General features: G+C 43.5%; 4 protein-coding genes, 1 non-coding gene and 1 pseudogene across 6 annotated transcripts; 4 read left to right on the top strand and 2 right to left on the bottom strand.

Moving 5' to 3' along the window:
• Positions 1 to 5,556: 5,556 nt before the first annotated feature.
• LOC120244533 lies at positions 5,557 to 5,959 on the top strand (annotated as a pseudogene).
• A 992-nt stretch (positions 5,960 to 6,951) lies between these two features.
• TAF13 (TATA-box binding protein associated factor 13) lies at positions 6,952 to 26,640 on the bottom strand. The gene is made up of 5 exons (XM_039251097.1): positions 26,377 to 26,640; positions 15,890 to 16,137; positions 14,958 to 15,036; positions 10,108 to 10,205; positions 6,952 to 8,312 (listed from the first exon to the last, which is right to left on the bottom strand). Exons 2-5 carry the CDS (start codon positions 15,914 to 15,916, stop codon positions 8,142 to 8,144), a joined length of 375 nt encoding a protein of 124 aa, XP_039107028.1. The 5' UTR covers positions 15,917 to 16,137; positions 26,377 to 26,640; the 3' UTR covers positions 6,952 to 8,141.
• On the top strand, positions 26,632 to 30,062 carry TMEM167B (transmembrane protein 167B). The gene is made up of 3 exons (XM_039251098.1): positions 26,632 to 26,747; positions 28,854 to 28,985; positions 29,483 to 30,062. Exons 1-3 carry the CDS (start codon positions 26,738 to 26,740, stop codon positions 29,563 to 29,565), a joined length of 225 nt encoding a protein of 74 aa, XP_039107029.1. The 5' UTR covers positions 26,632 to 26,737; the 3' UTR covers positions 29,566 to 30,062.
• Positions 30,063 to 33,142: 3,080 nt separating this feature from the next.
• Positions 33,143 to 33,554, top strand: LOC120244553. The gene has a single exon (XR_005531566.1).
• Positions 33,555 to 35,125: 1,571 nt separating this feature from the next.
• CUNH1orf194 (chromosome unknown C1orf194 homolog) lies at positions 35,126 to 44,620 on the bottom strand. The gene is made up of 5 exons (XM_039251111.1): positions 44,476 to 44,620; positions 36,835 to 36,951; positions 36,196 to 36,311; positions 35,716 to 35,846; positions 35,126 to 35,281 (listed from the first exon to the last, which is right to left on the bottom strand). Exons 1-5 carry the CDS (start codon positions 44,554 to 44,556, stop codon positions 35,211 to 35,213), a joined length of 516 nt encoding a protein of 171 aa, XP_039107042.1. The 5' UTR covers positions 44,557 to 44,620; the 3' UTR covers positions 35,126 to 35,210.
• A 922-nt stretch (positions 44,621 to 45,542) lies between these two features.
• Positions 45,543 to 117,945, top strand: ELAPOR1 (endosome-lysosome associated apoptosis and autophagy regulator 1). 2 transcript variants are annotated; one of them, XM_039251095.1, is made up of 22 exons: positions 45,543 to 45,893; positions 79,586 to 79,706; positions 82,023 to 82,215; positions 87,711 to 87,858; positions 88,562 to 88,642; positions 89,236 to 89,341; positions 89,473 to 89,622; positions 95,915 to 96,003; positions 99,861 to 100,038; positions 100,733 to 100,861; positions 101,239 to 101,329; positions 103,524 to 103,629; positions 103,898 to 104,035; positions 104,566 to 104,829; positions 106,123 to 106,296; positions 110,436 to 110,616; positions 110,905 to 111,001; positions 111,471 to 111,572; positions 112,875 to 113,001; positions 113,079 to 113,257; positions 113,787 to 113,952; positions 115,134 to 117,945. In XM_039251095.1, the coding sequence occupies exons 1-22, from the start codon at positions 45,741 to 45,743 to the stop codon at positions 115,200 to 115,202; spliced, it is 3,042 nt and encodes a 1,013-aa protein (XP_039107026.1). In that variant the 5' UTR covers positions 45,543 to 45,740; the 3' UTR covers positions 115,203 to 117,945. The 2 variants fall into 2 exon arrangements, with proteins under 2 accessions (XP_039107026.1, XP_039107027.1); XM_039251096.1 differs by lacking the exon at positions 115,134 to 117,945 and adding an exon at positions 114,194 to 114,664.
• The last annotated feature ends 593 nt before the right edge of the window (positions 117,946 to 118,538 follow it).

Raw genomic sequence — 118,538 nt, 5'->3', positions numbered from 1 at the left:
CTCTCTCTCTTTTTTTTTTTTTTTAACTTTTTAATATTTATTTATTTTTGAGAGAGAGACAGAGTGTGAGCAGAGGCAGGGCAGAGAGAGAGAAAGACACAGAATCTGAAGCAGGTTGTCAGCACAGTGCCCTGATATAGGGCTTGAACTCACAAACCGTGAGATTATGACCTGAGCCAAAGTCAGATGCTCAATCAACTGAGCCACCCAGGCACCTAAGTGTCTGACTTTTGATTTTGGCCCAGGTCATGATCCCAGGGTCATGAGATTGGGCCCTGAGTCAGGCTCCCCACTGAGCATGAGGCCTACTTAAGATTCTCTCTCTCTTTCTCTCTCTCTCTTTCAGCCCCTTTACCCCTGTCCCTGGCTCATGGTCGCTCTCTCTCAAAAATAAATTAATTAATTAATTAAATTAAATAGCCACACAAAGGCAAATGACAAAATGCTTTATGTTTCAGCAATTGTTCTTCCTATCCTAAAAGAATACATCCAAGTTCAAGACAGTTTACCAGGGTTTCTATGTAAGTGTAATAGAGGGAGTATACGCATAGAAGTCTCGATGCTACAAATTACACGTGAATTGGGATTTTGTACAAGAGTTCAAACTGAAACTCTTACCAATCTACAAGTAACATAAGAAATTTGCTCCTTACTTTATTTGGATAACTTTAGAATTCCACTCATACAGATACCATATAGCAAAATAGTATTTGTACAATGCCTAAAATAAAATATTGGTGCTTAATCAATACTTGCTGAAACATTTATATCAAAATGTTTTCTGTGATCCTATCCCATAATGTTGCAGGATTTTTTACCTCAGTACCTGGGATTTGTTCTCCCCACTTCGAAGAATGAAGAGGTGGACACAAAACAAAATGAGCAGCATGCAAAGTTTTATTAGAGTAGGGGTGCCCGGGTGGCTCAGCTGGTTAAGCGTCAGACTTTGGCTCAAGTCATGATCTCACAGTTCGTGAGTTCGAGCCCTGCATCAGGCTCTGTGCTGGCAGCTCAGAGCCTGGAGCCTGCTTCAGATTCTGTGTCCCCCTCTCTGTCTGCCCCTCCTCCACTTATGTTCTGTCTCTCAAAAATGAATAAATGTTTAAAAAAATTTTTAACATTCATTAAAATTAGAAAAGAAGAATAATATGAAAGCTGTCTTTGCCGAGAAGAGACATTTCAAAAGTGAATTTCTGCAATAATAGGCAAGGGTCTTTGTTTTATAAGCTTCTGGTCTGCCCTCCCTTCCCTTCTCCCTCGTTCCTTCTCTGGTTCTAACCCTTACTGGCTAGATAACTCCAGGTCCTGGGTTGTCTATTCCTGATTGCCTCAACTCCATTGTGTGAGGGGTCAGACTGTGGTCATACTGTCCCTCATATAACATAAGTTTTATGGTTTACTTTTTGTTAGATATTTTGGTAGTCAAATTCCTGAGGGGAACTCGAGAGGGAGTAGGTAGTGTCTGTTATGTTCTTAAGAGGAACCTTAAACCCGGAGGGGTTTGCTCTGGCCAAAAGCTCCCAGCATTGTTCCCAAATATGTGTTTTTTCCCCAACCAGGGACCTCAGGTCCTAACCTTACCCTCTCTGCCTATTTTATCCTAGCATTTCCCCATCATAACATAACAATCTAGCTCATGTAGTCATTTACCAGGATCCAGGAAAAGAAACAACCTGTAACAACACATTTAACACCTTGCTCACTGGTCATCCACCTCAGTATCTGTGCTAAGAAGGTAAACATAGGCGGGCACCTGGGTGGCTCAATCAGTTAAGCATCGACTTTGGCTCAGGTCCTGATCTCTCAGTTTGTGAGTTTGAGCCCCTCGCCAGACTCTGGGCTGACAGCTCAGAGCCTGGAGCCTGCTTTGGATTCTGTGTCTCCCTCTCTCTCTGTCCCTCCCCCTTCTCAAAAATAAATAAACATTAAAAAAAAGAAGAAGGTAAACATAGGGACCTCTGAAAACTCAGGCCTAGAGAATTAGGAATGTTCTGGGATATAGGCAGAGTTCTGAAAAAGTTCTTTATTTTCAGGTACAATACTCAGTGTTGTCAGCTCTTGGGAGGAACTATGAAGCTTCCCTGAAGATCCTGTAAGTAAAATTCCCCTCTTTGAATTACCTCTGAGTTCAACATTTGAATGAATTAGAGTAGAAATACACAAAATCACCCAAAAGCCACAAATAGACAATGCTTAGATGGCTATTGTCGCTGGAAATGAAAACCCAAGCCAAGTGTCCGTGACAAAGGAATCTTAAAGGATGCTCCTCAGGAAACACACCCCAGTGCATTGCTTCGGGCCCTGGGGAGCCATTCTTCCTGTTTCTGTATTAATTTTATCCTCTTACCTTGTGCTTTCATCTAATTCCCCTCATTTCATTCTAATTCACCTTCATATTTATGTTTTGATTTCCCACATTGTCTGCCTGGAGAAGGGAAAAATTTGCTGGTTTCAAACCCATGCAAATTTTATCTACTTCTGTAAATTGGCATCCATGTTCATACGTTGGTTTTACTAGCTTGGTTTCTGTGAATCCACCCTGAGAGATAGATGTGCTTTCCATTTGCTAATAAAATCAGTTTCCAAGCCTGCAGTGAGCAGCAAATCAAATTCTGGACCACATATTCACCCAAGTAATGCAACCTCCAGAAGCCTCTTGGGAAGTGGCCAACAGACTCTCCAGATAACACCTCTCTCCACTGATGTGAAGTCAAGTGAGCTATTACCTCCACTTAAAAATTTCTACACTTTGTATTAATATTACAGCTTTCACTTAAGAAAATCAGTTTATACAGTAAAACCCATTTCAAGTGAACATCAAATAAACATGCTTGTAAAAAAGAAAAGTATAATTTTTTTAAGGAGAGAGGCTCATTTAAATAAAGTATGGGGTGAGGGAAAGAACTATTAGAGATTAACAGAAACATAGACTTTACCCAATGCAGTCAATGGGCAACCAAACGCAATGGGGGACACCTTGTTTAGATTCTATTGCATGGGGTGCCTGGCTGGCTCAGTCATTAGAGCATGCAACTCTTGATCTCAGGGTTGTGAGTTTGAGCCCCACTGCAGATAAATAGTGGGAGGGAAAATAATAGCCCCTCCCAAAGACATCCATATCCTAATCTTCAGAACCTGTGAATATGTTACTTTTCATGGTCAGAGACTTTGCTGGTGTGATTATGTTAAAGATTTTTAAATGGAGAGGTTATTCTGGGTTACAGTCACATGGGTCCTTAGAAACTTAAAACCTTTCCCAGTGGGGGTCAGAGGGAGATAGGACTATGGAAGAAAAGTCAAAAAGATGAAACACTGGTAATTTGGAAGACAGAAGGAGACTAAGAGCCAAAGAATGCAGGCTCTAGATGCTGGAAAAGGCAAGTAAACAGTTTCTCTCCCAGAACATCCTGAAAACAATGTCACACCTTGATTTTAGCCCCAGGGGTGTCCATGCCAGACTTCTGACCTAAAGACCTGGTAAGATATATTAGATAAAGGGCTAGTATCCAACATATATAAGGAACTCATCAAACTCCACACCCGAAAACCAAATAATCCAGTGAAGAAATGGGCAGAAGACATGAACAGACACTTCTCCAAAGAGGACATCCAGATGGCCAACAGACACATGAAACGATGCTCAGCATTCCTCATCATTAGGGAAATACAAATCAAAACCATACTGAGATATCACCTCACGCCGGTCAGAGTGGCTAAAATGAACAAATCAAGAGACTCTAGATGCTGGCAAGGATGTGGAGAAACGGGCACCCTCCTACACTGCTGGTGGGAATGTAAGCTGGTGCGATCCACTGGAAAACAGTATGGAGGTTCCTCCAAAAATTAACAATCGAACTCCCCTATGACCCAGCAATAGGACTGTTAGGAATTTACCCAAGGGATACAGGAGTGCTGATGCATAGGGGCACATGGACCCCAATGTTCATAGCAGCACTCTCAACAATAGCCAAATCATGGAAAGAGCCTAAGTGTCCATCAACTGATGAATGGATCAAGAAGATGTGGTTTATCTATACAATGGAATACTACAAGGCAATGAGAAAGGATGAAATCTGACCATTTGTAGCAACATGGATGGAACTAGAGGGTGTTATGCTGAGCGAAATAAGTCGGGCAGAGAAGGACAAATACCATATGTTTGCACATATAGGTAGATTAGGAGAAACTTAACGGAGGACGTTGGGGGAGGAGAAGGGGAAAAATAGTTGGGGAGAGGGAGGGAGCCAAACCATGAGAGACTCTTGAATGCTGAGAACAAACTGAGGGCAGATGGGGGTGGGTAGGAGGGGAAGGGGAGTGATGGGCATGGAGGAGGGCACTTGTTGGGATAAGCACTGGGTATTATATGGAAACCAACTTGACAATAAACTATAAAAAAAAAAAATGACCTGGTAAGATAATGAATTTATATTGTTTTAAGTCACTAAATTTACAGGAATCTGTTATAGAAACAATAGAAAAGAAATATACAAACTCAAAAAGATATTTTGAGACAAACTAGGAGATTTAAATAGGGATGGGTATTAAATTGAGTATTGAGGAATAAATGTTAACTTTTGTGACAGTACGATAAGAATATCTGAGCTTCCTTTTAAAACTTTTTGCTAGAAATGACATACTGAAATATTTAAAGATGAAATGATACAATGAAAGCTGGCATTTAGTTTAAAATACTGCCCCTTCCCCCCCCTCCCAAAAAAAGGCAGGGGAATAGATAAGACATTAAAATTGGCAAAAGGTCAGTTAATTGTTAAAGATGAGGGCTCATACTATACTATTATTGTGTATACTTAAAATTTTTCATAGTAAGTTTTTTTAAGTGAATTAAGAACGAGCACCTGAACATTACAGATCAACACTGTCTAAAACTATTTTCTGTGATGATGGAAATGTACTGCATCTTCCCTGTTCAGTGCAGTAGCTACTGGCCATGGGACTGATGAGCACTGGAAATGAGGAACTGAAGTTTTAATTGTATTGAATTTGAGGTAATTAAATTTATATAGTCCCATGTGCTAGTAGCTACCATATTACACAGTGCAGCTCTAGATATTAGAAGAGAGCCATGGTGTCTTACTATTAGAATTTAAATACGTAAGCTCATGAATCAAGTCAGCACACATCTGCCAGTTTTGTCTGCCCAGCCTCTCTTTCCCTTTCTTGCTAATAGTATCCAGCTCCTACCTCCCACCCTCACTTCTGTGGATTTTCCCATTGGTAAGTTGAAGTAGCTCCCTCCATCAGCCGTATGAATGGAAACCTTAGAACTTCTATTCTGTTCCCTTCACACACTGAGGTTCCTGAGAGAGTAAAATCAAAATTAGGACAAAGATGGACAGTCTTGATTCTCAAGTTCTTAGACCCAGTCAGCTCTGGGGAGTCAACACCATCCTTACTTTCCCTTGTTTCAGCTGGATAAAACAATAAATTCCTCTTTTGCTTATGCTATTTTTGAGTCAAGTTCTATCACTTGCAACCTACAATACAATGTCCCACAAAAAACTTAACTCTCCGCCACCTTTCCATGCCACCATAATGGTGCACATGAATGTCCTGAGAGATACTCTCAAGAGCGTTAACAATGCTGAAAAGAGAGGCAAACGCCAGGTTCTTATTAGGCCATTCTCCAAAGTCATCGTCCAATTTTTAACTCTGATGATGAAGCATGGTCACATTGATGAATTTGAAATCATCGATGATCACAGAGCTGGGAAAATTGTTGTGAACCTCATGGGCAGTTTAAACCCGTGTGGAGTGCTCAGCCCCAGGTTTGATGTACAACTCAAAGATCTAGAAAAATGGCAGAATAATCTGTTCCCGTCCTGCCAGTCTGGTTTCATTGTACTGATAACTTCAGCTGACATCATGGAGCATGGAAGAAGCAAGATGAAAACATACAGCAGGGAAAATCTTGGGATTTTTTTTTCTAGGGATGTAATACATTCATGCAAATAAAATGCCTCACTGGACTCTAAATAAAACCCCACAACAACAAAAAATACACACAAAAAACTTCTTACAAATGCCAGGGTCACTAGCAAAATAGTAAGATGAATGGCCCCGCTATAGACAGAATTGTAACCCCCTAAAACTCGTTACATTGAAACCCTATCCCCTCCCATCTGACAATGTTGGAGATGGGGCTTTTAAAGAGGTGAAGTTAAGGGGCAGCCAGGTGTTTCAGTCGTCTCTGGTCATGATGTTGTGGTTCCTGACTTTGAGCCCCACATCAGGCCCACTGCTGTCAGCCCATCAGCACAGAGCCCACTTTGGATCCTCTCTGTCTCTCCCCTGCTTGTGCTCTCAAAAATAAGTATTTTAAAAAATAATAAAAATGTGATTAAAGTTAAACGAAGCCATAAGGGTGGAACTCTGAAGTGACAGAACTGGTGCCCTTAAAAAAAGAAACAACACAGCTCTCTCAGACAAGCTGAAGACTCAGCAAGAAAGCAGCTAGATCTGCAACCCAGGAAAAGCCCTCACCAGACCCCAATCATGCTGGCACCCTGATCTTAGACTTCCAACCTCCAGAAATGTGAGAAGGTAAACTTCTGTTGTTTAAGCTGCCCAGTCCATGATATTTTGTTATGGCAGCCTTAGCTCAGACAGGGACCAGCATAGTTCCCCCAGTGCCAGTTACTACCAGTTCTTTCAGGGTGAAGTAGACCCTGATTAGCAAAAATAGTGATATATTGATATTTTATTATTCCATTCCCATTCTTGATTTCACTTTAGACTGGAGTAGCTTTTCAATTAGTTTTTACTTTTTTAAATAACAAAAAGTTCTGCCCAGCTATTCTGAATCTTGTCAAGCCAGAAAAATTCTCCTATCAATATAGAAAAAAAGTTTTTAGTGAGATTAAGCAGCCAGAATTCTATTACTAGTAACGGAGAGGAAGAGCTTTTAAATAGCATAGTCAAATTCACGTATTCATCCTTTTAATTTTTGACTTTATTCCTTGTATCAACAGGTTAAGAAAGTAAAATTCTCTTACATATTAATTTATAGATACTGTTACAAGCAGCACACAGAACACTGTTTCAGAGTAATATTCAGTGATCCCTTTAAATGCAGTTTGAATCTTTATTTTAAACTAAGTACAATAATTTAATACAATAAGCTAAACACACACAAAACTTGTGTATCTTGAACTATAAAAGTGGTTTCCACAACCATACATGGTTTTAGTCAAGTACACATTTCCACAATGAACAAATACTAACAAATATGTTAATAAAACACTATCCCAAATGCTTATCCTTCCATCAGCTTTTTAAGCAATATCATTCCTGCTACTGAAAACATTTATTTTTAGAGGCTTTAATCTAACCTGGGAAAATGAGTCCTCTTAAAACTTGACAACTAGTATATTATGAGCTCAAAAGGTTTTAAATCAAAAAAGCCTTCCAATACAGAAGAATTCACATGAATCTTTTAGTTAAAAAAAATTCTTATTATCTAAAGAAAAGAATATTAAACAACAAATATCTTAAGACAAACACTCTTACAAAAGACTGTTATTTTCTTGTATCTTCTCCCTAAAAAAAGCAAACCAGTTCACAATCCTTTAATAACTGCCTAGACTACTATAGATAAACACTCCTACATAAGACTGTATTTTCTTGTATCTTCTCCCTAAAAAAAAAAGCAAACCAGTTCACTATCTTTTAATAATCTCTTAGACTACTGTAGTCTAAAAACTTTAGAAGACATGAAACACGTCTTAGCTATAATAGTCAAAGGTGCCCTTCAGATTTCATATATTAAACAGCTACAGTATAGCCTATACCTAATGGCACAAATACACCTAATACATAAATACTACTTCATCATTTAGACAGTCAAAAGTCAGAAGGAACTGCATGGTTTTCAAGGTACTTCAACTTACACGTGGTCATTAAAACCCAATAAGCAATTCAAGTATAGTAATATAATGGGAGACAATTCAAGGCTCAAATCTCTCTCTAAAATTAAAGACATAAAAATAAAAACTGAAAACTTTGTGTTCCTCCATCTTTCACCTTCATGGCTAGATACAGGGACCTTAAAGTGGAAAATATACAGTTATTGTATAGGGTTTCCCCGGAAGATAATGAAGCTTCAGAAAGTACAAAAGGTGTCAAGATCCATAGTTTGCCTCATCAAATGCTTTTCTAGCTCGTTTTAATTCTTCATTCATAGTAAGCAAGTCTTTAACTCTAGCAAACTTCCTTGGGTCCTTTCGAATCAAGAAAACGATGTCTTCAACTTGTACCCGACCTTGTCTTCCGATTGACATTGCCTTGTGAGTCTATTACAAAGAAATAAGTTAATTTTTAAAAAACTGATATTTTACTTTTTACTTGCATTTATTTAACACTGGTGAGTTTGAAGATTTTCCCTTCTAATTATAGCTATTCATTTGTGAATCATCTTTCTATTCATGTCCTTTGTCCACTTGCTACTGTGTTATACCAATGCTTCTCTTAATGCTTTATAGACATTTTTTAACACTAATGACATTAAAACTATAAAATTTATTGTTTCTTTTTCTGTTTTTTGATATACATAGTCTTTGTCTTCATTTGTATAAAATAATTCTATAATTTCGTTTTAACTGCACATTTCATTTAAGCTTTCTGTCTAGTAGCCAGAAACAGTGGTGAGTAAAAAAATAAATTAAATTATATAAGTAATAAATAAATAGTGGTGAGTTTTCCCTTTAAGTTCAAATAAATCTCATCTCCTATCATGTATTCATCCTGCACAAAAACAAAGGTTCATCATAATATTATTTCTAAGGACTAAAAATGGGGAAAGTAAGTTTTAGCAAGGCATTAAATAAACAAATTTGGGCACATCTAACCAATTAATATTATGAAGTCACTAAAAATATTTATAGAATATTATGCAATGACATGGAGAAAGTGTTCTACTTATCTAAGTGAAAAAGAAGGCTCTAAGACTAAATATACTATATGACTTCAATTTAATAAAATTTAAAAATGTGTGCAAAAAAACAAAAAATATTCATCAAAATCTTAGCATTAGTTTTCCAGATGGCAAAACTACAGACTTCTATTTTCTCTCCTGTACTTTGCTATAATTCCTAAATTTAACAAATATTACTTTTATAAATGGAAAAAACATTTTTTAAATGCATACTCTCTGATCCAGGAATTTTACTTCTATTATTCTATACTCAGGAAATAATCCATAACACATGGTAAAAATTCACAGGAACACAACCAAACTCAGTATTCCTATTCCTATGAATATGTCCAAGTAGGAGATGGGAGGAAATTTCATGATTATGGTCGTAAATATTTGGTTCAAAATAAATAATCTGTAACTAACTTATGCAAGAGAGAAATGGTTAAATACATTAGAAAATAACTTAAGTGAATTTTACCTAACTACTAAAATACTTGTGAATTTAGAAAATATGTATTATAAAACTCTGAGTAAAAGAAACGTTTACTATGATTACCACTGTTTGTAAGCACTGTATTCATTTTTAAAAAATACTGGAAAGGGAGATCTTACATTAGATGATGGGATTATGGCTAATATTTGTAAATTTTATTCAAGGATCTTATAATTATGTCCTTATAAATAAGATTCAGGAGAGGATAGAATATTGTGTGTACACATATACACATGAATATGTTTATATGTATATATTATATATATATTAAATAGTTTTTTAAGTATTTATTTATTTTGAGAGAGACAGTACTTGAGAGAGCGAGCAGGGGAGAGGCAGAGAGAATGGGAGAGAGAAAATCCCTAGCAGGCTCAGGTGCAAATTCCCAAACCATGAAATCATGACCTGAGCCAAAACCAAGAGTCAGACGCTTAACTGACTGAGCCAGGTCATGGTCTCACTGTCCTGAGACGGAGCCCCATGTCTGGCTCTGAAATCAGGCATGGAGCCTGCTTGAGATGCTCTCTCCCTCTCCCTCTGCCCTTCCCCCACGCATGTGTGCGTGCTCCACTCCCTTTCTCAAAAATAAAAAATAAAATAAATAAAATTAAATAAAATAAAATGAATTTCAAATCTATTACTCAATTAGCTAAGACCAATTACAAAAAAAAAATCTTACCATTTCGGTGATGAACTCTATGACAAGGTCTTCAAGAATATCCACTGACTCAGTATAAGGATTCTGGTCATCCCCAAACCCATACATCATACATCGCACTGCAAAAGAACAATCATTTTTGTTTACTTGAGCAAGTTTGACAATGTTACCAATACCTTTTTCAAATTAGAAATGTACCAAGTAAGAGAAGATACTTGTATAAACATCTATTTACATTATATTTGTTGTCTACAAGTATGGATTTTGGTGTAAAAGATTTTTAACCACAATCTCATAATCAACTGTTCCTCCCTATCCTTCCCTAGTAGGAAATCCTGTTCCCTCCCAGCCACTGAACCCTGATACCAATATTCTTTCCTTAACCTCCATTATCTATTCACCAACAAACGCAGAATACCTTTAAATAGGAAACTCCATGCTGGGGACAGGATGAGTAGCAATGGCTCAGCCCTTACTGGGAGTGTTCTCTGTGTGTATGGAATGGGAGAGGGGAGAGGGGGCGGGGGGAGTAGGCAGTGGGGCATTGGAAAAGAGAAGGCAAAATCCTTTCTGATACTAACACAGGAAAAAGGACATGAGAAAAAGTGCTCTAATTACTTCTTATAGGAAGAACAGGGTAATCAAAAGGAGAAAGCAAGCTATGTAGAATCTTGACATTTCATTCCCTAGATCAATGCACTGCTAATAAAGTCCTTTCAGACTTCAACTGAAAGAACCATAGAAAATGCAAAAGAGAAGAAAGTCTAATACAGAGTAATAAAAATAGGTGCTAAGAGCTAAAACTTACATAGCCCTTACTACATATCAGGGATAGAGTTTTAAGCCTTTCACATAGATAACTTATTTAATCTTCACAACAATTCTTTGAAGTAGATACTATTATTATCCCTATACAACATAGGTGAGAAAATGGAAGCACCAAGCTAAGTGATTTTCCACACAGAGAGTAAGAGATGAAACCTGTTTGAATGCAACTGATCTGGCACCAGAGTCAATATTCCTACCCCAAACAGTATTACACTTCTTGGTAGTTTAAGGCAGATGGGATCCATGTGGATTCTCATCCTATAAACTCTCAGTTAGTCCATGGATAGGCTTTGAGAAAACCTTGAACCCTTCTGAAATTAAATGCAAAAATTTTATACATTATTTGTGTGTGCACATTTTTCTTGAAAGAACAATCCATTCTTAACAGTTCTGAAAAGGGTATATAAATGTTAAAAAAAAAAAAAAAACTGTCATAGGTTGGAAATGTTTTGTATACGGACCTGAGTGGTAGTTATATGTAAATATGTAAAATTCATCAAGCTGTTCATTTAAGATTAATACAATTTATTTTAAGTATAGTAAAGAAAAAAAGGAACTCCTAGGACATTCCTAAAGGAAAAAATGAGGGGCGCCTGGGTGGCTCAGTTGGTTAAGCGGCCGACATCGGCTCAGATCATGATTACAGTTTGTGGGTTCGAACCCAACGGGCTCTGTGCTGACAGCTCACAGCCTGGGAGCCTGCTTCAGATTCTGTATCTCCCTTTCTCTCTGCCCCTCCCCCACTCCTGCTCTGTCTCTTTCTCTCTCAAAATTAAATAAATATTAAAAATTTAAAAAAGAAAAAAAGGAGAAATGAGTGCATTAAGAATAATTCCTATTTAGGAGAAGCAAAAGCTGGTGGAACTGAAAGGAGAATTAAGTAGACCAAGCCTGGAGAAGAAAAGAAAGAGGTGAATCGGAAGTTAGCCTGGGATAGAGGTATCCCTTGAGTTTAAACTGGTTGGTAAGAGCCTTTATGTCCAATTCAGGGGGTAGAAAACAAGTATTTTTTTTCTCTTTTGGATTCTGACAACTTTTTGTCTTTTTTTTTTTTGAGATAATTTCAGACTTATAGAAGAAATATAGTACAGAGTTCCTAAATACCCTACATCCACCTTCCCCTTATGTTTAACATCTTATATAACCAAACACATTTATCAAAACTAAGAAATTAACATTGGTACAAATACAGAACTTACTCAGATTGTATCAGTTTTTCAACTAATAAACCTTTTCCATTTCAAGATCCCACATTATTTATTTGCCATGCCTCTTTACTTTTCACTGATCAGTGACAGTTTCTCAGACTTTTCTAGTCTTTTATCATCTTGACACTGTGAAAGAATATCGGTTAGTTATCTTGTAGAAGGTTCCCGAATTTGGGTTTGTCTGGAGTTCTTTCATGATGAGGTTGTGGGTACCCATTACTAACTAGAAAGGGTACCATAGAGGTAATGTGCTCTCATAACTGACTGAGCCACCCAGGCACCCCTTATGTGCTCTCTTATTGCATCACGTGACGTTAATATATATTACTAGTGTTGCTGACTTTGATCATTTGGCTAGCATTTTAGACATTACTTGTCTTCCAGGATTCTCCATTGTAAGCTTACTATTTTTCCTTAAATATTTTGAGTAAGATATTTTGTCATTAACATTTTGACTGGCATAATTCACCAGTATGTATATAAACTGCATACTCTTAAAGGGTTTGTAAAGACACAAATACCAGTGAATGCTTTGAAACTTTGTGTTACAGTAGCAAAAAAAAAAAAAAATGTTTTTAAAAGAAGATTTAGGAGAACAGATCTTGGCCAGTAAGATACATCTAGATTCAGGTAAGACCAGAAGGCTGTGAAAATTCCAAATTCTTATCATCACAAAAATAAAGTAATTCAAGTAGAACAGAGGTTTCTGCTAACAAGTGACTATACAAACATCACACTGAGAACTCTGGTGTGGGAATCTCCTTCTTATGCTGATATAAGCATATATCTTATGCTGATATAAATCCAGAGATGGATTAAACAGTGGTCAACTTTAAGTGAGAAACTGAGATATGGAGGATTTCAGTCATTAAAAATATCAAGATAAAAAGACATAGTGACTGCAGTTTCAAGAGCATTTGGAAACGACTTAGTCTGACCCACCATAAATAAACCATATATTCATCTGTCAATACTCAGCCATAACTATATGTAAAGGACACAGCATGGAGAGTGCATGCTCAAAGTGCCTTTCACGGGCTGGCTTTGACCATCACTAGACACAGCAGCTCTCCCACTTGCTTGCCAAAAAGAGTCAAACCTGTCTACCAGGGAATACACTAGAGAACCAATACATTATAATCTCTATGTCACTGTAATGTCTTACACTGTTCACCATTTTTCTGTATTTTCCAATGCCTTAGGCCAAAGCCCCAACTTAATTCCTACCCTTAGCATCTGTTCCAGGATCCTTCATAACCTTTGACTTCCTAGTCAAAGGAGTCCCTGCTCCTACTGCTGCAATAGTAAAGGACATAAAAAGTAATGGAGGTATGTTCCTAGGCCCTGAGTTGAAACACTGATCACATTTCCTCATTTTAAAAAAGTTGGTATTAAAAAAAAATACGGGGGCACCTGCTGGGAGCCTCACTGGCCTCGCTGGATGACAGTTACAGCGAGGAAATGGCAGCATTTGCACAGCTCCTGCCATGAGAAACCAAAAACTGAGATCTCCTTCTGCTACCACTGGCTCATGTTGGAAATGAGCCTGCTGGTATTGACCAGGCCTCACAATATTCCAAATCAGACTGATATTCCCCAAACAGATTGCTCATAAGGAAAAGCATATTCCTGCCTCTTCAAATGAGATTTTAGATGAAAGCACTGTGGATGATTGTCAAAAGGCTCTTCCTACGGGCCTTGCAGATTCAAGACTTAGATAATAAAGGGGGTTAACACAAGAGTCACAATTGAGCCTGACCCTGAGACAAAGAGTCTAATTTAAGAGATAAGGGCAGAACTTAAGTTAATACTTACACCTTTTCTAACTGGTGATGTATGGCAGTCCCTTCCCTAAGGCCTACTTTCCGCAAACACCCTCCCTCACATTGGCAGCTGGGATGAGGATAGACTAGAGTGGCTAAAACATAACCCAAAAACAAAGGCCGACACATTTAGGGCCTCCATGGTGTTTACACATTCAGCATCAAGTCAAAAAAGTTTCCACAAACAACTTAGTAACCAGCTCAAAAACATTCGTCCTCTTGTGAGCCAGACAAAATGACTCCTAGCCTATCTATATGCAACTTAACCTACGTCTTAACCCTAGTGTTATTAACTTAGAAGAAATATGTATGTTATCCTGTTTTTCACTAAGAACATCCTGTTATTTCCGTAGTTGTAAGATTTACTCAACCTCACTATGATTGGGGTAATTCTCCAAGAATACTTCTGAAAAACCTGTTCTTGTACACATTTCAAAGCATCTTATCACAAAGAGCTTTCCACTGTAAAAATTCCTTTTTCTGATGTCATGTTATCATTTGACTTTTAAATAAAGACACCAAAACCGACAGGACAGAGATGCCTGCCTGGTGATCAGAAAGAATCTTGGGGTTCTCTCACTCTCTCTCTATACCGTCCATCCTTCAGGGACCCCTGGACCTGCTGGAGCCAGCCTCCAGCAGGCACCTACATAACTCAGTTGGTTGAGTGACTGACTCTTGATTTCAGCTCAGGTTGTGCTCCCAGGGTCATGGGATTGAGCCCCAAGTTGGGCTCCAGCTGAGCATGAAGCATGCTTGAGTTTCTCTGTCTCTAAAATAAAAATTTTTTTTTAAATTGTGTACACACAATACTCACCCACCCACCCACATACAAACATATAAATTGGGGTTAGGAACATTACTATCTATGATTCACAAGTTAAAACAATTTTATAGACAAGTCTGAGAATATCGTCCCTACAGAGAAACACATTCAGAACATTAATCTACTTTGAACAAACATGTCCAAAAGTTATCATATATAATTAAATCATTGTCAAATATTACTTACATTCTTTAGAAAAAAGTCTCTTCCTTTTACCCTGTCCACCTTCTGCACCTCCTCCAATTTCTTCATTTTCTTCCTCAAACTAGAAGTCAAAATGTATATACAGAAATGTCAAGCACTGCAATTGATTTTTAAATAATTAACGTTTTTTCCCACTTTCAACACTGATATCATGCTAGAAAGCCTAAAACAAGCAGCAAAAATTCCTGAAACCTTAGAACTTTTGGAGCCTTAAAGACTGTCCAGTTCAACCTTCCACTCAGTGGAGGAATGACTCTACAGTGTCCCTAACAAATAATCTTATTGCCTCTCCTAGAAGCATTTCAATGACCACACTTTCTTTTTAAACCAACTAGTTAGCCTATTACTACACAGTTTTACTGTTAAGAGTGGTAATGAATCAAAGTAAGTAAAATAATCTTTATTGTTTATTAAGTATTGCTTAATTATACTGTGCTAGGAACTTTCTTCACGTAAGCCTTAACCCCATTTTACGAAGTAAAAACCAAGGCTCAAAGTTAAGTAACTTGCTCATAGATAATAGAGATTTTGAAACCCAAGTACCCTGACTTTCGGTCCATCATTCCCACCACTTAACAGTAAGTATACAGTTTTGTTACTAGTTGAAGTGTTGCTTCATTATTAGAGCTAAAAACATTAGCTTTGTCCTCTGATTATTCTCTAGGCGATTCAAAGAGTATCTGACAAATACCGACCAAAAGCAAAGGGCAAGGGGCCACCTTCCCCTCTTCCTTCACGTCCTGCCCCACATACCAAGACATGAATCGGAAGGGAAAGGCTAGGATAGCATCAAGTCCCCGAACTCTGTCCAGTGAATTCGCTAAGGAAAACTCCAGTGATTCTGAACTCGAGCTCCACTTCTACACCCCAGGGAGTGAAGAAAACAGTAGGTTTTAACAGTGGTGGTCACTCACAGTAGGATCTTCCTCCTCGTCTGCCATGCCACCAGCCAGCTTACACAGCTCCACCACCCAGCAGACAGAACTCCGCCGCCTCGCTCCCAGCGAGTTTTACTATTTCCGCGGCCTCACTTCCGGTGACGCGCAGGGAGGGGCGGGGCGGGGCGGAGCCTAGTCCCGGCCAACCAGCTGGGGTGGAAAATGCGCCGAGACTAAGAGCGGACGGGAACCGGATTTAGGGACCGAGGGCTGAGTTCTAGGCTCTGCGATCAAGATCACAGATTAATTAAACATTTTGCAAAGTAAACCATGGACTGGGGGGGGGGGGGGGAGGGGGAGGGGCGTGTGTCTCCTTGTGGCCCTGAATTTGGTTCTACATATCGAATAACCTCTTCCTGATTTGGGGCTGAGATGTTATGCATCGTTGGGGATTATAGCAGTCCTTCGGGGCTGCCCAAAGAGTGTACTTAAACGATTTTAACAATTTATAGTTACACTATTATTAATTGCCAAGCACTATACCAGTTATTAGGCATGTTTTTCTTAGCTACTAGCTTTTAAGGGAGTGATAACCACTCCTTAGATTGAGGATTAAATATTTGTGCGGAGTTTTTTTATCAGAACAATCATTGGGAAAACCACAGGCCTTAGAAGGCTAAAGCTAGGGATATAAAATGTTCTGCAATGCGAGATATGATGCCACACAAGGAAAAGTGGTTCCACAATATTTCTGAGTGCCCTGCTAAATATTCATGCAAGTGAAAAATCTATAATCATCTGAACCTAGAACCTAACTTTGTTAACCATATAGACACACAGACGTCCTATGCTTTTAACTTACATTTAATTTTCTAGGAATGGAAATGTGAGATAATAGAAAAAATATATATGGGTCTCTGCTGCCAGTTTCTGGCACAGAGCTCCTAAAACCCTTGCAATTTCCTTAGTGTAAGAGCATAGGAGCATCTTTTGTTCTCATGAGGCAGTTTAGGATGGGATCCTAGATGGGGGCTGGTCACCAGAAAGACCAAGCCATGATTAGAAGGTTAGAGTTTACTCCAGACAGGGGAGGGAAGCTGGAAATGTAGTTAATAATTGATCATGCCTACATGAGGCATACAAATCCCAGCAGTAGGGGTTTTGGAGAGCTTCCAGGTTGGGGAACATATCCACCTAGGAAGAGAATGACACACACACCCCCCCCCAACTCCACAAGGACAGAAGCTCTTCACTTAGGACCCTTCCAGACCTCACTCTCATCACATGGCTGTTCATCTAAGTAAATGTTTCCATGAGTTCTGTGAGGTGTTCTAGCAAATCCAAGGGAAGGAAGTCATGGGAACCTCTGATTTGTAGCCAAGTTGGACAGACACGTGGGTACTCGGGGACCTACCACTTGTAATTGGCATCTAAAATGGGAAGCTGTCTTGTGGAACTGAGCCTTTAACCCATGGGATCTAACACTATCTCCAGGTAGATCGTGGCAGAATTGAATTAAATTGTAGGACACCCAGCTGGTGTCACAGAATTGTTTACCATGGGAAAAGAAACCCACATTTAGTGACCAGAAGTGTCAGAAGTGAAGTGTCCTGTGTGAAAGTAAAGAGGAAAGATATACAGGGAGAAATGAACCTGAGTTTTTCCCAAAATAGCAAGTACTATAAAAGTAGAGGGATATTATACTTTGTTTTGTTTGGAACTTACCAAGAGCTGTGAACCATTTCAGGAAATAATGTCACCAAAGGTCACATCACTTGTAATAATTTGGGTAGCCCACACTCACTGGAAATTCTGCATTTGTAGCTCCCACATTCATGGTGATTCTACATATAGGCCCAAGCATCTGAAATCATTATACCCTCTAGTGTAGTCATGCCTGAGCAGCCACTTACGGAAACACATATTATAATTCACTGTATTTTACCTTTATATTACATTAGGGCATTATATATTGTTTTTAAATTATTGGGTAATTAGGTATATTTGTTATTTATTGTGTAACAAATTATCTCCAAACTTAGTGGCTTAAGAAAAACATCTATCACACACACTTTCTGTGGGTCAGGAATCTGGATGCAAGTTAGCTGGGCACAGTTTAGGTGGCTCAAGATCCCTGATATTGCAGTCAGGGTGTTGGCTGGGGCTGCAGTCTCATCTGAAGTATTGATGGAGAAGGATCCACTTCCAAAATCACTCACATGGCTGTCAGCAGGATTCAGTTCCTTTGGGTTGTTAGACTAAGGGCCTAGTTCTTCATTGGCTATTGTCAAAGGCCTCCCTCGATTTCTTGACACATGGTCCTCTCCATACGACAGCTTATAACATGGCAGCTGGCTTCAATTAGCACAGATGGGGGAGAGAACCAGGAACACTCAAGACACAGAAGCCACAGTTGGTTTTTTGTTTGTTTGTTTGTTTGTAACCTAACCTTGGAAGTGACATCCCATCACTTCTGTCCTATTCTGTTTACTAGAAGTCAATAATTGCAGCCCACACACAAGGAGAGGGGATTACACAAGGATGAGAATACTAGGAGGCAGGCATCATTGGTGGCTTTCTGAGACACTGCCCACCACCATAGTAGGTTATATTATCTGTGAATGTCATTGCAGAATAATAAAGAGACATTATAATACTTTTGTTATTTAAGGAAGATTGTTGAATCTGATAGGGTTGAGGACTTCTGTGTTAGGTAGTGATGAAACTCTGGCCTTGTCCAGGGTTCGGGTATAAAACATTTATAGTGTCCATTATCCGGGGGCAGATAGATAAAATGCGCTGGATGCAGACCAAGAGGTACTAAGCAGCAATCAGAAGCAACAGACTAACAACATGGACAGAGCTTAGAAATACAGTGCTTAAAAAAAAAAAAAAAAGAAAAAAAATACAGTGTTAAAAAGAAACATAATGAGATCTATAACAATACCATTTATGTAAATTAAATAGACATACACACAAAAAATAGATATTTTACAGAAACAAATGAAAAAGCATAGATATAAAATACATTGAAATGTTGTGGGGCAATGCACAGATAAACAGCAAGTGAAGGACTTTGGAAGGGCCGATTTCAATACTATGTCATGAACTGGAGACCACAGTAATTCAAACTTCTCCTTCTAAACCTGAGATCCAGAATATATAGGGAAGAAAATTCAGTTATGAGCAGATCAGAAATAAAACACAGCGTGTGAAAAGTCCTTCCATAAGGACTTCCATAAAATATTTTGGGTGGATTACCAGAGCCAAGTTTGTTAGGTGGGGATGCAGGAAATGAGGCTGGAATGAAGCTGGAGTGTGAAAGGCCTGGAATGTTCTCTTCAGAGACTGAACTTCACACTGCAGAGTTCCTAGGAGGTCTTTAAGCAGAAGAAACGTGTGACCCTATTTTTTTAAAAAAAGATCACTTTAGCAAGGAGACCTAGGATGAGAGATGATTAGAACCTGAATTAAAAAGAAGGAACTTTCAAAGGTAGAATTTGCAGAACTTTGTGTCTGAATGAATCTTAGAGCTATGGAGAAGTTTACACTAGATAGATGGAATGTGTTATTTAATATAAGCTGGAAAGTAAAATGGGAAAGCAACTGGGGCTGGGATGGGGAGGAGAAAATGAACTCGGTCTAAGAGTCTCAGATAGAAGCACAGGCCTGGAAATCCACAGAGAAATTAGGACCAAAGAAAATGGTACAGGAGACATCAACACAACGGTGATAATTTAAAGACTGCACAGGAACAAAGGCTGAGAGAGAAGGATGCCAAAGAGCAGATCCTTAGAAATGGTACATCAGGAAATAGAAAGACAGAAGGAATGGCCCAAGAGGTAGCATTGAAATAAATTTCTAGGCTTACAATGGAGCCATTCCTGCCCCTGGTGCCATGTCAGCAAATGGAAATGGAAATGCTCTGTTTGACCAGAAGTGCAGATTCCTCAGCCAATCCCCAAATGCCAAGCCAACTCTGGGCCTTCTTCCTCCAACCAAGGTTGCCTATCAGCCAGCCAATCAGATATTTTAATTTTTCTTTTTCTTGTTGTTCATTCTTTATCATATAAAAAGCATTCTGCCTTCCACCCCATTTTGCAGTTCTTTGAAAGGAGACTATCTGCTTCATTAAGTATTCAAATCCAAGGTCTTTTAGTAAATCTCTTTAATCATTTTTAACAGTAGGAAAAGATAAAAGAAGAAAGATGAAAAGAATATATTTTGAAAGCCAAAAGAAAAAAAATTCAAAAAGACGCAAGTGGTCAGGAGTGTTCTGTGTCACAGAGATTAAGGGTTTAAGAGATTTAAAGCAATGCCTTGGATTTGACAATTAGGAGGTGGTAGAATTATCTGGACAAAATAATTTGAGGGCAATAGTGAAGATGGAAGCCAGATTATAAGTGGTTAAGGAATGAGTGTATAGTTGGACAGTGAAGGGTAGGAAAGCAAGGAGAGGAAAATAGCCTTAGAGGACAGTAGGGTGAAGGAAGGTGGACTTTGAATGAATGATTACCAAATGAGTAAGGCTATGAATTTGTGCTTGACACTTAACTGCTAGGAAAAACCAGGCAAATGGAATGAGCTTCTAAAGAAAAGGTTAATGACAAAAGAGATTTGTTCACAAAAGAATGGAGTCGGTGGAGAGGCAGACAGCAGTAGCTGACAGAAAGAAGCCGTGGAGCTGAGTTGTGGGAGAAAAATTTGGACAGAAAGGCTGCAGGAGGGGCTATCAGAAATGAGGAAAGCAGAGACTGGGTGGTGGGCTTGAAGCATCTATTAGTGACGGGATGGGAGAGGGCAGGCAGGGAGTTCCAGCTAGACCCCAAATCCAGAAGCAGCACAGTCCCACATTCACCTCACTGCCACTCTCACCCCTACACCTCAGGGTACACACCTCTGCTACTCACTGTTTGGGGAGGTAGTGTCATTTTTTTTTAAGTGACTTTTAGAACGTCCACAATAATCTTGTGCAATCTTAACCATATGCTTGTTTACTAAAGAACACCTATACTCCTTGGTTATACTAGCAGGCTCTGGGGGCAGATAAACTGGTTTTAAAATCCTACCTGTATTACTTACCAGCTATGTCACTTTTGAGACAACTTACTTGACCTCTCAATACATCCCTTCCTTATCTGTGAGATGGAGATTTTAACAGTTACTAACCTTATAAGGTTATTATGAGGCTTGGGTGCGTTAACACCTATAAGATGGTTTGGGTTGTACCTGGCGTTTGGTAAACATTCTGTGAGTGTCAGCTGTTTTTGTTCAAGAATCTGCCACTATCAGCAGTTATCTTCTGTTCTCCTTCATGAACTCTACATTCTGGTTCCACAAGACCACATTCAATTATTCATGCAACAAATATTTAGCAAGCACCTGTAAAATGTGCAGTGCTTGTATGGGACTGTGAATAAAATGAAAAAACAATGAAAATGCATAGTCCCAGGCTCATGAATCTTTTTTTTTTTTTAATGTTTTATTTATTTCTGAGAGACAGAGAGAGGCAGCGTGAGCAGGGGAGGGTCAGAGAGAGAGAAGACACAGAATCTGAAGCAGGCTCCAGGCTCTGAGCTGTCAGCACAGAGCCCTACACGGGGCTCAAACCCACGAGCTGTGAGATCATGACCTGAGCCGAAGTCGGACACCCAACCGACTGAGCCACCCAGGTGCCCCTCCAGGCTCATGAATCTTACAGTGTAGCAGCGGGGCATAAACTAAACAGATATTGTATGCTCTGATAGTTTATAATGGGGGGAGGCAGCCCATGAAGATCAGAGATGCCTTCCTTGAGCAAGTGAGGTTTGAGCTGACACCTGACTGAGGGATGGAGTTAGCCAGTGAAGGAGAAAGGGAAGAGTGTGCTGTGCCTCAAACTTGTCCTGTGGGTTCCTATCTCCAGGCCTTTGATCACTGAACACCTTATCCACTAGAATACCTCTCTTTTATTGAAATGCTACATGCCTTCCCAGCCCAACTAAAACGTGCTTCTCCACTAAGCCTTCTCTGGGATCTCCAGCCAAAACCACTTTCTCTTTTACACTCCCACAGCACTTAATTTTCGTTTTCTTCTTTTTTTTTTTTCTGGTTATTTATACACACAACTTATCTTGTCTAGTAAATCTTATTAAAAACGGAGTGTTTCTCATTCATCTTTGAGCTCCCAAAGGCTAGCACATTCCTTAGGCTTAGAAATCCCGGAACAAATATTTGTAGCATAAATTAATGCCTGTTTGACATCCCTTTTCAAATATGTTGTAATTCAAATGAAGCTATTGTGGCAAGCTGTGCCTTTGGGACTGAACTTACTCTTTGGTTAAACCAGAATGCCACAGTCATGGTCCCAATACTGATGAGTGTTCACCACAGTGACCACAACAACCCTAACAAACAGGCCACTGTTCTTGACTGGCAGGTGTTTGGCAACAACGGCCTGTCTCCTCATGGAGGCTGAAACGAACTGAGGAGGGACTGTCTGAACTGAGCCCCTAGTCAGTGGGGCTCTATTTATTCCTTGCAGTTTGGCTGCAAGAGCCAGTGGCCCGGGCTTTGACCTGATGTGAGGCTATGATGTTTTCCCAGTGTGACAGACACACTAATGCTTGGAACAAAACCATCATAGATTAGTATCAGTGGAAAGTATCCTCATTTGAGGCAGTGTGAAAACAAGGGGAAGGGGGCTTTGAAGTCGGACAGACTTGGGTTTGGATCCTAACTGGACGTGGGATGTCACCTGTGTCCCTTGAGTCTCAGATTTCTCATTTTAAAAATATTCTGCAGGAGCTCCCAGGTGGTTCAGTCGTTTGAGTGTCCAACTGTTGATTTCAGTTATGATCCCAGGGTCGTGGGATCAAGCCCCACATAGGGCTCCATGCTGAGTGTGGAGCCTGCTTAAGATTCTGTCTCTCTGCCTCTCTCCCCACCTCACATTCTCTCTCTCTAAACAAACAAACAAAAAATAATAAAAATAACCTGCAGAAGTATGAAGATCAAAGATAATGTCTTTATATACATAATCCCTGTGCTTTATTAAATGTGTTTATTCATCTATTGTCCCCAATACAGAGACTTCTTTTTGCCTCTATTCCTGCAAAACCTAGCAAAGTGTTCAGTAAATAGTAGACACTGGTTAATATTTTTTAAACAAATCAACAACAACAACAACAGTAGTAACTAGCATTTATGGAGCACTTACTTCATGCCAGCTATTATTGTAAATAGTAATTCATTTAAACTTCAACAACCCTAGAAAGGAGCAACCAATACAACCCAATTTTAAAGAGAGAAAACAGAATATAATAGTCTTAAATATAAAATTCTTAAAAAAATTTTTTTTAATGTTTATTTTTGAGAGAGACAGAGCGCAAATGGGGGAGGAGCAGAGAGAGAGGGAGACACAGAAACCGAAACAGGCTCCAGGCTCTGAGCTGTCAGCACAGAGCCCAATGCGGGGCTGGAACTCACGAATTGTGAGATCGTGACCTGAGCCACAGTCAGTCGCCCAACTGACTGAGCCATTCAGGTGCCCCAAATATAAAATTCTCAATATAGCAAGTTTTCAAACAAAGATCTGGTGAGATTAATTTTATTCAATAGAAAAGCTAAAATGCTTTATAAAACCTGGAAAAGAAGAAATGTAGTAGAGAGAGAAGAAAGGTCATAAATGTAAAAAGTGGGAAGAAAGAGTAGGAAGAAGAAGAGAGACACATGGAAAAAGAAGAAACAGAAATGTGTAAGTTCTGAGCAGTGTAAAAAAATAACTACTTAATCAGGGTAAGACATTGTCCTTTGAAATAGTAATTAGCCAACTAAACAATCACTCTTCTCTGCCCTTAACTGTAATTTCTTTGTCCTCAAACTTTATTCCTAAATTCTGAGCGTGATGGGGGAAAAAGATATCTTTCAGAGAATGACAAAAAATTGGGGTGCAATTTATTTTTTATTGACATGCTACATGCCTTTCCAGCCTCTAGTACAAAATAAGGAGATAGACGTATCACCAAAAGAGTAAATGGCCTGAGGGGCATCTGGGTGGCTCAGTTGGCTGAGCGTCCGATTTTGGCTCGGGTCATGATCTCAGGGTTCTTGAGTTCAAGCTCCAAGTCAGGCTCTGTGCTGACAGCTCAGAGCCTGGTGTCAGCTTCAGATTCTATGTCTCCCTCTCTCCCTACCCCCTCCTCCACTGGCACTCTGTCTCTTTCTCTCTCAAAAATAAATAAACATTAAAAAAAATTTTTTTAAAGAGTAAATGGCATCAGCCAAAACTGTGAAAGCAAAGAGTACATCTGAAGAACACAGAAAAGTCTTTTCACAACTGAAGCTGAAAGTCTACACAGCAGAATGGTGGAAAATGCTGCAATAAGGCCATGAATAGCAGGTAAGAAACTCAACAATATTTACCAGGCAGTGGTTCCTGTTACAAGAAATAGCAGTTGTGATTTGGAGCACAATTTTCTAGTCCTTAGTTCAGAAAACCAGAATTACTGTTTGAGCATGATACTGGGTATCTTATGATAAAGCTCACTTTATCTCTAAAATAGGGTAATAAGGCACTTGTGAGGATTAAATAAGATCATATAAAAAGGTGTGTTTGGCTTTTGAAATGTCAAAATGTTATATACTAATGTAAGTTTTCACTACTGGAGGATAAAATTGATGCTTCAAGAAGACTGAAAAGGTAAAACCACTAACATGACGGCTGCAGGATTGAAAAGGGAACAATCTGACATTTTGAAAAAAGTTAGTTAACTCAAAGATAATTTACAAATTTAAACTTTAGTGATTAGGGGGAAAAGAATATTAACACTACAACCTGGGAAATTGGTGAGAAGGAATTGCGTTTGGCTTTAAACATTTCAGATATCAGGAGAATATCTATTAGAAATGTAGGGCTGGAGCTTGGATAGGACATCAATTTGAGAACTCTACAAAGATGAGGTACTGGGTGGCTCAGTTGGTTTAGTGTCCGACTTCAGCTCAGGTCACGATCTCATGGTTTGTGAGTTTGAGCCTGAGTCTCAAAACAAAATATTTAAAAATATATTTCAAAAAAGAAATTTCAAAGAGGTAGCAGTTGAAACCATGAACAGAATAGTTCACCAAGTGAGAGTTAATAATGAGAAAAAGAGGGTGCAGGTTTCCTAGGAACATCTATGTTTAGGTAGAAGAACTTGAATAAAGAGAACAATTAGGTGCAGGTCAGGGAGGCTAGAACAGTTCAACAGGATCCAAAACACAGAATTTTTTTTAGCTGAAGATGAGCTATATGATTAAATCCAAATTGGTGAACATGAATTTATTTAGGACTTGGTTTGGGTTCTATCCAGCCATGGTGCAGGGAGTTAACAGTCAGTTGCTAGTAATATTAGTGCTGATGTTGTTTTAAATAACTATTGATGAAAGGTTCAAAGGCCAAGACAATTAGGGAAAACTCAATTATTTTTGAGTGATCCTAAGCAGTTCATTTGGGCAGGGGGATTTGTGTGTGTATGTACGTGCATTAACATATCTAGCCTTGTCTTAGATTTTGTCCCCTATATCTTTTTTTTTTTCTTTTGCATTGATGCGTATTTTTTGCAAGGAGTTTGTCTTCCATCAGACTTTTTGTGGCTTGCCTCTCTACTCCAGCTCTTAGAAGGAGGCATTTTGGTAGCTTTTTTTCTGTAACCAAGCCGGCTGCAGTCAGCAGATGGCACTGCAGCAAGAGGGGCACAGAGCTCCTTTGGGACCTTGTCAACCGCTATAGACTGGTAACCTTACTTACAATTTCAGCCTGGGAAGACTGAGTCGCACTTTTGCCCTTATTTTAATAAAGCAGGTCGAGCAGTGCACAATTAAAGATTTTGATTTACAGAATGGAACCTACGGCTTTGTCTCTGCCTCTCTTACGTCATCATTAAACTGGTATCTTTCCTCAGCTTGTGAAAGTTTTGTGAGAAGCGCCGTCCAGATATTGCCAAATTCTGGTTAAAGTGGCCAACTTGACCCCAGCATTTAACTAAACGCAGGAGATCATCGAGGCTCTCCTGAAAGTTTAAAGAAATATCCACAGAAACAAACAGGCAATTATCTGAATATTTCCCGACAGAGTGGAGCTTTAAGATCTGAAATATATGTCCTGTTTCCGTTATGTTTCTTACCTCATTCCGAAAGTTCAGGCGGAACCTAATTATTCTGACTTCCATTAGGAGTAAGAAAGAAGTGACTAGGTCACTTATTTCTCAATAAAAATGGGGGGAGGGTAATTCTGTTATATCTGATAGCAAAAAGGAAGGAAGAAAGGAAAGAAAGAAACGAAAGAAAGAAAAGGAAAGGAAAGAAAGGGGCCACAAAGCAAAAGCGGTCCTGGAGTCCGCAGGAGCCGCCTCATGACCCCTGCTGTCAGGGTTCTCTTAACTGGAAGCGCGGGACCGTGACCTCTTCATCACAGGAAGGCTGCTGTTGCGTACACACAAACACACACACCGACACACACACCAGCTGCCACAGCGCAAAATAAAGTGCAAAGCTGCAAGCTTTACCTTTCCAACTACACTGACGCGAAAGGTCAGGTTACACCCCCAGCACCACTGCTGCAAGGACGCGCAGAAGAAAGCTGGTTACCATGGCCACTTAGGAAGCCTCTCGGACGGCGCTCTTCTTAGGCTTGCGACCGCGAGCAAGCGCCACGACCCACACCAGTCCCGTAGCTTGGGAATCAGCTAGCCACTCCTGATTGCGTTCGGCGCTCGCCTCTCTGCCCTTGCGCCTGCGTACTACGCGTCCTACCCGTCGCCGCGGCCCCGATCGGGAAGTGTCAACACCGAGCTGGGTTCCCCAGTCTTCGCCGCTGCCACCCTCAGCTGATCCCGGACCCTCTAGCCAGGCCCGGGCCCAGCCGCCATGACGAACGGTGAGAGCCAATGCCCAGAGTGCAAAATGGGAGTAAAGGACGAGGGGAAACGTGGCGGGCGGGACCCGGACTGACGTGGCCATTCTCCCCGCCCCCTCTCAGCCTAGCCCTGCCTGGCCTCTCGGCGCCCCTAACGCTCGTCCCCCAAGTCTTTCCGCGGGTCCCCCCGTCCTGTGCCCGTATAGAAATGTATATCATTATGTGCCCACGTCCCGGGTCTCTACTCCGTACTTTCTCTTTCTCCTTCCTAGAAGTTCGATTTGGCCCTTGCAAGACTCTTGGGCATGCCAGGCTCGGTTGAACTATTGCTTTAGCACCAGGAAAAAGAGAGGACCCTCCTCCCAGCCCCCTACGTAGGCTTGTCGGGAGGATCAAGAAATCACGGAGAATGTCAAGCCTCACATTTTTTGGAAGGAAATACTACTAAAAAAAAAAAAAAAAGTTCGCCAGAAAGCTATCTTATGTTTGATTCTAAAGTCCTGCCTGGGTGATCCCACCCGGAGACCCTGGCTAGTGTTACAAGGGTTGGATTTAGACAGTGCCTCTTCTAAACGATGTGGCAATTGCAACCCTGTTTATCCGACCTAATTTTCCAGACATCTTCATACACTTTATAGAGATGATTTCCGGAATTTCAGGGACGGGCAGGAAGCAGGGCTTTTATGGTCTTTAGTCAACTTTACAGGAATGAAGAGAAGGCCTCTTGGTATGATATGAAGGGTACAGGAAAGCATCTCTCAAAAGTACATTTTCTGTAAGCCTGGCAGTGGAGACTCAAATTTCACCTCCATGTGAGTTCGGCATTGTCTGCAAGAATTTGTAAAAGAGTAACACATTAAGGTGTCATTCATCATAAGAACTTAGTGTATGTGTTGATTTACTGGACATTTTATCATATGACACCTGGCTGTGAGATAGTTTTACTGGAGAGAGATAGACTGGTCCTGAACTGGCAGATATTGTATAAAATATCCTTTTGGAGCTTCGTGGGTAAGTCATAGGTCTGAGGTTACTAAGCACAGTATCAGAAGTTACATTACCAGAAGGTACATCACCTGGAGGAAGAAGTCATCTGAACCAGGAAATAGCATCTGATGCATAATAATTACTAAGTAATTTTTAGTTACCCTCCCTCCTTTTGTGATCTGATTTTTTTTTAGTTGCCTCATTGTGCTTACATGAACAAGAAATAGCTTATTTTACATATGTAAGAAATAGAACTAATTGTTGAAAGCCTTTTTTTCACAAATGTTCCACTATGTTGAAGCCTCAGATACTTTTTTTTTTTACAAGAATCTTTTGCTATCCTAACAGAAATTTGGTTTGTAAGTAGAATACTATGCATGAGGTGTGATATAAGCATAGGATAATTGTAGTTTTATTTATTTTTTAAAACAATTTTTTAATGTTTATTTTTGAGAGAGAGAGAGGGAGACACAGAATCCAAAGCAGGCTCCAGGCTCTGAGCTTTGAGCACAGAGCCTGATGCAGAGCTTGAATTAACAAACCTTGAGGTCATGACCTGAGCTGAAGTCGGATGCTTAATGGACTGAGCCACCCAGGCACCTCTGTAATTTTATGAATTCTAACTCTTGCTATTTCCATTAAGCTTTACTTTTTGCTTTAATGTATTCATCACCAGCAAATGCAGATTGGAGAGACTTGGGTAAACATCTAGCTCTCCTTTATCACAGGAGTGATTTATCATAAATACTTTACACATAAGAACATGTGTACTTTCCTCAGCTCAGGCTCCAAGGATTCTTACACCTCTCTCAACCTGTTATCACTACTGGCCATTCCTGGGAGGTTGATTCTGCATAAAACTGATACCCTCTTCTCAGGACTTGTAGTTCTTGAAAGAGGAGGAGATGGTGCAGTGAAATCTGTACAGGGCTTGTCTACAAGCAGTTTGAGGAACGATAAAGGAACTTTGTTAGTCCCAGGATTTGGGCTTCCTCTTATCAAGGGTTGGCATTCTCAGTTGTGTTTATTGTCTTGATGTTATATCACACTGTTCTTGAGTTCTGAAGTGAGTTCACCTGTCGCAAGCAAGATTAGCACCAAAGGTTTGGGTGTTTGTTTGTTTTTTTCTTTCTATAACAGTGTACTCGTTGGATGGGATCCTGGTGTTTGGTTTGCTTTTTGTTTGCACCTGTGCTTACTTCAAGAAAGTACCTCGTCTCAAAACCTGGCTGCTATCGGAGAAGAAGGGAGTTTGGGGTGTGTTTTACAAAGGTAAGATTGTAGCTGGATAGTAAGGTGCTACAAAGTAGGGGTGGGGATAGGCTGCATTGTATTTGGTTCCACATTTACGTAATTGTTTATTTTAGCATCAGGTAATTTTAATATTCTCCGTGGAGTAAAAATAGGTAAGTTAAAGAATTTTAGATTGGAGTATTTTCCCCATGAAAAGTTTTTATGAATTTCTGGGAAGAATATATTGGAGTCTCTTATAAGTTTTGATTTCATTAAGTCAGAGGCTTTTTCATTTTTTTATTATAGATAAACCCTACCTATCTAAATCTCTTTTCAAAATAGAGCAAAATATAAACAAACAGTATATTCACCTAGAACCTAGAGCTTAAGGATAGTATTTAAATGCATTCCTGGGTGGGTTCTTGAGAACCCTGATAGGTCTCTTAACTAGAGATTTCAGAGTATCATCTTGAAAGTGAGGACTTACGTGAAGGGCAAGGTGTGATTTCTTTTCTCTTTCTACTTTGGTCTGCCAGCCGCTGTGATCGGAACCAGGCTGCACGCTGCCGTGGCAATCGCCTGTGTTGTAATGGCCTTTTACGTCCTGTTTGTAAAATGAATTCCAAAGCACCCATCTCATCAGCTGCCAACCAAGAGGATGAGGGTGAAGAACCTGTCCGGGGCCTGGGCCCAGCGTAAGAGAGCTCAGCTAAAATCATCAAAGTCCCCAAGATGACACCACAGCATCTGCTCCTGCCATATGTGGGGAAAACTCCTCATGGTTACAAACATTATTTATGCTTCAGGGGACTTGAGGAAGCCAACTTCCTTTGATCTGTGTGTGAATCAGTTCTCAGCAGAGAGCATATAATGTCCAGATAAATTACACCCCACGGTGATAAGATTACATATACCTCCTGCACAAAAACCTGTCACCTATTTTGTTCTTCAGTCCCTCATCAGGAGCTTTTCAAACAGAGACTCATTAGGGAAGGACATAGGCTGTGTTCACACCTCTTGGAAGGAGAGAGAATTTTCAAGACTTGACTTTTCTTTTTCACTGTTTGATTTGCATTTGGCAAATTGTTGGGGACAGGGTGGGTGGGTGGGTGGGAACGAGGAGTTCTACAACGCCAAGAAAATTCTTGGCTTTGGAAATTTATCTTTCAAATACTCCTCTGGGAATATAAGAGAGGCCTAGTCCTCATTGGAAAAAGAGAACAGATGATATAGTTGTGCTAGGTGCTGGCAGCCCAAGAGTTTGCCAAGAAAATCTGGGCCTACGTAAGATTTGAGAATTATCTGTCTGGGATGAGACCAGAAAGCAGTAACTTAGATAGGGAGAAATGTTCTGTTCACCAGTAGCCCCAAAGGAGATTTCACGCCATCAAATGGTATATGGAAACTAAATCTACTGTTGCAATTTTTCTAAAGCCTTTTTATATATTCTAAATTACTGAGTGCTAAGTAGTGTTACTCAGTTTTAAATGCCATCACTAGGGGAAAGAGAAAGTATTGAGGAAACAATTTTTAATATATTTGCAGTTAGGGTAAAAGAAATCTAGTATATAATTCATACACTAGTAAAGTCATCCAGTATAAGGATTTATTGTGATGTTAGTTGGACATTTTGTCATGTTGTCCAAGACACAGCCTTATTCTGTGTTTAAGTCTGGATTATAATGGCAGTTTTTAATTGGTTACTTGTTTTTTCTTGGGCGACTCTTAGTTTTTCTCATCTTGCAGTACTTTTTAGCTTTTCCCTTGGAAATTCTTTGTATTATAAAAACACGATAAATTCAAATGAGAGAAGTTGCTGATATTCATAGGCACATTTGGATAGTTCACAGAATCCATGATTAAAAATGAGGGTGTTTTCTAGAGTAAAGGAAAACCGATGTTTGCAAGGGAGATTGATGGGCTTTTCCATGGAGTATGGTAACTCTTGCGCAAATCATTTTAGATGACTCAACATTTGAAGGGACAACTTCTCTGTTAAAAAAGAAAAGAAAAAGAGTTGGTCTAAAATTACATTACTGTAAAAAGCAGGCATAGACATAGGAACCAACTGAATCGTCCATTACAGTAAAACCTGACTGTGGACACGTTAGCTGTGGTTGACCCCTGTGTGGCAGGAAATTGTCTTTTTGTCTTATCCCCAAAGAAAAGCTGCTAGGAAGTTTAGGTTCCAAAACAGGTAGTTTAGTGCTTTGAGGGTTTCTAGAGGTGTAGCAAGTCACCAAGTAAACACTACACATCTCATCCTCTCAGAGTTGTGCTTTTATCTCTTCGGGAATTGGCCCACAGGGTACATTTCAATGATTAGTATGTTTTCCAGTGTCCCTTCTGAGGATGTTTCACACGAGGGAAAGGAAATCTATTGGAACAGAAAGGAAGAGTTACACCTTGTAGGTGTGAATTTGGCCCTGGTGGCCAGCAGGAATGCCACTCCCTGGAAATACAGGTTCAGCACGTTTTGCACTTGTTATTTTGTAGCTTTAATGACTTGTTTTCCAACGGGGCTAATGTCTCTAAGCTGGGTGAGTAGAGCTGCTTCCACTTTAAACTCCTGTCATTTCACAGCTGTAGTTGTTCAAACCAGTTTTCACAGCCTCCTGGGTAGGTCATCTTGACCTATATTGTTATATTTTGAAGTGTTTTCATACGAGAATGTACCAAAAAGCTCACAGGATGAAGGTAATTTGCAACAAGAAACAAATGCACAGCTTATTTCATTTCTTGCGTTTATGTAAGTGGATAAGCGGAAACCCATTTAATTCATTACTTTGGTTGATAGGTCATATATATTTTGACTGAAAATTATAGGAAGCTGTTCCCCTAAGGAAGTCTTGGGGTAGGTGAATGGGGATAGCAATATTGCCTCAGATTCAAACTGGCATCACCATAAACCCTGAATGCCAGGGTGGAATGAAGTCAGCCTTTTATAGCTGAAATACAATTTTTTATTCACCATTGTCTGCACAAATCCTTGAAAATAAAATTCCTTTCCCTACCATCTTTGTCTATTTTATTTGTCACATGAATTCATTGAATTTTGTTCAATACTCTGCTGGGTTCTGCCTGTAGTATGCTTTTTTAGTTTACATCAGTGAATACCTTCATTCCTGTTACCCTATTGTGATGGTCACCAAATATATGATATAGTTCTGAATTTGAGCACATAATTTTCTCCTTTGGGGGAGCTGATACATGCATCAGCTCATGTATCAGTATGATATATATATGTTTTGAGGAATATTAAATAAGGAAGATAGTGCTCTTCTATACTTTTATCTACCATTGCTGTTAAAATACAGGTATTATTTTCCGTTACCATAAACTCCTTCATTCAGATGAGGCTATCAGGTTAACCAGCGATGCACCTAGGCAATCCTTGAGCCAATGGGATTCTGGCACATAAATGGATACTTTCCCCCTATTTGTTTATAAGTGCACGGTGGGACTGGCACAGTTATAAATTCACAGAATTTTTCTGATTTATCTTACTCTCACACATAAACTTTCTCATTGAAAAAAGAGATGGTAACAGATTAAAATTGTGTTCCCTGATAGGAAAGATGCTAATTCTAATTATGTAATCACTACTTCTTTTTCACTACTCATTCTGGAGTTTGAAAGTTAGACATGCTTTAATAGACATGAAAGTGAAGGTTCAGCAATATGGCTGCCACAGCATCAAGTTTCGGGTAGAAGGAGGGCTCTTGTGAATGAGGACAGGGATATGCCTTCCTACACCCCATCATCCTGACTACCAAGCTTTCGGATTTAAGTAACCTCACCCTTCCCTTTGGTAGAATGATGTTTTCCTTCTCCCTGAGGGGTAGGAAATCCTGGGGAACCTGATACTGGTTAATGACCAGGATTTGCCTTCTCCATGGGAAATTAGCCAGTCACCTATAAATCTGAGACTGAATCATCTTATATCCTTGGGTCGAAGACCAAAAAAACCCTAGAGATATGGATATAAATATGTAGCTGCACCAAGATCAAAAGACAAGCACGATTTAGTATTGCTGGATTTTGTCCAGCCTTTCCCTCCGGCCTGGATTCCCCTCCGAGCCAGGCGAGGGCAGCAGAACGGATGCCGCACGACGCCCCCTGCTCAGTGGTTCCTCCCAGAATCCTCCGAGGCGGGGGAGGGGCAGAGGGCTTTAAAAGAGGATGCGGACTTCCGCTCCTCTTGGAGGGAGAGCGGCCTGGGGCGAGAGTGGTTTCTGTGTTTCCTTGGTGTTGCGTGAAAGGCGCGTGTGGGCCGAGTGTGAGTGGACGCATGACTGTGAATGTGCGCGTGGGGCGTGCAAGGCGAGTGTGTGCGCCCGCCCCTGAGCCCCTCCCCCGCCTACACCTTGATCTTATTTGATCGGGTTGTGACCCTATGCCCCGCGGGGCCGACCTGAAATGAAAAGCTCCCCTCCTGCGAAGCCCCCCTCCTCGGGGGCGCTGTGCAGCGAGGCCCCTTTGGCGGCGGCGACGCCGCGGTCCCGGAGCCGATCTTACCGGGCCCGGCGCTCAGAAGTGATGAATTGATCAGATAGACGAGGCCGGGCTAGTCCCGGGCCACTGATTATCGAGGCGATTCTGATCTGAGCCCGGTCCTGGGGCACGGCCGCCAGTGGCACTGGGGCTAAACGATTACAGTCGGCGGCGGCAGGGGCGCTGACGAGGTTCCGGAAGGTGCAGGTGAAGGAGATGTCGGCCCACCCTTCGGAGCTGGAAGCGCACGAAGCCTTGTTTGCTGCTGCAGTGTTTGTTTTTTAGTCCCCTTCCTTTTTTCTTTGAGGCCCGACTTGTGATGAACCCTTGTATGGTACCAACACTGGTGCCCCCTGGTCTAGAGGCACACTATACAGCGTCTGTCACTAAAGGCTATAGGTGTTATGTGCGTGTGTGTGTGTCCATAAGAAAACTTGGAGACTTATAAACACTCAGATTCCAAGGACCCGCCCCAGATTTACTGAATTAGAATTATTAGGGAGATTTTAAGTCTATATTTTTAAAAAGCTTGAGGTATTGGTCACGGTAATAAATTTTTAAATATTCAGTATCAAATAACCTGCATGAGATGATTATCTGGGGGATCACCCCTCTGCCACTTTCGGCCATTATAAATAATGAGAATTGAAACTTCATATTGCCACTTGGCAGCAGATACTATCTGAATAGGTTGGAGTGTCTCTGTGGAAGAGGGGCTGTGATAGTTTGGTGGAATTTAAGGACCATGTGTACCTGAATAACAGGAAGTTCTTTCATATCTGAATTATTCGATAATGCATATGCTGGGGGCGCCTAGGTGCCTCAGTCGATTAAGTGTCTGACTTCAGCTCAGGCCATGCTCTCATGGTTTGTGGGTTCCAGCCCAGGTTGGACTCTGTGCTGACAGCTGGGAGCCTGGAGCCTGCTACAGATTCTGTGCCTACCTCTCTCTCTGCCCCTCCCCTACTCCTGCTGTGTGTCTCTTAAAAAATAAACATACATTAAAAAATTAAAAAGAAAATAATGCATATGCTGTCCAAACTTAGAAATGGGAATTTACAGTATTCTAAAAGGTCTTCCATTTCTTGCCCAATTTAACAGCAGGTTTCCCCTGAGTGACTTGTAATTTTAGAAACCACATAATGCATCAGTTTTTAGGTCCCCTCAAGCCCAAGCACCAGGTTACTGAACCATGTTTAGAAGAACTGGCTGTATTTCATAGCACAAATGGACAAAGAAAAGGGAATTGGCTCCCAGGCAAGAAGACAGCAGAGTTAGAGAATGAACAATGGCAAGGAGCCATGACCAGAGAGATGGAGTCCTCATGGCAAAGTAGAGGCCAGTAGATGACAAAATCCACTTGGTCTGAAATATGTTGTGTGTGACATCATAACAATTAATGCCACATAGAACTGCCAGAATATGGTGGTATAAGCTCATTAAGAATATACGCTATGTCCATTCCTGTTTCCCCAACACTTAGCTCAGTGCCTGACATATAAAAGTTTGCAAGAAATGATGAATGGATATATCTATGTTTGGAATGACTTCTAAATCCTTATCTTTTCAGCAAGATGACTCCAAATTGCAAATATATCCAGCAGGACTAATTTCTAGAAACTGGGAAACTTCCATATTTTAAGAGTAGACAAGTGTCAACTTTTAGTCCATGGGTAACACACTTCAAGCTTCATCCGGCACAAATCTATTTAATGGAGGTGGGCGACAGGATGTTCCACTATGATTAATTAGTCCAGGGGCCTGTCAACACTAGGTAGAGAAAAAGCCACCATCCTTCTTTCGGGAGTAGCCTCCATTGGTGGCTGCAGTGTGAGGGGACACTGTGGAGAAAAGAGAAGAAGGAGTAGGCTGTGAACTTCAATCTTTTGCCTTTTCTGGGAACCTGTAATCCATACATTTCTGGGTACTGTGGAGAAGGTTATTGTGACAGCTGGGGAAACTGGCACATAGAGAGGACTGATGGGAGACAGCTATCGGTCTTTCACTCCTAGGTTTCTACCATTTGCTAGAATTTTTGTCCCCTAGAGCTAAGACTGAGTTAAAGGCTCTGAAAAGTTGAATTCATTTTCTTGCTTATAGGCAGCATGTCCCCTGGGTTTAGCCTGATATATGCCAACTTAGTCACTGCTATTCCAAGATCCTAAGTTATCCCTGAAGTTCCCTAGTGGCCAATCAACTCAACTCCCTGATTCCTAGGTCCATTTAAAAAAACTCTTGTACCACCCATCTGCCCCCATAGTCTTCTAACCCTTACCTATGGATCCCTGGATGCTGTGGATAGACTCCTTCTTAGGGTTGATCCAGTGTCTGATGTTAGCCTGGGAAGTGATGGAAGGTGGCAGAGGAGGGGGTAAAGGTTCTCCAGGGAATTGGGTCTTGATGATTCTAGAAGATGGTATGGGGAAGAACAGGGGAGAGTGAAATCAATCAGGAGAAAGGTGAGGAGGGGAAGATAGTTGCATGCAGTCTCAGAAATAATGCAGCCAAAGGTCGTTTTTATCTTTTTCAGTTGAATTAACTGAAGCTTTTGTTTGTGTATACAGATAAGCACAATCCTGGAGGATTGCTACTCATTTTAGATCATAAAATATATACAGATGTAAGAAAAATATAGAAATCTGTATACAAATGAGTACCTCTTGGTTATCTTTGTTTTTTCTCACGTTAACACTTTACCATACTTGACTGGATGGCATTGTCCTTAAGATGGAGAGGCTCTACCTCCACCACTTACCCATGGGTATCCTGGGTGGTCTCCTGATGTAAGAGTATCTCATTTTTGTTCTTGAATGTCCCTGTGTGGTGGTTGTACAAGGCTGCTAAGCGGAAGTCCAGGTCATCCTTTGGTATCTACAGAGGAAGTCAACCCCACCCCCACCCCCCCAGGTTAACTTGCCACCTCTACCCAAACTCTAGTCAGGTTCTGCTGGGCTCTACTTTTCTGCAAAAGCAGAGTGAACCCATTTTATGCCTGAGATCCACCAACTCCTTACACACCAAAGACATCTTAACTCTTTCAATATAGAATTGTGTCATGGTTAGGCCTAAGGAAGGGTGAGTTCTTACTAAAGATATGGAAATAATTATACTGTCCTTCAGGTGGGCTTAATGGGCCTTACTTCATTTATGGTTCAATCGGAAGAGAAGTCTGGTGAGAACACAGCTTGCTCCAGATAATCAACTGGAGCAAAACCCAAGCCTTCCACCTTCCCAGAAGCCAGATAAATTGCTATTTGGTTTTGGATTTGGGAGGATCTTGGTTTGGGGACAAAATAAAGATGCTGATGCAGTTAAGGACAGACTAGCTTTCCAGAAATGATAGTCATGAGTCTTAAGCGGATGTAAAGAGAAATAGCATTTCAATATTAGATACCTCAGGATCAAAAAAATAAATATCCCGCCTCGCGGAGGTGATTGTGGGAGTTGAGTTGAGCCGACTCCAGGGTTCCTGTTGCTGAGCAAGGTGAGTTGGGTTCTTATATGGCAGTTTCTGCAAAAGAGAAACCACACACAGGACCTGGTTACAGGAGGCCTTGCTGATGTGATGGCTTCAGTGATATCCATCTCCTTATTCCATCCTATGTTAACTGAACCTCAGAGGGATATCTTCAAAGGGAAGAACAAATATGAGGCAAGATTTGCAGGCTTTGATGCTCCTAAGTTTTCAATCTTACAACTGGCAGAAGTAGGCCAGGAATACAGGGAAAGGGGTGAAGTGGGACAGAGGGTAAAAAGTGCAGAGGAGACAAGATGATGAGCTCAGGTTTAGATGTCCTGAGTTTGAAGAAAAGGCAAGACATCTGAATGCAGTCAACAGGTAGAAAAATGGGAAGTGTGCAAGTCGGAGGAGAGCTCAGAACAAGTCGTAGGGGTCTGGGGGTCATCCACATGAAGTAGTAGCTGAAGCCTGCAAAAGGAGTGTGGCCAAAAGGGCTCATGATTGCACAGTATTATAATGGGGGAGGGGGAGGAAAGAGAGGCAATCGGAGAAAGGAGAATCAGGAGAATGCAGTGACTAAGCAGGAAGAGAAAAATATCAGTAAGCAGGGTAGGGTTATTGTGACTGCAGAAATGTTTAAAAAAAATACACTGGCTAGTCAGTCCTCTAAATACAACCCCATAAGCATGAATGTGAAAAGCACATAACTGATTTCTTCATTACATGTAAAGCTATATTGTATCCCTAGTGTCTAGAACAGCAGCCTAACACATGGCATTCAAAAATGAAATACTGTTTGAATGATGACTGAATTCTACCGAGTACAACTCCAACCTAGTAGAAATCAAATTCAACTTATCCAGTGTTGGAACTCTCCTCCCCTCTATATATGGCAAAGTGTTGTGTGACTCAGGTCAGCTAGACATTAATTGAATAGTATGTACCAGGCAGTGTGCTATCACCAAAAAAGATGACAAATGAAATAAGAAAACTACAAATAAATGATGCAAGCATAGGCAGATTTCCTTCCATTCCTCAAAAGCTACATAAGCCTTTTTATGTCATCATTCAGTAGAAGAATGAGACTGTCTTTCATTGAGAAAGTCAAGACTATCAAGCAGGAATACCATCCTCACATCCAATGTCCTTCCATCTCAAAGGAAGAGATGTTCCTTTTACCCAAGGATAACTCTTATGAATGGAAAAACATATTCCATTCAAATGGAAGGGGGAAAAAGCCAGGTAGCAATACTTATATTAGACAAAATAAACTTTAGGTGTGCAGGATGGTTTAGGTTTAGGGTTGACCTGGCTGTATTTCATGTATGCAAGATGGAAAAAAGACTTCCATGCTGTTCTGCCATTTTGGCTCCTCCCCCAGACAAAATAAACTTTGAAACAAACACCGTATCAAGAGTCAAATAAGGGCATTACATAGCGATAGAAGATCAATCCAACAAGAGGATATAACAATTGCAATTATCTATGTACGAAACACAGGAGCACCTAAACACATAAAGCAAATATTAACAGACATAAGGAAAGAAATTGATAGTAATACAATAATACTAGGGGACTTTACTCCACTTATATCAACAGATAGATTATCCAGAAAGAAAACCAACAAGGAATGATGGCTTTGAATGATACATTAGATCAGATGGACCCAATAGATATATACAGGACATTCCATTCAAAGCACCAGAATTAAAAATTCTTTTCAAGAGCACACAGAGCATTTTCCAAGATGGGTCACATGTTAGGCCACAAAACAAGTCTCAATAAATTTAAGAAGACTGAAATCACAACAAGCAACTTTCCCGACCACAATGGTGTGAAACTAGAAATCAATTAGAAGGAAAAAAAAACCTGAAAGAAACACAAATACCCAGGGGTGCCTGGATGACAATTACTAAGCGTCCGACTTCAGCTCAGGTCATGATCTTATGGCTTGTGAGTTTGTGCCCCACATCAGACTTTGTGCTGACAGCTCAGAGCCTGGAGCCTGATTTGGATTCTGAGTCTCCCTCTCTCTCTGCCCCTCCCCAGCTCATGCTCTCTCTCTGTCTCAAAAATAAATAAACATTAAAAATTTTTTTAAAAATAAAGATTTTAAGAAAATAAAGAAGAGTTAGTGCCCATTCTTCTCAAGATATTCCAAAAACTAGAAGAGGAAGGAAAACTTCCAAATTCATTCTACAAGGCCAGCACGACCCTGATACTAAAATCAGACAAAGACACTACAAATGAAAACAAAACAAAACAAAAACTACAAGCCAATATCCCTGATGAACATAGATGCAAAAATCTTCAACAAAATATTAGCAAACCAAATTCAATAATGCATTTAAAGGATCATTCTCCATGACCAAGTGGGATTTATTCCAGCAATGCAAGGGTGGCTAAGTATTCACAAATCAATCAATATGTTACATCACATTAACAAGAGGAAGGATAAAATCCATATGATTATCTTAATGTAGAAAAATCATTTGACAAAATACAACATCTGTTCATGACCAAAAAAACCTCAACAAAGTAGGTATAGAGGGAATGTGTCTCCACATTATAAAGGTATATATGAAAACCCACAGGTAACATCAATTTCAATGGTGAATAATTGAAAGATTTTCCTCTAAGGTCAGGAACAAAATAAGTATGTCCACGCTCACCACTTTTATTCAACATGTATTAGAAGATTTAGTCACAGCAATCGTATAAGAAAAGGGGATAAAAAGCATCCAAATTGTAAGGAAGAAGTAAAACTCACTATTTGCACATGACATGATACTATGTATAGAAAACCCTGAAGATTCTACCAAAAAACAATTGGAACTAATAAATGAATTCAGTAAAGTTGCAGAACACAAAATTGATATACAAAAATCCATTATTTCTATACACCAATAACAAAGTGGCAGAAAGACAAATTAAGAAAACAATCCCATTTACAACTGCACCAAAAGTAATGAAATATCTAGGAATAAATTTAACCAAGGCAGTGAAAGACCTCTTGTCTGAAAATTATAAGACATTGATGAAAGAAATTGAAAACAACACAAATGGAAAGATATACCATCTTCATGGATTGGAAGACTTAATATTGTTAAAATGTCCATACTACCCAAAGCAATCTAAAGATTCAGTGCAATTCCCATCAAAATACCAATAGCATTTTTCACAAAACTACAACAAATAATTCTAAAATCTTATGGAACCACAAAGACCTCGAATAGCCAAAGCAATTTTGAGAAAGAAGAACAAAGCTGTAGGTACCACAGTCCCAGATTTCAAGACATGCTACAAAACTATAGTGATCAAAACAATACAGTACTTGAGGTGCCTGGCTGGCTTGGTTGGAAGAGCATGAAATTCTTGATTTCAGGGTCATGAGTTCAAGCCCCACACTGGGTGTAGAGATTATTCAAACAAATAAATAAACTTAAAAAAAAAAAAAAACAACCAATGTAGTACTGGCACAAAAACAGACACATAGATCAATGGACTAGGATAGAGAGCCCCAAAATAAACTCATGCTTTTGTGGTCAATTAATCTATGACAAAGGAGGCAAGAATATATAATGGAGAAAAGACAGTTTCTTTGATAAATGGTGATGGGAAAAAAAAACTGGACAGCTACATGTGGAACAAACTGGGCCCCTTATATCATACACAGAAACAAAATGAAAATGGATTAAAGACTTAAATGTGAGACCTGAAACCATAAAGTTCCTAAGAGAAAACATAAGCAATAATCTCTTGGACATTAGCCTTAGCAAAATATTTATATCTCCTCAGGGAAGGGAAACAAAAACAAAAATAAACTATTGGGAGTACACCAAAATAAAAAGCTTTTTCACAAAGAAAAGCCATCAACAAAATGAAAAGACGATTTACTAAATGGAAGGAGATATTTGCAAATAATATATCTGATAATTAATATGCACAATATATGAAGAATTTATACAATTCAACACCAAAAAAAAAGAAACCTGATTAAAAAATGGGCAGAGGACCTGAATGGACATTTTTCTGAAGGGGATATACAGATGGCCAACAGTCATATGTAAAGATGCTCAACATCACTAATCATCAGGAAAATGCAAATGAAAACCACTATGAAGTATCACCTCATGTGAGTCAGAATGGTGAGTATCAAAAAGACCAGAAGAAAAAAAAAAAGACAAGAAATAACAAGTGTCGTCATGGATGTGTAGAAAAGGGAAACCTCGTGCACTACTGACGGGAATGTAAGTTGCTGCAACCACTGAGAAAAACAGGTTCCTGAAAAAATTAAAAATAGAAATACCATTCAACTCCATAATTCCACTACTGAGTACTTACCCAAAGAAAATGAAAACACCAATTCAAAAAGATATAGGGACTATGTTCACTGCAGCATTATTTACAATAGCCAAGATATGGAAGCAATCCAAGTGCCCATCGATAGATGAATGAAGAAAATGTGACATCTATATATCTATGTATCTTTATTCTTTTTTAATGTTTATTTATTTTGAGAGAGAGAGAGTGAAAGAGGAGGGAAAGGCAGAGAGAGAATGCCAAGCAGGCTCCATGCTGTCAGCACAGAGCCCAGCGTGGGACTCAATCCTGCCAACTGCAATATCACGACCTAAGCCAAAATCCAGACTCAGACACCTAACCGACTGAGCCACTCAGGAGCCCCTATATCTTTATTCTTTATCCATTCATCTATCTATCTATCATCTATCTATCTATCTATCTATCTATCTATCTATCTATCCACATGGAGTATTACTCAGTCATCAGAAAGAGAAATCTTGCTATTTTCAACAACATGGATGGAGCCAGGGTATCTGCTAAGTGAAAGAAGTCAAAGAGAGACAAATACCATATTATTTCACTTTCCTGCAGAGCCTGAAAAATAAAACAAAACAAAAGCAGAAACAGCACCATAAATGCAGCGAACAAACTGAAAGTTGCCAAAAGGAAGGTAGGTAGAGAGATGAGTGAAATAAGCGAAGAAATTAAGAGAAACAGGGGCGCCTGAATGGCTCAGTTGTTTAAATGACTCAGTTGTCCGACTTCAGCTCAAGTCATGATCTCGTGGTTCATGGGTTCGAGCCTCGCATTGGGTTCTGTGCAGACAGCTCAGCACCCGGAGACTGTTTCAGATTCTGTGTCTCCCCCTCTCTCTGCCCCTCCCCCGCTCATGCTGTCTCTCTGTCTCAGAAATAAATAAAAACTATTAAAAAATTTTTATAAAAAAAAGAAATTAGGAGATATGAACTTCCAGTTATAAAACAAAAATGTCACAGGCATGAAAAGTACAGTATAGGGAATATAGCCAATAATATTGTAATAATGTTGTACGGTGACAGGTGTTGACCACACTTACTGTGGTGAGCACTGAGTAATGTATAGAATTGTCAAATTGCTATGTTGCACACCTGAAATGAATACAACACTGTATGTCAACTATACTTCAAAAATAATAATAAAAAGGAATAACCTTTTTCCCCCTAAACCTAGCCTTTCCTTGTGCTTCAGACAGACCTGAACCATCCTGGCATCCCCTATACTCACCTTCTCTCTCATTCTATTATCACTATCTCTCTACACTCTATCACCTTCCCTGCAGAACTAGATAGACTTCACGAGTCAACATTTACTATCTCCACTTCCTCCCCATTTCCACCCCCTCTTTAGCCACTGCAGTCTGGCCTCAAGCAAGCACTGAAATTGCTCTTGCTAACGATCTTTAGCTTTAGCTAGGTTAGGTGGATCCTTTCCAGACCTGATCCTACTTAACCGCTGCAGTTTCTGGCACCACGCTTCAGAATCCCTCAAATGTTCTCTCCATGCTCTGTGGGTCCAGCTCCTCCTGGTTTTCCTCTTGCCTTTAGCTATTGCTGCTCAGCTCCCTTGTCAGCACTACTTTCTCTTTCTCTGCCCCTTAGTGCATTCTCCAAGGTTTTCATTTGTGTTTCATATTCTTACATTCACTGGAGGAGCTCATTCCTTCTTGTGGCTTCAACCAACACATGGCTATTCTGACTTCCTGATATACATCTTCAACCTACAACTCTCAACCATGTTGCCTGCTATTCATCCTCACTTAAGAGTCCTACCACAAAAACAACATCTACATAACTGATCTGAACATCTTTTTCCCCAAACCTGCTTCCTCTGGATCCCTCATTCAGTAAATGGTATCAATTAAGTCCTCGGAAACCTAGGAGCTATCCTCGACTTGTCCCTTCTCTTGGGCTCATCCATATCCAGTCACAAAGTCTCATCAGACCTGCCCTTTGCATCTTTTTCACATCCGCACCTCACTGTCATCCCCTGCTTTAGATCCGTTATTCCTCCTGGAGATTGCTGTCTCCCAAGGCTCCTGCTTCCTTGCTGATTCCCCTTGTCCCAACTCCCATTCTACCCAGTCCACTGCCACTGTGCTTTCTAAACACCCATTGATTGTGTCACTCCAGTGCTTAAAATCCTGACATGATGCCCTGGCGCCTCCAGGATGGAATCCTAGCTCACTAGCATGGTGTACACAGCACATCCAGCCCAACAAGGTCACTCCGGCTCCTGCTCTCTCCCCTCCTCCAGCTCACAATGACGCTCCAGCCATTCTGGACTCTGGTCCCAAACAGGCCACTCTTTCTCTCCTTTCCATGTATGGGTACCCGCTGCCTCCTCTGCCTTGAATGCCTGGTTCTTGTTTCCTTCTTCCTAACTCACATTCTACCTCCTCCCTCACCTGGCCCAGCTCACCCGTATTTGGATGTGAAAACTCACCTGCTCTGGGAAGCTTTCCTTTAAGCTCCCAGTTCTGACACACAATGCATAACTCTGTCATAACGCCTATTGTGCAGGCATTCTTGCGGCTGCAGTTGTCAGCTTTCCTACTAGAGTTCCTCTAGAGCAGGAGCTATATGTAATTCATCTATATATCCTCAGTGTTGAGCAGACTGCTGGCATATGGTAAATGATAAATGTTGAATAAACAAAAGGAAGCTCTTTGATCCTGTTATTAAGCCACAATTGCCACTGTATTTCGCACCACTTCAAGCATCCCAAATACCTCTACCAGAAAAAAAAAAAGATCATCTAAATTACCAAATCACTCACACACACACACACACACACACACACACGCACTCCAGCATTAACCAAAAGACAGAGATGGTGCGAAAGCAAGACGTATAAAGCATGACCTGGCCGCTTCCAGGGGACTCTCTCCCATTCCATACCTCACATCTCTTCAAAGAACAGTTTTCCAAACAGGGCAAAGGGTGGTTTGGCGGGACCTGAGCCTGTTTAAGCCACATTACACAGCATTGCTTTGGGCAACGAGAGCCCCTTGTTCCTCTGGGCTACAGCTCTACTTCGCTCTCCTCAAAAGCACCTCTGAAACGTTAGCCAACCTGAATATGGGGCCAAGAAGGCAGGCAGAAAGCAAACTTGTCCGGTACCTGACTCAGTGTCCTCACCAGAGTCCTTTAAGTTACCATCTCTGCCCATTAGGCGAACAGAAAGAAGAGTGCCATCGACCCTGGTGGGAATCTGCGCAAAAAACCACAGTACCTTGGAAGCCCGGGGTTTTCCCAAGTAGGAATCATCGTTATTGAAGGTAGGGTGCTGGAAAGGGTCTCGGGTGAAAGGCATGGTAAAAAGCGCCGGTGTGAGGGGTGGGGGGCCCGCGCAGCCGCACACGACGCACGCGGAGGATCCCGGGTCCCAATTGTTTGGAACGCCCAGTTTCGGTTGCCAGGCAACTACCCCATCGTCTGTGACTGAGGTGAGTTCCCTTCGAGGAGGGCGCCACCTGGCGGTGCAGCGCGGAGGACCCCTTGGGAAGGAGCTCCTGGGAACGCAGAGGGAAAGCGCCACTGAGTGTACCAGGGAGGCCCTGCACTTGCACTCGGGAGGCTTAGTTGAAAAAACGCCGGCCTCCTGGCGTGCAGGACTTCTGCAAAAGACTTCATTTGGGGAAAGAAGTCCTAAAAGATGACCCAGGAATTTCCTTCTACCTCGTTATCTAACAGAAGGAATTTTCAAAGCAATGAGAGAATTGAGGATGTCAAGAGACAGAAGAGCCCAAAGGTCGTGCTTAGAAAATTGCAGGCTAACACAAACACTCCTTGCCTAAACCGGTTTAACTGTGCCAGTCTCAAGGCTTCGCACAGAGCCGGTTGTAAAGGCACGGAAGGATCTGGTGGGACGGAAGTTAAGATCTCCAGAAGAGGCTGTTGCAGCAACACCTACCGGGGCCACGCTTCCAAGCTGTAACTTCTGGAGGTAAGATGGCGTCTCAATCTGCCTTCTATCGTTCCACACAGGAGGTGCTAAATAAGTATTTGTCGAACGCCATGTCTGCAAAATTAGAGATGCTCATAAAAGGCCTATGACCCAACAGGGCAGTGGAAAAGGTGAGTTTGGTGGCAGTGGCTTAGAGGATGTTTCTACTGCGTTCTTTACACGCCCCCTGTGCCCGCCTGTTGGGCCGGTTGCAGTCCCCGGGCGCGCGCACTCCCACGCGGCGCGCGCCAGCGGCGGCGGCTGCCATGGCGACCGGCAGGTGAGCGGCAGAGGAGCTCGTGGTCCCTGACCCACTCGCGCGGAGGGAACGAGGAGGCGGTTGCCAAGGCGACGTGGGTAGGAGGAGAAGAGGAAGGAGGCAGGAGGAAGGATGGGCGGCCTTGGCGTAGCCGCAGGGAGGTGACTGAAGCCAGCCCAGCCCCTTGCATCCTCCCCCTGTGAACCTCCCTCCCCTTTTTTTCCGCCTTCTGCCAGCAGCAGCAGCAGCCGCAGCACCTGAGCCGCTGCTGCCGCTAGCTCAGGACAACGCTATGGCTGAGCCTGGGCGCAGCCTCCATCCCTCCGCCGGACGCAGGGGAAGAACTGAGCGGCGCACACTCCGGCTTCTGCGGCTGCTGCTCTGGGCTGGGACCGCCTTACAGGTGACCCAGGCAGCGGGACCGGAGCTTCACGCCTGCAAAGAGGTACTGTCTTCCCCGATCCGACCCCACTTTGGTCAGGAACATTTTGGATTCTGGCGGAGACCTTGAGGAGACCCAGGCACAGACAGTTTCAGAGGCCACGGAGTTCAGGCTTCTTTGGGGATGAGACGTGGGGCGGAGAGGGGGGGCGAGGGAAGAGGAGCCGACTGGCGTCATGGAGAGCCCAGCCTACTTGGAGGACTTAGGAAATAGACCATCCTCACAGCTTGGGCTTATGAGCTCAGGGGGGAAGGTCCCAGCTCCAAGGAGCCCAGGAGAGACCTTGGTCCCTCGGCTCGGGAATGAGGGAAGAAGAAGATGTGGGTTGTTTTCCAGCTGCAATGAAATTACCTTAAAAGTAGTTGAAAACAAAAGATTAGTACAGAGGGGCAAATTAGAAAGTGAGAGGGAAGAAGCGGGGTAAGAGAGGAGTTAGGAAGGCCAGGGGAAAGTAGGGGAGCAAAGTAGGAATCCTTGTGGTTTTATCGTGGCTTCAAAAAAGGAGAGTGAACCTCGGAGATGTGTGAGGGGGGCTGAAGGAATACATTGCCTCTCTCGCCCCTCCGTGTTAAACCTCCAGTTACCTCGCAGGTTGCTAAATGCTTTGCCTCCCCCAGTGAGCCTTATTTAGTGTACCTGACAGCACAAGACCCACCTCTGACCAGACTTTGAGTCCGGTAATATTTCTCTTTCCACTAATCTCTAACTTTCCTTCTCTGGACTTCTGCTGACGTGTGTCATAAGTTTTTTTTCAAGGTGTTCCTCAAATGTTGCCAACACAATTCAGACCATAAGTAGTGAATGTCTTCCAATCAAAAGTGTCTTTGAGCATTCTTTTTGGAGGGATACACAAAGGTATTAAGGAGTAACAAAATTCACTAGTTTCTGTAGTGTTGAAATAACAGTATTTGGTTGTTCTCCGAGTAACCCTTTTTAACCATATGGCAGAGACAACAGCAAAATACAAGAACTGCATTGGGGAAGGCAAAATAAAAGTTGTTCTGTTATTTCTGTGAAATGTGAAAGAATCATAATGTACCAATAGTCTAGCCCTGTAAAAGGAATCTCCAGTGTCATGCCTGGCTAGAGTTTTGAGAAGTTGAAATACTTTTTGTAAGTTGTCAGTGTTGATTGATTAGTAACAACAACCCCCTCCCCCCATATAGGCATATATTATCTTGAAGGTGTTCTATCCATTAGACTGTCTACAACATAACAGATCATGAGGAAGTGAGGGGGGGAAGAGAGAGAATTTCTTACTTCATTCACAAACATAATACAAGTTACTCCAGTTAATGGCAGTTCTGGTACTTTTGTCAGTCCCAGTGATGACCTGCCCTGGGCCATCTGCATTGCCACTCAGCCACTTCATGACATATTTCATTTTATTATTTTTTGTAATGTTTTGTTTATTTTTGAGAGAGAGAGACAGCATGAGCAGGGGAGGATCAGAGAGAGAGGGAGACACAGAATCCAAAGCAAGCTCCAGGCTCTGAGTTAGCTGTCAGCACAGAGCCTGACGTGGGGCTTGAACCCACCAACCATGAGATCATGACCTGAGCCGAAGTCGGTTGCTTGCCTGACTGAGCCACTCAGGCGCCCCCCATGACCTATTTTAAAGATGGTTGGGAACAGGATGATTTTGTCAGTGACTATGGCTTACTGGCCTTGGTGGCCTGTGGTCTAACCAACTGAGATAACTAGTTCAAGCAAGCCCACTTGCCTAAGAATCCAACATGGGAGCCTTCTGAGTGGAAGGTAAGAGTGTCACAGTACCAACTACTACTTCATGGTGAGATCTTGTCAACTCTGGAAAATGTGAGACATTTGAGATATTAAACATGCTGTATCATCTTGGTTTGGAGGGAGGGAAGAATATTGACACTTGAGAACTGTAGCTTGGGTACAAATTTTGCCTTCAGTCCTTTTTAAGTGGCTGACATTTGCCTCAGCAAAAGGTCTTGCCACAGCACGTGAGCTTAGGGGAGTGGAAGGCTGTGCAACTCAGTGATATCAAAGTCCCAGTCCCTGCCTGTCACTTTGCCACATAGTTTTTGGATTTTAGAATGGATGTTTCCATACCAACTGTCTGAAAAAGGATTGCTTTTGAGTATTGAAAGAGAAAGTACAAATAAAAACATAAATCATGTTACCTAACCCTGTTTCCTGTTCAGCTTCTTTACCATTAGATCCACAGCCTGTGCCAGAGTGAAAGTGGCTTAGGAGTCATGCTTTTTGGCCACAGGCATCAGCAATTCCTGTTTAGACTCTCCTTGAGCAAACAGTGCCTGCTGGACACTCGTGACTCCAAAATAATAAGGAAGAGAATGAACCCATTGTTATAATGTTCTTCATTTGGCAGTAGGAACTGACTCAACAAGTTTAGGGGCTTCCAACCCTAAATGGTGAAAAATCAACTCAGGGTAGACTAAACCCTTCTCTATTATTAACCTTCATATGAATTTCTTGTGAGTCCATGTTGGGCATTACTGGCAGGGACTCTTAGCAGCCCAGGGCCAACTCTAATGACAGCAATGCTGTTCCAGCCTTGTTTCTGAAATCTGAGGTATCCCTCTGGATCTAATCAGGAAACAGAGAGGTTTAGCATGAGGCCTAGACTGAGGTGGCAGAGAACAGGGAGTTCTAGATTGCTAAACCTGGGCCAGGGCGTGGCATGTGTTTCCTTTCACAATTTTATAATAATCAGGGTCACCAGCATGGAACTAAGCATCCTGTATGGTATTTGTTTTCATGAATCATTTCTTTAGCCTGGGCCAAGTGCTAGCCTGGGCCAAGTGCTGACTGAGAGCCAAAGGAGCGTTTCCTATAGCACAATGAGTCTAAATCTAATGATAGAGGAGAGAAAACCTTTACCAGATCTAGATCTTCCTTGTCCTGAGGCTGCAGTGCTAACTGCCCCCAAAAGGACTTCCCAGTCTATACTGAAAAGCCCAGAGGGCTTAGGAATCTGGCATACCTGGACTGTAACAAAATTCACTGAGTGAGTGAGCGAGGACTCTGCCACTTAGTAAGGATGCTACTCTGAACAAGTTAATTAACTTCTTGCAACCGCAGGTTCCCAATCTGTAAAGTGGGGATGATAATACTCTTTATTATTCTTACTCTCACAAGGCTGTTCTGAGGATTAAGTGAGATCTCACATGCAAAACATCTAGTGCGCACTGTTGACATGTCATAGGTGCTTAAGAAATATTGGTAGGCAGGGGCGCCTGGGTGGCTCAGTTGAGCATCTGACTCTTGATTTAAGCTCAGGTCATGATCTCATAGTTCCTGAGTTTGAGCCCGGCACTGGGCTCTGTGCTCACAGTGTAGAGCCTGTTTGGGATTCTCTCTCTCCCTCTCTCTCTGCCCCTCCCCTGCTCTTTCTCTCTCTCTATCACTCTCTCTCTCAAAGCTAATCAATAAACAAACAAACAAAAAAAAGAGACAGAGAGAAATATTGGTAGGCAGAAAAGATAAGTACACAAATAATGATATATAAATGATAATGTAAGGGTAACATGTGGTGAACAATGCAAGAGTGGCAATATAGATGTGCCTCAGAAAAGAAGAAAACATTTGGACAATTAGCACTTGACTTACTTCTGGAATAATCAGGACTGCAGTGGGCAGAGATAGATTAGATAGAGGGAGGGGCCTGTGGAAAGGTACACCAGGAAAGTGCAAAGGATCCTGGGAATAGCAAATAGACCAGGCGGCTGAAATGTGAAGTAGGTGTGAGTACAATGGGAGATAAGGTTGGCATGTGGAGTTGGTGTGGGGTACAATAGAAATCAAGGTTGGAAAGTTAGAAATTCGAAGCGGGGGATCCCTGAAGGATTTCTGGTGGAGGTAGTGGCCTGCTCAGAGCAGATTAGCATGAATGAAAAGTAAACATGGTTGGGGTGCCTGGGTGGCTCAGTCAGTTCGAGAGTCCTGTTTTGGCTCAGGTCATGATCGCACGGTTCGTGGGTTTGAGCCTCGCATCGAGCTCTGTGCTGACAGCTCAGAGTTTGGAACCTGCTTTGGATTCTGTGTCTCCCTCTCTCTCTGCCCCTCCCTCCCTCACGCTCTGTCTCTGTCTCTCTCTCAAAAATAAATAAACATTAAAAAAAAAAGAAAAGTAAACACGGTTGAGGTAGGCCAAAAGGTGAGAGAGGAGATGGGTCAGGGAGGGGGTGAACAGAGGGATTGTGCTGGCTGGTGGTAATGGGACACATAGAGAGGCATAGGTATGAAAAATACACTGAAGGTTAGAGGGTTTGACTTTAAGTGCAAGGTGAAGGAAAGGGGCAAGCTGAGGGTTTTGGTCAGGGTTTTAGAGTGGGCGTGGGAGATGCAGAGAGAACAGCTCTCAGAGCAGAGTGATGGCCTTTCATAGTTCTGGCTTCCCCGGAGTCAGCCCCTGTACCAGAAGGGAAGACAGCCTGAGACCCCAGCACCACACTTTACTGTCTGACCGTAGCTTCCGGGCTTCTATATTTCCCCCTGTACTTGCTTCTAACTCATTATTCAATGTCTGAACTCCACAGGGGACCAAGTCGATCTAGAAAACATTGAGAACCTCTGAGCTTTCAGGAAATATGTCACTGAACGCATAAGATTTAAAGTGACTCCTTTTACCAGGCAACATAAAAAAAATTTTTTTAATAAAAAAATTTTAAAATTTTAAAAAATAAAATAAAAATTAAAAAATTAAAAAAATAAAGTGACTTCTTTGGGATTCATCAAGGTTGGATGTTTGAAATATCCTGCCATATTTGGTGGAAAGGGGAAATTGAAAGTCTCCATTTATCACGAAGAATTTAGAGGGTTGCAAGAGATACTGGTTTTTTGTTTTGTTTTTTTTATATATCAGAGGGGACTAAAGAGTAATACATTCTTGAGATCTGAAGACATTTAAGAAGTCATTTTATCTATTCTCCTGTCTCAAGGTAGGAGTATACTAAAACTGAACCAGACTGATCATTATCTGCCTTACTTTAAAAGGTTTTTTTTTTTTTAATGTTTATTTTATTGAGAAAGAGACGGAGACAGAGTACAAGCAGGGGAGGGGCAGAGAGAGAGGGAGACACAGAATCTGACTTGAGCTCCAGGCTCTGAGCTGTTGGTCAGCGCAGAGCCTGATGCGGGGCTTGAACACATGGACTGCGAGATCATGAGTTGAGCTGGTCAGATGTTTAACCGACTGAGCCACCCAGGGCCCCAATCTGCCTTACAAGAAAAACTTCAAAAATTGTAAAAGTGACATGTTTCATTTACAGACAACTTGGGGAAAAGAAATAAAAAGAAGACAGTAAAAATCACCTGTACTCCTAGCATTCAAATCATCATTTTTGTGTATTTGTGAGAGAGAGGCATACTAGTGGTACAGAGAGTGGGGTCTGGATATCCTAAGTGGGGTGGATTCAGTTTCCAGCTCCTCCACTCAGTAACTGTGTGACCATGGGTAAGTTATTTAATATCCTCATGTCTCAGGCTCCTCATCATTGTGATGAGAATATTAATAAGGACTTCTTAATTACTATATTATGACAGTTAAGTGAGTTAATACATGTAAAGTGCTTAGAACAATTCCTGGTGCATACTAAGTACTCAATAAACATTAACTGTTACAAATTTTTAGTGGAACTATAATTAACATGGTCTTATAGCAGTAAAAAATAAGAATTTAATGATGGTAAAAGTGTTGGGAAGGAGAAAAGAGTAGATGTGAAAGATATTCTGAGGACAAAGTTGGTAGAATTTGGGCAAGGGAGAGAAGAAAGCATAGCAGTTAAGGGGTCTGGAGTTGTACTATCTAGATACGGCTACCGAGAAATAAAAATGCAGCTAGTGCAGTGAGGAAATGAATTCTTAATTTTATGTGATTTTAATTAAGTTAAAGTTGAAATGCACACTCAATTCAATCATTGAAGAATTATTGGCTGTGTTTGGAACTACTTAATATAGAATTTAATAACCATAAATTCTGTGTAATCTAAACAGAGATCAAGTATTTTGGATGAAGATGTAGCACCTGAGTTGAGTTGTGCCATAAAGTATAAAACACAAACCGGAGTTGGAAAACTAGGTACAAAAAATGAATGCAGAATACCTCAATAATATTGCATGGTGATTGCATGTGAAATGTGTTATTAAAATTAAGTTATTTTTTTAATGGTTATTTAGTTTTGAGAGAGGGAGAGACAGATCACGAGCGGGGGAGGGACAGAGAGAGAGGGAGACACAGAATCTGAAGCAGGCTCCAGGATCCGAGCTGTTAACACAGAGCCCAATGTGGGGCTCGAACCCACGAGCCATAAGATCATGACATGAGCCAAAGTCAGATACCTGACCGACTGAGCCACCCAGGTGCCCCTTATTAAGATTAATTTTACATGTGTCTCTTTACTTTTTCAAATGTATCTGCTGGAAATTTTTGTATCTTGCATGTGGCTCGCATGGTATTTCTTTTTAAAAATTTTTTTTTTTTAATTTATTTTTTGAGAGGTAGAGTGAGACACAGCATGAGCTGGGAGAGTCAGAGACAGAAGGAAACACAGAATCTGAAGCAGGCTCCAGGCTCTGAGCTGTCAGCACAGAGACTGATGCGGGGTTCGAACCCACTCACCATGAGATCATGACCTGAACCGAAGTCGGATGCTTAACCGACCAAACCACTCAGGTGCCCCTCGCATGGTGTTTCTACGGGTCAGTGGTGGCCTGCAGATGATGGCTGTGTGAGTTTGTCACCTGTGGTTGAATCCTAGTTACCGTTTCAACTGCATTGTTTTGGGCAAGATACTCACCTCTCTTTGCCACGATTTTTTCATTTGGAAAATGGGGATAATTTAGTTCTTATCTTTTATGAATTGGTGGGAGGATTAAAGTGCTTTGCGAAATGCATAGTGTATAGTGAGTGCTTAATAAATGTTGTGTTTGTTACTGGTTTATGAAATGGGTTTTTTTTAAATTTAGGTATGGGACTGAACTCCAGATTGCTTTATTCCCTTTTGGCCTATTGAATATATATATATATAATATATTTTTTTTTAAGTTTACTTATTTATTTAAGTAATCTCTACACCCAGTGTGGACCTTGAACTCACAACCCCAAGATCAAGAGTCACATGCTCTTCCAACTGAGCCATTCAGGTGTCCTTTGAATACTATTTTTAAATAGCTTTATTATTTTTGTAACAATGATACATTCTTACTCTAAAATTTCAAGAAATATAGAATGTGAACAAGGACACAAAACTTACCCAAAATTTCATAACCAGCTGAAATCACCATAAACATTTTGTTGCATGTTTCCAGACTTCTCTCTATACTTCTACACTTATATCTATATCTATATAGATATATAGATATATAGACATAAGTATATGATTCTCCAAAAGTGGGATCATATCACACATGCTGTCATAACCTATTTTTTCACGCAATAATTTACAAGCAACATCTCTGTTAATAAATATAGGTCTGGCTTCATCATTTTTAAGGCTGCATAGAGTTCTATAGCATGTATATAATATAAGCCATTTAACCAGTTTAACCAATTCAAATGGCTTCTAATTTCTATTACTGTATACGATACTGAAATTAATGCTTTTGCATATGTATTTGTAAACATTTGCTAAATTGTTATCCTGTTAACTCCTTATCCTAGACATGGAGATTCCTTAATCAAAGAGCACATATTTTTTCATGTTTTTAAAATTTTATGTATTTATTTTGACAGTGAGAGAGAGTAGGGGAGGGAGAGGAAGAAGGAGAGAGAGAGAATCCTAAACAGGCTCTGCACTGTCAGCACAGGTCCTGATGCAGGGCTCAAACTCACGAACCACAAGATCATGACCTGAGCCAAAATCAAGAGACACATTTAACCAACTGAGCCATCCAGGCACCCCAATATTATCCAATTTCTCTTTTGAAGAAATTGCACCAATTTTATTTTCCACTAAACGTCCTCACTTTTTGTCATACCTTTGGCAATACTGTCAGTTATTTCAAACTTGACAAATCAGTGGACAACACACACACATAATACCCTTTGTTTTGCTCGGTCCATAGCAGAAGGATCCCATCTAGAGCTCCCAACTGACCTTAAAGTGTTTCTGGAAGCTATTACTGCAAGTGAGAGACAGAATCTTCCTCATTCTATAAACAAATCCCTATACATCAATCTTGTTCCCAAGAACAAGATTCTCAGCTGCTTCTCCCTCTACCAGCCAGGAGTGAAAACTCTCACATTTCCCCACCTAGATGGTCCTGGGGTAGAACTGGGCTTGGAAGGCAGACTGGATACTCCCAAATAACCAATACAATCGACTTACAAATTTAGGTAAGTGGGAGGAAAGAAAAGCAAAAGCTGTGACAAGGAGACCTAATCTAGATCATAGATCGAGAAGGTTAGAGCTGACCTCTCTCTGAGGAGTGGGTGTAAGCGCCGAGCAGAAGGTTTGGAGAAGTTTGACAGGTGCAGATGAGTGGACAAGTTTGCAGCCAGGAAAGAGTCTGTGCTTAAGGGACAGAGAGAAGGTCAGTGTGGCCTGACAACATAATTTTATACTTGCAAAATGAAAAATGGGTATCTCCATTTTGAAGTTTCAAAATTATTAAAGGAAGACATGAGATCTTAATCAAAAGTTCTTGTTGGCATGAATTTGCTTAAAAATTGTTATTTATTTTTACATTTTAAGGTACTATGTGCTCATAATAATAATAATTCACATTTACTGAGTGCCCTAAGTGATCTACAGGCATTTGGTTCTTATAGGAACACAAAGCAACTCATTTGGTCCTTATAGGAACTCTATGAATACCAGCCTCCATTTGCATGGTTTCCGCTCTTCCTACCTGGTTCACTTTCTTCTAGAACATTCTCTGCCATCTGGCATATATTTTACATATATACATATGTGTGCATATACATCCATATTTTTTTAATTATCCATATCTTCTGACTAGAATGTAAATTTTTGAGGGCCAGTACTCTTTATGTTTTATTCCTTTCTACATTTCCAGTGCCTGCCACAGAGAGATTAACCCGCCAAAGGTTACTTGGCTGGTAAGAGAGCAAGAACTCAGGCAGCTGGGCTGTTAACCACCGTGCTATTTTCTGCATGTCAGTCCCAATTGTGCTGAGGGTATAAGCTGAAAATGAAAAGTTTCCCCTCCTCCCTGCAAATCCCCAAAGGCTAATCTCTGTCAACTCTTGCTTAAATATATTCTTCTTGAAATGTTTTATGCCCATACAAGCACATCCGTCTTTTCTTTTTACTTTCTATGCAAATCAGATCAGAATATTTGTCCTGTTCTGTATTTTACTGTTTTCCTTACTTTAGGTCTATGCCTTTATTTTTAATGACTGAATTGTGATTCATTATAAGCATGTGCCATGATTTATTGAAACAGAAACTTGATGAATAGGTCAATTCCAGTCATTCTTATGGTAACAGTGCTGCAATGAATATCCCCCTATGTGTATTGAGGCATAATTGTTTGCTTGAGTTGTCAGGTGAATTCTTTTTTTTTTTTTTTATGTTTTATTTATTTAGTTTGAGAGAGACAGAGACAGTGTGAGCAGGGGAGGGGTGGAGAGAGAGGGAGAGAGAGAACCCCAAGCAGGCCCCACACTGTCAGCACAAAGCTCAACTTGGGGCTTGAACCCATGAGCCTGTGTGATCATGATCTGAGCTGAAACCGAGAGTCGGAAGCTTAACCGACTTGAGCCACCTAGGTGTCCCTTGTCAGATGAACTCTTTTTTTAAATTTGTTTATTATTATTTATTTTTATTTTTTAACTTACATCCAAGTTAGTTAGCATATAGTGCAATAATGATTTCAGGAGCAGGATCCTGTGATTCATCCCCTACATACAACACCCAGTGCTCATCCCAACAAGTGTCTTCTTTAATGCCTCTTGCCCATTTAGCCCATCCCCCCACCCACAATCCCTCCAGCAACCCTCAGTTTGTTCTCTATATTTTAAGAGTCTCTTATGTTTTGTCCTTCTCCCTGTTTTTATATTAATTTTGCTTCCCTTCTCCTATGTTCATCTGTTTTGTATCTTAAATTCCGTATATGAGTAAAGTCATATATTTGTCTTTCTCTGACTAATTTCACTTAGCTTAATACCCTTTAGTTCCATCCACATTGTGGCAAATGGCAAGATTTCGATCTTTTTGATTGCTGAGTAATACTCTGTTGTATATATATATCACACCTTCTTTATCCATTCATCTGTTGCACGTTTGGGCTCTTTCCAGCTATTGTCGATAGCACTGCTATAAACATTGGGGTGCACGTGTCCCTTCAAAACAGCACTTCCGCATCCTTTGGATAAATACCTAGTAGTGCAACTGCTGGGTTGTAGGGTAGTCCTATTTTTAATTTTTTTGAGGAAACTCCATACCATTTTCCAGAGTGGCTGCACCAGTTTGCATTGCCAGCAGCAGTGCAAAAGGGTTTCCCTTTCTCCACATCATGGGATCAACTCTTAAATGTAGACATAGCGGGTCAAAGAGTCCGAGTGTTTAGTATTTCGATACAATGTGTGTCAGGCTGGGAGCAGGGGTTTTTAAAGCTAGCGTTAGCCTTCTGCACCTGCAGTCGAATGGAGGAAGAGGGAGGCCTTGCCTGAAAGGACGGCTGCCAATTTATTCTCCCCCGGGAATCACTGAGACCCCGAGGGCCCGGCTGGAGGGCCTGGCGGCTTTATCCAGCTGCCAGCTTTTCCGAGTCAGGGCAGATGGGCCTGATGGCTAATTTTGCCAGATTTTCAGAAAATAATTTGGTCCAATTTACAGCTTTTCCTCAGTCTGTATCATTCCTCTAGTAAGTGATAAAAATTGTGCCGTTTGTCACATTTCTTCTTAAGCTCTCCTTCTATGTCATACCAGATAAAGCACAGAACAGATAATTATAGTTAGTGCTTGACAGCTGCCAAAAGAAAATACATTTTTCATACTGCCTAGCTCTCCACTTTTCAAAATCTTTTTAAGTCTGAGAACCCTAATATGAGGTTTTCACCCATTCTTCTCCTTCAATTTGACACGTGCTATTAAAGGCATGTAAAAAAGATCCACAGGACTATATGGGGTGAAAAAATAAATACACTGGCTCTCACAGGCCTAGAATGTGATTTTCTAAATTGGAATTGTACTGATGATACAAAATAAAATGCAAAACTAGTAATAATAGTTGGACTTTAATAAGCCTGTGTGCTAATTGAAGTGTCCTGTCTTTACTGCATGCACAGCAGTCAAGGAGAGCTGTTTTTGAATTAGAAAGGAAACTGAAATTGGCTAGTTTTCTGCTTGAAATGGATTACTTTGCCCTCCCAACCTGAGTGATACGAAAATAAAAGAGTGGCTAGTAATCCACCAACAGAAAAGATAAAGGAAGCGTCAGTTATATCTGTTATATCTGTTAATCTGACTTGGTTCAGATTCTCATAAGGCTGGTGCTGGCTCAGGATAGCACTTCAGAAACGTCAGGCATGCCAAGCCCTGGGCTGAACTAGATGCTCCATAAAGTTTGAGTTAATGGGTCAACTTATTTTCCTTGTAAACATTTGTTTTAATAGATTAGTGCTCGAGCTTCCATTTGCAAATATTAAGCTCTAGGTATAAATCATCTGTAGAAGAAAAGAAGGGATTGTGGGGCGCCTGGGTGGCTCAGTCGGTTAAGCGTCTGACTTCAGCTCAGGTCATGATCTCGCAGTTCATGAGTTCGAGCCCCTGCATTGGGCTCTCTGCTGTCAGCTTGGAGCCTGCTTTGGATCCTCTGTCTCCCTCTGTCTCTGCCACTCCCACCACACGCACTCTCTCAAAAATAAATGAACATTAAACAAAAAAACGTATTAACAGGACACCTGGGTGGCTCAGTTGGTTAAGAGTCTGACTTCGACTCAGGTCATGGTCTTGTGGTTCACGAGTTTGAGTCTGGGCTGACCTCTCGGAGCCTGGAGCCTGCTTCAGATTCTGTGTCTTCCCCTCTCTCTGCTCCTCCCCCGCTCACGCTCTGTCTCTCTAAAAAATAAATAAACATAAAAAATTAAAAAACTAAAGAAAAGAAAAGATGGGGTTGTGACCAAATATAAAGTAAATAACAGGTTAGCAGCAAGTCGTAAGAAAACAAAGAACTAGGGAAGGGGGTCATATTTTTAAAAGATCACATGTGTTTTTAGTCCTAGGTTATCTAAAAGACCACTCCTGAGTTTTATATTCCCCTGCTGGTTTTTCTCAGGTGGGGATAGATTCAAGTAAGGTTTCGGAAGAATGTGTGATTGTGGCCCATGTACTTGGTTGTCTTTAATGTAACCCTCATTTTAGTCAGATGATGAGTGACCAAGGGGAGTGGACATGAATGCGTGTGAGCCAATAAAGGTGATACCACTGGGAATATGCAGCAGATTCTCCGGAGCTCCTCTGAAAGATGAGATATCCTCTTAATTTTTAGGCAACTTAAAAACCTCAGGCCTTGTTTTTGAAGTTATTGATGTCACCCCATTTCCATTAAAATCTTAATTTATACGTGCAGAAACTGAGGACCAAGCAGATCAACAGGTTGGTTCACTCTGGGGAGTGTCATTTAGATATAAAATTGTGACCTCACAAAAAGTGAGCGGATCTCAGTAGCCATCCAGACATAAGGCATCCTGACCAGCTCCCTAAGAGTGCAAAGGGTGCTTATCCTCAGGTGGGTTATATTGCTTAACAATTATAAATGTTTAAAAAATACTTTTTACCCCAGATAATGAGAGGCTCACTATTTCTCACTCTTACCTACTATAGGGGTAAAAAGTATTCTTTTCTAAACTTTGTAATTGTGAAGCAACATAATTGGTCACATGATGTCCCTATTGTTTATGACACTAGTTTCCTTTACCCTAGACCCTTTCTGTTTTTCGCCCCTGTTGGGAATATTGACAGATACTGTCCGTATTGGTACCTCATTCCAGAGAACAGGTATCATCAGGATACTCACAGTTTGAACACATTAATGACAGATTTCCTCTATAGATCATGGGTCGTTGTCAAGTTTTCTCCACCAGATACTTATTTTTTTTCTTATATATCTAGTCCTCTGAAATATTTTAAAATAATTCATATATCAAGTATTTATTGAACATCATGGGCTGAAAGAGACTTGGAAGAATGATAGGACATGAAACTGACACTGATGCCACCTACAGTCTTTCAAGAAAGAAGCAGTTACAAACGGAGATCAGTACATGATAGGATGAGGCCAGATAGGAAGGAGCAGTGGGTAGAGCACTGCCTCTGGGGCCCGGGTTCATTTCCCTGGTGAAGCTTCACTGGCTATCAGACTCAGTTGTCAAAGGAGCTAATCATATGTAATTTGAAGGATTTTTGTGAAATGAGAAATGAGTAATAAGGTATGCACAGTGACGGGTTGTGTTTGCTAGGGCTGCGGTAACAGAGTACCACAAGCTGGATGTCTTAAAACAACAGAAATTTATTTTCCCACAGTTCTGGAGGCAGGGGGTTCAAGTTCAAAGTGTCGCTGTGCCTCTGTGGTGGCTCTAGGGAGGAGTCTTCCCTTCTCTTCCTCACTTCCAGTGGTTGCCAGAAATCCTAGGTTCTCCTTGATTGGTGGCATCACTTCCATCCTGCCTTGTCGTCACATGGCCTTCGCCTGGTGTGTCTCTGTGTCTTCACATGGCCTTCTTATAAGGACATCAGTTATTGAATCGAGGGTCCATCCTACTCCAGTATGACCTCATCTTAAAACTAATTACATCTGCAAACACTCTATTTCCAAATAAGGTTACACCTTCTGAGGCTCTGGGTGGACATGAATTTTAGAGGGACACTATTCAGGCAGTACACCAGCACGTAGTTAAGTACTCAATAAGTCAGAGTGGTTACTGGTTAGCTAGAGCCAAATGCAAATGAACCGAGAAAAGTGATTTCAGTGTAGGCTGGTGTGGTTAAGGAGGGCTTCTCAAAAGATGTGAGAAGGGCAAGCAGCGCTTTGGAGAAGTGATACAATTTAGATAAGAACTGAAGGTGTAGGTATGGGGGGGCAGGGCGGAGAACAGCATATCAATACTTTAACAATAGGACTATTAACCTTGTAAAAATCAGCTATGAATGAGCCAAATCTCCTTTGGTCCAACAGGAATTAAAAACTATAATCTTTTTCTGAATGGATAAGCACATATATTATCTATTGTTATCTATCATCTATTACTTTATAACCAATGACCTTAAAACTTAGTGGCTTAAAAATAACAAACGTTCATGATCTCTGTTTCTATGGGTCACGAACCTAAGAGTGGCTTAGCTGGGTGGTTCTGGCTCAGAGCCTTTCATGAGGTTACAGGCAAGTTGTTGATCGGTGTTGCAGTCCCCAAAAGCTTGTTTGGAACTTGAAGGTCAGCTTCCAAGATGGTTCACTCACATGGCTATTGGCAGGAGCAAGTTCCTCCCACACAGATGTCACTATAGGGCCCTCTGAGTGCCCTTACCACATGGCAGCCAGCTTTCTCCAGAGAAGGTACTCAGAGAGAGAGTGGGAGAGAGCAAAGAAGAAGCCAAGGGCCTTTTTATGACCTAACCTCAAAAATCACACTGCGGCGCCTGGGTGGGCTCCGTCAGTTAAGCAACCGACTTCAGCTCAGGTCATGATCTTGCGGTTCATGAGTTCGAGCCCCACGTCAGGCTCTGTGCTGGCAGCTCAGAGCCTGGAGCCTGCTTCGGAATCTTTCTCTCTCTCTCTCTCAAAAATAAATTAAACATTTTTAAAAACACTATCATTCTTGCCATATTCTTTCTGTTCACTGGAAGCAAGTCGCTGAGTCCAGCCCCAACCCAGGGGGAGGACTTAGCTCTTTCTTCCTTTGGAGGGAGGAATATCCAAGAATATGTGGACATGTTTTAAAACTACCACATCATAGTATTTCATGAAATCATCCATTCTTTAACTGTTGGACTAGTTTCCTAAATTTGATGTTCCTAAATCTCCATGTTATTATTATTACTGGGTATTAATATAATAATCCTTTTGAACTCTCACAGTATGCCAGACACTGTGCTTGTAGCTAGAAATTTGGAATGCATTGCCCAATGCTTGCCTTCAAAGAGTTTATAGTTCAGTGAGAGAGGGAATATGTCATAAATACAATGCTTTTATATAAGAGGCAAAAGTGAATATAAACAAAAGGCTTTGGGTTTGCACTATAAGAGGGAAGCTGCAGAAATCAAAGACGGCTTTTAGGAGTAGGTGAGGGCTTAGGGTAGCATCTCAAGCCTAGCCACTTCCTGGTATAGAGTAGATGCTGGACAGGTCTTTGGGGAGGGACATTCTAGGCCAGGAGACAGGAATGTGCAAGGTTTCTGTGGGAGAATTTCAGGTTGTCCAGGATGGCTTTCATGGAAGGGGAAGGAAAGGGAATGGGAAGGTGGACTGAGGCCAGTCTTGGAGGCCCTTATAGAATAGACAGTATTAGGGAGAGAGATTGAACTTGATTCTGAGTACACTGGAGTTTTTTCAGCAGGGTAGTGAATGGTTAGATAGGTGTTTTGGAGAATAGAAAAAATTAGACCAGAGAAACTGGTATAACTGTATGCATGAACTCATTCATTCACTAATTCATTCATTCATTCAACAAACTTTATCGCAGACCTGCTATGTTGCCATTGCATTGTTTATAGTCTAATGGGTTATATATAGATATAGATATAGATATAGATATCTGAAATCATCACAGAGATAAAATGACAACAGTGACTAGTGCTACAAAGGAAAGGTACATGGTGCAATGAGAGCACATATTAGAGGATCTGACTTAAGCAGGAAGTTCAGGAAACCCTTCTCAGGGCAGTGATAACCCTGCTAGGTCTGAAGGATGTCGAGGAGTAATAAGCCATGAAGGGGTAGGAATCAGCCCATGCAAAGGCCCTGAGGTGAGTACAAAGGACTGAAAGGCCAGTATAGTGTGAGGAGAAGGGAAGGAGAACATGGTGAGAAATAAGAAAGGAAAGGAAGGCAATCAAACCATGAATGGCCTTATTTTAATTAAGTAATTAACAGTGCCTCCACCTATAAGGACTTCAGTTTTCAGGAAATATTCCATCAAAATAGTAAAAGCCAAATATAAAATAAAGATTATGGCAGGAAAAATACAATTTAGATCGACAAGTACAGAAAGAATAACTAAATGAATATATGGACCCTATTCAAGCAAATGCACTGGAAACTTGACCCTGAGCTTCCTGGTGGCCAAGGTAAAAAATGAAAACATTATAGAACATTCTCAGAGCCCATTAAGAAAACACATGAGAAAATTGTGTCTCCCTCTCTCTCTGGCCCTCCCCTGCTCATGCTGTCTCTCTCTCTCTCTCTCTCAAAAATAAATAAAAAACATTAAAAAAAAGAAAACACATGAGAAAATTATTTAGCGGGCAGATGCAACAGAAAGATGTACTGATAGGGAAGCTGTGGCATGAGAATGGAAAAGATTAGGAACATCAGAGGAAGACAGTGCAGAGAGATTCACTGATTAGTTAATATAATTAACGAGACTTTATAGTATCTGGATATTATCTCTCAGTATTTTTGGAGACTGTTATGGTGGTTATTATTTGTCTCGTGTATATATATATACACGAGACAAATAAATATATGATGTAGAAATGGAATATATCTTCTTTTTAAGCCAGGGTAATTTCCTTTGGTCTCCAATTGAAACAGCAGGGGATACGGTGTTTTGATTACTATCTATTAACCATTATAGAAGTTGGTACTGCTTGGAGTGTGAGGAAGACACAAGATGGCTTGTAAACAAGCCTTACATCTTACACATCAGTAAGTGTAAAAATAAAGAAGTAGGGGATTTGTCCTGATTCCTCCTGTGACTGCTAAAAAGCAGGAGGATCATCTGAGGCCTTCCTGAAAATTAGGGAGCACGGTATCCTGCTTTAATTTCTTCCACCAAATTTCACTCTTGGGCCCAGGCCATTTGTGCTTTGGCAAAGCAAGAGGTGCTGAAGTGAACTGCGTTCCCAGTGATGGTGCCCCGGGCTGGCCCCAGGGGACCTCGAGATTGCTGAATGCAGTGGGTGTCAGGTGTCTGGCTGTGCGTGGGGTGGGGGGGGGGGTGCGGGAGGGACTGGAGGAGCTCTGTTACCAATTTTAGTACCACATAGAGAAGCCTTTCATTTTCTACCTCCTAGCAGAAGCCATCCGAAAAAGTGAACTTAGGCAAATGGCTTGAAGTTGAGCATCCTGCTTTGGACCCTGGTCTTTCTTCCAGCCTCTTGCTTTAGCTTCAGGTTTTCAGATTTTCTGCGACAGAGCTTGCAGCCTGCTCCAAGCAGAGGCCAGCGGTGGAACTCTGGTTTGGGCCTCGCATAGGCCTTCTCTTCTCCACCTCTCAGGGCTCTGGGGCCTCTCCCCGGGCTGGCCTCTGGTTGCCATCCTCATCTGCCACCGCGACCCTTCGAAAGAAAAGTGACTTCCTTTGAGAACCAGGTCATTCTTGCAAAGGATTGCTGAGTCCTGGCCCTCTGTCCCAGAAACAGATGGCCTCTATGATGGTCTCCCCAGTTGACTGATAAGAAGCAGATCTGTTCAGTTGGCGGCCGTGTCTCCTGCTCTGGTCTTTTCTTCATGACTGTATAGGTGAAATTTTGTGGAGCTAGTTGGTTCCGTCTGTATCTTTACTTCATGCAACTTTGAAACCCTTATCAGCTTTCAAAGTCTCTTGCCCACCTTATCCTGGAGAGACCCCTCAGCTCTCCTCTCCCGGTGGAAAGTTTCCGTGGTGTTTCATCAGAGCTCTCCCAGGAATGTCTCGTCATTTCCATCAGAGGAAAGAAACGTGAAGAAAGGGTTCAGATTTAAATACTTACCTCATGCCATTTTCTTCCCTCCTTTTAATTAATTAATTAATTAATTAATATATTTATTTTGAGTGGGGGGAAGGGGTAGAGAGAGGGGGTCAGAGGATCCGAAGTGGGCTCCACTCTGATAGCAGAGAGCCCAATGTGGGGCTGGAACACAAGAACCACCATGAGATCGTGACTTGAGCTGAAGTCGGTGCTTGACCCGCTGAGCCACCCAGGCACCTCTCTCCTCCCTCTTTTTTAAAAATACTGGATTAGGGGCACTAGGTGGCTCAGTCAGTTAAGCATCCAACTCTGGATTTTGGCTCAGGTCGTGATCTTATGGTCTGTGGGTTCCAGCCCTGCATGGGGCTCTGGGCTGACAGTGTGGAGCCTGCTTGAGATTCTGTCTCCCCCTCTTTCTCCCCCTCCCCTGCTCACACGTGTGCTCGCTCTCTCTCTGTCTCTCTCTCTCTGAAAATAAATAAACATTAAAAAAATAATAAAATAAAATAAAAACACTGGAACAATGTAATTTTTCAGCATAAAAAACAGTACCAATGGTTGGAATTGGAAGGCGAGGTTTCTGGAAATCCTGTAACTGCATAGATGGCTCAAAAAATAAAATGACAAGCCAATCTCTAAGTCCTCACCCACTCTCTACTTCTCCCAGCCAGCTTGCTGGTTCAGTGCAGGGGCTCCCACAGCAGCTGGTATCAGTGGCACAGGGAGGGCTTGCAATATCCCAGATTGCTGGCCCCACCCTAGAGCTTCTGATTCAGTGAGTCAGTGTAAGGCCTGAGAATTTGCATTTCTCACGTGACCTTATTGAGGCTGGTGGTCTTGGGTCCACATTCTGCAAACCACTGCTTTAAACTTAATGGCAAGGAGGGGTGCTTGGCTCAGGTCATGGTCTTATAGTTTGTGAGATCAAGTCCTGCATTAGGCTCTGCACTAACAACGCAGAGCCTGCTTGGGATTCTCTCCCTCTCTCGCCCTCTCTCTCTCTCTGCCCCTCCCTACCTCTGACTGTGCATGCTCTCTCTCTCAAAATAAATAAATAAACTCTAAAAGAAAATACATTTAATAGAAAGGATAAGAGCTTTGAAGACAGGTGGGTTTGGGCCTGAGTCTCAAACCAGCAGCTTACTCACCAGCCGTGGGACTTCGGGGTGTGTGTCTGAGCAGCTCAGAACTGATTTCTTCATTCTTTTTTTTTTTTTTTAATTTTTTTGTTTAATGTTTTATTTATTTCTGAGAGACAGCATGAGCAGGGGAGGGTCAGAGAGAGAGGGAGACACAGAATCTGAAACCAGCTCCAGGCTCTGAGCTAGCTGTCAGCACAGACCCCGACATGGGGCTCGAACCCATGAACTGTGAGATCATGACCTGGGCCAAAGTCGGATGCTTAACCAACTGAGCCACCCAGGTGCCCCTGATTTCTTCATTCTTAAAATGGGGTGAATAATATCTACCCCACAGTTCATTGATCCAACACATATGTGTCATATGACTATTGCGATACCAGGTTCTAAGCCAGCCGGTGGGGACCCAACAATGGATGAGACCATCTTTGATGTCAAGGGATCTGGGGCAGTTGTAAAGATTAGAAAGATAAAATTTGCCAAGTTTGAGGACCCTGAGAGATGTCTATTAAATATTCATTTCATTTCCCTTATGTGGAAACTAATTTGACAATAAACTATTTGTAAAAAAAAAATATTCATTTCATTTCCCTCCTAGGAGGTACCACGCTGCTGCGTTTACTTTTTTCGGGAGGTGCGTGTTCAAAAGAGTCATCCTCAGTTTTGACAGCATAGGGCCTAGAGCCGTGCTTCTCTCTTTGTCTAGATAGAAAATTCGAGGTATGGGCACTGGTATCGGTTTAATCCTGTCCTCTAAAAATTCGTATGTACCTTAGAGTACCGCCTGTGTCCTTCAGCGCCTCAGACATGACCTTATTTGAAAACTGGGTCTTAGCAGATTGTAGTCAAGTTAAGATGAGGTCATTAGGGTGGGCCCTATTCGGACATCCCTGGTGTCCTTATAAAAAGTGGAAATTTGGACACAGACACACACACACAGGGAAAATGCCATGTGAAGACTGGGGTTACGCTGCCACAAACCAAGGAAACCCTAGGATTGTTGGCCATCACCAGAAGCAAGGAGGGAGGCATGGAACAGATGTTCCCTCCCTTGCCCTGTGAAATGAAAACTGTACTGGTGTCTGTATACGCCGGAACTGTTGTGATCATATTGGTATCTCCTCACCATATCCATAGTAAATGTTTTTAGTGGAATTACTCTGAGGCAAAGCGGGAAACATCTCAAAGTATTACGGTGAAGGCATAGGGTCGGAAGAGAGAGATGGTAGAAATAAGCAGGGGCCAGGGAGTGAAGTGAACCTTGCAGCGACTCCAGTGCTTACTCTGAGGGTAACGGTGGGGCAATGGTACCTTCTGTTTTGTGGCCTAGATGGGTCACTCTGGCTGTTGCCTGGAGAGTGGCTTGGAGGAAAGGAGGAGCAAAGTCTGGGAGACACGTGAAGAGGCTCCTCTAGGCAAGAAGTATTTATGTTTTGACTTAGTTGGTAGCAGTATGGATGGAGAGAGGTGGACTGCTTCAAAAGATGTTGTGGAGGCAGAAGACAGATATGTGTCAGTGATTCCATGCGATCTAAGAGAGGTGTCAAGAACACAGTTGCTGGCTTGAGCAGGTGCTGAATGTAGCAGTTTCAATATCAGAGCAAGAAGACAATGCCAAGACTGGTATTTTAAAATCTTTTAAAGTGTTTGGGAGTGGGGTACCTGGGTGGCTCAGTCGGTTGACCATATGACTTCTGAATTCTGCTCAGGTCACGATCCTCACGGTTTGTGGGATGGAGCCCTGAGTCAGCCTCTGTACTGGCAGTGTCGAGCCTGCTTTGGATTCTCTCTCTGCCCCTCCTACATGGGTACACTTGCTCTCTCTCTCTCTCTCTCGATAAATAAACTTACAAAAAACTACTTTTAAAAAGTATTTGGAATTTATTAAATAGTAAGAAATAAGTAAAACTAAATATTTAAATATTTTTTGAAGTTTTATTTATTTTGAGAGAGAGAGAGGACACACACACATGAGTTGGGGAGGGGCAGAGAGAGAATCCCAAGCAGCTCTGCACTGTCAGCACAGAGCTCAACTCAGGACTTGATCTCCCAAACTGTGAGATCGTGACCCGAGATGAAATCAAGACTCCCCCACTTAACCAGCTGAGCTACCCAGGCACCCACTGAATATTCAAAGATTTCAAGTGCACTTTCTATAACACATTAAGTAAATTACATTTATAAAAATATAACCATTATTGTCATCATCAACCAGAGATGGATGATGGTATCATTCAGTTACTATGGAACACTAAGTGGAGAGAGTAGTTTAAACTATTCATTTAAAAATTTCTTATTTAAAAAATTTTTTTAGATATTTTATTTATTTTTGAGAGAGAGAGATAGAGAGACAGACCATGAATGGGGGAGGGGCAGAGAGAGAGAAGGAGACACAGAATCTGAAAACAGGCTCCAGGCTCTGAGCTGTTAGCACAGAGCCCAATGCAGAGCTTGAACTTGGGAACAACAAGATCATGACCTAGGCTGAAGTCGGACCTTAACCAACTGAGCCACCCAAGTGCGCCTATTATTTTTTTTTAATTTTTTATTTATTTTTGAGAGAGTGTAAGCAGAAGAGGGGTGGAGAGACAGGGGAATAGATGATCTGAAGAGGACTATGTGCTGATAGCAGCAACCCCGGATGGGGCTCAAACTTACAAACCAAACCAGGAGATCATGACCTGAGCCAAAGTCAGACGCTCAACCTATTGAACCACCCAGGTGCCCCAAAAACTATTTTAAATTATCCAACTCTTGATTTTGACTTGAGTCATGGTCTCACCGTTTGTGGGATCAAGCCTGGCCTCAGGCTCTGCACTGACAGCATGGAGCCTATTTGGGATTTTCTCTCTCCCTCTCTCTCTGCCCTTTCCCCACTCATGTGAACTAACTCTCTCTCTCTCTCTCTCTCTCTCTCTCAAAATAAATAAGTAAACTTAAAAAAAAAATAAGGATAAGGATCAGGAGCTCTGTGGTAAGGGCTCAGCTCAAGGTATACACTTGGAATTATCAGTCCATGAAGGCAATCGAAACTTTGGAAATAGCTTTGTGTAAGCGATTTGAACTGAGCTTCAGGAAAGGCCAGGATTTTAATTGAACTAGAAGATGTGTCGGTAGAAGGATGGATTTACAATCTGAGGAAAAGAGGAAAGCAAAGCAAGCTATGGTGTTAAGATTAAGTGGATACTGTTAGCGGTGTGCTGGCCAGTGTTTAACAACTTGCTCTTCAGAGGTGAAGGGAAACCCTGGCTTATCGTGTTTGCTGATTTTCATGGCATAAATGCTTCCATTAGAGTCACTGTCAAGCTATCAGCGTCACTGAGCATGGGGTTGGGAACAGATGAGCACAATCAGGTGTTATACATTCATGTTGTGAACAAGTGAACTTAGCCCACAGCTAGACACAGTCCTGATGGAGAAGGAGGGTCCTGTCTGGGAGTGGTGTTGGATACATTTGAGAGATAAAGTGAACGGCTAGCGGGGCTGTGGAGACAGATAACAGCAAGTGTTGACAAGGATGTGGAGAAATTGAAACCTTCATACATTGCTGCTGGAAATGTAAAATGGTGCAGCCACTGTGTAGGGCAGTTCAGCAGTTCTTCAAGAAGTAAACATAGAGTTACCATATGACCTAGCAATTCTACTCCTAAGTATAATTCCAAGAAAACTGAAAACATGTTCACACAAAAACTTGTCCATGAATGTTCATAGCAGCATTATTCACAATAGTCAAAAAGTGAAAACATCTCAATCTCTCCATTTGGTAATGAAGTAATGATTGGACAAATAAAATGTGGTATATCCATACAATGGAATGTTATTGGGCCATAAAAAGGAATTAAATACTGATACATGCTACCACATGGATGAGTCCTGGAAAAGTCAGATACAAAAGGCTGCCATTGGGGGCATCTGGCTGGCTAAGTTGGTAGAGCATATGACTCTTGATCTCTGGGTCATGAGTTCAAGCCCCATGTTAGGTGTAGAGATTACTAGGATAGGATAGGATAGGATAGGATAGGATAGAATAGAATAGAATAGAATAGAACAGAAGAATAGAATAGAATAGAATAGAATAGAATAGAATAGAATAGAATAGAATAGAATAGAATAGAATAAACAAAGAGCCACCTATTGTATAATGCCATTTATGTGAAATGTCAGTAATAGGTAAATCCATAGACAGAGTAGACATGGTTGCCAGAGGCTGGGGGAGGGGAAGATAGAGAGTGAATGCTGATTAGTAAGATTTTGAGGACTCTTAACCTCCAGTTTGAGAAACAGTATTCTAGGAGATTGTGGTGTGGCAACATTCAGATATGTTTGCTCCATTGGAATTATAGAAGCCCTGACTATTGACCCGGCTCTCCAGGCTGGAAGTCTGTCAGCCAGGTCAAGTTCTCCATCACAAACAGTTAACACATCTGAACACGAAGCTGTCCTTGGAGAGTTTTGCATAGGCCAAGCCTAGTTGGCCTATTTCTTTCATGCATGATTAAGAGCTCAGGTGAAAAAAATTTAATGGAACATTTTGATCTCATTAAAAACCACGAAAAGCACATCGTTGAAATATAATCTCATAAAGTCCTGCCTTGTAGACAGATGTGTGTACCAAATTCTCACCTGTCAGAAAGGGATTGGAATTAATAAAGGGACATTTTGTTTCCTGGTGACAAAGCCATTTCAATCCTAGGGATATTTACAAGTAATACTGAAAAGCTCTCTGCACCTGACAGACTGGCTCTAGGTACCAAGTGTCTAAATGTCAGTGACCAGGCTTCTCTTGGAGAGATTAGCTTTGGAGGAGTTGTTGGGGGAGAAAGCATGGAAAAAGGACAGATGTTATTTCATATGTATGAGCAGACGGATGAGGGTGAATCAAAGCGGGCAGTAAACAGCAAGGGGAACCAAGGAGGTCTAATTGCTGCTGTCATCATTGCTGTTAGGCCACAAATGTCTCCCTCCTCACAGCCCTATTGCCAGAAAGAGGAGTGAAGTGCCTGGGCACTCCCTCCATGAGCTCTCTGCAGGGTCAGCTGGCTTTGTTTTCGTTTTTCTTTTGTTAGCCAATTTATAAAGAGCTGAACATAATCTCCTAATTGTCCTGAGAATTTGATGTTACTCAGTTTGGGTGGGATCCACTCAATCATCTTAGCAGGGTATTGCCATCCCTGTTTCATGGGCACAGGGAGATTTAACAACCGGTCCACGGTTGTGCAATTTGGGGTAGCAGGACAAGATGAGAGTCTGGATCCCTGGGGTCTAATCCAGAGCGCCTTGCACAACTCCGGAACTACTCTAGAGTCTGCCCTTTTCCCACCATTTGGACACTCAACAAATACTGATTGATACCGACTACGTGTCAGGCACTGTTTTGGGCCTTTGGGCTACGTCAGTGAACATGCCTCTTCTTACGTTGTTTCTATCTGATCTGGAGTGAGGACAAGGGCAGAAGTAGATAATAATCACGAGGAAAAGTTAAGTTAGAAAATGTGCTTGAAGGTGGTAAGTGTAAAGAAGAAAGAAGTCACTCAGGATTTGAGAATTGGTAGGGTGGGAGGGGAGGGATTACAATTGTAAATGAGGTCGTAGCAGTAGGAATAATCTCAGGGGCATTGGTGGGAGCTGGAAGGGAGGATGCACGTAAAGTGACCAGCCCAGAGCCTGGTGCAGAGGTGCTCAAACGGGTCACTAATGGTGGCTGTCATTACCACACCAGTTCCATCTCTTGTGCCCAAAGTGGACAGGCAGCTTGAGTTCAGGCAGGTGGGACAGCAGAGTCCTGCCTGGCCTATGGCGCGGTCACACTAACTGCCCCAGCTGGGTGCAAAGAGCCGGTAACCAGCTTTGTGTAATGTGTCCATGGTCGAAGGAGCTGGGGTGACCAAGCACCGTCCCTGCTGCTTTTGATCAAAATGGAAATTGAAAACCCTGAGTAGAATAGAAAATGCTGAAAGAAGGGGCAGCCGGAGGCCAGGGCCCCCCCGTCCTCCTTCAGACTGGGAACCCCAGGGCTCCGGGCACCGTGTTGCTAGGCAACAGCACACAGATTGAGGGCAGCCAGCAGGGGCCAGCCTGCAGGGGTCTGTTTGCTTTGGCTGCTGCTGGGTCTGGTACCTGTTCTGGGGGAGAGGCTGTGTCACTTGGAAGTAAACACCTGACTGCATAGGACGATTAAAGGAAGGCCAAAAAGCCATCCTTGACTCTGAGTCGGCCTCAGGGCCTCCAACTCCACTTTTAGCAATTTGCTCCTCAAGCAAAGTCTGTACTGTCAAACTTTTGGGGGGTTAAAACAAAATCTTAACTGAGAAGAATAAATATGTAAAAGAGATTTTAGGGGGAAAATGTTGCCTTGCTAAAGGGGTGAATCTCCACTCCCCTCTGAAGGGGCTTTCTAAACCCCTAGATTCTGAACCATAATTTGAAAGTCCTTGGCCTGGGGCGCCTGGCTGGCTCAGTTGGTTAAGTGTCCGACTTCGGCTCAGGTCATGATCTCACGGTTCGTGAGTTCAAGCCCCATGTTAGGCGCTGTGCTGACAGCTCAGAGCCTGGAGCCTGTTTCAGATTCTGTGTCTCCCTCTCTCTCTGACTCTCCCCTGCTCATGCTGTCTCTCTCTCTAAGAAATAAGTAAAACACTGAAAATCCTTGAGTTAAAGTATTTCAGCCCCCTGTTAAAAAGTAAACAGCCTTTGTTCACCAAAAGATTAAGCTATTTTATTTTATTTTTAAATGTTTATTTATTGTGTGTGTGAGAGAGAGAGAGACAGAGCATGAGTGGGGAGGGGCAGAGAGAGAGGGAGAAGCAGGATCTGAAGCAGGCTTCAGGCTCCAAGCTGTCAGCACAGAGCCTGACACGGGAAAGGCAAGATCATGACCTGAGTCAAAGTCAGACACTTTATTGACTGAGCCACTCAGACGCCCCAATATTAAGCTATTTTAAACTTACTAATATGTTATGACACATTTTCATGGCTTGCTGCTGGGGTAGGGGTTGTGGTGAACAGACTCCTCTGAGGATCTGATGGTATCTGTACACCCTCTATCCAGGAAAATGCACATACCTGAAATTCTGCATCTGGTTGTATCGGGGAAGTTGTCCATGGGCCGTAGATTAAGGATCTCTCTGTCTTTTGGGACTTTCGTTTATCTGATTTACTTCCAAGTGGGACAATACTTAAGTCTCGAGAAGGGTGAGTTTTGAAGAAGGGAGGGAGGAGGATCAGAATCTTGGGGATGGAGCCTGTATTTTTGACATGATCTCCAAGCAGTTGTGATGGTCAGATAGGGGCATCAGGGATCTGGAGGTGGTATGTCTAGGCCCTAGGGTCCAGGAGACACTGCTATGAATTGGCAGTCCTTATGAGGAGGAGGAGGAGGGAGAGAGAGAGCAAGAACCCTTGCTTTCTCCCCTCTTATCTAGCAGGCTGGGGAACAATAGGAAAGATCCTGTGTTCTCCATCCCACCCTTCGCAATAGGAAACTGAGATCCCTGTGCCCCTGAGCCTCAGCCACACCATCCACCCAAAATTCAAATGAGGGTGCTTCAAAGCAAGGAGAATAAAGACCAAGACTTCAGGACACCATCCAGCTAGGACTGGGCCTAAGAAAGAGTCTCATTTGGGACACTGATATTCAAATTCTGATATTTCCCTGTGGTCTTCCATGTTCTGTCCTAAGGAGAGGCCATTCTTCCCTCCTAGCCGAGGGTTAGCGTCTCCTTGATAGTCAGGGTTGTTTAATGGGATCTGCTCCCATCTGGGTCAGGTGCTTCCCAAGCAAAGAAGGATTTGCCACGGAGTCAACAAATACCTTTTGATCCCACTGCACCAAACTTGGGACGCTTCCCCTGGTCTGCTCCACCCGTATCCTGACCTTCTCTTCAGAGGATCTGGCGTTCAGGGATGGCGAGGGGACAAGGGGATGAACCTACAGTTGGGGAAAGAGCGGGAGGTGGCCTCCTCCAGACCCCAAGGCCTGTAGTCAAAATCCGGGTTTACTTAAGGACCTGTTTCTTGACTCAGGCCCTATCCCAGCCGAGACAAACCCAAGTCATGTTTACCCCCTGCTCCCTTGGGTGGTTGTGACTTCGTGCAGCATGACTTGGGGGTTCTTGGACTGGGAATACAAGACCTCTGCTTGGCTCTGTCTCTCCTGCCTGTGGCGGGGGACGTCTCCCCTTCCCCCCACTGTAGTTGCTGCAGTAATTCTTCCTCCTGTCAGTGTTTTACTCAAGTGGAGTCATTTATCCAAAATGAACAGTTAAGATGTGTGCATTCCAATGTGTATAAATTTTACCTAAAAATAAAAAAACAGCAACAACTTCCAGAAGGGAGGAGTGGGTGGAAGTAAATATGGGGAGTGAGTAGAGGTAGATGAACAAGAATGGCAGAAATGAACTATTGAAGCTGGGGATGGGGGTCATTATAGTCTGCTCCAAAATATATATATATTTGACATTCACCACAATAAAAAGGAAAAAAAAAGTACTTAGAGATGTCTGTTTTCTCTTAGAAATCTCCCTACATGCCCCCTCCCTGATCAAGAATCTTACAGAAACTCATACTCTTTACCCTAGTAATTCTGTTTCTGGGAATGTATCCAAATCAAATAATGAGAGACATACAGAAGGCTTCATAGTAGTGCTATTTAAAATAAGGGAAAATTTGGACAAAAATTCCACGTTCAGGGAATGGCAGTGCAATCATTAAAAACACGGGAAAGTGCTTGTGACCAAACTTGTAAAAAAGAAAAAAAAAAAGTTGGAGTACAAAATTCCACCCTGTATGATCTTCATTTGGTTTTTAGAAATGCATGTGCATGTGTAGAGAAAGAATGTGGAAAGGAATACAATTGTGGGTTTAAAGTAGCGACCTCTGCTTGCTGGACCTGTGGTAGATTTTTATTTTCATTTTAATTCTAGCCTGTATTTTCATCTTTTCTACAATGCACATTGAGTACTTTGACAATTATTTTAAAGACTGAAAAGTGCCATTTTGAAGGAAGCAGGGGGAAAAGGCGGAAGAAAGAACAGATTTCCATGCAAGCCCCGGCCATAAAATATTAAGGTACCAGAACTGGTAGGAATCTTGCAAATGGCCTAAATCCAAACTTCCCCAGTTTACAGATGAGACGACTGAGGCCCAGAAGAGTCGAGTGACCACCCAGCCACTTGTTCTCAGTCTCTCAGACTGCTTGTTTTAGCACGACACCGAGCCCTTACCTCCTTCCCAGAGTATGCCGTGTTAACCCCTGCAGGCCCCATTAGGGGAGCAGCCTTTTGACTTTCCAGGCACTCGGGGCCACCTGTTGCCAGCATCTTTGGCCAGCGGGGCTGGAGAAGTGCCCTGGCATGAAGGTCAGAGGAAGAAGGAGCCTCACTGCCGCCCGATTGATCACTCAGTGCCTCTCCCTCTGACAGTCCCAGCCAGCCATCTGTCTACTCAGTTCTGCTGTCACAGAGGTTACTTCTAAGTAGTGATGCTATTTATGGGGTCTGGCCTTGTTGTGGCTTTCAGACCATCAGGACTTGAAAAAGAAACAGTGCAGGTCAATGGTTAGTGTCAAGTTGGAGTCAAGAGACGTGTTACAGTCTTTGCCAGACTCCTTACACATGGTCTTAGTCCGTTCGGGCCACTATAACAGAATACTACAGACTGGGCAGCTTACAAGGCGAACATTTCTTACTCATGGTTCTGGAGGGTAGGAAGTCAAAGATCAAGGGGTAGGCAAATTCAGCATCTGGTGAGAGCGCTTTGCCTCATTTGCAGATAACCCCCTTCTCACTGTATCCTCACATGGCTCTGTCCCTCTTTTTTTTTTTTTTTAATGTTTATTTTTGAGATAGAAAGTGCCAGTGGGGAAGGGGCAGAAAGAATGGGGAACAGAGGATCAGAGCCCAATAGGGAGCTCGAACCCACAAACATGAGATCATGGCCTGAGCCCAAGTGAGACGCTTAACCAACTGAGCTACCCAGGCGCCCTGACACTGATCTCTTCTTGAAGGCTCTACCCTCATGCCCTAATTATCCCCCAAAGGCCTCACCTCCAAATACTATCATATCAGGGCTTCAACACATGACATAGTTGGGGGTGGGCACAAATGTGCAGTCCGTCACTTTCTCTGGGGGCAAGCAGGGCAAGCGAGAGTATGCAATGCTAACTAACTCTAGAGAATGCTACAAGACCAGAAATAAGCCTACCCATGTATGTGTTTATGGTCTGTCTCTTCCCTGCCCCATCCCTGCCAGCACACTCCCCACCATGCCCACATCTACACCCTGAAGAGCTGTGACCATCTCAGGCACCACTGCCTCACCAGAAACTAGCACATAAGAGACCCCTAGTAACTACTTGTTGAATGTGGCATATGAGCGAACACCATTCTCCTAGAATGTGGAAGACCCGACGTGTTCCAAGCTACCAGGATTCCCGGGCTTTAAACATTTTAGTTCCAAAAGAGCAGAATGTTTGAAAAACAATGATTTTTTAGCACTTAGTATTTATGTGCACAACTGTAACACGATGCTTTCAGACATTTGTCAGCAGCAAACACATAAGTACCAGGGGACCGCCATGGGCATATCTAGTGAGACCGTCATGATGTCCACTCTGTCTGTTGCCTTCCGCTTTTTCCTCCACTCCTCCTTCTTGGTGTCTTTTCAATTTGGCATATATCTATATATATCTCTCTATAGATCTACATATAGATATAGTTTTTAAAAATACATATACTTTATATATATGTGTGTATATATATATACACACTTTTCTTTGGGGGAATATTTCTTAAATGCAGACTACCAGATCATAGGCTTTTGCTCTCTGGGGTACTTAATAGATACATCAGAAGGTGGGCATTTTCCTGTGGCATAATCTTTCCTTTTTTAATTGTGGTAAAATACACAGAGCATAAAATTATCTTGACCATTTAAAAAATTTCTTAATGTTTATTTATTTTAGAGACAGACAGAATGTGAGTGGGGGAGGGGCAGAGAGATTGAGAGAGAAAGAGAGAGAGAGACAGAATCCAAAGCAAGCTCCAGGCTCTGAGCTGTCAGCACAGAGCCCAATGCAAGGCTCAAACCCACAAACTGCAAGATCATGACCTGAGCCAAAGTTAGCCGCTTAACCAACTGAGCCACCCAGACATCTCTATCTTGACCATTTGTAAGTGTACAGGTCAGGCATTAAGCAGCCATCACCACCATCCATTGACAGAACTCTTTTCATCTTGCCAAACGGAAACTCTGTAGTCAGAGGCCCAGTCCCCAGCCACCACTAATTCTACTTTTCCTCTCTGTGCATTTGAGAGGTACTGTGGGTAACTCATATGTATGGAATCATACACTACCTGTCCTTTGGTGACTTGCTCAATACACTTGGCATAATTTTCCTTTACCAACAGATAGCTCAGCATTTGACCGAAGAAGTTCCAACTTTGGGATGTTTTTCTTCTCTCTCACGTTCCCCAGGAATATCACACCTGGCTGAAAGATTTAAGGCAGATTAACTAAGGTGCCCACCCCTCATTTCCAAACCCTGAGGACAGGCAGCAGCCACTGCCTACTGTGCCCCATTTAAAGTTGTGATTTGGGGGGCACCTGGGTGGCTCAGTTGGTTAAGCGTCCGGCTTCGGCTCAGGTCATGATCTCGCGGTTCGTGGGTTCGAACCTCACGTCGGGCTCTGTGCTGACAGCTAGCTCAGAGCCTGGAGCCTGTTTCAGATTCTGTATCTCCTTCTCTCTCTGAACCTCCCCTGCTCACGCTGTCTCTCTCTTCTCTCTTTCTCTCTCTCAGAAATAAATAAAACATTTAAAAAAATTTTTTAAAGTTGTGATTTGGACGTGTGTCATGTCACTGTGCACGGGGGAGTGAGGAATTGTGCACTGGACATACATGCTGCATGTATTTGTGGGTCTCCTTTGTGAGTCTGTATGTTATGCAGACTACATGCTTTCAAAGATCACTGGGTAAGTTGAGGTACTGTTGGGTATTTGATTTATTCACAGAATGCTGAATATAGTCCAGGAGTGCTGCCATTTATATCTCTGCTTTAACGGTCTGTCTAAGATTCTATCTTGAATGGTGAGATCTCAAAGTACAATTTAGATTTGAAACAGCTGTGGTAGACCCAGCCACCTTGGATGGTGGAAATATCCCCAAGTGACATGAAGTAAATTAGCACATATTGAAGGGAGAATTTTCTAAGGCTTGGAATCACCATTTTCCCAGCACGGCCCCCCCCCCCCCCCGCCCCCAAGTAAGACCCAGGGGACACCAATTGAAAGGCGATGAAAAGAAATGGACTTGGCCCACGTGTCTCCAAAATACCAAATGCAGTCAGAGTGAACTGAAATTATCTGCCCGAACACATTAGATATTTTAACACCAATTCTCGGGCCTCAGAAGCAAGCCTGTCTGCTGGCAGACAACCAACACTGTCTTATTTAATTTTTAGATTTGGCTGTTAAATTTGGCCCCGTGTGAGTTTGTGTTTGATTGGATGTACGAGGGTGGTGGGTTTCTGGTGGGAAGGCCTGGGTTCTAGCTCAGTGACTTACTAGCTGTGCGAGCTTAGACAGGCCATTTCAGCCCCATGTGACTGTTTCCCCATCTGTACAGTGAGGGAAACACTCCTGCTCTGCTTGCCTTATGGGGAATTTGAAGATCAAATGAGACAGTGTTTGGGAACGATAAAATCACTATGCAGATGACCAGCATAATCACGCCCACAGGCGGGACATCAAATCCTTTCTGTCTTTCAAATCCTTTCACTCAATTCTGTGTTTAATTTACATGCTGTGGATTTTACCCCTCATCCTTGCAGAAAAATCCTTTGGGGAGCATCATATTTAGGCCTGGAATTGCTATATGTGTGAAGTTGCCGTATTCACCTTAAAGTCGTCTGAGATAAGGAAAAGACTGGAATTGGGGGTGGGGGGAATAGATCCAGAGAGATGGTAGCCCAAAGGCACAAAGAATCCTGATGTTCTTTCATTCCTAGATGACACTGACATCTAAGTCCAAAGCCAAAGGTTCTTATCCAAAGTTTAGGCTCACTGGGGTGCCTGGGTGGCTCAGTAGGTTAAGTATGTGACTCTTGATTTTGGCTCAGGTCATGATCTCACAGTTTGTGGGATTGAACCCTGTGTAGGGAGGGCTGTGCACTAACAGCATGGGACCTGCTTAGGATTCTCTCTCTCCCTCTCTCTCTGCTCCTCCCCTGCTTGCATGCACTTTCTCTCTCTCTTAAAATAAATAAAGAGACATCAAAAAAAATTAGGCTCACAGTTCCCCCAGTTTTCCACTTCTCTGCACCTTCTTCCTTTGGATGAAAGCGCTGAGTTTGTGTGTTGCTATCCTGAGCCATACTGGACACAATACTTAGTAACTCTAATGGCCGGGCGTAGAATGTATATTTGATAAACATTTATAATAGAGGGAAATACACTTATTGTTCTCTTATCATCTTAAGTTTCTGAAGCTACAGCTCGAGAAACATGTTCACTATATTTCCACAAATCTGAGATGCCGTTATTTCTGAACCCACCATTTTTTATATACTGCAAAGAGAGGAAAAGCTTTTATTAGTTAAAATATGACACAGTGCTTCCTTATTGTGTCAATTATAAGCCACTGTGTTTGATTTCACAGATGTTAAATGTGAAAGAAATATGCGTTTGGAATAGAGGAAATGGCAGTGTGTTTATGTCTTCCAAAAGGTAAAGCTTTCAGCTTCTGGTTCTGATGCATTCTTAGATCAGCAAACGTCAAAATGGTCTCCTTTCTAGTCTCAGCTCCTTGCATTTTATGCTTTTATGTGGGTTGAAAGGAGACATTAAATCGATTTTTCTTATGGACACAATAGTACCAAGTACTTCTCTGCACTTGAGTATAGATTTAGGTAAGGGTGGATTATAAAATGCTTGTCAGAGCCAAAATTACAATAGTTTTGTGGTCTGTTGTTTACTATGAGATTTAAAAGAGTGAGAAATGTTTAGGGTATTTGATGCATCTATTGTGGGGTTTTCTATCCTCCCAAGTGGCGCTTTTTATTATTTTTGTTGTTACTGTTGTTCTATTTGATGCTTCATTGGGCTGTTTTGTGGCTGTTATTTAGGTTATTCTTAGTTCAGTAAAGCAACTGAACTGTGAGCGTCCCACTGCACAGAGATATTAGCCATGAATACGTTCAGGTGATGATAGATGCCTGGGTGAAATAGGTGCATAAAGTTTTCATAAAGTGCAAGGTGGGAATTCATAGTCTTTCCAGGCAGAAGGGAGTATGAAGAACAGGAAAATACAGCTTCTGTGACAATCCTTTGCACATTTTTCACGGACCATTCCTTGCTCATAATTTTATGGTTTAGGACAAGAAAACCTGCACCTGCTTCCAGCTGTTTGTTCCGTAGTTTCCTTCTCACATTCCTCTGGTCTGTGGGGTCATTATTTATATACAATAGCAAAGAGAGTCACCACACAGAAAGGATTTCTAAGGACTGGACCGTGGCCGGTAGAGGGGAGCGATCCAAATCATTGCAGCTCCTGTGGGCTTCCTAACAAGCATTGGGGCATCCGGATGCTTGCTCCCTGCGGGGGCCCCAGGCGTGAGTCAGCAGCCGTTGTGCTGGGCGGGAAGTGGGTGGAAAGCTGTTCATGTCTGATCACTGCTAATACACGTTTTGCCCACTGTTGTCTCCCCTGCAGTCTGAGTACCACTACGAGTACACCGCGTGTGACAGCACGGGAGCCAGGTGGAGGGTCGCCGTGCCGCACACCCCGGGCCTGTGCACCAGCCTCCCCGACCCTGTCAAGGGCACTGAGTGCTGTAAGCATTCCTGCCGCTCGCCTCTGGCCTCTGCCCCGAGCCTCCTGCCATCCCAGCCAGACCCTCCCTGACAGCGCAGCTGCCTTAAGGAATCAGATCTCTCCCCGAGTTAGACCCTGGCCCCTTTGAGATTTGGTACAGAAATGCGATTTCATGGATGCAAACTGGGTATCTAAATTTGCCTTTCTTTTCTTTCTTTCTCTCTTTTTTTTTTTTTTTTTAATTTAAGCCCCATCAGGGAATAAAGTATGAGCAATTCCAGCTGTGTGCCAGTCAGCGTTTTTTTTCTGTTTGCATACATTTTCTTTTGTGCCTGTGTGTCTCTCTCCAATCTACACTCATCAGCCACAGTCAGTCATTAGGAAAAGACTGTGATGCGTTTTTGTTCTTGAAAAGGAAGCCAAAGAAGATGAATTTCTGCACAGACAGACCATTAAAATGCACTGGGCATCACTTCGAGGAATAAGGACCTTGCCCAGCCGTGGAGCTGACTGTGTGATGAGAATAGCCGTGACTTGTCTGCAGCCTGTCCCCACCTTTGCGACTCTATAGTCAGAACTTTTCTACAATTGGCAGCTATTTCCCCTCCCCTGTTCTTTCTAGAGGTGTAAAGGGATAACAACAGGGACTAGAATCAAGGAATACTCGGAGATTTGGAAAGGAGATTGAGGGCATTTTAATCTTTTTTTTTTTTAATGTTTATTTTTGAGAGACAGAGCGTGAGCAGGGGAGGGGCAGAGAGAGAGAGGGAGACACAGAATCTGAAACAGGCTCCAGGCTACGAGCTGTCAGCACGGAGCGTGACGTGAGGCTTGAACTCACTGACCATGAGATCATGACCTGAGCCGAAGTCGGACGCTCAACAGACTGAGCCACCCAGGCACCCCGAGGCATTTAAATTCTTAAAAAAAAAAAAAAGGTTACATACTGCCTGGTTCAGTTGGTGAGCAAATAAATGTTTGTTAAACTAATGAATGGATATTACTAAGATCCAAGCAGGACTGAGGTGTGACTATGGGAAATAAGCGAGCCATCTTCAGGTAACTCGCCAGCTTAATTGAGCTCCTCTATGTGCATGCACTATGAGCTGCAGAGATATATAAGGCACAGTCTCTGCCTTCAGAAGCTTAAAGCCTGGTGGAAGAAGCAGACGTTCGTTCCTCCATTCATTTTTTCAACAAAACTTTGTGGAGCCCCTGCTATGTCTGTGCCAGTCACTGAGCCAATGTTCCTGGAGGAGCTCAGAGCCTAGTGGCAGGCACACGTCAGTACGATGTGTTCATGTGAGATGACAAGGAACAGGAGGTACGGATGCTTGGGGCTCAGGAACAGCTGGGGGAACTACTCGGGCAGAGGTTTGCAGGTGGAAGAACACCGGACACATTCAGGGAAGAACATGTGGTCTGGGGTGGAGGCAGCGCAAGGAAGGTGACGGCATCAGATGGGGCTGCAGTGGAGAAAAGCCTGCAACAAGAGATTAAGCTGGAAAGTTAGGCTGAGGGAAAATCACGGAAGACTTTGAATGCCTGGCTGAGAGCTTAGATTCTACAACCCAAGGGCAGTGCCTGATGATCTTTTAAATAAAAGGAATGATAAGACATATCCGTGTTTTTGAGAGATACCTCTGGCCACAGAATGAGCAAAAGCAAGAAACAGGGAACTGGTTAGGAGGACACTGTAATCGTTGAGCTAACAGCCACAAGAATCCCAACCAGTATGGTGGCAGCGGCACCAGAAAGGAGACAGAAACAGAGACCCGGGGAAATTCATGGCTGAAAGGGCTGGGCACCATTCAGAGAACCGTGGTATCCTCTGCTGGAGAGCTCTCAGAATGGCCAAGGCTTTCCCTCAGGAAACAGAACCATCAGGGACAAGTCTTTCACTAAAGCAGAGCTACTGCAGCCCTAAATTTTATTTTTTAAGATAACAGCTTTATTGAAATATAATTTCTATGCCATGAGGGTCACCCCCTGGAAGTGTAAAGTCCAGTTTTTAGAATATTCACAGTTGTACAACCACTATCTAACTTCACAATATTTTCATCACCCCCAAAAGAAGCATCATATCCATGGACAATCTCTACCCACGTCCCCTCCCCCAAGTCGCCGGCACCATAGATCTGCTTTCTATCTCTGTGGATTTTCTTATTTTGGACTTTCCATATAACAGGAATCGTATAAAATGTGCTAAATCAGGGTGGGTCAAACTTCTGGATCTTGATCCTCTGCTCCTCTCTTTAGGGTGCCCACAGGCTGCCTACTCCTTCTGGTGGCAGCGGCCTCACCACCCCACCCTTGTTCTTTCTCTGTGTTCCAGCCTTTTCGTGCAAAGCCGGGGAATTTCTGGACATGAAGGACCAGTCCTGCAAGCCATGCGCTGAGGGCCGCTACTCCCTCGGCACGGGCATCCGGTTTGACGAGTGGGATGAGCTGCCCCACGGCTTTGCCAGCCTCTCAACCAACATGGAGATCGAGGACACCACCACTGAGTCCACGGAGAACTGCACCGCGTGAGTGCCCCCATAGTCCCCTCCCCTGTGCTGGGCCAGAGAGGATGGAAACCGGGGAGCCAAGCCGCCAAGGGGTAGGCTGGAGCGGCGTCCCACCCGACTGTTGGACATGACGCCCACCTCAGCCCTCTCTTACTGTTCCGAGCTGACCAGTGACTGACCGGCCCTGGTGAGAGGTAAAGACCGGGGAAACAGAGAGGGGTGAAGATGGTGGATAAAGGCTAAATGGCCCAGTCCACTTAAAACAAAACCTAACTGGACTTCTGCAATGGGATTTAGGATCAGCAATAAACTTCCTCGACTTGATTGCAACGTGAAGCGCTAGGAGTGTTCCTGGCTTTGGTGCTAACTTCTAAAACTGGTCAGCCCAACCCGAGTTTCTAGGTTTGAGGGGGGACAGCCTAGGGCCAGATCTTTGGTCAGTGGTGGGTGGGATCTTCTGAACTGCTTGAGACCCTGGTGACCAGAAAAAAAAAAAAACCTAGCACAGAAGGAGATCTTTTCAGTACTTGAAAGGCTCGGCCCCCCGTGCTTGAGTAACTGGTAAGTGATCCTTATCAGATCTTTAGATATTTAATTCCAGGGACAGGAATTAAATGATGTGCCTTCTATGTGTCAGGCACTCTTCTGGATGCTTTACATATATTACTTTCTATGATTCTCTCAAAAACCCTCTGAAATTGATATTATTATTTCCTTTACACAAATGAGGAATTGGAGGCTTAGCAAGGTTAAGTGACTTGTAGGCAGAGAAGGACAAATATCATATGTTTGCACGTATAGGAGGATTAGGAGGAACTTGACGGAGGAACAAGGAGGAGAAGAAGGGCGGAAATGGTGGGGGAAAGGGAGAGAGGCAAACCATGAGAGACTCTTGAATGCTGACAAAAACTGAGGACTGATGGATGTGGGGGGGAGGGGGGAGGGGCATAGAGGAGGGCACTTGTGGGGATAAGCACTGGGTGTTATGTGGAAACTAATTTGACAATAAACTATTTGTAAAAAAAAAAAAGTTATTACTAAATAAACATCCCATCTTAAAACCAAAAAAAAAAAAAAAAGAAAAGGTTAAGTGACTTGTCCTTTGTTACTCAGCTTAGAACTGGTGATACTGGAATTCAAACCCAGTCCTAAGTTCTCTACTGCCCCGCGAAGCCACCCTCAAGTAACATTTAGTGTACGCAAGGCGATGTCGGGCCCTGGGGAGGGCCAGTGGAAGGATGGGTAGATACTCTGTGTTAAATATTAACAAGTAAGATGGGAGAAAAGTACATGAAAGTTTCTCTTATAAACCCAAGTAATCAAAAGGATAAAAGGAGTTAATAATTGTTTACACTGGGTTTCTAAACCGGGGACCAATGTCTCCGTTCCTACTCTTAAATAGAAGTACCATTATTGGAGCCAGGCAACAGGCATTTTACAGTCCAATTTTAATGTCACTTTAGGGTTTAATATCATGTGTCAAAATCATTGGCATGACAACATCAGCAGCAGAGATAAAGCCAGAGAGGATTAAAGCTGAAAGGAGACCCATTTGCGTCCTAATAGAGAATGTGATTGACTCCCCCCCACACACCCAACAAGGTGCAGGCCTGACTCACCCAATCGATTGTTACCCGCTTGAAGAAAGGGTTTGTCTCTCTCTGGGGACCTCACCGAGAGTCCAGAAATCATTACCTCTCAGCAAGACAGGATGTCGGCCCGTTAATAACAACTTGTGTTTCCACAGCACACACTGCTTCTGGGCCTGGATCCTAAGGCATCAGAAGACCCTGGGAGGGGAGAGAGAATGTTTCTCCTCTGTAGAAACGGAGAGGAAACGGCCACCTAGAGAGGCTTTGTGGCTTTCTCAGCACCCTCAGAAAGGCAATAATTGAGCTAGTACCGAGATATTCACCCGAACCCACGCCCACTGCCTCCAACCTGAGCAGAGCCAGCCCCCCCCCCCCCCCCCGCCCCGCCCTGGTTCTGCCTCCGGTGCCCCCAGCTAGTCTCGGCCTCTACTCCAGCCTCTGCAGGCCACTGGCCGCCAGCAGCCAGACCGATTTTCTTAAGACACAAGTCCAACCACTGTACTTCCCTGCTCAAAACTCCGGATTCTATGGATTCCCGTTGCTTTTGGAATAAAATCCAATACCTTGCCACAGCCTGCATGGCCTGCGTGGTCTAGCCTTGGCCTTCTGCCCATTTCTCCAGCTTTGCCCAAGTATCTTCCTACTGGGTTACTATGCTCCAGCCACGCTAGCCACCATGCTCCTTCCTTCCTGGGTCATACTCTTCTCCAGCCCTTCTGGCTCACTCCTGATTCACCCTCAGGTCTCTGCCTGAATGTCACTTCCTGGGAGGTGCTGGCTCTGACCCTGTAGATTCCCATCACATACACACTCTTGCACCATCTTGTATTTCTCCTTATGACACTTATCAGATTTATTACTACGTGATTAATTGTGCAGTTAGTTAAGTTTCCTAATCACTTCCATGCCTCGATTTCCTCATCCTAAAAAAAAAAAGCAAAAAAACCATAGTGTTAAAAAATGGTATTCTTCTTATAGGTTATGGTAAGGATTAAATGAGATGGTCCGTATGAAGAATTTGGAGCAATCCCTGGCACTAGAAGTCAATCAACACATGTTGTTATTATTGAATGTGAAATGATCTTCACCAGAGACAACTCTGATAAATCCCAGAATCGTGATGCCCTGTGCAAATGTAGCCCACTTACGGCATCCTTTTAATTATTCATCTCACTTTAGGAGTTATTTATAGAGGATGCCATGGAGTACATCAGCATGAAGCATCTCTTTTCGCAGGAGAAATCAATACCATTAGATTAGCTGGGGTGTCTGGGATGAGCTCAGTTTGGGTATTTTGGATATGCTTGTATTTGAGAATAACACTATTGTTTTTAATGTTTATTTATTTATGTTAGGAGAGAGAGTGAGGGAGGAGCAGAGAGAGAGGGAGAGACAGAATCCCAAGCAGGCTGTCAGGGCAGAGCCCAATGTGGGGCTCGATCTTACAAACCCTGAGATCATAACCTGAGCTGAAATCAAGAGTTGGACGCTTAACCAACTGGGCCATCTAGGCGCCCTGAGAGTAACACTACCTATTAAAGAACTTGAGGGGCGCCTGGGTGGCTCAGTCGGTTGAGCATCTGACTTCGGCTCAGGTCATGATCTTGTGGTTCTTGAGTTTGAGCCCTCCATGGGGCTCTGTGCTGACAGCTCAGAGCCTGGAGACTGCTTTGGATTCTGTGCCTCCCTCTCTCTCTGTCCCTCCCCTGTTTGCTTGTGCGCCCGCACACTCTCTCTCTCTCAAAAATAAATAAACATTTAAAAAAAGAAAGAAAGAACTTGAAATATATGTTATTCTAACAAACACAGGGGAAAAATAGTGGACTACTTTAAGGACCCCTTGATAATAATTAATAATTATTAATAATTATTGTTAATAATTGCCTGGGCTGGTCTCAGGCAAAACAATGAAATAGTGGGATTATCTTTGGTCACCATTTTCTACATTAATCTATATAATCCTGAGTCCCTCCTATGTGCCAGGCATAGGGCTTGGTGCTGAGGCTACATTAGTGAGCAAGACAAGTTTGGTCTCTGCCCTTACAGTGTCTGTAAGCCAGCCAGGAAGATAGACAATTAAAGAATTAGGATATGGTCAGAAGAGGGGACATTTGGGTGACTCAGTTGATTGAGCATCTGATTTTGGCTCAGGTTATGATCCCAGGGACATGGCATGGGATTGAGCCCATGTGTTGGGCTCTGTGCTGAGCGTGGAGCCTGCTTAAGATTCTCTCTCTCTCTCTCTCTCTCTCTCTCTCCCCTTCTCCCTCCCCCTCCCTCTGCTGCTCATGCACTCTCTATCAAAAAAAATATATATATATAATCAGAAGAGGAAGCTGAACTGAAAATAAAGAAAAGATGCTCAACCTCACTAGTAATCAAAGAAATAAGATTTAAAGCCCAAAGAGACACTATCTCCTGCCCTATCACACTGGCAACAACTTTACGAATTTGGGGAGGGTATGGAGCAACAGGAACGCTCTCACATGCTGGTGGGTGCAAGTTGGTAGCAACTACTTTGGAGAACAGTGTGGCAGGAGCTGGGAAAGCTGGAGGTTCATGCGCCCTCTGACCCAGTGGCTGTTCTCCCACCATCTCCCTCAGACATGCGTACAAGGAGCGGAGCAAGAATGTTCCTAACGGAGTGGGTACAATGGCAAAACACTGGAAACAATCTAAAAGTCCATCAATGAGTAACGGGTAAATAACTATGGTAGAACCATGCAAGGCAATGTTAGATACTAGCAGAAACGAAAACAAGAGCTCTATGTGTGAATGGGGATGGGTCCCATAATCATTGTACTGAAACAAACAAAAAAAAGTAAGTTTCAACACACATAAATATGATACCATTTACATGAGGTCTGAAAACATGCAAAAACCATGATCGTAGGGCATATTGTTTAGAAATACATGCATAATTATTAAAGGATAAAGAACCATGTGCGGATGGTAAGCACCATACTCAGGGAAGTTGTTACTTGGCTGAAAGAAGCAGGTGGTAGTCAGGGGTTTGAGATTAGCTGGGTGAACACCCAGGCTCCTGCTCTACTGTATTTCTTAAGCAGGGTGGGGGCTTAAATCTTGCATGTGTGCAAGAGAAGTAGAGGGGAGTTATTAGTGAGAGCTCAGGGCACAAATAGCAGAGGCCAGTAGAGTCAAGGGGGACTTCTTAGATGAAGTGGCATTTATTCTAAGTCACAAGGAGGAATTAAACAGGGGGAGGGAGGAGGTAGTTTGTTCTAAGAAGAGTGAACAGCAGGTGAGAACACCCAGGGGGAGGGAGAGCTTGGCAGAGGGAGTGAAAGAAATGCTGCCGGTCTGGAGTCTAGAAGGTTCTGTGGCCTCCTTCTTCCCAGTTCCCATGCAGCATCGAAAAGTGGGCATTTCCAGAAAAATGGGTGGGATAGATTGCATGGACTCCTGATTTCTGAAGACCAGCAGTGTCTGCTAAATTTCTTTGACAGCTTTGGAATTAGGAAGACCTGGGTTTGAATCTCAGCCCTGCCACTTGCTGGCTCTGTGATATGGGGCAAGGTACTCGCCGAGCCTCAGTTTCACCATCCATTAAATGGTAATGAAAGGAAATCATGAATATAAAACATGTAGTTCAGTACCTGGGACATCGTAAGCAACTGATAAATGTTACCCAGCTCCCCCTCCCAACACCTGCCATCTATCTTCTGGATCATTCTGCATAATGTGGGGGGCACACCTACTTGTCTTCCTCATGTCGGCTCCATCTCCAGTCTCCTTGATCTGGAGGGTTTTCTTCACTGGGGACGTTCGTGTCTAAATTCCTGTTTGTGAATCACAAGTCTGGAATTCCACAGACACCCAGCGGGACACGAGACCTGCAATTCCCACAAAGCATAATGGGCTGTGTGATTGCCAGTGAACTTGGCTCCTGTTCCCTCACAGGTCCAAGTGGGTTCCCCTGGGTGACTACATCTCCTCCAACACGGACGAATGCACAGCCACGCTGATGTATGCTGTCAACCTGAAGCAGTCTGGCTCCGTCAACTTCGAGTACTACTACCCAGACTCCAGCATCATCTTCGAGTTTTTTGTAAGCCCCTGGCCATGGGGGAGCTGGGGGGTGAAGACTCTCCAAGTCTCAGAATCACAAGCATATTTCTGGTTTCGGATTTCCCACAGTTGTCTTCCTTCTGGAGAGAACTGTGGACAAAATGGGCTGAGGCTTCAAGACATGGGGAGAAAGGCAGAAGTTGGGAGGCTCTGCAGGGGCAGAGTAGGGTCCAGGAGACCCTAGGCATTCTGCCTGCTCACACATGAAAACAGCATGTAAAAGCTTCTGACTTATGAGTTATTTTTTCAGTGTTGATGCATTGACTTAAAAATTTTTTTTAATGTTTATTTATTTTTGAGAGAGAAAGACAGAGTATGAGCAGGGGAGGGGCAGAGAGAAAGGGAGACACAGAATGTGAAGCAGGCTCCAGGCTCTGAGCTGTCAGCACAGTGCCTGATGTGGGGCTTGTACTCACAAACCATGAGACGCATGATCTGAGCCAAAGTCAGATGCTTAACCAGCTGAGCCACCCAGGAGCCCCTGCATTGACATTTTGTGTGTATTACTAGCTCTCGCCCTGCTTCAGGACTCATGTGTTCTGAGCTCAGCCCCCAAAGGAAGCTGGGTACCCTTCTCCCATAAGAAGGGCCCTCTGGAAGGCTGTTGCAGCACGGAAGAGTGGGGGGTGAAAAACTCACTTTCTTGGAAAGCTTTGACTGTTCCCAAACTCTTGTGGGCTCAGGTTCAGAATGACCAATGCCAGCCCAATGTGGATGACTCCAGGTGGATGAAAACCACAGAGAAAGGATGGGAATTCCACAGTGTGAGTATCACACCAGCCTTCCTGGAGCCTTTCCTGGGGATACCAGAAAAGGGGGCAAGGGCTTTTCCTCCAAGGACAGTTTCCTCCCAGTCTGGGCTTCCAACCATCAGTCCCTAGAGAGCAGGGGTCTGACAAGATGAGGATGCCATCGTTTCTGTCGTCTTGAGTTGACAGAATGTGGGTGTGGGCTGACTTATTCTCATGGCTCTACCTCCAAGGACCAGCAACTTTGCAGGGTTAAGGGCCAGGTCTTCTGGGGTTGGGACATGGATACACAGAACCAGAGAAGAGTGAGGGACTTCATTCACCCTCCTGTCAGCACCTTCAGGCCCCTCCATGGGTCTTACTTGGAGATACTCGTAGTATATGTGGGTGAAGGAGAGGCCATGAAGGTTGTAAGAGGAGCCTTCAAAGCAGAGAGGAGCTAAGTTGAACTGGGAGGAAGGGCAGAGCTGAGGAAGTCAATGGAGGGGATCAGAAGAGGTGCCTCCACGCAGACGGTAAGGGGAAGATTCTCCAGAAGAGGCGAATCTGATGGATTAGGGATATCTGTCTCTGCAGCTGAACGAATTCTTTTTGTTTACGGTTTCTAGGTCGAGCTAAACCGAGGCAATAATGTCCTCTATTGGAGAACCACAGCCTTCTCGGTGTGGTCCAAAGTTTCCAAGCCCGTGCTGGTGAGAAACATCGCCATAACAGGTACCAAGGAGGATTTGGGTCTGGGGTCTGCTGCTGATTTCCTAACTCTGTGGGGGGCCGGTGGGGACCAGTCCCCGGGGCTCAGTCTCTAGGCTCAACGGTTGCTTTTCTTTGTTGTTCGTCCTCCCTAGGGGTGGCCTACACTTCAGAATGCTTCCCCTGCAAACCTGGCACATACGCAGACAAGCAGGGCTCTTCTTTCTGCGAACTTTGCCCAGCCAACTCTTACTCAAATAAGGGAGAGACTTCCTGCCACCAGTGTGACCCTGACAGATACTCAGGTGATGTTTCTGAGGGTGGGTAGAGTTTGGGGGCGGGGGGAGTAACCAACAAACGTGGGGAGAAAACAGGAAGGAGAGCCATCCCTCTGGCCATGCTGGAGACGATGCTTCTTAAACCCTCGCTTCTGGACACTGGAAGAGCCTTGTGGATCCACACTCCACTGATCACTCTGGAAACAAGAGTAAAATCATCCAACAAGTAATTACTGAGCCCCTACTATGTGCCAGGTCCTATTCTAGGTGCTTGGGATATACCGGCGAGCAAAATCGACAAAGCTCCCTGTCTTCATGGAATTTACATTCTGATGGGGGGGGGGGGCGCAGAGGGAGGCAGGCAATAAACAGTAATGCTAATAAATATATAATAAATTATAGTATGTTAAGACAGTAAAATGTACAGGGTGCTGTGGCAAAAAGAAAAAGCAACTCAGGACTACAGGAATTGGGAAAGCTGGAGAAAGGGGCTGCAGTCTTTCTATATTTTTCCTAAGCAGTGAAATTTGTAGAAACGAAACCTTATATAAGATTATAGTTGGGGCTCCTGGGTGGCTGAGTCAGTTGAGCATCCAACTCTTGATTTCGGCTCAAGTCACGATCCCATGGTTTATGGGTCCGAACCCGACGTCCCACTCTGTTCTGACTGTGGAGCCTGCTTGGGATTTCCTCTCTCTCTTTCTCTCTCTCTCTTCCTCTCTCTGCCTTCACCCCCCGCACTCATGCTGTCTCTCTCAAAATAAATAAACATTAAAAAAAGATTATAGTTATACATAATAGATACAGTAACTAAAAGGTATATGTTTGTATATTTTAATTCATAACAATTATTATCAAAGTTAATTTAGAAGAGCCGTGAGGCTGTATTAATGAGCAAAACATTTTGATAGCAAGGGCTAAAGATGGAAGTTTTTATCAGCCTGACCATCCACTGAATTCAAAGGAGGCCTTTTCAGGAAATCCAGGATTCCTTGGAACATAGTTTAAAAGCCAGCGTTCTGAGGGAAAATAAGGGGACAGGCGTAGCAGCCTGTTGCTAGTCTCTGAGTAGCTTCCTAAAACATCGCAACTTGAGAAACAGAACCTGGTCATTTGAGGGAGTCCCAGGGCAGCAGGGCTGTGGTGTAAGGGGGCAGTCCCCCCAGAGGACCCTCTGCTGAGGCAGCCCAGGCATTGGCATAGGGGCCAATCTCTACGGTTCTAAACAACTCGGGAGGGAGAAAGAGTCCCTTCACTCTCCCTACAAACACATAATTATTCCATTTTCCCTTTCTCACCCGGATTCACACACCCGGCTCAAGTCTCTCTCTCAAGCAAACAACTCAAACCCATCCACAGACACACCCATCAGCAGGTGTTACACTTGTGTTTGCTCGGCCAAGACGAGCCACTGACCATGTGAACAGCTTATTTTTACACTATTCCTAACACAACAGTCTTATTTATCTACACAGATCTTGCCACATGAGTATAGTTTTCAGCAAGAACAGGAATGTTGAGATCTTGAGGGAAGTTTTTAATCCGTCTGTCTAAATTCCTGTTTTTCCACTTGGCGTTTCTCATTCTCCTTCCCTGCTCTATCAATGGCAGCCTTTGTTGGTCGTAGTCTCCAGCTGCCTTTCCAGCCCAGCAGCTGTACAAGGGTTTGAATGGCAAGGTGGCTCTCAAGAAACCGCCTGGGAATGTTCTGATCAACTCTGTATATAAACTGATTGTCATCCAGACAGCAGTTATGAAAGTGTTGGGAGTTCGGTTGGGAGTTTGAGTTTTTGATCCTTTGCCATCAAGTTCTCAATCTATCTCTTTGACTGGAAAGTGAGTTTTTACAATGACTTGAGTTTTCCAGAATACACGGTCAAGGCAAAGAGAGAGTATGTGTGTGTGTGATCATAGCCTTTGATGGACTGTGCATAAAGGGAGTGTCGGAAGACCCTGTGAGCATTTAGTCATCCATTTACAACTAAGTCCTGAGTGCCTGCTAGGTGCCAGGGCTTGCGCTTGGTGCCAGAGTTGGAGCTGGTGCCTACCCTCTACCTTACTTCGGAAAGTGGGAACGTCCGTATACCCATGGTGCAGTAGCTGCTGGGATCGCAGCTCTGAGTGTAGCGCACAGCAGAGGCAAAGAAGAGAAGTAGTCAGTCCTTTCTGCGGTGACAGGAAAGGCTTCAGTGGCTGTGGTCTTGAAAGAGGAGTTGGTGATTTGATGGATGTTCTAGAAGAAGCGTAGCCAAAGCCAGAAGGCTTGGGGATCATGGAGAAACTCAGCATGGCAGGAACTGACTTGGAGAGAACCAGCATCCAGGGCTAAGAGGTGGACAGGCAGCAGGCCATCCACCAGCCCTTCTGTGCCATTGCTAAAGACTTGAGATTTGATCCTAATAGAAGGAGTGGGGGGAGGGGGGAGTGTGTGTGTGCAGGGGGGCCATTGAAGAATTTTAAGCTGGGGAGTGACATGATCCGGCTTGTGATTTTGAAAGACCACTCTAGCTGCCATTTGGAAAATGGATGTGGAATGAATGGAGCAGCTGGAGGCAGAGGCCACAGTCCAGAGATTTTGCAACAGGCATCATTGCTGGTATCCAGGACCTAGACTTGGGTGGAACTAATGGGACTGCACCTGTTAAGGACAAAGGCTCAACTAAAAGCATCTTTCTTATTGATACCTAAGATTCGATCATTAAGATGAATTCCTTTGTGTTACATTTACTATTAGGGATTCATTTCCTAGTAGTACTTGGGGTCTAAGAAAGAGCATGGATTGGGGCGCCTGGGTGGCTTAGTCGGTTAAGCGTCTGACTTCAGCTCAGGTCATGATCTCGCAGTTCGTGGGTTCGAGCCCCACGCCGGGCTCTGTGCTGACTGCCAGTTCAGAGCCTGGAGCCTGTTTCAGTCTGTGACTCCCTCTCTCTCTGACCCTCCCCTGCTCACGCTGTCTCTCTCTCCTTCTCTCCTAGAAATAAATTTAAAAAAAAAAAAACATTAAAAAAAAAAAAAAGAAAGAAAGAGCATGGACTCCAGAACTAAATTACTAAGGTTCAAATCCCTGCTCCACCACCTCTGCCATCTGCGCAAGTCCCTTGTCTCTGCCTCAGTTTCCTCATCTATAAAATGAGAACGGCAATAATCCTATCTACCTCATAGTGTTATTATGTGGATCATTTGATTACTACATATAAAGGATTTAGAACAGTGTCCAGCAGGTAATAAACACGAATTTTATCACAGCTGACCCTTGAACAACATGGGGACAAAGGCTGCCAACCCCCCAAAAAGGAAAAAATCCGCATATAACTTTTGAGTCTCCAGAAACTTAACTACTAATGACTGGAAGCCTTACTGCTAGCAGAAACAATTGATCAACACGTATTTTGTATGTTCTGTGTATTATATACACTATTCTTACAATAAAAAGAAGCTGGAGGAAAAACATTATTAAGAAAACCACAAGGAAATCTACTCCTGAAATCATTGTTGCACCATATGCTAACTAACTTGCATGTAAATTAAAAAATAAATAAACTTTTAATTTAAAAAGAAACAGAAAGCCACAAGGAAGAACAAATATATTTACAGTACTGCACTGTATTTATATATTAAAAAAAAAAAATCCCAGTCCACGTACAAGTGGACCTGCCCGGTTCAAAGCTGTGTAGTTCAAGGGTCAACTGTGTTCATTTCCATTAAGGCTAGTCCTGGCTGTCTTCTCTTAATATGAAAGTACTCTTAGCATAGGTAACAACAATAACACGTCACTTGGATAGTACTTTGCAATTTACTAGACATTTTCTCATGTATTACAGAGGAGTGCAGGACTGATCTCCCTGTTTATAAATGAATAAAGGGCAGCACAGAGAGGTTGAGGGATTTGCCCAGAGTCTGCAGTGGGGTCTGACCTGGGCCAAGCATTCATTAGATGCTTGAACCTTCAGGGGAAATGTTTTCCTGTGATGAAGTGGATCTGGATAAGACGTTGTACTCCTAGATGTGGGGAGAAGGTCCTGGAAGGTGGCAGGAGGCTCAGAGAGAGAAACTGGAGCCCCCATGATAACTTTATCTTCTTACAGTTTTGCCATGAGGCCAATGCTACAGGAATCACTTTTCACTCCCTCACCGACCATCTAGGCAGATCTTTCAAGCTTGACTAGTACTCAGCTTAAACACTCTGATGAATCCTGAGCTAGGGAAGTGAGGCCCGTCGCAGCATTTGGGTTAATCATTTCTTAAAACTACCTTAGCAGTTGTCAGTGTGTAAACAGGTGGACCCTTTTTGCGGAAACCTGGAGCTAGGGTATCAGGTTGAGCAAATATTTGACAAGCAGAGAAAGGTCCTTGTGCAGAATATACTTTCTACCATATAATTTGCAGTTTGCTAGACCAAATATGCAAGGTCCTGGGAATTGGTGTGTTTTCAGCATCTCCCCCCAAATTTCTCCTGGTCCAGTTTGTCAAAAGCAGGAGTCCCTAGATCCCTCTGTGCTGAATGAGGCCTTCTGCTTGTTAGCCAAGCCAATGAGCTGAGAAGACTCCAGCTGTTTCTCAGGCAGTATTTCCCTCTTGCCCAGACTAATAAGACGGGGACAGAAGAGGTGTGGGAATGTGTGGTTGAGGAAGCTTCCAGTGTAGGCCAAGGAGGCTGTAACTAGGAGATTCTCTGGTCTAGGAACTCATTTGGTGCCTTGGAAAGAAGAAAGTATCAGTTGAGAAATAAGCCTTCACTGGGAAAGAGAGAAAGAAACTCTCAATTCTTGTTTAAAATTCCATGACAATTTCAGATAGGAATCATTCACACAAACCCAGGTAATAATAGTTACCAGCATTTAGTGAGTCCCTACTTACGAAGTGCCAGGGATATGCTGGCTCCAGGAAGGTGGATATTTTTATTCCTGCTCTACAGATGAGAGCACTAAGACTCAGAGAGTTTCAGTAACTTGACTGAAGTGACACAGCTGCTAAATGAAGCAGGATCTGGGGCGCCAGGGTGGCTCAGTCGGTTAAGTGTCCAACTTCGACTCAGGTCATGATCTCACAGTTCATGGGTTCCAGCCCCGCACTGAGCACTGTGCTGACAGCTCAGAGCCTGGAGCCTGCTTCGGATGCTGTGTCTCCCTCTCTCAGCCCCTCCCCCACTCACATTCTGTCTCTCCCTCTCTCAAAAATAAACATTAAAAAAATTATTTTTAGTGAATAAATGAAGCAGGAACCAAACCCAGTTCTGTCTAACTTAAAATCTCACTCCACTCTATCACACAGCCTGTCAAGTAACATACAGAGAGAGGAGGGCTCGCTTGTATTAAATGCTTACCTGCAGGTGACAACAGTCACTGTAGAAATGGTGGAGACGGGAATAGTGGTAGTGTTGTACTGGCACTCTATAAAGCTGTGGTTTTTATTGGGGGGTAAGTAAAGTCCCTGGAAAATTTTTAAAAATTATTTGCATAAATTATGTATATTTTTCTGGGTGGAGGAAACAGGTCTTTTTACAAATTTTCAACGTGTTTGTAATTCAGAAAAGGGGAAATTCATTGCTTCAAAGAGGTATACGCTAAACTAGTTCTTGCTATCCAGGTACTCACAAGTTAAAGCAGAACTGACATAGAGTAGAATAAATAAAATGATAGTTAAGACCTTTTTTATTAGGAACAGGTCAAGACTTAGAGATGGCACCAGGATGCTTGGGGGTGGGGAGAGTGGAAGGAGCTCGATGTCTTTTTTTTTAACGTTTATGTATATTTGAGAGTGAGTGAGCGCAAGCAGGGAAGGGGCAGAGAGAGACACACACACAGAATCTGAAGCAGGCTTCAGGTTCTGAGCTGTCAGCACAGACCCAACATGGGGCTCAAACTCACAATCCGTGATAACATCTAAGAGCTCTGTCTTAAGTAGAGTTGGAAGAAATGACCAGCTCATTTGTGTAAGATGGTTGCATAGAAAGGGGGAAACGGGAGGCGGGTTTCAGGAACTTATGTTAGCGGTGGTTAACCTGTAAGATGCTCTTTCCAGCTTCTCGCCCTCCTCACTGGTCCCCTGGCCAGTCCCCTTCCCACTGCCCTTTCCCACAGTGTGGACCCAGTGGCTTCTTATAGCACTAGGGAGAGGTGCAAAGAGGGTATCTGAGCAGGGCTTCAGCGGCCAGAAGTGAAGCAAAGTGAAGAGTGGGTATGCAGGATTTTCTACTCCTCTCAGTACCTGTGTTGTGCTGGACCTCAGGGTCCTGGAGGTCACAGGGTCACGAGCAAGTGGGCAAGAGCTCTGCTTTCTTATAGAACTTCAACTCTTTGTCCTCACTTTTGCAATTTAGAAAAAGGATCCTCCTCCTGCAAAGTACGCCCAGCCTGCACAGACAAAGACTACTTCTACACTCACACAGCCTGTGATGCCAACGGAGAGGTGGGTAGCGTGGTCTTGGAGCCCCTTTGTCCCAGAGAGTTCCGTTGCCAGTTCCTTGGGCTTTACCACATCTGGAGTTCCAGAGGTCAGCAAAGCTGGCAGCAGAGAAAACCCACAGACCTCCACAGTGACCCTGGGGCCGAGGGGGGAGGCCAAACAAGACGGCCTCATTCATTTTCAGGTCAGAGACTCGTTTTTGCCCTATTTGTTCCGCTGCTTATTCACATATGCTCTGTTGCAAAAGAGCCATTTCATTTTCTTTTGCTTGGTTTCTTCCATTTGCTTAGCCCCTCTGGGCAATGACTGCCTGTCTGCGCACACTTATTTCCTCATGGAACTCGTCAGACTCGTCCCTTCGGTGCTGCTTTTGTGGGCCAGCGAAGGGAATGGATTCCTACTTCCTGGCTCGCTGGAGAATGGCCTGACTGTTTGGTCTCTGCTGGTCCCCTCTTTCCCCCAGGCTTTCTGCCTCAGAAAGACTTTCCTTTGTAGTCCACATGACCACTGAGTCAGCATTGATGACCGTGGGTGGTGCTCCAGTGGGGGGTGACAGATGTGCCTGCCCTCAGGGACCTCGCAGTCCTAAGAGAGAGGGTGAGGGAGGAGAGCAGGGCCTGGGCAAAGCAAGAAGAAAGATGTGCAGGGTCCTGGGAGAAACCAGGAGAGGAGTAACCAGGACTGGAGGGTCTGGGAAGGCCTTTCGGAGGTTATGTGTTCATTTCAACAGTCAGTCATGGTGCTAAGTGTGTTAACCAAACGGGGAGAACATCTACTCTCATGGGAACTAATTCTTGCTAGGGAGCAAGTGGAGAGGGAGAGAGACAGACAACAGATAAACAATAAATTAGACTGTATCAGTAAGTGGAGGAAAAAAAAATAAAGGATGAGGAGACAGAGAATGACAGAGGGTGGGGATACTACTATTTTAGAGAGGGCTGGGATGACATTTGAGGAGGTGGTGTTTGAACAGAGACCTGAATGAGATGAGTGGGGGCCCCAGTGCTTTTCAGGCACAGGCACAGCAGGTATGGAGGGGGCAGACTTGTGCCTAGTGAAGTCGAGGAACAGCAGTGAGCGAGCTGAGATGGCTCTGCGGCACAAGTTGAGGGATTTGTCTTAGATTAGACATTCTAGATGAGTTGTCTGCGTCTGTATCCCTAAATCACAGCCTCTCAGGAAGAGAGAAGGAGAAGCTGGGAAATCTGCATTCAGCATTAAGCATGTGCTTGGCTGTTAGGATGCATAAGCGTTTGCTGGCTGGATGGCTGGATAAATTTTCCTTTTGCCAGATAAGCACGGGATAAAGTCTGGTCCTTAGCAGTGGCTGTTTTTCATAATCATCTCCTACTCCCCACCCTCCCCCACCCCTGCCTTCATGTGTAGAGCATCATTCCCTTGCCCAGCAGCCAAGGGAGAATGGCTACACATATCATCAGTTGTACCTCACATTCAGTTCTGCAGTGCCTGGGGTTCTCTGTGACCTTGAAAAACCTATTTTCATTTTATTGGCATCATTTGACTCACTAATTAGATGAGAACACTTAATCCTGCTCCTCTTCTTCCTGGTTGGCACAACATATGGCTGGATGTGGCTCTTTGCTTCCTTCTGCCCCAGGCTCTCCCCTCCCAGGCTCAGGCCAAGGTCCTCTGGATCTGTAGTAAGCTCTGTTGCCTGCCAGCCTGGCTGTCTGCCCTTGCCTTTGGATGCTCAGTAGGGCTCAGTAGTGCTCCGCCTTAGTAGCCCAGCTAAGGCTCAGGAGGGGAGCCCTGAAGCATGAGTGCACACGAACATGGGCTCATCATGAATGCTTTACAGAACTCTTGTGATCTGTGCTTCATGCCCGCACTGGTTCTGCTCAGTCTCATGATTTTACTTTGTCTTCTATAATTTTTTAATGTTTATTCATTTTTGAGAGAGAGAGAAAGGGAGAGCAAACCAGGGAGGGGCAGAGAGGGAGACAGAGAAACAGAAGGAAGCTCCAAGCCATCAGCACAGAGCCCAACGTGGGGCCTGAACTCAGCACACAGCGAGTTCATGACCTGAGCTGAAGTTGGATGCCTAAACAACTAAGGCACTCAGGCGCCCCTTACTGGGTCTTCTAAACTGTAATTTTTAAAACATTTTTTAAAATTTATTTATTTTGAGAAAGGGAAAGAGAGAGCACATGTGGGGGAGGGATAGAGAGAAGGAGAGACAGAATCCCAAGCAGGCTCTGCGCCATCAATGGCAGAGCCCATTGTGGGGCTTGAGCTCACAAACTGTGAGATTATGACCTGAGCTGAGACCAAGAGTCAGACACAAAACCGACTGCCCTGCCCAGGTGCCCCTAAAATGTATTTTTAAATTAAGGGATGTAACTCGAGCCAACTCTCGTGATTGCCCTTGTGGCCTTTGCTGTGCCGCAGTGGCCTTTGCTGTGCTGCAGTGGTTTCTCAGAGACCAGGTTGGCCAATCCACTGGGGCTGCTGCATGTGCTGCTCTAAGGGACCGCCCAAGTCAGTCTTCCTGCTCCCATACCCTTCTCTCCATGAGACTCAAGTGAGAGCGCCCAGGTCAGAGCACAAGCCTAGGGCTCTGGCGGTTGGCTGCGCTTCACAGGGAGGAATCTCTTCACGGCCAAACAGATCAGGGGGAAGAAGAGCCCTAGCACTCACCATCAGTGAAGGCAGCACAGGTTCTTTTTAAGACTTGTCATTTCTTATCCTGAATAAAATGGACAGATGCCTTATTCATCCACCTTTTCACATATATGGTAGTGCTGCACGTCATCACATCAGTATAATCCACAAAAGTACATTTTGTCTCTGCCTCAGCCCAAGGACTACACAGGAGGCTTGGAGCTGCAGGCCATCCCCTCTTCTGTATCGAGGCCTCCATCAGAAGAGTAGGGGTGGCCCTAGTGAATGACAGACACATGCTTCCCTTGCCCACTGATCTGATGGCTGATCATTCCTCCTCCCTCCTCTCACCAACTTTATTGCGATGTAATTGACATATAACATTGTGTAAGCTTAAGGCGTACAGTGTGTCAATTTGATATATTTATATATTGCAAGATGATGACCCACCCTAGCATTAACTAACACCTCCACTATATCACTTAGTTACCCTTTTTATTTTTGCAATGAGAACAATTAAGGTCTACTCTCTTAGCAACTCTCAAGTATATACAGAAATATAGTACTACTAACTGTAACCACCTTGATCTAGATCCCCAGACCTTATTGGTCTTATAACGGCAAGTTTGTACCCTTTGGCCAACACTGTCCCTTCTGCCTTGATGTCCCAGAGAACACAGTAGCCAAGGATTGTTATCATGTGACTGTTGCCTTTGCGACATGGTGAGCTCCTTAAGGGTGGGGGGCCATGTCTCATTCATCTCTGAACCCCAGGTCTGACACACAGATGTATTAGGCTTTCTCTGTATTAGGCTGTCTATTGAGTACATGAAAAAGCAAAGAAAATACTTGGAAGACAAATTGGGACACCCCTTTTTATGTTTTGGGATTTTCATCAGCTACTTTTCCTGTGACCTTAGTCGTGATAAAATTCTACATTGGAATCAGAGCTTTCTCTGGAGACAGCTGGTCCTTCCATGGCCATTCCCTCTGTCACACAAGTCCTCATTACGTATTTCCCCTCTTCACCCAGTCAACATTCAGCAGATATTTATCAGGCACCACCATGTGCCAGGCTCTAGGCTAAGATCACGGGATACACTGGTAACCAAAACAAGTTCCCCACCCTGGTGGGACTTTCATTACAGCCCAGAGTCCCCCCATTCTCCAGGTAAATTCCTAACGATGTGCTGAGTCCCACACAGGCTGAGCCATTCTTTCTTAATCCGCTTCTGCAGACACAGCTCATGTACAAATGGGCCCAGCCAAAAATCTGCAGTGAAGATCTCAAGGGGGCTGTGAAACTGCCCGCTTCTGGCGTGAAGACCCGCTGCCCACCCTGCAACCCAGGCTTTTTCAAAACCAACAACAGCACCTGCGAGCCCTGCCCTTACGGCTCTTACTCCAATGGCTCTGGTAACCTCTTTATCTGCATCCTGCCCATTCCCACGGCACCCACGTGGGTGGTCGGCTGAATGTGCACTGTGTCCTTCCAAGGAGGCAGTAAGGACCGGGCCACTCTGTGGACTAAGTTCAGGAGAAGAGAGGGCAAGGCAGGACCTGTGTGTAGGTCAGAGTCACCCTTGAGAACTGCCTGCCTTCCTCCCTAGTCCAAATGCGAATGTGACTCGGGCTTGAAGTACTCAGTCCTCACTGCAGAGGCTTCCAGCATGCAGCAGGGATGCTAACCAGAAGGTCTGGGGAGCTGAGAGGTCCAGCTCGACATGATCAGAGCCATAAGCCATGCAGCGGAAAGGAGCTGGAAGGATTTGTGTGTATTCGTGTAAATGCGATTACCGAGAATAATGTGACAAATAATATGAACTATATGCATCAGACGAAGAGATATATTTAAGTTTTGAGATGAAGAATTTGGTGGGCAAGTAGCACAGCTGGAGTAAGGGAATTAAGGGTCAGAGTTTACATCTTGAGTTTGTTAAATACATTGTCAGAATGGTTTTGAGTCCACCCGGTATAACCGTGCTGTGGTGCTCAACATTACTCTCCTTTGGCTGCCTGCCCTCGTTGCCACTTAATCTGTGTGACAGCAGCTCCCGTCAGGGTGGCCGTGGCCTCGCCACTGAAGCTGTGGATCTTGTGGCTCCCCCAGATTGCACCCACTGCCCAGCCGGGACTGAGCCTGCCGTGGGATTTGAATACAAATGGTGGAACACGTTGCCCTCGAACATGGAAACCACCGTTCTCAGTGGGATCAACTTTGAGTACAAGGGCATGACCGGTAAGTGCATCCTCACTTACTGTGAGATGTCAGCTCCCTGCTTGCCTCCAGGGGCTCCTCCACTTCTTCATAATAGTGATGGCTACAGCAAAATGAGCTAAGCATGCCGTGCATCCTGTTGAAAGTTCCACTCCTCATGGACATTTATGCTGCCAAAACTTAGTTTTAGAGATAGAGCCAGAACTAGAGACAAGGCGCACACTCCAAAGAGATGCTCTAAGAGTTTCAGAGTCTCTGACTGACCGAAGAAGCAGGATAAATACCATGGTTTGGTCGGGGTAGTGGTTCTGGATGCCTCAAAGGACACTGTTCTCTCAGCGTGTCATCTGGGTGCACATGAAGTCACTAGGCGCTAACTCTCCTCTCTCCTTTTCCAGGCTGGGAGGTGGCTGGTGATCACATTTATACAGCGGTTGGAGCTTCAGACAATGACTTCATGATTCTCACTCTGGTTGTGCCAGGATTCAGGTGAGGAATACAAAGTGCAGGGGAAGCCCACACCACCTGGGCCACAGTCAAGTCCCACATAGCCTGGAATGTTGTAGAGAAGAGGGCTTCTGGCGTGCGGAAGTATGAGTTCAGAATAGAGGAGAGTAATGGCAGTCTGACGAAGTTAACCTGAATGCTAATATGGCTTCTTAGCTGCTGCCCGTGCTGGCGGACATACTGGTGGTGCTCCCTCTCATCTGGCTTCTCTCATCAGCTGGCCACGTGCTAGTCAAATTCTTCCTCCATGGGGCATCTGGATGGCTAAATTGGTTAAGCATCGAACTCTTGGTTTCGGCTCAGATCGTGATATCACAGTTGGTGGGTTCAGGCCCCACGTGAGGCACTGTGCTGTCAGAGCAGAGTCTGGTCGGGATTCTCTCTTCACTCTCTCTGCCCCTCCCCATCTGCACATGTGTGCACACACACACACACTCTCTCAAAATAAATTCATTAATTAACTTAAAAAAAATCATCCTCTTCATGGTATCTAGATAAAATGTTACCAAAAACAAAACAAAACAAAACAAAAAAACCAAAACCTCCCTTTAAAAAAGAGAGCCAGAAATACCTTTGGACAGTTCATCTTTATTTGGGGCAAGAAGACTGAGATGGATTGTTCTTCTTGTCACATTGGTCCCCATATCTCAAGAAGACCTAGGATGTTAAGCAATTTGTTTGCCTCTAAAAAAAATAATGGGGCACCTGGGTGGCTCAGTCAGTTAAGCATCCGACTTTGGCTCAGGTCATGATCTCGCAGTTCGTGGATTCGAGCCCGGCGTCGGGCTCTGTGCTGACAGGTAGCTCAGAGCCTGGAGCCTGCTTCAGATTCTGTCTCCCTCTCTCTGACCCTCCCCCCTGCTCATGCTGCCTCTCTCTCTCTCAGAAATAAATAAAACACTAAAAATTAAAAAAAAAAAAATACTGCAGGCAGTGTAGTACGATGGAAAGAACACGAGACCGAAGACAGGACACTTGAATTTTGCCTCTCACTGGCTTCATGAACTTGGAAAAGTCACCACACTCCCCCTATAGGCTTCAGACTCCTCATGTATAAAGCAAGGGGACAAGGGAGATTGACAGTCTGTGACTTTGGACTAACTCAGGTTGAGATGATTCTTCCAGCCCAGTGGTTAGCATGACTGTATAGACAGGAGCTGGGACTGGTGGTCCTTAAGTACAGGCAAATGGCCAAAGCCAAAAGAAAAGCCATAAATGGATTTCTAAAGCCAAAGTGAATTCTTCTGCCCATATGCACTTTCAGGGTGAGGGGCGACCACTGAAGAGGTTCCCTATTTTACTCTGTCTTCTGCATCACCTCTTCAAGCTCCCTCCTTTCCACCCTCAGCACATAGTGGTTGCTCAAAAGGTATTGATTTCCCTTCTGTTAATTTACACTACTCAGAGATGAGCAGTTATATCACGTTTGCAAGGTGAACAAAAATCTTAGACTTTTTTGGGGGGATAACATTCCCAAAAGTACATATTAGTTTGCAAATCTGATTGCTATAGTAAAGTGTTTCCTCAACTCACCCACTCACCACTAGCCCCTACATGCCCCCTTGGGCATGGATCTCTCTTTCCCAAAAGAAGGACCAGCCTGGAAACTTGGCTGAAGAGATGGCAAATTGAAATATCTGCTCATTCAACCCAGGAAAAGCTCTCACCACCCCAGAGGGTGAGCGACTAAGTGAATGTAGGTAATTTACATCTTATGATGGTGGAGCTTCTCAAACCTTAATTTAATGCTTATGCATCGCCTGGGAATCCTGTTAAGGTGCAGATTCTGATTCAGTGGGTCTGAGGAGAGGCCTGAGGTTCTGTACACCTAATGAGCTCAGGTTAGGGTGATGCTGCTGGTCTGGGGATCCCATTCTGCTAATGAGGTTACATAGCATTTTACAAAGCACTCGTACATCTGGCATGCCTTTGGATCTCACCACAATGATGGAAGGTGAATAAGAAAGATAGTATCACCTTCATTTTACAGATGAGGAAACTACAATTTGGCTAGGATGAGGTCGCATAGCTCGGTGGCAGAATTGGACTTAATCATGCCCTTTCCAACATACTCAGAACTTAATCCTGTCCCCCTGGCAGACCCTTTGCTGCTGTCTGGGCTCTTCAGTAAGCACTACCTGATCTCTGGAATTGACTTTTAATCTCTGCCCCATAGACCGCCACAGTCAGTGATGGCAGACACAGAGAATAAAGAGATGGCCAGGATCACATTTGTCTTTGAGACCATCTGTTCTGTGAACTGTGAGCTCTACTTCATGGTGGTATGTTTCCCTCTCTTTTTCTGCTATGGGGCCTCAGGCAACCATAGGGAAGGTTGGCCCCGCTGCCCCACTGGCACATCAACGTAACTGACACCCTGCTTGTAGTGACTTCACAGAGGAAGGGCCCAGACCATCCATCAGGGACTTCACAGTTTAACATGGGTCTGACCAACTGCGATGGCCCCAGGGATGGCGGCAGTGTGGGAACCTTGCCATCCACCAGCCACCCAGCAATTGTACTGTCTTCACTTGTCTGTCTTGGGTTCAGGGTGTGAATTCTAGGACCAACACTCCCGTGGAGACGTGGAAAGGTTCCAAAGGCAAACAGTCCTACACCTATATCATCGAGGAGAATGCTACCATGAGCTTCACCTGGGCCTTCCAGAGGACTACTTTTCATGAGACCGTAAGCTCCTCCCCTTCTGCAGACCCGTGGCTCTCAGGAGAGGCCTCTGAGTCAGGACGATCCCTGGCATTAGCTTAAGTATGAGTGTGAGGTTCAGAATCCAAGGGTTAGAAGGATCTTAAGGAGTCAAGCAGAGAACTGCCTATTCCGGCCCCTGAGAAGCACCCAGCCTTGTCCAAATGACTTCCAGGGAAGATGACACTCTAAGTACTAATACTTTTTTTCCCCTTTCACAAGGAAAAGACCTACTTTTTTTCATATAACATTATTTATTGCATATTTCCCCCACGGCTCTTAATATTTTTAGTAAACATTTAGAATAGGTTAGTCTTGGTTTGATGTGACACAAATGGACACAAAGAGCTACTGTTTAGTGAGTGAAAAGGAAAAAAAAAAAAAAAAAAAGGATGCTTCCAAGACTTTTCTCAAGTATTATAGGGTAAAGAGGGTTAAGTAGGAATTTGCTATTTCTAGAGAACTCAATGGCTGCTGGTGTCTCAGGCCTCTGCCCTCTTTCGTCTTGTTTCCAGGGCAGGAAGTATACCAATGACGTTGCCAAGATCTACTCCATCAATGTCACGAACGTCATGGATGGAGTGGCCTCCTACTGCCGCCCCTGTGCCCTGGAAGCCTCTGACGTGGGCTCCACCTGCACCGCTTGTCCTGCTGGCCACTACATCGATCGGGATTCAGGAACCTGCCACTCCTGCCCCCCTAACACAATCCTGAAAGCCCACCAGCCTTATGGCGTCCAGGCCTGCACGTCCTGTGGTCCAGGGACCAAGAGCAACAAGGTGCCAGCAATGTGTCATGCATTCTAACCTCGGCCCTCTGGATGGGCCGCCTCAGAGGGTGCCAGGACCTGGGGGGGGGGGGGGGCTCCTGAGGGGCTGATAACCAAGCATTCCCTGTAGCTTACTCCCGGGTTAAATCCTTGAGGACACCCACCCAGGCTGTGACCATGGATGGCAAGTTCTCAGGTGTAGACGTTGGTTTTCAGGGTCTAGGCCTCAGTCAAGGACAAGTCTCATCTTCAGGAGATGGGTTAGAGAGATCTGTGACTGTCTGGTGCAGAGGTTATTTGGCATCTCTGCAGAGACCTCAAGGAAAGGAATAGGAGCTCGGGTTCACATTCAGCCTACTTCAACCCAGACTTGTCATGGGAATTTGCCCCCTGTCCTTTGGGAAGGCAACCCACCTTTGCCAGGAAGGACATGCAGTTAACTGGTGTTGCTCTCTTTTATCCTAGAGATTTTTCTAAAGTAGAAACACAGTGCTATTTCCCCCACGTACTTTCTAAAGCTAAGAAAGCCCCGTGACAGAAAGCTCTTAGGTACTTGTTAATTTATAACAAATATAAATGAATTTGTATTTTATTGATCACAACCACATGAACACACATACTTTATGCAGTCCACAAAAGCTGCTCAGTTTGGCTGTGCAGTAAATGCCACAATTCTGTAGGCCCTGGGTAACCTCTTTTGGGCACCCTAGACTTTGCCACAGACTTCCTCCCCTGGGGCTCCCTCTGCTGCTGTGGGAGGGAATGGCAGTTGCGTAAGGCTGCTGCCGAATGGGGACACTAAAACAGAGCCCCGGAGGGGGTTATGGGAAATAAGTTCCCTTTTGAAGGTCAGTGTCCTGCAGAGAACCTGGGAGAGAGGAGGCAGGGTTCTGTGGGTTTTAAATGGGGAGGGAACAAGGCTTGTATCTTCTCTTCTGCCATCCTGAACACCCTCGGTCCAGTTAGCACTTCATCTTCTGCTTCAAAGCAAGAAGGGCTACCTTGTGTATTGAGAGAGTTCTATATCCAGGCCTAGAGACAAGGCTATAAAAATCTGACTGAATTCTTTACTAGACACCAGTAGATTTGCGTTTGTACATCATATATGTGCTAATAATTGAATTGTGAGAGGCACATGAACCCCCACTAGCCCATTTCCCTTCTTTTAATGTCCACTCGATCTGTACACCCGCTTCTTGCTCCCCTGGGCTGGACCAGGCTGGGGACGACAGCCACCGCTCTCCACCACAGTCTCCTCCAGGCGCTGCCCACGCAGCGGGCCTGACGGACCCTCTCCCCTCAGATCCACTCTCTGTGCTACAATGACTGCACGTTCTCAATCAACACTCCGACCAGGGTTTTGGACTACAACTTCTTGGCTTTGGCAAAAACCATCTCTCTGGCTGGAGGGCCAAGCTTCACTTCCAAAGGGCTGAAATACTTCCATCACTTCACCCTCAGTCTGTGTGGAAACCAGGTAAGGTGTATGAGAGCTGATGGGTGTCATATCGAAAGGGGACACCAATGGGTCAGAGCCAGAGATGACACAGGAGCAAAGCCAAAACCCAGGCAGCAGGTGACTGAGGAAACTGAAAGGTTTCTAAGTGATTATTATTCTCTCTGAAGACCTTTTCCTCTAAAGTTAGATCTTTGGATTATAAACACTTGGGAAAATAAAGGTGTTTGAGATAAGATGTTCATTTACTCCTGCCTGACTTTTATTCTTTCTAAACGAATATGTAAATACAATGCAGGAGGAAGATTTTGTTCCCTTTAAAAAGCAGTCTTCACTAATCATGGAACTTGTTATTTGTTTTCTCCCCCCCCCCCTTTTTGTAAATTTAAATTTTAGTTAACATAGGGTGCGGTGTGGTTTCAGGAGTAGAATTCAGCGATTCATCACTTACTTAACACCCAGTGCTCATCACAACAAGTGCCCTCTTTAGTAGCCATCACCCATCTGGCCCATCCCCCACCCACCTCCGGCTGTCAACCCATAGTTTGTTCTCTCTCATTTAAAGAATCTCTTGTGGTTGGTTTCCCTCTCTTCTCTTCCCTCCCCTTCCCATATGTTCATCTGTTTTGTTTCTTAAATTCCGCGTATGAGTGAAACCATATGGTATTTGTCTTTCTCTGATTGACTTATTTCGCTGAGCATAATACCTTCTAGCTCCATCCACAGTACTCCAAATGGCAGTCTTTTATTCTTTTTGATGGCTAAGTAATATTCCATTGTATATATACCACATCTTCTTTGTTCATTCATCAATCAATGGACATTTGGGCTCTCTCCACAGTTTGGCTATTGTTGATAAGGCAGCTGAATTATCAACAATCTGAATCTGTATTTTTGTATCCCTTGGGTAAATACCTAACAGTGCAATTGCTAGATCATAGGATAGTTGTATTTTTAGTTTCTTGAGGAACCTCCGTACTGTTCTCCAGAGTGGCTGCACCAGTTTGTATTCCCACCAGCACTGCAAGAGGCTTCCCCTGTTATTTGTTTTCCAAAGTCTGGATAAAATAAACTGTTTGTAGTTCATCTCTAAGAACCTTTGCTGACAGGAAGTAATGTGAGGGACACCTGGGTGGCTCAGTCGGTTGAGTGTCCGACTTTGACTCAGGTCATGATCTCACAGTTCGTGGGTTCGAGCCCCATGTTGGGCTCTGTGCTGACAGCTCAGAGTCTGGAGCCTGCTTCAGATTCTGTGTCTCTTTCTCTGCCCCTCCCCTGCTCATGCTCTGTCTCTCAAAAATAAATAAACATTTTTAAAAAAAAGGAAGTAATGTGAAAGGCTTTATAGGATGTTGAAAGAATGTTACCTTCAGCCATTTCATGCTGCTGCAAATATTTTAGATCCAAAATTCACAGGCAGAAATGTAAACAGCAATCACACCACTACTTCACTTAACTACATCACCAACAAGCCAGGATTTGCAGTTGGAGAGTGAGTTTCAAATGTTACAAAATAAAGAGCATCTTGAGTCTTTAGTCTGTGACCTTGTGTGGTGGTGAGGACTTTACACTGTACAGCTTTTATTTCTTTCTATAACATACACAAAACATTGATTTGTGTTTATATAGAGAACATGCCAAGAAATAAACTAATCAATGTTCTATGTCAACTGTGTCTTTAAAAAATAAAAAAGAAAGAAAAGAACTAATCTATGGAAAGTTAGAGATATATATCTCTATCTTGTCTTTCAAAGTCTTTGAAGAAGTTAAAATGAAGCTTCCAAAGTGAGTTAGTGATAACTCAGGAATTGAGACTGATTAAAGCAAGACCCATGTAGCAAAAGTTTCATTCAGTGAGCTGGGAGGGAGATGAAGATGGGGAATTTGGAGAGATTGTCTTTTTTCTTTGCTCCTTTTATCTTTTCAGAAATGCTTACTGTGTACTGTCACACTGCAGACTGGCAGTTCAAAGACAAAATAACTCTTTGTCTTACCATAATGTACAGATTTCTTTCTGTTCTCATGTTCCTTATTTCTTGCACTCTAAAAAATAAACTAAGAATCACCAGATTTGGCAAGTGACAATAGCTTCATTTGTAACAAAATTTAGAATATTGAAAATCCTATATCGTAAATGCCTAATACACTTACATTTTTTAAATTTTTATTTTTATTTATTCATTTTAATTTTTTAATGTTTATTTATTTTGAGAGATAGAGAGACAGAGTGCAAGCTGGGGAGGAGCAGAGAGAGAGGGAGACACAGAATCCAAAGCAGGCTCTAGATTCTCAGCTGTCTGTGCAGAGCCCGACACGGGGCTTGATCTCACAAACCGTGAGATCATGACCTGAGCCAAAGTTGGACACTCAACCAATTGAGCCACCCAGGCATCCCAGAAAAAATTTTATTAAGTTTTAAACTTTAATCCCAGTATAATTAAAATACAGTGTTGCATTAGTTTCAGGTATATAATATAGTGTTTCAACCCTTCCATATATTTCCCTGTGCTCATCATGATAAGTGTGCTCCTAATCCCATCACCTATTTCCCCCATCACCTCCTCCCACCCCCCACGGCCTATGTCCTCTCTGGTAACCACCAGTTTGTTCTCTACAGTTAAGAGTCTGTTTCTTGGTTTGCCTCTCTCTCTCTTTTCCCCCCACTTTGTTCATTTATTTTGTTTCTTAAATTCCACATGAGTGAAATCATGAGTATTCGTCTTTCTCTGACTGACTTATTTCACTTAGCATTGTACTCTCTAGCTCCAACCATGTAATGGCAAAAGGCAAAATTTCATTATTTTTTTATGGCCGAACAATATTCCATTGTGTATGTATACCACATCTCCTTTATCCATCAATATATTGGTGGATACTTGGGCTGCTTCCATAATTTGGCTATTGTAAACAATGCTGCAATAAACTTAGGGGTGCAGGGGCACCTGGGCAGCTCAGTCAGTTGAGCATCCAACTCTTGATTTTGGCTCAGGTCATGATCTCAGTCATGAGATCAAGCCCCACGTTGGGCTCCATGCTGGGCATGGAGCTTGTTTAGGATTCTCTCTCCCTCCCTTCCTCCCCCTGCCCCTCCCCCACTCACACTCTCATTCTCTCTCTCAAAATAAAGAAATATAATTTTTTAAAATATATTGAACAAATGATTTTTTTAATGTTTATTTTTGAGAGAGAGAGACAGAGTGTGAGTGGGGGAGGGGCAGAGAGAGAGAGGGAGACACACAGAATCTGAAACAGCCTTCAGGCTCTGATCTGTCAGCACAGAGTCCAATGCGGGGCTCAAACCCACGAACCAGAGATCATGACCTGAGCTGAAGTCCGACGCCTTATCGACTGAGCCACCCAGGCATGCCCCCACCAAATGATTTTATATTAGCAAACAAGTTATATATTGATACTCCACAAATTTAACATTTTTATAAGAACAATATCTCAATATTTCCTCTATCACAAAATCTCCAGGAGGAAGGAGTCTTATGCCTGCCATCTTCCAGAGTTCTCTACAGTGAGAGTTGTTATGGAATATGTATTTCTTGGCATGTTCTTTATATAAACACAAACTTTCTTCTCTTGATACATTTTAAAAAATGGAATAGGTTCTAATTGCCTCTGAGATGTCCTACCTCAAGGCAGGGAAGGGGTTAGTAACGGGTCTGTTTCAACTGCTGGGCATCTCTGTCTGGAAAGTACTCCCAAGACAAGCACAGTGGAATCACAGCACTAAGGGAGATACAGAGAGGGGAATGTGAACCAGGCCGGATGTCCAAACATTGCAGGGAACCGGTCATATATTTTGGTAGCTATCTAGAAAACTGGCCGGGTAAGGTGGGCCAGTAGATGAAGAGCTCCAGATTGTTTGCCACCTGTCACGACACCACTCATATGAGATTCCCACGTGACTGCATGGAAACAAAAAGGCTTGCGACCCCTGGGCCAGGGTTCCAGAAACTAGGGCACCTAGTCCTTATTTTTAGCTTAAAAAGAAAATCTGTCTTATAATTAGATCTGGGATGAATCATTCCACTGCAACATACCATCAGAAGGCTGAAATTTCAGATGTGAGAATGCTGCGCCCTCCTTCCTTTAGGGAGTTCTGTGACCATTCACTCCTTCCCACTTCTTCCTCCCCATGTCTGCCAACGCAGGGTAAGAAAATGTCCGTTTGTACTGACAATGTCACTGACCTCCGGATTCCTGAGGGTGAGTCAGGTTTCTCCAAATCCATCACCGCCTACATCTGCCAGGCGGTCATCATTCCCCCGGAGGTGACAGGCTACAAGGCTGGAGTGTCCTCACAGCCTGTCAGCCTGGCTGACCGACTTATCGGTGAGTAAACCAGCCGCTGCAGCCTGTGTGGGCTTGTATGTGTGTAGGAGAGAGTGAGGCCACCAGGCTTTCAGCTACAAAGGCCCCAGGTGAGGGACCCAACCTCCTGACCTCTGTTTTCTATTCCACTCCCTGGGGCCTCGGACAAACCTTGGTTCACCCTTTCATGAGCCACTCGGGGATGTGATGAGATGGAGGAAGGTTGGATGTTGACAGGTATTGAAAGACTTGAAGTGGTTGCCAGCTCATGCTACTAGTGACAACTAATTAGGAGCTCTAATTTGGCAGGGGTGACAACAGATATGACTCTGGATGGAATCACCTCCCCAGCTGAACTTTTCCACCCGGAGTCCTTGGGAATACCGGACGTGATCTTCTTTTATAGGTGAAGATGAGAGACCAGGCCGATGCAAGGGAAACCTAGGCCCCTCCACAATTTCTGGTGCATCCCTCTCTCCAGCCACCTACTTACCAAGCCAGAACATATCTGAGGTCTAGCAGCTCCACCCAGCAATGACAGCTCTAGGCTGGGAGTTCACTGATTCCCAGCTTCTGGGGTATTATTGGGGCAGATCTGCCCTGGAGGCAGGGAGAAATAGAGGATTATCAGTGGCTGACTTCCCTTCCGGCCTTAGGGGACTCCGGTGTTAACATATGCTAACCTTTCCTGGACCAGTGCCTTTCCCCTTCACCACATCTCCCTGATCCCCACACTCTCGGTGTATAAACCCAGGCCTAAGCACTCCCAAGTCCTCACTTCCCCAGCAAGGGAACTGTTCCATGTTAACATCAGTGACTCTCCATTGGCACAGGTGAGTGATTCATTCCCCTGCGGGGGTTGGCTTTCTCTGCAGGTCCAATGATGTGACCCAGTCCTGCAGTTCTGGGAGATCAACCACTGTGCGTGTCAGATGCAGTCCACTGAAACCCGCCCCCGGAAGTCTGTCGCTACCTAGGTAAAGGGGTGTAACAAAAGGTCTCCCTTCTTTGGACTCATTTCATCCCAAGAGCCAAAGAGAAGACGGTCTGAGAGCCATGAATGGGCTCTTGGGGATACAGTCAGGGCTCCAAATTCTCAATCTTCAGATGTCAGGAATGGGGCAGAAAGAGGAGTCAAAGCTACTCTCACATTCCCATAGTATTATGGGGACAGCAGCATAGCCAAGTGATTATTTGATTCATCTCCTCCCCTTACTAGCTATGTTATTGTGCATACATTTCTTATCTCCTCTGGGCCTCTTTTTCCTTATCTGTAAAATGAGGATAATAATAAGTTCCCTCAGGGGTGGTTGTGAACTTGTGGACTTCTCTTGGTGTCTGGCGTGTACTTACTATTATTAAGATGAGTAACGTTTAAGGAATCCTAGGAATCTCCCTGCAACTAAAAGACCCAATTCTGAGTTTAATAGCTGAGTACATTAAATCGAGAATTCTGGAACCAATTTGATGGCTGTACCCCTCCCCCACCTCCTTTTTTTCCCCCTGTAACTCCAACTAACATTTTGAGGGGCACTAGTGTCTTTTTTGTGTGTGTATTTTTAAATTTTCTTAATGTTTATTTTTGAGAGAGACAGAGTGCGAGTGGGGGAGGGGTAGAGAGAGAGAAACTGAAGAAGCCTCCAGGCTCTGAGCTAACTGTCAGCACAGAGCCCGACACAGGGCTCAAACCCACGAACTGTGAGATCACGACCTGAATTGAAGTGGGCCGCTTAACTGACTGAGCCCCGCAGGCAGAGGGGCACTAGTGACTTGAGGAAGATGGTTTGGGAAATGTTGCTCCTAAGAGCCGCTCAGAGAGATGGGGAACAAAGCAGGACATTTTGACCCAGCAGTGGTGTCAGAATGTAAGACCGCTGTTCTTGTTGGTATTAACATCACAGTAAAGTACATAACAGATGTCCATGACTTGAAGTCTGTTCCTGAAACCCACGCCCCAGGAAGCTGCATCAAAGAGGCTTTTTGCAAAATGTCACAAGTGCATGGAGAGAACAGGAGCCTCTGAAGGGTTGGTTGGGGCAGCCATGCTAGAGCTAGACACCTGACATTAGCTCTCATAATGTCAGCAAAACAAACGGGCAGAGGGTAGAGAGCCCAGGCAAGGTAGGGAAATCGGAGAGCAAGACCTGTGTTGAGAGTAGGTGGAAGGGTCCTGTGGGGCTCACAGTTTGGCAAGGAGAGAGAGATCAGGCAAGTGATGAGATGACGGGACTCCCACCACCCGGCCAGTGAGCACTCACGTCTCTTTTCTGCTTTGCTAGCACATGCTCCGATGGGACCTGTGACGGCTGTAACTTCCACTTCCTGTGGGAGAGTGTGGCTGCCTGTCCGCTCTGCTCCCCAGCTGACTACCACGCTATCGTCAGCAGCTGCGTGGCTGGCATCCAGGTGGGTTTCTCTCCTTGGGGACATCCCACGAGAGAAGGGAATGCAATCTCTGAGTTCCTCGTTTTTCTCCCCAACAGAAGACTACTTACGTGTGGCGAGAACCAAAGCTATGCGCGGGTGGCATCTCCCTGCCTGAGCAGAGAGTCACCATCTGCAAAACGATCGATTTCTGGCTGAAAGTGGGCATCTCTGCAGGCACCTGTACTGCCATCCTCCTCACCGTCTTGACCTGTTACTTTTGGAAAAAGAATCAAAAGTACATGATGGGGTACTGGAGTTTGGGGATGGACGGGGCTGGATCATTGAAGCGGGAGGAGAACATCCGAGAGTTAAAGTCATGGGGCTGTTCTCTGGAGTTGGCCACAGACCCTGTGACTCTGGCCAGAGACTGGTTGAGCCACTTATCCAACGTAGGCATTGGTTATCCTGACTCCCGAAAAGGGACAGTACCACACGGCAGACTATAAATGGCTGTTAGATGCTCAAAAGCAAAGCAAAAAGTATCCTAAATCGGTTGTTATTTATTAACAATTAAAATAATAACTTTATGACTCCAATATTTCTATTAAGCTTTGGGAACATAGAAACAGTCAGCCTTAAGGAAAAAGATCACTGAACTGGAAATCAAGGAAATCAAGATTCCTTTGCTTTAGGCCCAGCCCTCACACCATTTTGCTGTGCTTCCATTTCCTTATCGATGGTTGCCTGTTTATAGCAACCTCTCTCTCCTCCCTCCCTTAGTCCACATTTTGTTGTCTTATGTTTCCCATCCCCCTGTCTCCTAGACTGGAGTACAAGTACTCCAAGCTGGTGATGAATGCCACCCTCAAGGACTGCGACCTGCCAGCAGCTGACAGCTGTGCCATCATGGAAGGCGAGGATGTGGAGGATGACCTCATCTTTACCAGCAAGAAGTCACTCTTCGGGAAGATCAAATCATTTACCTCCAAGGTAGGGAGGCGGGCCAGTGCGCTGAGGTCAGGCTGGAGGGCTGGAGAAGACACCAGTCCTAGGACATGGAATGTTCCCATGCTGTTCAGGGACCACCACTCTGTTCCCCACCCTCCCTACTGTTCTATGCTCCCACCTCAAATTCCTGGCTTCTGTCTTCTGTATTTCCACACCATTACTGTTCCCACGGGGCCCAAGGCTGCTCTTGACCAGGCTCCTTCTCTCCCAACATGCTCTCCAGTTGATGAACTGTTTGGGCCTTTTAACTTCCAGAAGGCGTATTGAACCATCCACGTTGTAAGAATCATTCCCCCTGCCCCCCTCCCCACTTTTTTTTTTTGGAGGGTGGGGAAGAGGTGATCTCTAGGATCGACTTCGGATAGAAGTGAGGCTCTCCTTTGACCAGTGGAGGGTGCTATCCCCTGATGCCTGGGCCCGGTCCTTTGGGGGCTGAGTCAGCAGCTAAGTCTAGGCTGCTCACCACCACTGAGCATTGTGGAGCTGGGAGAGAGAGTAGGCTCCGTCTGTGTGGGTGGGTGAGCAAGCCTGAAGCTCATAAATGCAATACTGACAACACTGTCGCTGGATGTGGGCCCAGCAGAGAGCACCCAAGCAACTCCTCCAGGGCCACAGCCCTCTGCAGCCCCACTCTAGGAACCCACAGCTCCCTGCTGCCCTGAACCAGTTCATCAAAGGGGCGTGGGCGGGGAGGGTGAGGAGAGAAGAGAGAGGACTGGAAGGTTGGGGAGGGAAGGAGGGTGGGTAGGTGTATAGATTGTGGAATCTCATTCCCTTTGTGCTGACCTATCTGGGGAACTCCCTTGGCGTTTTTCAGGAAGTGTGTGTGTGTGTGTGTGTGTGTGCGCGCGCGCGCACGCTCTTGTGTGTGCAACCAATGGGAGAACAATTTACCCTGGGACCCCTGAGTCCTCCTGGGCTTTTGGAATTCAGCAAAGATGCAAGGCAGAGGGTTTTAAAGATTTTTCTTATCCTCTGACTGACTGAAAGGACCAAGAAGAATAGAGGGAATCTTCTGTCTGTTTCCACAAAGCCACTGGAAACAGGAATTCCATAAGGGTTCCTTCTGTCACCTCTTTTCTATTTCTCTCCTTTGTTCCACAAACTTGCCCCCCCATCCCACCCCGTGCAGCAGCCAGCTCCTGTCACCATCTCTCTTTCAGAGGACTCCTGACGGATTTGACTCGGTGCCACTGAAGACATCATCAGGAGGCCCAGACATGGACCTGTGAGAGGCCCCGCCCTGCCTCCCCTGCCTCCTCACCTTGGCACATCACCTTGCAAGCCTGTGGTGATTTGGGTGCCAGCTTCCTGCTGGAAATCTCTTCATTGTGGCCTTATCAGAAGAAGTTTGAATTTCAGATTACTGTTTTTTTATAGAGTACCCAAACCCTACTTTCTGCTTGCCTCAAACCTGTCAAATACACCCACACTTTGTTTGTATATTACTCCCTTGCTTGCATCTTGTTTCCCCAAATGGTCCAGCCTCACCAGAGCCATGGCTTTGTCTGCTCATAATTCTTACAGCACTGGAGTGAAAAGATTTCTCTCTTCTTAAGTATAGAAACAACTTCATCTGTCCTCTTATTTAAGGGCAGAAGCAGCTGGGAGTTTTTCTGATGATATGCCCTCAGCTCCTGATCTCTTTAGGAGAGAGGTTGGGGAAGGAGGGTGTGGGCATTCCCTCCTGGACCTGCGTGGTAGTCTGGATTCATCATCCCTGGATGACCAACTCAAACTGAGTTTCATGGATAGGCTGAGGGCAAGGTGAGTAAGGCGTGGGGAAGAAAAGGCTCAATAAGCACAAAAGAGAAGCAACAAGGAAAGTTTTGTTTTATTTTTTAAACTAGGTACTTCACTCCCTTTTCCTAAGTAAGTGATAAATATTCTCACAGAAGCCAAAGGAAAAAGTGCACCAAGAAAATGCCCCAAGCCGTGGTGGACCTATTCTCCACATTTTTTTTTTTTTTTAACATCCCACCATCTCCCTATAACACTAAAGAGAAAAGGGAAATGTTCTAGCTTTATTCTCTGCTTGCTTTTACCCACAGAGATGACAAACCCTACCAGTAAGGAAAATTGCCTGTCCTTGAGGGCCCCATTCCTAGAGGCTTGAGCCGTATCATGGAAGAGGGGTATCTTATTTTGAAAGAACACAAGGATGCAAAGGTTTTAATGGGGTCATACCAGGGGATCCACCCCACAGTGGGATGGACCTGAGGTGGCCAAGATGTCTGGTCCTCAGCTTAACTCACTCATCTGCTCAGCTATGGAATAAACATTTTCTAAGCTGGCCAAAAGACGAAAGGACTCCCAGCCCCTACTACAGCCACGGAACCAGATCAGTCTTCAAGGAGGAAAGAGTAGAGGGAGTTGAACCAGGTGTTTAGCAAACGGAACAACTCACACTTTCAAGTCTCTATCCTTCTCCTTCTCCTGTTCTCACTCCCTATGTGCGCTAAAAAACTAAAAGGACTTCCTGATTTCTGGCAGCATCCTTTTTGAAAGGTGAGTAAAGTGAGTGTCCTCTGTGCCCCTTTTCTCTACTTTTGCACCAAGTATAATCAGTGGGCTTCACGTGACTCCAACAGCAAAACCAGTGTAAGAACTTAATCTCCTATTTTCTTTCTACTACTGGGAATTCTCCTTCCCTCACTATCAGGCTAGCACAACCGTCCCTCGGTCAAGGGCCCAGTTGCCCATGCTTGTACCCATCCCCTTTTTTGGGTGGCCACTTGGTGCCCAGAGGGTAGGTAGAGAATGGGGATAGCATTTCTAAGTGGTTTGTCTGCCATAAAAATGGTCTGCTGGTCTGGTTAGCCCCTGCTGCGCTGGCAGTGTGGTCTTATAAAAGGGTCAGTGAGAACCAGGTCCTGGTGTCACTCTGAAGAGATCACTGCCTTCAGTGACACTCTGCTGTCACTGAAGGCAGGTAGTCCCTTTGGTTCAATAAACCTAGAAACTTGGGGGGGGGGTCTTCCTCTTATGGGAGTCAGGCTCTCAGACTCTGCAGGAACGTGGGAATGTCTCCCACCAGATGCAGATACCTAGCTCCTGAACTCCAGCCTCAAGTTTTCTGTAGCCTCGGTATCACCCTGAGCATCTGCTTTCCCACTGAATAACGTTCTTTTGTGACAAGAGCCATATAAGGGCCTTAGACCACCTTCAAACCAGTAGGAAGAAGTATATGCCCTGTTGACTCCTTTATTCTGACCTCTGGAAACTGAGTGCCCCCAGAGCAACCTCAAACTCTACTGATTCGATGGAGTTGTAATGCTTTAAGCATCTCCTGTTTACTATCGCTTAGTGTGCCGACTTCCCTGTGTCCTGCCAGAAAGCTCCTGAGTTATGATATCAGGGTCACCTGTGGCGTAGACAGATATTTTTTTAACTCTACTGAGATATAATTCACAAACCATACAATTGGCTCATTGAAAATGTACAACTTAATGGATTTTAGTATATTCACAGAATTGTGCAGCCATCACCATAATCAATTTTAGAACAGACACATGTTAGATTTTATATGGGAAAAGTGTTTAGCTCTTAAGCAAAGGCAATAGTGGTTTGCTACTGGGGGAGGGAGTGTGGGCTCCAGAGACAAAATATTTATATCCCATTTGGCTACCTAGAGTTCTAGAAGACACAAGTAATTCTCATCATGTAGGCATCACCTGACTTGGCTGGGAAAACAAACAAACACTGTGGTGTATTCAAGGTCCGGGAGATTTCTTACGCCAACACAACTTTTTTTGTTTCTTTTGGTCTGACTCTACATTAAAGATAAGACTGACTATATTTATACAATGGAGACTTTGTAACTGATTTTTCAGCTTTGTGAAACCAAATTTTTCTCTCATCAGGACTGCTTGGATTTCCTTTTTATTCTGTATTCCACGAGTTTGTAGGAGATGGCTATTGCATGTCATACTTTTTTTTCCTTTTTTGTGTGTGAAATAAAAACATATGTTTCAAGTTGTTTTTCTCAAACATGAGTGGGGTGGCTGGATGGGTGAGTGAGAAATGGAAGTGTCCTTGAAGCTTAAACTGAAGATGAGGATGATTCTGGAGCCCCGGAGTGACAGAAATGAGCATGCTTCAGAGCAATAGGGACCTAGGCTAGAAAGGCTCTCACCACCTGTCCAGGAATGAGCCAACAACCAAACCCTGCTTCTGCGGTAATAAAATGCATCTATCTAATGATGCCTTCACTCCCCAAACTGGGTGAGGATCAAAGAGACAACACATAAAGCACTTAGCATGTTCTCTCCCTTCCTTTCCAGTTCAGTTTTCTCTTTGGTGCCACTGAGGCCAGCCATAGGACACTGTATCTATGAAGACAAGTAAAAGCCACTGCTTTGGGTGTGACGTGGATTCTTATAGAGCAGATGTGGACAAAGTCCTAGAGGACATCAGGACCGGCCATTTCCAGCAGTAGCTGGGTCTTCCTGCTTTACTGTGTCCTTTCACTCTGGTTGAGGCCATGTAACCTCCCAAAAAGATTTCCCTCAACTGGTTGTTTCCCTCAGACTGAGGTACACCTGGTTGTGCTAATGGTTAAATATTTA

The sequence above is a fragment of the Hyaena hyaena genome, unplaced genomic scaffold (assembly GCF_003009895.1).
Source record: "Hyaena hyaena isolate Hyena2069 unplaced genomic scaffold, ASM300989v1 scaffold_390, whole genome shotgun sequence".
Lineage (NCBI taxonomy): Eukaryota > Metazoa > Chordata > Mammalia > Carnivora > Hyaenidae > Hyaena > Hyaena hyaena.
This window is presented reverse-complemented; position numbering and strand designations above follow the sequence as displayed.

Excerpts from the sequence above, each read along its gene's own strand:
- TAF13 (XM_039251097.1), bottom strand. The coding sequence starts at position 15,916 with ATGGCAGACGAGGAGGAAGATCCTACT. Across the intron at positions 10,206-14,957 it reads GAGACTTTTTTCTAAAGAAT|TGCGATGTATGATGTATGGG; the intron begins GTAAGTAATATT and ends GTTCTTTTGCAG. Across the intron at positions 8,313-10,107 it reads TAGAGTTCATCACCGAAATG|ACTCACAAGGCAATGTCAAT; the intron begins GTAAGATTTTTT and ends TCTTTGTAATAG.
- TMEM167B (XM_039251098.1), top strand. Across the intron at positions 28,986-29,482 it reads TTGGGGTGTGTTTTACAAAG|CCGCTGTGATCGGAACCAGG; the intron begins GTAAGATTGTAG and ends TTGGTCTGCCAG.
- CUNH1orf194 (XM_039251111.1), bottom strand. The coding sequence starts at position 44,556 with ATGCCTTTCACCCGAGACCCTTTCCAGCACCCTACCTTCAATAACGAT. Across the intron at positions 36,952-44,475 it reads GAAAACCCCGGGCTTCCAAG|AAACTGCCATATAAGAACCC; the intron begins GTACTGTGGTTT and ends TCTCTTTTGCAG. Across the intron at positions 35,847-36,195 it reads ACCACCCAGGATACCCATGG|AATCATCAAGACCCAATTCC; the intron begins GTAAGTGGTGGA and ends ACCATCTTCTAG.
- ELAPOR1 (XM_039251095.1), top strand. The coding sequence starts at position 45,741 with ATGGCTGAGCCTGGGCGCAGCCTCCATCCCTCCGCCGGACGCAGGGGA. Across the intron at positions 100,862-101,238 it reads TGAGTACAAGGGCATGACCG|GCTGGGAGGTGGCTGGTGAT; the intron begins GTAAGTGCATCC and ends CTCCTTTTCCAG. Across the intron at positions 104,830-106,122 it reads CAGGGACCAAGAGCAACAAG|ATCCACTCTCTGTGCTACAA; the intron begins GTGCCAGCAATG and ends CTCTCCCCTCAG.